At 38.3% G+C, this 142,456-nt stretch overlaps 4 protein-coding genes across 4 annotated transcripts; all 4 read left to right on the top strand.

The window, feature by feature from the left end:
- Positions 1–25,530: 25,530 nt before the first annotated feature.
- LOC124164220 lies at positions 25,531–30,665 on the top strand. The gene is made up of 2 exons (XM_046541451.1): positions 25,531–25,930; positions 27,897–30,665. The coding sequence occupies exons 1-2, from the start codon at positions 25,917–25,919 to the stop codon at positions 30,565–30,567; spliced, it is 2,685 nt and encodes an 894-aa protein (XP_046397407.1). The 5' UTR covers positions 25,531–25,916; the 3' UTR covers positions 30,568–30,665.
- Positions 30,666–50,946: 20,281 nt separating this feature from the next.
- LOC124163943 lies at positions 50,947–53,262 on the top strand. Its single transcript, XM_046541063.1, has one exon. It carries the CDS (start codon positions 51,197–51,199, stop codon positions 52,547–52,549), a length of 1,353 nt encoding a protein of 450 aa, XP_046397019.1. The 5' UTR covers positions 50,947–51,196; the 3' UTR covers positions 52,550–53,262.
- A 209-nt stretch (positions 53,263–53,471) lies between these two features.
- Positions 53,472–78,828, top strand: LOC124163944 (alanyl-tRNA editing protein Aarsd1-B). The gene is made up of 11 exons (XM_046541064.1): positions 53,472–53,630; positions 54,181–54,309; positions 56,467–56,626; positions 57,121–57,213; positions 57,543–57,673; positions 69,233–69,498; positions 72,905–72,971; positions 73,210–73,301; positions 74,348–74,402; positions 77,900–77,994; positions 78,524–78,828. Exons 1-11 carry the CDS (start codon positions 53,592–53,594, stop codon positions 78,666–78,668), a joined length of 1,272 nt encoding a protein of 423 aa, XP_046397020.1. The 5' UTR covers positions 53,472–53,591; the 3' UTR covers positions 78,669–78,828.
- Positions 78,829–93,098: 14,270 nt separating this feature from the next.
- LOC124163567 (sodium/hydrogen exchanger 8) lies at positions 93,099–114,502 on the top strand. The gene is made up of 10 exons (XM_046540554.1): positions 93,099–93,833; positions 93,918–94,109; positions 94,241–94,333; positions 96,821–96,997; positions 98,408–98,648; positions 101,204–101,515; positions 101,944–102,086; positions 104,913–104,996; positions 106,160–106,306; positions 109,716–114,502. The coding sequence occupies exons 1-10, from the start codon at positions 93,270–93,272 to the stop codon at positions 109,941–109,943; spliced, it is 2,181 nt and encodes a 726-aa protein (XP_046396510.1). The 5' UTR covers positions 93,099–93,269; the 3' UTR covers positions 109,944–114,502.
- The last annotated feature ends 27,954 nt before the right edge of the window (positions 114,503–142,456 follow it).

The following is a 142,456-nucleotide window of genomic DNA, read 5'->3' on the forward strand; positions in this document are numbered from 1 at the left end:
GTAAGCTCCGGTTAACAAAACAAATCAAAAATCAATTTTGTTCCAGAACAATTGTTTTATTTATATTCCGAACATTTTTTTGCTATTTTTCTACATAATTTCCATGCTTATTTAAACAGTTACCACATCTTTCAATAAGCTTATGAATGCTAAAGCTGTAGAAATCGGCCGCCTGCGAAGATAACCAGTCTTTAACTGCTTCTTTCAATTCATCATCTCGCTCAAAGCTCGCACCCACTTGCGCACTTCACTGTTATTCATTATGTCAGGACCGTAAACTTCATTAATGTGCCGATGAATGTTTGCCGCTGGAATGTTTCTTGCAGACAAAAACCGTATCACTGCCCTTACTTCAAAATCGGCGAGCCGATCAATTGTCTTAAACATTGTAAACTCACACTATGAACAGCACACAGCAACAGTAACAGCGCAAATGGTGGCGCTTGACGTGCAAAGCATGCCGGGAGTGGGCGCGCAAGCGACTGTTGTCCTTGGCACCAAATTCAAATACTTACGGCCAATAGGACCTTAATTCTGGAATCATCTATATATCATAAAGCCCCTTAACGACCACTCATTCATTCATTCATTCACTCACTCATACAAATGTTTGGGGTGAACGAGACGAGATACGGCAAAAAGTCTAATGAAGTCTAAAATTGTCTGAAACCCCAGGAAAAATTATGAAAACACTAAATTTACAATTATTTATCCGTCTATTCATATAAAATTGAGTATGGAGATTAGTTCAAAAAATGGCCACCAAATTCTAATGGCGGCGCGGCAGTCGTACAAACGAACAATCATAGCAACATATTTGTTTATGCAAACAAGAGGAGCTAAATTGCGAAAGAAGATAAAGGCATTAAAACGAAAAACTGATAAAAATAAGGAAGGAAATTAAGAAAGTAATATTTGAAGTGTCTATTTCTTTGCGTCTTCTTTCCGCAAGAACAAACATCTGTTTAATTCAAAGCGCATTCAAATGAAAAGCAGAGAAGTATAAGGTAGGAAATTAGTTGTTGTTTTTGGTATATTACATCGAAAGTGTGGTGGTTATTAATTTCAAAGTTAACAAGTGCACTAAATGCCAATTTAGAAATATGATTCGTGCTGTTGACTATAGTTCGTATCTTGTTGGCGGTACACGATTGTAGTAGAAAGACTTTTAAACAAGTCTTACATAATATAGGTAGGTAAAAATGATTATATTTTCATTTTTTGTGATGGTGATAACTTTTTATTTTTGTTTACGTTCTTTTTCCCGTTAATGTCCTTTTTAATGTATAATGTTATCCGTGAGCTGCAGGAGTGAATAGGCAGTGATTACACAATATGGAAAATAAGTGCAAATAAAGATATTTCTTATTCAATTATTTATCTTGCGAAAATCACGTTTCCTTGAGTGACTAAGTTATTCAACTGTGAAAATTATCGAAATCTTGACATTCACAATGTCTTGTACACCAAAGGCTGTGATCCGTTACTCACCAGATTTATTGCGCATCGCGTTGGATATTAAAGCTGAGATATTTGTGTATCCCGATTCATTAAAACTTTAAACAGAGGTATTTCTGAAGTGAAATCATTCGCGATCACGATCAATAATATTTCGATAATATTCGCCATACTAGCCCCAATTCATGCTAAGGCGCATTTGTTTCTAGATATTGATATATTCAGTCCCTACGTAATTCGCTTACGAAGGTGAACAGCTGTTACATCTTATTCGTATATCAAGAATTTGGTTGAGTTTTGTGGAAAATAATTAATAAACGTGTTTTTCATTGTAATTCGTAAAGTCGTTATGTTATGATATTACGTATGCATTGGGTGCTACAGTGGAACGTGGTCTGAACGTTTTTTGCATTTGAATTGAATAAGTTAGAGAAACTCGTAGAAATTTATTTTACTTTTTTAGCCCCTCAGAAAAACGTTTCTCTTTGTAAATATTTACATTCATATTGCAGCCTACGTACCATGCGCTCGTTTTACGTGAAAGTGGAAATATTGCTTATACCTAAGCTAGCCAGTTTAAAAGTAAACGATCCTTAAGTAACAAGTAGCAAATAAAAAGTGTAAGACCTCCCAAAGTGAGCATAACAGGCCGCAGGCCTTTTTCGGGGGGCCTAGGGGGGGCAGAGCCCCCCCAGCGAGCAATGCGAGTCCTCGTACATATACTTCAACGATGTACCGTGTAAAAGGGGCGCAGCTAGGAAACCTACATCTCAGCGGCGCACACATCCTCGCCCCAAGGTCACCTCACTTTGCGGCAGCGGGAACGAGAACGAGATACGTCACACGGGCTTTTCCCAGCATTCATGCTTAGCAGTCGCGTTTCAGCGCGCTTGAAAACTTTTACGTTTCATTTAATCTCAAAAAATAGATATCGTCATTTAAAAATCTGAAAGCGTGAAATGCGTACTCCAGGAGTAATAATCTTCCGATTTAGGCAATAAAAAATAATAGGAGACCACCCTATTAGTAGATTATTCCGTGAGAAAATAATTCGAATATTTTTTAATCTAGAAATCTACAAAGGAAAACAAATTTTAATGACAATGCTTCCGATAAAAACAAATATGTTACGAGGATTAAATTCGAATACCAAACAGCTATTAACTCCGCGGTTGCTGACGCAAGTTTAATACTTTAATTTGTTAACCATGGACAGATTTTAATAACACATTATCTTTCTAATATTGCTATCCTTCTAGTGCGGAAAAACTCTCTGGTAATATAAATAACATGAAAAATTAAAGCTGGTTTTAAATGAAATTAAAAAAAACAACTGGTGTCTAGAAAAAAATTGAAGGATTGATTTCGAAGCAATGATACGTTTTTACCCTGTATTTAGGTATTTTAATCTCTTCTACAAAGCATGATATTGCAAAGTATAGAGTATCAGATTTTTCACATATCATTTCTCATCCCAAAATTCGGAAAATATATCCATGAAGTTTTATTTTATGTCCCTTGTGTCCTGCATAGGTGCACTATGAGAGTATTTTTCGAGTACCAATTTTTGGGTTTTCTTTTTCCCCCCTCAGTATTAACTTTTTAGCTTCCGTAAGAAGAGCATAGTTGCAGATCCTTTTTCTTTTGTTCTTTCAAAAATCTTCCACTCTACCTGTCATTTGCATTATACCGTGGGAATAAGAATGTCGTTTTTAGTTGATTCAGTTTTTATTAGATTAAAAGATGGGGATTTGCATCCGCTGTAAAAAAAATTGCTTATGAGGTGTGAGGAAGTAGAGTTTCTACTAAGAAATGTGGCTTAAAAAGTTTACAATAAAAGGTATATTGTATATTCTATGTATTTAATTATGCGTTTATATAAGAAAAATAGTTATCCTTTTGCAAATATTTGAAACACCATATTGTAATAATGAATGCATTCAGCAAGAGAACGAAAAACTGAATGCAAAGAAATTTTACTTCTCATGTGTGCTAGCACCAGACCTATGTAAAAAAATTTAAGATGGTAGCCCCAAAACTATACAATAAGGGGTACCTATATATTCCAACGAGTATATTGGGCGCTTGAATTCATCAAGCGGGTAATTAGGGGGGGTGGGAACATAGTTGTGTCACGTGTTTCCGAGTCATGTGCCCATAAGTGGTTCAAAAAGCGAAAGAAACACCCCAAATATCGTTTAAATGAGTAAAATATGCGGGCAATACGCTCATTCACTGTCAACAATACTTAAGACCTTCTTAGTAACCACGGTGATCAATGCTTCGGGAAACCGTTTTGATATGAATGATTTACGCAATGTAGAAAAATATAAAGTGTTCGATAGATGAACTTATGAAATGTAGCCGATTTTTCTTATTTTATCCCTTACCCTAGGATTGTATCACCTCCATTTTTGATTTTTAACGTTTGAATACAGCAGACTTAATGAAATTAAATACATAAGTATTAGAAAATAAACGAACAGAGACTAATGAAATGATTATCCGAATAAATATGTCTCGAATAATGAAGTAATGTTCCGATTTCTCTGACGATGTATGTCTCTCAATGCTGTCATTTTTTTATATCTAAGGAAGGTTTATAACAACAAAACGCAATGATTACAATAAATATATTAATACGGTTATGAAACTTGAATTGGAGAAAGAATTGAAGAATGTTCAACTGTCCCCGTTGATAGCAGTTCGATATATTTTACAAAAACGTAGATTCGATATGTGTCGAATGGGAGAATTAAAAGCGAATATATTTCATAGGTGCAGCATGAACAATGCTTTAATAAACATATTCATAAAATTTCTTCGGTCTAACATCAATTGTAATAAAGATACGGAAATTAGTAATTTGCTACCATAATCATAACGAATTGTCAAGTATACTCACATGCGAAAATATAAATTCGCAATCCTATTGATTTATCTTCCCGTTAGGTCATCTACCCTATATTTCATGGTCAAATACGACCGCGGATGCAAAATCCTGCATGTTATAGCAATTCGATATATTTTCAGAAAACGCTGAATCGATATATATCTAATGAGACACTACATACAAAACATATTTCCCTTGGGCTTTGTGAAGAATACCAGGCTGTACATATTCACCAAATTTCATTGGTCCAAAGGATATACGAATCAAGTTATGCCAATTTGCGTATTTTCCATAATAATCGATTCGATCATTCGATTACACTGCATCTGTAATGTAAAATTCGCAAAGCTTTTGATTTTAATTCCGGTCCATGGCCACTTACCATATAATTCCTTGTAAACTTTGCCCATTGATGTAAATTCCGATGTGTTATAACAATTCCATATATTTTAAGAAAAAGTATATTCGATATATATCGAATGAGAGACCATATACAAAACATATTTCTATTTGTCATTGTGAGAAATATCATGATAGACCAATTCCCAAAATTTCTTTGGTCCAACTTATATAGCAATCAAGTTATGCCAATTTGCGTATTTGCTATAATTATCGTATCGATCTTTCGATTATACTGACATCTGTACTGTAAAATCCGCAATGCTATTGGTTTAACTTCCAGTCTGCGGGTATTTTCTATATGTATCCTGGTCAACTATGTCCTTGGATGTAAAATACTATATGTTATAGCAATTCGATATCTTTTAGGAAAACGTAGATTCGATATATATCGAACGTGAGACTACATACAAAACATATTTCCATTGGGCATTGTGAGGAATACCAAGATGTACCCATTCACCAAAATTCATTGGTCAAGCGGATATAGTCTTGAAGTTATGCCAATTTACGTATTTGCTATAATAATCGAATCGATTTTTCGATCATACTGACAACTATACTGTAAAATCCGAAATGCTATTGGTTTAACTTAAAGTCTATGGGTATCTACTATATAATACCTGGTCAACTATGCCCTTAGATGTAAAATGCAATTTGTTATAGCAGTTCGATATATTTGAAGAGAAAGCATATTCGATATATATCGCACGTTAGACTACATGCAAAACATATTTCTATTGGGCATTGTGAGGAATACCAAGATGTGCACCTTCGCCAAATTTCATTGGTCCAACGGGTATACTTTTCATGTTATACCAATTTGTATATTTGCTATAATAATCGAATCGATTTTTCGATCATACTGACATCTGTACTGTAAAATCCGAAATGCTATTGGTTTAACTTAAAGTCTATGGGAATCTTCTATATAATACCTGGTCAACTATGCCCCTAGATGTAAAATCCTATTTGTTATAGCAGTTCGATATATTTGAAGAGAAAGCATATTCGATATATATCGCACGTTAGACTACATAAAAAACATATTTCTATTGGACATTGTGAGGAATACCAAGATGTGCACCTTCGCCAAATTTCATTGGTCCAAAGGGTATACTTTTCAAGTTATACCAATTTGTGTATTTGCTATAATAATTGAATCGATTTTTCGATCATACTGACATCTGTACCGCAAATACCGCAATGCTATTGGTTTAAAATCCAGTCTATTGGTATCTACTTTTTAATCCCTGGTTAACTATGTCCTTGGATGTTAAATCTTACATGTTATAGCAATACGATATATTTTAAGAAAAAGTAGATTCGATATCTATCGAACGTGAGACTTTATACAAAACATATTACCATTGAGCATTGTTAGGAATACCAAGATGTACCCGTTCACCAAGTTTCATTGGTCTAACGTATACACTTATTAAGTTATGCCAATTTGCGTATTTGCTATAGTTATCGAATCGTACTTTAGACAATAGTGACATCTGTACAGTAACATCCGCAATCCTATTGATATCCCTTCCATTCTATGGTCACTGCGTTATCCCTGCCTTCTCTACTATCCCCGCTTTCAAAATTTAGCCTATGTTCTTATATTGGTGACGTAGATAGACGGGATGCGTGTATTTCTTACGGGGCCTAATACAAAAAGGTATAAATTCATATCGATGTATCTTCATAAGGAAACATAACTCATCTAAATAATTTATGTGTGCGCATAATTCATTCTTTTCTTTACATATTGTTAAAATTTTTATCCCCGTAACTATGTAAATAAGCCCAAAAAAAGGCTCAGTCGAATACAACCTTGTATCGATCATAACTTCGAGTCTTATCAATCGATCCGCTTGATTTAACTTTTGTCGGATGAGTGACATTATCAGTTGTATTTTGTATGACTTTCATGTTCAAATCTTTATTAACAAAAAAGTTATTAGCGATTGAAGCGTATCCAAGGAGATTGGTATCGATATAACTCGCACGTGAATCGATCGAGCGGAATGGCAATCATTGCAAATGTTGACTATTTTAATGATGCTATTACCCTGAAAATTTCATTCATCTAGCTGAAATGGTTGCTAAGATATTCAAGATTGTATGCTCCACAAAAAAATGGCGACAATGATTTTTCGCTTGCAGGACATTTTTCGGAATTTAATTATGAATTAACCAAGAGGGTTACGGCGAAAGTAAGCTTAAACGTGAGGGTACGAAGTACCCTCTAACGGTTTTTCCAGAAGAGTCCAAATTTTCATATGGCACATGTCTCAAGGCTGAAATCCGAGTTTGAAAATTCGCCCTTCACGACAATGTAAAATCGAAATCGTTTATTCCTCGGAATTGTTTCGACATATGAAAATTTCAAGATAGCCAAAAAATCAACCAAAAAATCCTCCACCAAATAAGTCAAGGAATTTGTCGTACGATTATTGCAAGTTGGTCAAAAAAATTCCTAAAGTTTTCCCATAAGAAAAGCATTGAGAGCATTCAAACAGTAATAAAAAATACTAAATATCAATTCGTCGCTATGGCAACCACACCAAAAAATTGACCAAAAAATCTAGTCCATGTCCATTGAATATTATGTTCCTCGGAAGTTTAAAAGTACAAAATAAATGCGAAAAAGTCGTAGTCCCATAAGGCTCCCATGTTAATTCAAGTCGATATATCTCGAAAACTAATCGACTTTTTCGAGTTTTCAGATTTTTTCTCCCGATGAATTTTTTTTTACTTTTGCGTCCAATAAGCCAAATACCCACACCTATCACAGTTTGGGCTGTGAATTTTGATGAGTCAGTCAGTGGTTAACCAACTTGCCATTATATATTAGCTTAACGAGTCGATTGGGTGCTTGAATTCTTCAAGCGGGTAATTAGGAGGGTGGGAACATTGTTGTGTCACGTGTTGTCGAGCATTGTGTCCATAAGTGTTAAAAATATTCAAAAATTTCCCTGCCGGTTTTTGAAAGGGTAAGGAACTTAATTGCTTACTTTTAAAATTATTTGTTATTTTCAATATGATTTCATTTGACGGATAGTTCATTATTTAAATAGGCTAAGTTTAGCACTGAGACATAATTGGAATAAGGTTTTTAAAATTTCAAGACAGTGATGATTTTGTGGTTATTTTTCAACTCTTAAATTCCAAAAGCGTTGTGATAAGCGAAACTTGAAAATGAAACGCAGATTCCTTAGATAAATATATAAAGATGTACCACTCGCAAAACATATTTCCATAATGCAATGTGTAAAATACTAAATTGTAACGATTCCCCAAATTTCTTTGGTACTAAAAAATAGTTATTCTCAAGATATTCCAATTTGAAAAAATAGCTTTGGCATATTTGCTATCATTATCGTATCGAATTATCAAGTATACTGACACGTGTATTGAAAATTCGCAATCCTGTTCCAGTCTTCGATCATCAACCCTAAAATTCCTGGTCAACTATGTACGTGGATAGAAAATCCTGTATGTAATAACGATTCGATATATTTTAAGAAAAAGCATATTCAATATATATAGATCGTGAGACTACACGCAAAGCATATTTCCATTGGGCATTGTGAGGAAGACCAAGATGTACCCATTCACCAAATTTCATTGGTCCAACGTAAATACTAATCATGTTATGCCAATTCGCGTATTTGCTACAATTATCGAATCGATCTTTCGATAAAACTGCTATCTGCACTGTAATATCCGCAATGCCGTAGATTTTAATTCCAGTTAATAGAAATCTTCTCAATATTTCCTGGTCAACTATGTCCTTGGATGTAAAATCCTATATGTTATAGCAATTCGACATATTTTAAGAAAAAGTAGATTCGATATATATCGAACGTGAGACTAAACGCAAACAATATTTCAATTGGGCATTGTGAGGAATCCCAGGATGTACCCATTCACAAAATGTCATTGGTGCAACGTATATACTAATCAAAATATGCTAATTTCAGCATTTGCTATAACTATCGAATCGATTTTTCGATTATACTGACATCTGCACTGTAGAATCCGCAACGATATTGATTTTATTTCCACGCTATGGTCATCTTCTATATAATTGCTGGTCAACAATGCCCGTGGGTGTTAGATCCTAAATGTTATAGCTATTCGATATAATTTGTGAAAAAGCAGATTCGATATCTATCGAATGTGAGACTACATGCAAAACATATTTCCATTGGGCAATGTGAGGAATACCAAGATGTACCCATTCACCAATTTTCATTGGTCCAACGTATATACTAATCCAGTTATGCCAATTTGCGTATTTGCTACAATAATCGATTCGATCTTTCGATTATACTGACATCTGTAATGTAAAATCCGCAATGACATTTTTTTTTATATCCAGTCTATGGTCATCAACTATATAATTCCTGGTCAAGAATGCCCATGGGTGTAAAATCCTAAATGTCATAGCTATTCGATATAATTTGTGAAAAAGCAGATTCGATATGTATCGAATGTGAGACTACATGCAAAACATATTTCCATTGGGCAATGTGAGGAATACCAAGATGTACCCATTCACCAATTTTCATTGGTCCAACGTATATACTAATCCAGTTATGCCAATTTGCGTATTTGCTACAATAATCGATTCGATCTTTCGATTATACTGACATCTGTAATGTAAAATCCGCAATGGCATTTTTTTATATCCAGTCTATGGTCATCAACTATATAATTCCTGGTCAAGAATGCCCATGGGTGTAAAATCCTATATGTTATAGCTATTCGATATAAATTGTGAAAAAGCAGACTCGATATATATCGAATGTGAGACTACATGCAAAACATATTTTCATTGGGCAATTTGAGGAATACAAAGATGTACCCATTCACCAAATTTCATTGGTCAAACGGAAACACTATTGAAGTTATGCCAATTAACGTATTTGCTAGAATAATCGAATCGATTCTTCGATCATACTGACATCTGTACTTTAAAATCCGCATTGCTTTTGGTTTAACTTACAGTCTATGGGTATCTACTATATAATTCCTGGTCAACTATGTCCTTGGATGTAAAATCCTATGTGTTATAGCAATTCGATATATTTTAATAAAAATTATATTCGATATATATCGAGCGTGAGACCACATACAAAACAAATTTCCATTGGGAATTGTGAGGAATACAAAGATGTACCCATTCACCAAATTTCATTGGTCCAACGGAAACACAATTGAAGTTATGCCAATTAACGTATTTGCTATAATAATCGAATCGACTTTTCGACCATACTGACATCTATAATTTGAAATTCGCAATGTTTTTGGTTTAATTTCTGGGATATGGGTATCTACTATATATTTCCTTGTCTACTATGTCCTTAGATGTAAAATACTATATGCTATAGCAATTCGATATATTTTAAGAAAAAGTAGATTCGATATATATCGAGCGTGAGACTATATACAAAACATGTTTCCATTGCGCATTGTGAGGAATACCATGATGTACCAATTCACTAAATTTCATTGGTCCAACGTATACACTTATCATTTTATGCCAATTTCCGTATTTGCTATAAAAATCGAATCGTACATTCGACTATACTGCCACCTGTATTGAAAAATTCGCATCCTATTGATAACCCCTCCATTCGATGGCCATACCCTTTATCCCTCTCTTCTCTACTATCCCCGCTTTCAAAATTTCGCCTATGTTCTTATATTGGTGACGTAATAGGGCGATGCGTGTATTTCTTACGGGGACCTAATACAAAAAGATATAAATTCATATTGATATATCTTCGTTAGGAAACAATACTCATCTAAATAATTAATGTGTACGCATAACTCATTCCTTCCTTTACATATTGCCATAATTTTTATCCCCGTAACTATGTAAATAGGTCTGAAAAATGGCTCAATCGAATGCAACCTTTTATCGATCATTACTTCGACTGTAATCGCTCGATTCGCTTAATTTAACTTTTGTCGAAGAAAAGACATTAACAGTAGTATTATATATGACTTTCACATTCATGCCTTGATTTAGAAAAAAGTTATTAGCGATTTAAGCGTAACCAAGGAGTTTGGTATCGATATAACTCGCACATGAATCAATCGAGCGAAATGGTCATCATTGCAAAAGTTGACCATTGTGATAAAAGTATTACTCTGAAAATTTCATTTCTCTAGCTTAAACGGTTGCTAAGATATTCAAGATTGTATGCTCCACAAAAAAATGGCGACAATGATTTTTCGCGTGCAGGACATTTTTCGGAATTTAATTATGAATTAACCAAGAGGGTTACGGCGAAAGTAAGCTCAACCGTGAGGGTACGAAGTACCCTCTAACGGTTTTTCCAGAAGAGTCCAAATTTTCATATGGCACATGTCTCAAGGCTGAAATCCGAGTTTGAAAATTCGCCCATCTCGACAATGTAAAATCGAAATAGTTTATTCCTCGGAATTGTTTCTACGTACGAAAATTCCAACATAGCCAAAAGATTAACCAAAGAATTCTCTACCTTTTTGGCAAAGGAATTTGTCGTACGATTATTGCAAGTTGGTCAAAAAAATTCCTAAAGTTTTCCCATAAGAAAAGCATTGAGAGCATTCAAACAGTAATAAAAAATACTAAATATCAATTCGTCGCTATGGCAACCACACCAAAAAATTGACCAAAAAATCTAGTCCATGTCCATTGAATATTATGTTCCTCGGAAGTTTAAAAGTACAAAATAAATGCGAAAAAGTCGTAGTCCCATAAGGCTCCCATGTTAATTCAAGTCGATATATCTCGAAAACTAATCGACTTTTTCAACTTTTCAGATTTTTCCTCCCGATGAATTTTTTTTTACTTTCACGTCCAATATTCCATATACCCACACCTATCACAGTTTGGGCTACTAATTTGTGTCAATCACCCAATCAATGAATTACTTTCCAGCTATATAGGGGGGCGTCAATATTATTTAAGTATGTCCTAATGTAATATATTTGAATGTTAATGGAATAAAGTTATATATTATTATATTATTATATTATTATTATTATTATTATTATGCGCTTATTTTTTAACAGATAATTGTATTTTTATTTACAGATCTACCCAATTATTCTTCCATTTCAGCAACAAAGATCAATTTTAGGAACCAGGCGAATACCGAATAAATAAGACTAAATAATATGCTGGTTTTAGTAAAATTAACAGTATTTGGAGTTGAAATGTGCATATTAAACTTTTCATGCATATTTTATACCATTGTGAAAAATTATTTCAATAAAGGCATTTATATTTTGATAAAATGTCACAACTAACAACCTCATCTTAAAATAATACCTTTTATTGAAGGTAAAATTATGGCTTTGAAGCATTCGACTCAACTCCTTTAAGAATGAAGAAGATGGATTTGAAAATAAAGTTGAACCATCGTGAAAATTTTGAAAAGGCAATAAGGAAACTTTATTTAGGCGAACGCAAAAAAAATCATTGTACCTAATATAATTACGTTTAAAATTCACTTTAATTAGTTTAATGCTCTTTCAGAAATGGCTATGTTAATTGAGTAATGTGGCGATATTAACATTATTGATTACGGTTTTATCTTTTAACTTTCAGTTGGCGAATAATTGGAGGGAGATAGCTCGCTACCCTACCACTAGGCACAATGAGTGGAAATGCACTTCTTACAACATCATCCAACTAAATCCCAGAACTAGTTTCTCATTCTCCTTGACAGGCGTGAAGAAAGGGTGAGTTAAATGCTATGCAATGAATACTGAATTAAATACGATACTTGTTTAAAACCTTTTCCACCATTAAATTCTCAATAAGTTCAACAGATTCAGGCTTCAATTGGTGGAAGTTAGACATATTTAAGTAAATGAAAGGTCGTAGCACTTTTCCACAAGAAAAAAAAAAAAATTAAATTCTCACACGAAAACTTGTCAGCCTTCACGAAATCATGTTTGTCCATTCTTCTATTTATTACCGGTGTATTTTCTTCTAATGCCTTTTTCACGATTACAATTTCTTGAAGATTCCAACCTTTGTAATTCCGGGAGCTTAAATTATTGGAAGATTTAATTTTTCAATTTTTAAATATAGATAGGAATCTCATTTCAAAATGCCTTACAATACAATAATCTTCTATCGTACTGTACAGTGCTACTCCATGTTGACGTCGCTTAGCATTATAAAGAACGTAGCATGAAAAACAGAGGCGTTTGGCGAAAGATTTCTCCCTTATGCCCAGAAGTTTAACGTTCAAATCTTAAAAACGCTTCACCGTGAAAGTCAGTCGGATTGGGATTTCTGTTTTCTATTTTTATAATTCAGTAGGTTGTCATTTATACTATGCGATTTTTTTATCCAACAATTATCATGTATTTTTTCCTATGAATCCATCAATCTTTTATCTTTACTTCCTATGAGGCAGGAATTTTGGCCGTGATTTCTTCAAACCTAGTATAAAACTGAAAATGAAAGACTCCAACATGAAAATTCAATGACTTCCGAGTATTCCAGCCTCTTCAGAAATAAAGCTAAGCGACTCAACATTCGAAAACTTTCTCCTTAGAATTCATGTTTTATCGCTATACTTTCAAAATCCATTGTTACAAAATTTGTCTAAGCAGTAATAATTCATCACCTGTACCTCGGGAGAAAATGAGAACCCTTGGTGAAAATACTGGTCAAAAATATGATTGTATGAGTGCTTGAAAGGTATGCGGAAATTAGTCTCTTAGATAAAGTCTGCGAGGTTTGAGTAAGCGAGTGGGTGTTTGTGTCTTTTAATTTGCTTTATAATTTTTATTTGTCGTACTTTCCGAATTTATTCGCTTCTGCTCCTTCTATCTACCTAATTTCTTTGTTAACCCAAACCCTTTACTTGCCAGCTTGAGCAGAGGTTAAGGCCTTAGATAATTCATTTTGTTCAACAAATCCAATTCAATTTTTGACCTATCTTATTCCAGGACTGTCTTACGAGGAGCTTCGGGCTCGATCACTGTTTTTAACAATCATTGCTCTCGGACAACCAGCAGAAGCTTTCTCAGGATGGTGACGGATTATGGTAGTAAGTGAAGGCTATGTATATTGAATGGGGAATGGCAAAAAGCCCTTTCGTAACAATGTTCTCAATTCTTCTTCTGATAAAAATAAATGCAATGGTATAGGTATTCAAATGCACTCGACATAACGACTCATTTGAAAATTAAATCACAATTATGATTATTGCCACTTTGTTTCCAAAAGGACGAAATGAATGATTTAATCAAAACTTGTTGAAGTTTTAATTTAATGGTAAAACCCCGAAAAATACTAATAAATACCTTTTTTCCTTATTCCTTACAGAAAAAGTTGTCTCCTTTGACTACTTTATCGTGAATACAAATAATGTGAATTACATCACCTTGTATGCATGCAAAAATTTCCTCAAAAATTTCGGAAAAATAGGTAAGTTTCGATTCCTGAAGCTTTTTTATTTCATTTATTCCTATGCTACTGATGATTTTGAATGTTATACACTTATTTTTTTATTTATAAGCAAATATTATTTTAAAGAAGAGAGAGATTGCTTCTCTTTTGCAGCCCTGATCGCCACACCCGCTGTAGGTTTACTATAAGATTAATTGCGTAACATTTCTTTTCTTGCAGAAATTTCCTCTCGATTATATGTACCCGACCCCATTTAGTACATTTATACTATATTTGTCAATAGTAATGGCTTGTAGGGTAACCGCGTTCTTAATATGGGTTATCGCAATTGTTGATAACATTGACGATTGTGGACCGCGAAAGCTTTAGAAATACATTGCATTATTTTAGTATTCGCCTTTTCGAGTCGTAATTAGTTTTAAATTTTGGTTGATTTCATGCTATTCATTTATTACGGGTTACTAAAAATTCTTTCTTCGCCGTCATTCTTCATTTTTTCCATACACTGCGGTAACTCGCACCCCGTAATCTTATACTTATCAATTTATTACGTAGTTACCAACTTAAATCAATTAGATATGTGTTTCATTGTCATTAAGTAATATGTTTTCCGCTATATATGATAAAATATGCGACTTTTGAGTCTCTTTCAATTACCTTAATCAATTTTTTGTCGAATAATATGCGAAGACAAAAAGGCAAAAAGATGGCCCTGTTTTTTCTATAATTCAAACATTAATTTTGTTTTCCCTTGGTGGAATAAGATAACGGAGAGGTAAATAGCAATTTCACAGTTTTTGAACAACCTCAAAAACAAAATTACGCAGTTAAGTCATTTTATCTCTATCCAATGGCTATTATAGCAACTGAATCAGTTTTCTACCGCGTATAACCATATCATTGAGCATCTTTGTCATGCAGTATTCAAAATTGCAAAATTTTATTTTTGTCGTCGTCACCATTTAGCAAATTTTCTTTCATAGCTAAGTAATTAGAAGGAATCAAAAAAATGTATTATTGGCCCAAATACTTATTCTAAAAGGAGCATTTTATAACTTACACACACATATACTTGCATATTTAAGTAGGGTTATTATACTTAAAGAATACTTTGAGGGATTGAATGGCATTTAGAGATACAGGCTAATTTAGAAGTAGCGTTTACCACTTTACTATTGCATATATTGACGAGGAATTTTTTCCATTGCAGATAACGCGATTGTCTTGGCATTACCTGGCATCACCGAAGAGGAGATAGCAACTGCTATGGATTCTCTCTCACAATACGGAGTTCACCGCAAGGATCTCGAATTTGGCTTTACGAATCTATGCTTGTAGAAATGACTGTTGAAGTGCAGAATAACACATTAAAAGTTTCGATGCTAGAACTTATCCTTTTTCATGACATAACCACTTAAGCATGTCAAGATAACAATGAGTTTTACTAATCTGATTTACCAGAAAATTTTGATGTTTTTCATGAGTATTTTTAATGAAAATTTTTATTACTGTGAGAGGTAAATTCAGAGTTATTACAGTAAATCTCATAAGACATTTTGATTTGCATAAAATTATGGCAGACAATTTTTTTAAATTTGGTATTCTTTATTTTTATCAATTTTTGTTTTTGAGTATCCTAAGGAATAGGTTTCAGCCAAATCACAATGCATGGTAATAAATTAATAATTATCAACACTGTGTTATCCTAGATTACTTCCAGCATTAATATTTAATTTTTGTATGTCGAAGGTAAAATTCATTTTTTTAAATATATATTAATTGACCGGCCCTGTTTCTTTCTTAAACATATTACACGACTGGCCTTTTATTTTCTTTGATGGCAACAATACTTTTATCTCCCCTTGGTGATATGAGATTCATCTACTGAGAAATTTAGTAGGAGTTATTAATCCTCAGAAGGCACTCATGGATTTTTTTAGGAGTATAGCCATTGTTTAAAACATTGTAAAAAAAAACGACTACACTCAAGGTTATTTTTATTAGAATGCATTTTTTCTATTATAAGATTTTTAGAAATGTAAGAGGGAAAGGAAAAATTTCCCGGGAATTTTGGAGAAATTTGGTCTTAAGAAATGTTTATTCGAACGACAATGTCATGGCCGCGGATGAAGCTTATCCATTCATAGCATGTGCCTTAACTTGATTTTTTGTATTCTTCCATTTTTCTAAATCTCTGTATCCATTTTGCAGGTCGGTATAAATTACTAGTCCAACTCTTTATAACTGTTTTGCAATTAAATGGTCTAAAATCTATGACTATAAAAGTCTCTCTCGGAGGGAACTTTCTTGTACGTCACACACAACGCTTTGATAGGTAAAAAATGTATTATTCCTTCAATTAATACCAACATTTCTTTTGACAACTTAGCTATTGATGATAAGCTCCTATCGAATTTATGAGTCGTCTTGCTTATATTCTAAAAACTTCTCTGAATTCTTTCAAATTCCTAATAAATGTAGGCTTCCAATACTTATACTACAATAGTTGGTATCGTTTTCCGTGTATTTTGCACCGCTCTGGCTCACCAATGCCTATTGATTGCTGTAATAATTCGCATTTCATCCCCACGCTGTCTTAAATAAATATGAATTGCCTCAGATTATTTGATCTTTAAAACTGTGGATTAAATTGATTTTTCCATTTTTTGAACCCCTCAAAAAAAAATTACCGAGTTAATTTCAATATACCTCTATCCAGTTGTTATTATAGCAACATCGCCTCTTTTTAACCGCACCGGACCTATTCATTGGCATCTTATACTTCAATAATTTAAAATTGTAAAATTTTATTTTTGTCATCACTAGGTACTAAACAAATTTTCTTTTACAGCAATGGAATCAAGCAAATGAGATCTTAACTGACTCAAAGACTTACTCCTTTAAAAAAATGTGTACACTATTTATTGAAATAAAATGTAGCATCGAGTATTACTATTGACTAGAAGGTATTAACTTTGTTTGAAAATGTTGTCAACTTAGATTATTGTGCGATACTTTAACAAATAAGTTGCAAGTAGCATAAAATAGCAATAAATAAAAATTATGCATAATATATATAAACTCTGTAATTTTATCTAGTGCTCCACCATAATGTCTCTGTAAGATTTTTTGTACCATTTATCTATATTTTAGTTAATTATTATATATTTTATGTCAATGGTGTTGATACTAAAGTAATTTTAATATTATCAATAGATTGTTTCATTCCAGCTTGAACTGATACTAATTAATGCTTACCTTAACTTTGCATTCCTCCGAAGCAATTTTTGTGAAGCTCATGACTTTTTTCACATTTAAATTGTTTTTGAAAACTTCAATTTTTATTGGTGGGGTGACTGAGTAACCCCGCACATCTGTTGGCAGGACGAAAACAAACTTGATTGCTATGTGAGTGCCGGGAAAGTTGAACTAAATAATATTTATTATATCACAACTTCAATAACGCCAATACTCTACATGATGGCACCTTTTGTACTTGTTTTTTTCATAGCATGATAGTCAATTTACAGTTACAATAGAAAAATATGAAAGATTCCTGCCATTTCACACAAAATCTATTTTTAAAACTCAATCTAGCTAACGATGTATTCATAAATTATGCAAATCAAGATATTATATCACTAAAAAATGAGCCATGGTGTTGAATTACAGGAAAGACTAAAATTCGACATATAATTTATGAATTATGATTGGGGTACCTGAGATACCCCACACAGTCGTTTGCGTAAGTTTTATAGGCACAGCCACGGAAGGATTAAGGCGTGGCCTATTTGCATTAGAAGGGATGAAAGAAAATATAAATTTAATAATAGGGTATTAACTTTGTCTGAAAATGTTATCAGCTTAGATTATTGTGCGATACTTTAACAAATAAGTTGCAAGTAGCATAAAAATTATGCAGAAATATTAACTCTGTAATTTTATCTAGTGCTCCACCATAATGTCTCTGTAAGATTGTTTGTATCATTTATTTATATTTTAGTTATTTATTATATATTTTATGTCAATGGTGTTGATACTAAAGTAATTTTAATATTATCAATAGATTGTTTCATTCCAGCTTGAACTGATACTAATTAATGCTTACCTTAACTTGCATTCCTCCGAAGCAATTTTTGTGAAGCTCATGACTTTTCAAAGACTCAACTCATGACTTTTGCTCAAGACTCCCAAAAAAATAGTCGCCCTACTGTCTGTAAAAAAAGCAAAACACCCGAGGCACCTGAGTTTGAAGGGCTCTATCGTCTAAACGAGGTAATCAATTTCAATGCAACAAAAATCAAATGTTAGAAAATGTATTTCTACGCTGGGTCATTTACTACAAAAAAAATTTCCGATTCATAGTATTTCCTGTATTTAATTTTTTTTTCTAAAAAAGAGTACCCATTTTCCACGTAAAAACCCACTCCTCCAACCTCCCGCTCCCCTCCCCCCACCACCTGACACAGATGCATCTTTATAAGAATTTAAAATTCCAACTCTTCAGAATCCCTTGAGAAAGCAAACATCATCGGTCGGTAAACGTTGGGGCTACCCAAGAATTGACGCGGCGACATAGCCCAAAAGTTTTTATTAATACTATTCCATACTGCTTTATTCGCCAGCACGTCGACCATATTTAACACTTTCCCGTCATTATGAAGAGGTAGTGCAACTTTTTTTCTGATTGCGTGTAGTGAATACGCCGAAAAGATGGTTGTGTGAGAGAGGATATTGAGAAAACTAGATCGGACTTAATTCCTTTATTCCCTTGGGGGACGTGGGGCCGCACTAATAGGTCTTCACCCTACAAAGCTCTGGGCCATCTGCTTAATTTCTCCCCTCCTCTTGACTTCTTTTTTTATTCATTCTAAGGAATAGTTGGAGCCGGTGGACCTCCTCCAAGTTATCTTTGGTCTCCCTCTTCTTCTGCTTCCAAGAGAGTTTCACTCTAAGGCTTGATGATGAATACTTATGTTTGGTCTTCTCAGATTAAGGCCTATCCCATCGAACTTTCTTTTCTTGATACCCTCACCAGTAGGATTTTCATTTGCTTGCCTCATAAGTTCTTCACTTGTTATTCTCTGTGGTAAATATACGCAGAAAATTCTGCGTAGGCATTTATTTATTTATGAAAACTTGCAACTTGTTAGTTACCGTTTTTAACTTTCCATGACCGGAAGCCATGTAGGAGGATAGATTTTACGTTGTTGAGAATTTTATCAATATATTTTTTCAACTTGGGGCAAGCTCCACAAATTTAATTCGCGAAAATTTGAATATTTACGGTAATAGTCTTAAACTTTTCAGGTTAAGTAGAATAGAGCTTAGTCATTTCCATGCACCTAAAATTTACAAATTAAACGTGAATATTTTCTCAACTGATTTTTTTTAAATTTGGTATCATTTTGGCAAATTTTGACGAAGTCCTCTCAGCTTAACCTAAAAATTTCAAAATGACAGAGTAATATTATTATGAAAAAATATTGTTACAAGTCGAACATACGGACGGGTGGTAACATGTATTGATTTAACCCAAGTTAGACATGACCTTGCAATTAAAAAAATACATATAAATGGAGAAAAACAAAAGAAAGAAATAAAATATCAAATATACTCTAAACATGATATGCATACAAAAATGAAAAACACCCTTGCAATTCAATTATTGTTCACCATCTCAAGGTGGTCTTTGGGTTACGCGAGGGAGGTTGAAAAACTACCTTTGTATACCATATTACTATGGTGCACGGTACCAATCCCCTATCCTCCGCTGCAGGAAAGAATGTTTCATAGTTTTGAACGTAGGTTTTCGCAGCGAGAGGCATCGTTGCTAACGGCTTCCGGGTGCAGCTGCGTGTTGCGCTTTGTCGTGCAAGCTTTCGCGTTACAGGGCGCATCATCAGGCGATGAATGAAAATACGGAATTGGTTGTCAATTAATATACTCGTCCAACCTCACCCGTTTGGGGAGGTGGAGGGCGGCGCTGACGTCAGCGCCTCCCTCGCCCTCCTTCCTCACTACTCCGGTGGATGGGGGAGGTTGGACGAGTATATTAATTGACAACCAATTCCGTATTTTCATTCATCGCCTTATGATGCGCCCTGTAACGGACACGAAAGCTTGCACGACCAGGGACGCCGACTTACAAAAAATATTGGGGGGGCCCAAACCGGGGATCTTGCCCTGGGAAATGTTATAATTTATTTATTTATTTATTATCAAATTCCCCGTAAACCCCCGCACGTGACGGCCTTTAACGACGAGGATTTCCAATATTAACAAATTACAACACAAACATCCATGCCCTGGATAGGGATCACCTACCCAGGCGGGATTCGAACCCACGACCTACGGTTTGGCAGGCGAGGACTTTACCCCACCGCCACCGAGGCCGGCAAAGTGAGTTTTAAGTTTTTTAAGCATTTTAGAAGAGTCATATGATCAACATTAGAACCCTGTTAACTCGAATATCGAGATCTGGACACTCCGGGGAAAATCGACAAGCCTGGCACATTTTTTCCTCACACCCATAACGAATTTTTGAGGGGGCTCGGGCCCCCTCAGGCCCCATGGAGTCGGCGCCACTGTACAAAGCGCAACACGGAGCTGCACCCGGAAGTCATTAGCAACAATATTTCACAGTGCTTGAAAAATGTGTCCGAGGGTTTAATATTTTAAATGAGTAATTCTTCACGAAAGAGAAGTCAAAATGCTATCGATGCAAATGAGATGGACTGATGTCTAATGACTGATGGACCCTTAAGTCTATCTCATTAGGATCCCAAGTATTGGTAGCCAATTCCTGACGAGGTCTCACTCAGTGAGGCCAACTGGCCATTTCTACCTCCAGCTATTCGGATGATGCATTAATTTCCTACCAGTCACAACATTCCGTGTTTCACCTGCATCGTAGGGGCTAAAAAAAAATAAATATACCACCTTGTGAAATGTTGAGAATGTTTCAAGTCACATACATGACCAATACCAAGGAGTTAGACGGTGTACCAGGATATGTTCTCGAAGCAGGGAGTCGTGACGCACGAAAACAAAGTTTTGCGTCAGCAGGAGTGAAACTGGGGTGTGTGATGAACCGGTACGCGCTACTATGTTGCGAGTTTTATTTTCCTTGATGGTCCGATTTACGTCATCAGACGCGATAGGATGTCGAAAATATTTAGGGGGCATTGTCTGGTCCTTGACGTTTGAAACAGCCTCCAGACGTCCTTCTGATTAAAAAAAGCAGTGTAAACGCCACCGCCCAGAACTGGAACAAGCACTGAAAGTAAAAGGGTAATAAATTAATTCGTTGGAAAACACTAGCTATGCATTGTTTTGTTTTAATGTTCTGAATCATCATTTCTCCAATCAGTGGCGCAGTGGGATAAACCCCCCCCCCCCCCAGACCTCAGAGAAATTTTTAAGTTTAATCCATTTTACTTAATTGTATAAGTAATACTTATAAAATAGTGTTAGGATTAATCACATATCCCTCAGAAAGACGTAAAACTCGCCATTTTGAACGATTATTCTTAAAACATTTCTGAAGGAGGGCCCCCGTAACTCCTGCTTACCCTGGCGGGTATGCGATACCCCACACTCCCTTGTATTAGTTGCGCCTAAAACGCCCCCTAGCCTTAATACTTAGCTGCGCCCGTCTCCAATTACGGTTGTTATCACATCTGCATTTCCATGTCAACCTTGAAGGCTTCGTACACGGTGCATTAACACGTACGAGTTTATGTAAGTTTGCATGAATGACTTTTTTGAACCGACACGAAGAATTTACGAAAGCATGAACCAAATTAGAGCAGGCTCTATTTTCTGCTCACGCATACATGCCGTTGTACATGTTGAGGTGGCTGCGCGATGAATTTTCCCGTTCATCCTCGCGTGCATGCATTCATACATTAACTTGTACGTGTTAATGCACCGTGTAACCAGGCCTAAACACCCTGAAAACCACCTAAAGGGTGTATGATAGATAAAGATTCGATACCAACATGCATTGTGCATTACCCTTTGTGTCATGTGCGGATTAGTGTTGTTGCTCTAATGGGAGCGGTTCAATACTTTCCGCCGAGCCTTTTTGGTATGCAATACCTCTCAGAAATAACGCTTCTGAGATCTAATATGTGTAGAAAAGTGAGTTTTATATATTCATCAATGTTTTAAAACATTTTCCGCTAAGCCGGTGAAATATAAATTGCCATTGGCGAGCTACGCTAAAGATAACCATCTTTTCAACTTTCGTAGAATTTACAGGGGGCGGCCGCCCCTCCCCGAACCATAAAGGACTTTAATAAACGCTTGTCCCAACTTCGTTTGAGCAGTTCATTTTTTTAGCAGTAAACGGCTGGTGTCCTAACACCCCCTGCCACACGCCTTTTAGGCGGCTTGCGGGGTATTATGTAGATGTAGATAATATGCCTGTTTTCTGCTCATTTCATGGGCTACGAGAGAAAAGGAAAACGTTATTTCGTCATCACTATTTTTCCCTTTATTTATGATAATATTTATTAAGGGACATTACCTCTTAATATAATTTATCGCAAAAATATTTTTGAATACTTCCACAGCTTCGTAGTAATATTCCACTACTCTCTTGAATGCACGAATAGCGGAAGATGTTAGGGCATTGACCGTTGACCTGCACGAGAAAACTATAAGTTTTAGGTGTACCTTAAGAAATATTTGACCGAATTAGGACTAAAATCAATTTAAGTCCTTAATTTTTCGGAGGGAAAACGAAATCCTGTATCCACCTATCCGTTTGGTAAAAATATCTCTACTATTTTATTTTTTCCGCCAGACCTGGAAATGTAGAGCTCTTCTGAGGTGATATTCTCCGTGTCATAATGTAAGATATTTCTGCTCTTAATTTCTGAAGCATGGGCGTACCCATTGGGGGCCAGAAGGGGGCAGCGCCGCGCCCCCTAGTATAAGTAAACGTAGTTCAAAATGAAACTCTTTAACAAATTTTCTTTATATCCAACAAATTGATACTTGTATAAAACATGTAAATGAGTGTACTTTCTAAAGTTTGCTAATACTTTTAATTAAAAGCACCGCCCGGGTTTCATAACATAAATGCATCTTCATGACCTGAAGATATAACTATGCCATGAAATCTGAGTGTTACTTTTTAAAATATATAAGTGAAATTACCAAAGTTTACTATTTTATTTTACAGAAATGAAGTACCTTTCTAAGATTTTTTTAGGGTCGCTTGAATAATCCCCGAGTTTAAGACGTAGAATAAAACACGCAAAATCATCTTAGAAAGGTACTTTATTTCTGAAACATAAGAGAATAAACTTTGTTTTGATTCACTAATACATGTTTAAAAAAAAGCACGATCAGGTTTCCTAACATAGCTAAGGTTTCAATAGTAGCTACATCATCTTCTCTTTCCAGGTTGTGAAGATGTTACCATATAATGAAACCCGGTCATGCTTTTTAAAATATATTAATGAACCTTACTCTCTTCTATATTAAATTTAGTGAAATTTTCTCTTTTATTTTCGAGAAATAAAGTACGTTTCTACGTTGAATTACCCCATGTCTATTACTTGATTCTACGTCTGAAGCTTGGGAATTATTCGAGCAATCCTCGAAAAATCTTGCCTTGACTCCTGTCTCCGAGATGCCTCTTTTGAAAACATGCCATTAACTTTTGCGCCCATTCTCAATCCAATTTGCCACACCTGCGTCTCATCCCCACTTATGCCGCAAGCCATTAACCTGTTGACTACTCGTGGCCAGTCGAAGGGATGGGGGACTAAAAAGGCCATTGATCCCATTTGACTACTGGCTCGACTACATTCAGCTAGGCTTAGAGGTGCGTCTGTCACGTGGTGGCCGCATTACACGATCCTTCGCTATGATTTGAGGGTGCCTATTTTCGAATTGTATAGGCTCGCGAAGAAACCAGCGCTATCAATGATTTATGTGCTTAATTTATTCTTCAACATTTAATGTAGCCCTGACGGTGGGTATTACCACCCGTAACGTTGGCAAAGAATTCAAATATTTCTTGACTTTGTCGAAGTTAAATTTTGATTATGATAAAGTGATTGAAATATAATCATAAACTTTCGTAGCGAACTATTTGAAGAAATTCTTTTCGGAGTCTCCGTCTGGTCAGGATACTTAAAAGAGAATTTACTTATTCTCTGTCTTCCCATCGACTTCTAATTTATTAAATAACTAAGTTTCATTTGTAGATATATCGCTGAATTTTTCCCGGCGTCGTGATCTGCAGGAATAATTCTGGGGTCTCCCACCGCGTATATTTGCGGTATATAGTTCCAACATTTCAACAGGTAAGTCTGCCATCGTCTTCACCAGTGGAATATGCAGTTCGTTCGTTCGATCTCCCACAAATATATTACCCCGATGTATACTGATTGTGAGCAATAGTACCACCGCCAGTGAGCAGGGATGGCAAGTGAAACGAAACAAAAATGTTTCGTTTTAACCCGGAGGGGAACGAAAATACGAGGCCTGGGTTTAGATTCGTTCCCGCACGAAATTAAAATCACAGAGGAGAGTAATTTCGACCCCGGACGAAACTTTACTCGCGAGAACGAAACTAAATTAATCGAAAATCGGCTGCTTATAGTTAATTTTCAATCCCAGATGTTGAGTGGAGGGGGATAAGAGGGAATATTTTCGACCCATTACGTTTTAAATTCGCGTAGAAGTTATAAAAATGAGCTTAAAAAACGAATGGCCGTTTTTCGTTCACCGTTCTCCTGTTAGCGGTAAAAATATGAGTGAGTGCCCTACACATCTAATACCGGAATGCGGAACATCTACTTCAGTCAATCATATTTCGTACTCGGTGCATGGGTCGAAACTAAACTGTTCGAAGGTGAAGCACGTGGTCCTTGCGGTGCGAAATATTATCTGCGTTTCGTGTCGTCCCTGAGTTTTAGTTAAGTTTCGATCCGAAGTAGTTTTGACTTTGATTTCGTTTCGATCCTGAGTTCAACTCCCTGGGTTGCAATCCATATCGTTTCGTTTCTACATTCCGCTAAACAGGAGCATTCCGCTCCTTGGAACTGTTTAATGATTCGTTAATGTAGTTGAGTAAACAGTGAGTAAAACGATATTTTACACGGCCCAAAATAGCTTCAGCAAAATCTCATAAAAATGCTTAAGGTTCAGCGTCTGCCTTTTTTCGGCGATAGTAGAATTTTTTTTTCATTTTTTATAACTTTTATTTTCATGTTATGTATTCTGTTAGATTATAATTGGATTTTTTCCCCTAGTCCCCTATTTACCGATCCCAAAAGTTGAGTGGAGGGGGATAAGAGGGAATAGTTTAGACACATTGCATTTTGTTGGCCTTTCAAACTCCCGCCGTCGTGGTTCGCCGGGGAGACGAGGCGTGGCGCTGCCGGCGGTTCGCGGAGGGAGTGTGTGCGGGCGACAAGACGAGAGCAGTCGTGAAGCGAGTCGTGAAAGGGAGCAGAACCGACTCACTTGTTCATTGTATTAGCAACCAAATTTGTTCTTAAATTGTAATAAACCATCTCAAGGCAAAACGACTTCGCGGCGTTATAATTATTATCCAGCTGCAGGCGTTGAGACCTGCGTCAACATTTTGGTGACCCCGACGTGATCTTAAGCAATTCAACGACAATAAAACGGACTTCAAACCACGTGGTGACACCCTGGAGCTGTTTCAACTACTTCCGAGGCCAGCAGAGAGCTTCAGTCAAGACGTCCATCCGCATGTTACGGTATCGGTGAGTGGAGATCATAATTCTGGCTTTCTCTGGCAATTTCCGAACCCATTACCATGACTTCCAAGCCTTGCTAATCCTTGCCATAGCAGTAATAAGAGTGATTTCATATTCAAATTGCATTGGGATTAATAGTGATGGACACTCCAGAATTTAAACGACTCATTCACAAACGGGGGTTAGTGAAGTCGCGTCTCACGCGCTTTAGACAGTTCATAGAAGACGATAGTTCCTTGGATTCACCTGGGCAGATTAAATCTAGACTTGCTCGTTTAGAAGAAACGTGGTCAGAATTTGATGAAGTGCAATCGGATATTGAGCTCGCGGAACAGGAATCAAAACTTTCGACGCCATCAGCATACGAACGGGAATCATTCGAACAGAATTATTTCGAATTAATTGCTCTTTTCCAAGATGGTCTACGATCCGCCGGTTCACGTGCTGACTGCAATGAGTCACGCATGAGTAATCCTCACCCTCTGCCAATTCCGCTACCAACGCTTCAACTTCCATCTTTCAGCGGATCATATGATGAGTGGTTGCCTTTCCATGACTCGTTTCGGTCTCTGATTCACCATAACGATGCATTATCACCCATTCAAAAATTTCAATATCTAAGGTCGGCATTGAAGAGCGATGCTTTGCAGTTGCTTCATTCATTGGAAATGTCATCCGACAATTACAATACTGCATGGGAGCTATTAAAAAACCGATATGAATGCAGAAAATATATCATTAATAAGCACGTCCAAGCGCTTTTTAATTTAAGCGAAGTTCAAAGAGAATCATCCACCTCCCTTCGCAAGCTATTGGACGATTCCGAAAAACACATACGGGCTTTAAGGGCTTTAGGTCAGCCCACCGATCAATGGGATACAATATTAATTCATATGATATCAAGTAAATTCGATGCTATAACGAGAAGATCATGGGAATCCTCTTCATTTGCCGGGGAAATGCCTACTTTCAACGAACTTAAAAATTTTCTTCAGCAAAGATATAAGGTGCTCGAGATTTGCGAAGGCGAAGTAAAACCAAAATTGCAGCAAGTGCAACGGAGAACACATTCAGATCAGGAGCTGAGAGCATCCCAGTTTAAACAACGTATTAAATATTCATCTGCTTACGTTAATACACAAGTGACGTCATGCTCAGTTTGCAACCAAGAACATCACATTTTTCAGTGTCCTTTATTTAAAAATATGAGTGTGACGCAGAGACTCAACAAGGTTAGAGAGTTGAAATTATGTAAAAATTGCCTTCGTTCTGGACACATGACCATTCAGTGTAATTCAAGTCTCTGCCGAACATGTAACAAAAAACATAATACGTTACTGCATTTAGATAGCAACAATGAAGAGCAAGAGAAGGGAGTGACTGGCACTGATGAAACAATTAATTGTCTTCATAATACGAATGATTTTCAACAAACACTCCTCGCAACAGCGATAGTCAATATAACCGATGTGAAGGGGTGCATGCATCAGTGCCGAATTCTTTTAGATTCTGGTTCGCAATCGAACTTTATGACTCATTCCTTTGCTCGTGCATTGGGCATTCATCACACAAGGGTACGCCAACGAATCATGGGGATTGATCAAGAAATGATGAACGTCACGAGTAAAATGCAAGCCATAGTGAGTTCCCGGATTAATTCCTTTCATGCAAACGTTGAGTTTTTAGTAGTCCCGCAAATCACTCAAAGATTGCCCATGCATCAAATCAGCAAAAAACTCTTGAAAATACCTAGGGGAATAACCTTGGCAGATCCGGAATTTAATGTCCCCCGTAAAATTGATGCACTCTTAGGTGCAGACATATTTTGGCAACTCACATCCATTGGTCAAATTCGTCCTGCCAAGGATCTTCCAATACTTCAAAAAACTGTGTTTGGTTGGGTCGTTTCAGGAAAAACACCAGGCAAGTGCTACGAAGGTGATTGTGTAAACACTTTACTCTGTCATTTTAGCATGCAGGAGGATGTTGACCAACTTATGAAGAAATTCTGGGAGATAGAAGAAGTGACTTCAAGCAATCTGTCAACTTTATCGGACGAGGAGCGAACATGTAAAGACCACTCCCGGAGAAACGTTCGCCGAGATGAACGTGGAAGGTATGTGGTAAGACTGCCTTTGCAACATAGTCTTACCACTTTCGGGAACACCAAGCGGCACGCCGAGGACCTTTTCCACAAATTGGAGAAGAGATTTGAGAAGGACAAGAAGCTGAAACAGAACTACAGCATACGAAGGAATGAGTATTTGGAACTCGATCTCTTAGAACCTTGCTCTAATCAAATATGTTCTGATTTAATTCCAGCTAACTACTTACCACACCATCCTGTTTTCAAGGATTCAAGCACAACGACGAAACTAAGGGTGGTATTCGATGGATCAGCAAAATCAACCTCGGGCATTGCCTTCAATGACTCGCTGGTGATAGGTCCCAACATGCAACGCGATTTGTTCTCAATATTAGTATCATTTCGCTTTCATTCTTATGTATTCACAGCTGACATAAAACAGATGTATCGGCAGATAAGGCTGCATCCTGCTGACACCAACCTGCAATGCATCTTATGGAGAAACTCACCGGAGGAAGCATTATTGGCTTACCGTTTAACAACAGTCACCTTCGGATTAGCCTGCTCACCATTCCTAGCAACGAGATGCCTCTTAAATTTGGCGGAGACTGAGAAACTGAGATATCCATTAGCAGCAGCAGTTACCATGAAGGACTTCTACGTGGACGACCTCATAACTGGTGCAAGTACAATTGAAGGAGCCTTAAGGTTGCAGAGTGAATTGGTAAGAATGCTGAGTCAAGCTGGATTTCATTTACTCAAATGGTGCGCCAACCATCTCAAATTATTGCAATATATCGCAAGGAAGGACCAAGAGGTTAAATATGATATTAAGGAGGATTCAAGGGCACCGTTAGTAAACTCTTACATTGCCATTGCAGGTGATGTTCACCTTTTTGATAGGTTTTCATCACTTTATAAACTCAGAAAGGTGATTTCTTATTGTCGAAGATTCATTACTAACGCTTGGCAGCTATTGCAAGAGAGAAATTTTGGATTGATCACAGCACAAGAGATTAAATATGCCATGTCATGTTTAATTAAGATTGCACAAGGACAACATTTCTCTAAGGAGGTAGAAGATCTTAAGGCTTATAAATGCGTTTCTGGGAAAAGTAAATTAAGGCCACTTTGCCCATTCCTCGATGAATCTTGTGTCATTAGAGTGGGTGGTCGGCTAAAAAATTCACAGCTGTCTTATGGGTGCATGCATCCTATTATTCTTCCAGATAATTCCAATTTGACCTCATTAATTTTTGTTCATATCCACATCAGCTCACTCCATATTGGTCCTCAAGCATTATTGGCTGAGGTGAGACAAACTTATTGGCCTCTTCAGGGAAGGCATTTAGCTAATAGAACTGTACATCAATGCATCAAATGCTCTAAGATGAAGCCAACTCTTAGCAGCCAACTAATGGGAGAGCTACCCACTGGGAGAGTAACACCATCAAAACCATTTCTCAATACTGGAGTTGATTCCTGTGGGCCAATCCACTGCAAAAAAACTAAGCATAGACGCTCTCCTGTGGCAAAAACTTACATATCTTTATTTATCTGTCTTTCAACTGAGGCTATTCATCTGGAACTGGTAACTGAACTCACATCGCAAGCCTTCATTGCAGCTTTCAGGAGATTTATTAGTCGCAGGGGACAATGTATCAATGTATGCAGCGACAACGGCACCAACTTCGTAGGAGCTGATAAGGAGTTGAAGGAACTTCGAAGTCTCTTCAACACAGAAGTCTATCAACGAGATGTGACAACCCACCTGGCCAGTGATGGAATTACTTGGCACTTCATCCCTCCCCGATCTCCACACTTTGGAGGCCTTTGGGAGGCAGGTGTGAAGATGGTTAAGTATCATCTAAGAAGGGTTTTGGGTAATGCAATTTTGAATTATGAAGAGCCGAACACAATACTCACTCAAATAGAGGCTTGCCTGAATTCCTGCCCATTGACACCACTCTCAGATAACCCTAATGACTTAAATCCTTTAACCCCGGGCCATTTGTTAATTGGTCAGCCTTTCACCTCACCTCCTGAGCCAGATTTGACTCCACTCCCGATTAATCGTTTATCCCGTTGGCAGTATTGTCAGCAGCTCATGCAAGATTTCTGGAGGAGATGGTCAGCGGAGTACCTGCCACATCTACAAAGGCGGTCGCAGTGGGTTTCCAGAGGGGGCGATCTGAAGGAGGGAATGTTGGTGCTGCTGAAGGAAGATTTTCGTCCCCCCATGCACTGGCCAAAGGGGAGAATTATTGCTCTTCACCCTGGGAAGGACGGCATTAGCAGAGTGGCCACCATTAAAACAGCCATGGGGATCGGTCTAAGGAGCCATTACAGAATTGTGTGTTTTGCCCATGGCGGGCAATCAGTAAAGCATTATTTATTTCATTCCTTTTTTTCAGAGTTGAAAGTTAACCTTTCAAGGTGGGCGGAATGTTGGCCTTTCAAACTCCCGCCGTCGTGGTTCGCCGGGGAGACGAGGCGTGGCGCTGCCGGCGGTTCGCGGAGGGAGTGTGTGCGGGCGACAAGACGAGAGCAGTCGTGAAGCGAGTCGTGAAAGGGAGCAGAACCGACTCACTTGTTCATTGTATTAGCAACCAAATTTGTTCTTAAATTGTAATAAACCATCTCAAGGCAAAACGACTTCGCGGCGTTATAATTATTATCCAGCTGCAGGCGTTGAGACCTGCGTCAACACATTTGACACGCGTTTAGAGAGGTTAAAACATTGAGCTTAAAAATCGAGTGGCCAGTTAGCGTTCACCGTTCTCCTGCTGGTGGTAAAAATATGAGTGTCCCATGCATCTAAAGGCGGTAAACCGAACCTCTACTTCATTCCGCCATACTTTGTACTCGGTGTGTGGATCGAAACTAAACTGTTTGAAGGTGAAGCACGTGGTCCCTCCGGACACATAATCTGTGTTCCGTTTCGTCTCAGAGTTTTAGTTTAGTTTCAACCCGAAGTAGTTTTGACTCCGAATTCGTTTCGACCATAAGTTTAGCTCCCCGTTTTTAAATCCATTTCGTTTCGTTTCTTCATTTCGCTCCTGGGAACAAAACTATTGAAATTTTACTGATTTTGACTTCCGTTTCGTTTTACTTGCCATCCCTACCGGTGAGCATATATATATACTACCTCCGCAAAGGTGTTCATCGTGTGTTTAATGCGCACTAAGGGGACAAATAACGCAGCAAGTTTAAGGTACCAGTATTACCTTTCCAGCGAAAGAGATATGGAGCCAAGTTCTTGTGGGCATTTATACCTTTGATTGCCGTTCAAATGGGCCTTATTGGTTCGTTCCCCATTGGTGCTATTTTCGTATGTTGTGGTTAATATCGTACCGCTCAACAGAAACACCTGTCGAAATTCATGGTCTTTTTTTCTAGGCTAATTTGTATCGCTCCTTTAATAACACTGAAAATAATTGAAAATAATAAGAAGCCACCGTATCAAAATGGACAGAACATGAAGTACTTCAAGTGCAAACTGTGTCTTAGCAATTTGGTATCGATTTAGCTTTGGAAGGTAAATTCAAAATATTTATCAGAAAATTTTATCCTATTTGATCAAAGATAGTTATTTGTCACACAATAGGGTGGTTACCTAATATTTTTATTGCCCAAATTGAAAGATACTCCTGGAGTACATATTTCACGCTGTTAGATTTTTAAATGACAATATCTATTTTTCGCGAATAAATGAAAAGTGGAAATTTTCAAGAGCGCGTAAACGCGACGGCTAAGTATGAATGCTGGGAAAAGCCCATGTGAAGTCTGGCAGCTACTGTGTGAAGCCACCTGGGTGCGAGGCTATGAACGCCGCTACGATGCAGGCTGCCGAGCATGGCGGTAGCGTAAAGTACCCAGCTAGCGATGTTTAAGTGATGTTTCCCTGAGCTCAGTGCCTCATGCATGCATTGGTAATCTCAGACGATGTAAAATTTCCATCTACTATAGAATCTAGGTCCCTTGACGTCATGTGGAGTGGCATCCCATGGGTGCCAATCTGGCCTTTTTCAAATACCTAAGGTTAAAATTGACCATTAAATTCGTCTAAACTGGGAATACTAAAACCAAATAATTTGAAAAGATAATATCATGCATCATTGATGAAAGGCATTGATAGTAAATTTTACAGTTTTAATAATGATTGGCAGTATTAAAGATTTTGAGGAGGTTAATTGAGCCATAGGGTATGTTATATGGGAAGCAGTATAACTAGCAACGCGAGAAGCAAGAAGAAATTATCAGCAGAATATTCCAGGCGAAAAGAGTATTCAACTAAAAGAACGATCTACTTACAACGGGATATTTAAACATAGAGGCAAGCAAACAATTTATCAGCACCTATAATTTGTAGTATGCTTCTCTGTGGAAGTAAGGCATGGATAATGAGAGCCGCGGAGAAATCAAGGGTAGAGGCCTTCGAAATGTGGTGCAACAGAAAAATGATGAGGATCAAATGGATCGACCGTGTTAGTTATAATGAAGTCCTCGGAAGAGTAGGAGAGAAGAGGATCCTCATGAAAACCTTGTCAAGGAGACGGAACAATTTTACAGGCCACATCTTGACACATGATGGCCTGATGAAGACAATCGTCGAGGGACAAGTTGATAACAAGATCGGAAAGGAAGACCTCGAACAAATTATATGGAACAAGTGAAGAAGGATGTGAAAGAGAAGAAATACGTAGGTGAGAAAAGATTTACTCATAGGAGGATTGAGTGCAAAGCTGCGTCCATCCAATCTTAAGGTTGTTGACCGGTAAGGTTGTTGATGGTGATAAACATTTGGTGAGAAATAGAAGTTCAAAACCATCTTTCTATAGTTTTATAACCTTACCTTACTTACCTTACTACCTTGATAAGAAGACGGAACAACCTTACAGGCCATCTTTGAGACGTGATAACCTGATGAAGACAATCGAGGGACACGTAGATGGCAAGAACGGGAAAAAGAGTCTTCGAAAAATTATATGGAACAGGTAAAGGGTGTGAAAGAGAAGAAATACGTACGTGAGAAAAAGTTATCGGATAGGAGAAATGAGCGGAGAGCTGCTTCAAACCAATCTTAGGATTGTTGACCAGTAATAATGATGTTAGGGAAGGAAGGGTGAAGAGAAACCCAGCGTCATCCATGGCGAAAGATGTTAATAATAACACTACGTAGCGGTCCCTCCTAAGTACATGGGGCTGTGTTTGAAGTGCCCTATCCTCAAAGCATTTCAGCGGGGATCGGGATTTCTCTGAAAAATCTCTGCACCAAAATCCCAACACCCAGATTGGAAGCCGTGCCCACGAGATCAAATACAAACACCCTACCAACCACACTAACCGAAAACCATACCTAAGGAGTCATTCCACATATTGTGGAATTCGTACCACAAATTTCCTTTGGCCATCGTAGTCTTTCGTTTATTATACTTTCTTATCTAAGTCATGCTTCCTAATTATTTTTAATTATTTGAAAAGCACATGCAATACTTTTCATAATGACGTTACATAATTATTAGATTATGCATTTATTATTTCATTACTAATAATATAAATCAGAATCAGAATTTTCAATCCAGAAAAATTTATGGACACCCATTCTAGAGGGTTCCAATTTTAGAAAAAAATGGCGCCTCAAGATTTTAGGAAATAGTTTTCCCAAAGTATCTCCATCACCTTTAACTACCAAATAATAACCATTACGTTTTTCAGCCGAAATTTTGTCACCCAAGCTTAATTTTACTGGGAAAAAAATTTCTTTTGCTTAGTATTTAAATGGGATTTCCCTCTGCACTTAAAGTCTGTAAATACCACCAGCACAGCAATTCTCTTATCGTCGTTATCAAGGAGTTGATCTTCAAATAATCACGCCTACGATGACCCCTTAATGCATTGATTATTTTTTTTAATTTTGTTATAAAATTAAAGTGAGCCACAACAGAAAAAATAAAGCTGTCGCACAAAGGTACCGTTGGAGGATTAATGTGGTAGCGGTCACTCGTACAGAGATGAAAGCTCTCAGCGATTTATTACCTTTTTAACTTGCTTCACAACCATTTCCGGCATCATTACTTCATTTCAGCATCTCAGGAAAGTGATAATTACCAAACCAGTCGCGAAGTGAAAAAGTGGCTTCGCCAATTTTTTTCCTTCCCAAAGCAATGAACTTGAGCAGTCAGAGCAGTTCAACTATTTGGGTAACACATTAGAGGAAAAATAATACAGCAGGAAGGACATCAGGTAGAGAATTGCGTTAGCGAAGAAGGCGTTCATGGTCAGGAAGGAGCTGATGTGAGGATCGCTATTTGAGAGTTTAAAGAAGAGAAAAGTTTAGTGAGGAGTCTGATCTGGAGTGTAGCGCTTTGTGGTGCGGAAAAATGGACACTTAGGAAGGAGGATGAGAGAAGACTGAGGCGTTCGAGATGTAGTTCTATAGAAGAATGGAGAAAGTAAAGTAGACGGAGAGGAGGAGGAGCGAATAAGAGCTGGACATGCTCGATATTGTGGAATGGGGTGTTTTAAACAGTGTTAGAGTTTAGAATCTTGGGTAAACGAGGGAGAGGAATATAGATCATAGGATTTTTAGATCAAATTAAAGGGAGCAGGCCTCCTTGCGAATTGAAAATGTAAGTCCAAGAACAGCAATCAATGAAAACCTACCTTAAACTATAGAAAACTTCAGTAATAATAATTATAATGAAACAAAGATTCAATCTATCCCTTTTATTTCATTCATCCCCATGTAATATGAGTAATTTCATTGTTTTATTTTTGCCTTGGGCTCCTTTTTTTAGTAAAAACAGCATTCCTTGAAACGACTAATTTTTCTAATGATTTGATTTATTTTTTCCATCGAGCTAATTTACGTATGATTTTTCCTCCGTAGATTTTTTTCCCTTACCTGTGACCTCGAGGATGATTCCCTAACGACGCACACCTCTGGTTAGTCCGCGGTAATTAAATTTTAATTGAATAAAGTTTAATTTATAATGCTAATACGCGTGAAAGTAACTCACTCTAGCATTATAAATTAAATTTCTTCTTCGTGTTGCTGAGTGGGCACAGATTACAATTAGACAGTAAAAAATCAAAAATGGAGCTTTCGGATGAAATTGGCATGACGAATAATTTTAACACGAGGTGTTCAGTCATGTTCTAAGGCTTCCGATTTTTAATCTCCAAACTGGAAACAAATTGAAACATGTGTATGGTTTTAAAGTGGAAGTGCACTCTCTGTGACCGCACATTCATCAGCAGTGCTACAATTTCATGAGCGATTTTTCAGTGGTCAAAACAGACTCTAAAAGAAGCCTTCGCAGAGGCCATGGAATTATGGCGTCGACGCTGTGAAAATTGTGAATGTCTGCAGGGAAATACGTCTAGAAGTTAGACCTGTCTGTCTGGTCTGGCCAGATCGGCCGGTCGGCAATCGCCGAGAATCCCGAGCTTAAGCCCACAACACTACCATGTAATCATTACTGCCATCATGTATTGCGGGTGACTCCTGTAAAAGTTATCACCGTGGCTAGTCCCGGTATACTCACCTTTTCCTTCTTTTTTATGCTCACATTTCGGATGCCTTTATTCTATTTTTGTTCCTTTTTCGTCGTCGTCTAATTTTCGTCAACGTAAAGCGCCTTATCCCAAACAGTATATTTGGTAGCTAATAAATATATTTTGGATTAATTGCGCATAAATATTCATAAGGTATCCAGCACATAATATTTTTATCGGATGAAAATTATGCATGCGTAGTTTTATGGTAATAGGAATATGATCAGTATTTGTTCATCCGTAAGACTGACTCAAGGTATTTATTACGCGAGTATAATTCCTATTTAGCTGTGAAACCACTAATATATATTAGGTAATGTTTAGGATATTGACATGCATGATATTACCAGGCGTCGGTTACAACTGATTCTAGCAGAAAATAAGATACGTAAAAGGGGAAAGACTTAGTTTGACCCCTAAATGAAAGGGGGGAATATAAGGATGTGCTGAATGTGCCTTAAATGGTACGATTTTGGTAAAAAATTCGTGTAATTAATATACTTAAATCAGTCAAGAGCGACCGCCTCTATGTGGTCAAAGTTCGGGATTTGCTAGTCCTCAAATTTCCACAGGCGTCAAGTCTATCGTGAAGCGTATTTGAAAGGTGTTATAGAAATATTCAGATTACTTGAACCAAAGTTTTTTTTTCTATTATAAAATTCTGCAATTTCAATAATTGATTTAATCAAGCCAAACTCAGTGCAAATAGATTACATAAAAAATTAAATAATAATGTTAAATTTTATAGGCTGTGAAATTCTCACTCTTCATAGTATTTTTTCTTACGAATTGCTATTTTTATTAAAATGTTATCTAGTTTCTAATGAATTGGATGGATGAGGCAGACACTTTGTGGAGATCCATTATGAGATATGAAGTGAAACACTTTGCACTTTATTTTATGTGGAAAGTTCAAAGTGCTTCCCTTCATATCTAGTTTTTAATGGTCAAAATAGCGTCAAAATCCATTTCCGGGCATGCAATTCCCACAACTTTTTCTGGGGAGGACCTCCGATTCCCCGACTAAGGAGGGCCCCATCCTGATCCCCAGCCGAGGGCCCTTTATCAGCCCAGACCACCTTTGGCAATATATTTCTTTTCTTTTATTTATTTATTTACATTCCGCCTTGTTGGCCTTTACATCGGGATTTTACAACAATTTTTAACAAATATACGTTCACGAACAGCCATGCCCTGGATAGCGGAAACATTCCCAGACTCGAACCCGCGACCTCTTGTTTGTCAGGCGAGGAATTTACGACTGCCGCCACCATGGCCGGCAATGATCAAAATTATCCTTGAAGAAGCTGCCATGAAATAAACTCTGCTTCCGTAAATGAAAATTTTTACCTTGGGAGAGTTCGATGACCGGGTGAACGATAAAACGGAGATTCACCGAATCGTCAGACCACAAGATATGGGGGACGAGGGGTGGGATCACGGTAATGGGACACCCTTCGTTTGGCGTGGCGATATTTTGGTTGATTGGACGGCTACCTGTGGTGAGAGAAGGGGACCATGCAGGCGTTGGAATGGGGACATGGGTGGAAACCGTGAAATCTTTCCGCGATCAATAAGAGACTTTAACGGCAGCGTTAGAACTCACAAATAGATTAGATGACTTGCAGTGGAGCCTACTAACTTATATATATACCTTAATGCATGATTCTGAATTTTCTCATTATTTCTAACAGCATGTTTTGTGTGTTCTAGGTGTATTGGCAGATTACTTTAATGAGTAGTTGGCAAGTTATGCCTTTTCATGAATGTGGTATTATAATTTGTTAGCATGCGTAACGTTTTTTGAACGAAGCGTGTGGGAGTACTATTGCATCCTGCATGCTAGTGATCGATAACCCCCTGCCAAACACCCTAGGGTTGGCTCGCAGGGTATTATGTAGATGTAGATCGATGTAGATCTGTTTGTACGGGATGGTGCAAACACTCAGCGATGGAATAGTGGTGAAGGACGGGGAAAAGCCGGGGGAAAAATGAAGGAAGATAACTAACTCCGCTTGATCATTCTTAAGTATTAAAACGCGCTTCAATTTGAAATCACTGCAATCACACTTATTGCTATACTTGCCCAATTTCTCAACTTAACTCTTAGCCACGGGGATCGGGTTGGTGTGGTGGCTAGAGTGTTGGCTTCCCACCACGTGGGCTTAGGTTCAAATCCCGGAGATCAGTGCGGCAGCCAGGAATTTCGTTCGGGGTGGGGGGTCCAAAACCAGAGGGGGAAATTTTTTAAAAACAGAGAACTAAGTAGAGGTTTTTAATCTGCTTTTTAGCCCTTTAGAGCTTTCGAGGTTGTCACCTCTTCCTCAGCTTAAGGGTGAGTGTTTCTCATAGCATGAATTAAGGTTGAAATTCCGCAAATTCATTCGAGTTTTTTTTTTGTCTCTAAGCTGTCGCCAGAATGGCGAGATGCTCCAACGACCGTTATCCCAATTCGCTGCGTTAAGACAGTAGCCTCGAAAATAAACCCCATTTCCATCGAATTTTCTGCCATTAAGAGAGCGATTCACATTAAGCTCAGGGTGTTCCTCTGAGGCGGTACACGTGCCAGCAATCTGCAAGGGCGATTTTCACCAAACTTGTTTGATGTATCTTTTGTTTATCAAGCTTGATTTATTTAGTTTTGAAATATTGAAAAAAACTTAATGGAGCAATTTTGAGTCTCGAAATTCGACACCGAGCTTCATAATGATTGGTGATAGGCATTTTCCTCTGCACGGGATACAAGGAAGGGAACATCTTTTAGCGTAAAAATTATGTCTCTATTCGAGATGAATATCATGTTAAATGCTCAAAATTCTATAATTCGTTGTCTGGGGCGTGACTTCATGGAATCTACTCAACATAATGAAATGTAAATCTTCCAGGGATGTACTCAAACATTGACAATATCACAATGCCGTTGACACTAATTTACATTCTCCTCTAATAATTAACCATTGCCTTATCCTACAGCAATGCAAATCAGCTGCCCAAACTCTAGATGATTGGTGTAAATACAATATCTTGCACCTTAATTTTAATGGATCACAAATTATGTACATCATGAACAGAGGCAAACAAAACAATGATGTCCTTGTGAATATTAACCAGAGTAATATTTTACAGGTCACATAGGCTAAATTTCTTGGATTACATGTAGACTCTTATATGACATGGGAACCTCATATTTGTGAATTAGCTATTAAGCTTATTTCAAAATGTTACATGATGAGATTTATAAGATGCACTGTATCTATTGATGCATTGCTTTCTTTAAATTTTGGAGAGTTTTACTCTCTGATGTTGTATGGTATTTTGTTCTGGGGTTCTTCCTCTCGTGCTATTGCAATATTTAAACTGCAAAAGAAAGGCGTTAGAGTTATGGGTAAATGCTCCTATCACTGCACCGCGTCGTCCTATTTTCAAGGCATTAAGATCACTGTCGTTTCCTTGTGTTTATATATATATTATGTTTTGATGCATGTAAAGACCAATATTGCTGAATTTAAAAAAAAACTCCAATGCACATAATTACTCAACGAGCCTGAGGAATAACTTACATATTTCATTTGTCAGGGCGAGTAATACTTCCCTTGGTCCTAGAGCAATGGGTATTCGCCTCTTTAATAAACTCCCAACTCCCAACTAAGTACAAGGAAATTTTTTAAAACAGGGAACTAAGTAGAGGTTTTTTAAACTGCTTTTTAACCCTTTCCGTAATAGAAAAAAATTCATTTTTCAAAGAAATGTTTGTAAATTCATGATATTTCAATTTTTTATGGAGGGAAGAAACTTGTTCTTATGTTTCTGGAGGGGTCCCCCTCGCTACACACTGCCTGCGATGGCTGAGAATTTTTCAGAGACTTCCTCATTCCTTCTTGAACAATGTGGGGATGAAATTTCAAGCGCAACACTCCGTCCGTCGGTTGGGACGTAAGCCGTGATCCCCTTGGCGCCTTTCGGTAGGAGCTGGCTAATGCCGACGCTAGGTTTCTCTCCATCCTTCCCTAAGTATCCTTTCCTCAAGGCGCAAATGACGTCACCTTCCGCGTCGGTTGCCTCCTCAAAATGTCATACCATACCTACCTCTTCGCCACTCATTAAGAGGACACAACATTCCCTCACGAATAATCGCAATTAACCTTTCGTGATTACGTATTGCTCATTTAGAACTTAAGTTATTATCTTGAAATTTTCAAAGTAGTACATCGAGTAAAAATCTTTATAAAAATTTGATATGCATATGATAAAATGTCATCTGAGTTAAAGCCAAGGTCAGTGGCGTAGCCAGGGGAGGGATCCGGAGGGTCCGAATCCCCCCCTCCCCCGAAATATAAAAATACAATTATTTTTCCTTCAAAAACGAAAATAAAATATTGAAAAATTATAAATTTACATAATATTTCTTTAGCAAATTATGTTTTTTCGATTATGAAAAATGCTTAAATTAGTTTAAAACCCTCTATATAGTACCCTGTTTTTTCAAAAACTTCCCCCCTTGGTTTTGGACTCCCCCCCCCCCCCCCCCCCCGAACGAAATTCCTGGCTACGCCACTGGCCGAGGTAAAATTTTCAAATGCGGGATACAAAAAGTAAATGCCAAGTGAGGGCACAAAAAACTTAAACACAAATAAAAGAACACTCACACGTAAGGTTTCGAATTTTCGACCATTTCGATCTTCAGCTGGAGTAGGGACTCATATATGTATAAAAAGAGACACTCACAGGAAAAATAAAACTTGGAGCTTTCGAGGTTGTCACCTCTTCCTCAGCTTAAGGGTGAGTGTTTCTCATAGCATGAATTAAGGTTGAAATTCCGCAAATTCATTCGAGTTTTTTTTCTTTTCTCTAAGCTGTCGCCAGAATGGCGAGATGCTCCAACGACCGTTATCCCAATTTGCTCCATTAAGACAGTAGCCTCGAAAATAAACCCCGTTTCCATCGAATTTTCTGCCATTAAGAGAGCGATTCACATTAAGCTCAGGGTGTTCCTCTGAGGCGGTACACGTGCCAGCAATCTGCAAGGGCGATTTTCACCAAACTTGTTTGATGTATCTTTTGTTTATCAAGCTTGATTTATTTAGTTTTGAAATATTGAAAAAAACTTAATGGAGCATTTTGAGTCTCGAAATTCGACACCGAGCTTCAAAATTATTGGTGATAGGCATTTTCCTCTGCACGGGATACAAGGAAGGGAACATCTTTTAGCGTAAAAATTATGTCTCTATTCGAGATGAATATCAAGTTAAATGCTCAAAATTCTATAATTCGTTGTCTGGGGCGTGACTTCATGGAATCTACTTAACATAATGAAATGTAAATCTTCCAGGGATGTACTCAAACATTGACAATATCACAATGCCGTTGACACTAATTTACATTCTCCTCTAATAATTAACCATTGCCTTATCCTACAGCAATGCAAATCAGCTGCCAAAACTCTAGATGATTGGTGTAAATACAGTATCTTGCATCTTAATTTTAATGGATCACAAATTATGTACATCATGAACAGAGGCAAACAAAACAATGATATCCTTGTGAATATTAACCAGAGTAATATTTTACAGGTCACATAGGCTAAATTTCTTGGATTACATGTAGACTCTTATATGACATGGAAACCTCATATTTGTGAATTAGCTATTAAGCTTATTTCAAAATGTTACATGATGAAATTTATAAGATGCACTGTATCTATTGATGCATTGCTTTCTTTAAATTTTGGAGAGTTTTACTCTCTGATGTTGTATGGTATTTTGTTCTGGGGTTCTTCCTCTCGTGCTACTGCAATATTTAAACTGCAAAAGAAAGGCGTTAGACTTATGGGTAAATGCTCCTATCACTGCAGCGCGTCGTCCTATTTTCAAGGCATTAAGATTACTGTCGTTTCCTTGTGTTTATATATATTATGTTTTGATGTATGTAAAGACCAATATTGCTGAATTAAAAAAAAAAACTCCAATGCACATAATTACTCAACGAGCCTGAGGAATAACTTACATATTTCATTTGTCAGGGCGAGTTATACTTCCCTTGGTCCTAGAGCAATGGGTATTCGCCTCTTCAATAAACTCCCAATTAAGTACAAGGAAAGTTTTAAAAATTAATATTTTTAATCAAAAAATTGAAGTTATGCTACAGGAAAACTGTATTACTCACTAAAATGTTTATGTGTTTATCTGACGTGTCTTATACAATGTAAAATGATCCTTGGACAGAAATAAATATTAATGAATATGTAAAAAAAACTTTGTAATTTCACATAAAATTAATACTGTACGACCTAGATTTCGACGTGGCACGTGACTGGATGACTTCACTAGATGATGACGTACCTCGTCGAAACCTTGGTGATAGCTAGCGAATTAAAATTAGAATACGAATTAAGTCACCGTTCGCCAATTTCTTCGACAAATCGCGTCGGCTATAGTCAGTAGGAATCAGTCCCCTGAACTCAATGAGCAATCTTCATCGCCATTAAACTTGACCGGAAAAAATTTTTCTGCCGGGAAATTTGTGGGATGGGAAAACATCCCTAAAGAAAGATCAATCAAGTTTGCCGAAAAATCTGTTATCTGATTCCTGAAGGTTGTCCGAGTACATACTTTAAGATGGTGTTAATGTCTTCTCTCAGATGCCTTTCAAGAAGAACCTGTTTCAATCAACGTATTCGGGGAATGGCGCAGCGGTTTTCATAAAGCGGCCAACCACCATTTGTTTCACGTAGCCGAGCACGTAGTCGGAAAAGGGCTGGGTATATGTCCTCTTCGATATCTGAGTATCAGATCCTTTTTCTTCCTCTTTCACCGTACTTCCAACTGTGTTGTCTTTTTTATCCATTTTTTTAGGTGTTATGAATATACAATTCGGTAGGTACTCCTCAGAATGAATGCAATCTCATTTCTGGATAATTAGCCAATAATAAATCTGATAACGTCAAAACTGCGGGATATATGACGCTGTCATCAACCATCACCCTGAAGTAGCCATGATAAAATATAAGACATCTATAGTAATTTTCACATTTTAATATAGAAATCCACTGCTGACCGAAGTTTCGACGCTCTTATGTCATGTTCAAGGTAGAGAATGAGAATGACATAAGAGCTATGGCAATGAAGAGACTCAGTGACTTTCACAGTTCATTTAACTCAGGAAGCAGACATGTTTATCTACCTCAATATGGCTTGACAGCCAAAACCGGTCCTTCTGGGTTCAATAAACTGTGGAAACCACTAAGTCTCTTTATTGCTCTTACTCTTAAGTATGTCATTCCAATTCTCTACCTTGAAAATGGTATAAGATTGTCGGAACCATGGTCGGTCGTGGAGTTGATATTAAAGTGCGAAAGTTACTATTATTTCTTATTTTATCATGGATATATCGCATTTCCATCACGTAAAGCCTGAAACGTTTTTATACTTCATCACTGTGAAGGTTGGTTTCCCGACTCCAGCGAACATTTTAGTTTCAATGAAAAAAGTAATGAGGCTTTATGTATTGTTGACCAGTTTTAAATGTGCCAAGGGTGCCCAGGAAGTAAGTCACCACAGTTATTTTCTCAGCCGACAACAATTGTGCGAATTCGAAACGTTACGTGTGCATTATCTGAAACAGTGGCGGCTTGCCTATAAGGGCTCTCGGACGCCGCCCCTCCCAAAGATTTGAAAAAGGAAAAACAAAAAAGTACCCATTCAATCATAATTATACATCTAATTAGCCAAAGTATTTTTTCAATCGCATACGCCGAAAATGTAGGAAAAACGCGCAATAATAGCGCGAGAAGTTCGTATTTGTAGCCGTGGGGCGCTGGCCAGAACGTCCCAATCCATCACCATGCAGTTATATGAAGAGTGGTAGTGGTGTGGTCCGCTGGTGCTATGTCGCGTCTGAGCTTGTGCCTTATGGAAGTCTTGGGACGCCGCCCGAGGATGCGCAGAGCGACGTATCTGGTGACTTGAGATCGCCGCGCCAGCCGTCGGCATCTACTTGGTGTTGCAGAATACCTGTTTTGGTGACCATTTCACTTATTGTGTGTAAATTGTTTCACCGAATGAGTGATTGGTATGTAAATAGGCCTAATTTTAGTTGAGTTGATCACGTTAGTGGCTGTTAGTGTTTTTTCCGTGTTACAAGTGTCATTGCTACCTAATTCATTGCAAATATTGTATAGATTTGACAAAGAACGCATCATGATTGCAAAACGAACAACACTTGTGTACTGCCGGCATATCCGCGCGAAAATGTAGGCGCTAAAGCGAAAAGTTACGTAATTTCGTTTTTATTTGCAAAACATCGCAACAAATATATTTTTATTTTTCAAGATCATTGATCCGTTTAATTGAAAGTACAGACTACGCCGATCCGTATGACCGAGAGTCTACTGTATATGGTATTCATTAATCAAGCTTTATTAGGAAAGCAAGGTATTTTTGTTGAAAAAATGCGGGACATATGGCGTCGCAAATTTAATTCCTAGATTGCCATTAAAACTAACTAAAATACACAAAATATGCAAAAATTTTGACCCCCGGTTGAGTGTGCCTCTCCCCAGCATTTGACTCACGAGCCGCGACTGTTCTGAAGTTTCATTGGTGCCCATGCAAAATTTCCATCTTCTACGACTAATGACATTGCTTCAGGACCGTTTCAAAGTAGCGTCTCACTGCAGAGAAAGAAAATGTGGAGAATATTCAAAAATGTTCATGCAAAGTCTATGGAGTATCTCTTGCGAATAAGAGAACGGTAAGTCGCTTGGCTCAAGAGAACTAACCGGTGAGTTGGCGGAGATCTGCAGTGGTTGGGGGCTAGATCAAGGATTGGTACCGGCAGGGCATACATGCCTACGTCTACATCTGCAAAATACCCTGCGAGCCTACTCTAGGGTGTTTGGCAGGGGGTGAACAATCACCAGCATGCAGTATGCAATTGGACTCCCACATGCACACCACGCGGTCCAAAAAACGTCACGCATACTAACAAATTATACTACCATGTAATGGTCCGAAATTCGGAGGCCATTTACAGAATATTTCGCGAAGGACAGGGCTATTTGCGAGGTGGAAGACGGTGCGCAAAAGCTCTGTTTGCCATAAAATAGGGGATCCGGGAGAATGGAGAAGGAAGGCGATGACCGAACGGCTGGCAAATAAGAAATAAACACCATTAATAGAACGCTCGCGAGTTCAAACCTATCGAAAAGGGGTTTAGTTTAAAAGATATGGTTCCGTGAAATACCCCCCCCCCTCCCCACCTTGGCTTTTTGAGCGTCTCTACGTCATTCAAGAGGCACTATATAAAGGTAAATCTTAAATAATAGTTGGTCTTCTTCGGGGCGAAGTTCTGTTCACGCGAGGCGTGATCGTGATTTCTCATAAACCCTTGTCTCGCGCCTTCTTGGCTTGTCAGTACCCGCCTAACGGGCTCTCTTGCGTTTGCTTTCACTCTCTTCGTTCCTTGCTCTCAGGCCCTTCGGGTGGGCGACAAATTTCCGTACTTGCAAAATTCCGAGTTCACATTCCCTTCCTCCTCCGGGAAATTGGGAAATTACTCGCGCTCTATCTGCAGCTACTCTTACAACATTCTACGGAAGACAACAGTACCAATCAATTTTCAATTGACTCACTGGTTTCGAAGTTAGCAGAGGTTTGCGTTGTTTACAACAACTCCGTTAATTTTTGTGGTATAAACAATTTGTTTTCGGCAAACGCTAGTAATAGATGTGGCTTCTTAAATCAAAATTGCAAGTTATAGGAACGAAAACTACGGGAATGCCAAGCGCTCAAAGTTGGGCACCTTGATTTTACGCGCAAAAAACGGGTACTTTTTCGAGAAAAAAATTAAGTACAGGAAATACTATTGAGCCGAAGAATTTTTAAAGTACATGATATAACGTAGAACTAAATTCTTTTTCGTATGCTTTTTATTACATTGAAATCGATTGCTTTATTTAGACGCTAGAGCTCCTCAAACTCGAGTATCTTGCTTTTTTTTACAGACAGTAGGCCAGTATTTGCCAGACCGTCCGTAGACGCCGCCCAAAGCCAGCCTTCTCCTGCCTCCCGCATCTCCGAGGGTTTCCGGTGCCGGCCCGAGCAACTTCCAAAGGTAGAGTTCCTTTTTCTTTTTATTAAAATGCAATCCATGTGCTATCATTGATACCCGATGCCAAGAGCAAGAACCCACGTTGGACTCGTTCGGATTCGAGTCCCGGCTTACCCTGGGGCCGGGTCGCGACAACCACATGCTGTTAGAAATAATAATAAAATTTAGAAACATGCATTAAGGTACACATAAGTTAGTAGGCTACACTACAATTCATCTAATCTATTTATGAGTTCTAACGCTGCCATTATAATCTCTTATTGATCAAGGAAAAAAAGACATTCTGAATCTGTCTGTTCTACAGCCAATCTCTCTTACTTTAGTTATATGATCTGATGTTCCGTACATTGTTGTGTTCGTAAGATATGGCTAACTTCGTTAAAAAAGACACTGCTCTTGAATTTATCTAAAAGGTTTAGTCTATTTTTAAATCTACGGTCTGACAGAGATTCCCATCCGAGTTTATCTGAGATGTCAGATACACTAACAAGACTATGGTCACAACCTTTCACATACATTTCCTTGCTTCTAGCTGGATGGCGGACATTTAATTGCGTGGAAAAATAGTGTATGTAGTTGAAGCATCATTCTTTCATGTGTACGATTCTCATTATGTGCAAAGAATAAACGTCGAAGAAATAAAATATGGAGCATTACTTTCGAGGCAACCCTCGTACGTAACAAATCACGTTTTTACCTAGCTAACACTTGTGCCTCTGCCTGGAAGATGAGCTTGTCAGAGGCCGTGTAACTAAGAACAGTGAAAACACCATATTTGAACGTATGTAGGAAGATTGAAATGAAATGTAATTGCACTTTCCCGCAGTAATAGTGGAATTTACCTTTCATTTCCATATTTCGAACTTCCACTAAATAATTCCTGAATCAGATGAATTTATTCGGATTGCAACCATAGCATATCGGACCAAACTCTACCTGGATAAATCAGTGAAATTCCGCAAAGCTTAAAAATAAAAAATATTGTGAAAAGGTTCAATTATCTTTCATCTTAATATGTCGAACTTCCATTACATAACGCCTGAATCAGTTGAACTTATTCGGATGGGGGAAGTGTTTGGTGGGTGAATGCAAAAAGCATTTGAGAGCAACTCCTTGGATAGAAAACAAAAACACAGAAAATAAACTGAAAATGAAACGAGAATAAAATGAAAAATTTGCGCTTAAGCAAACAACGTGCAAAATACAAAAAAAAAAACTGAAAAATAATACACTTTGATTAGTTGCGAAGATGCTCCCTTTTTGATTTTGTCTCTATTTCTTCGTGTCTTTGACTGTTGATACATATTAGTGTTTTCCGTACGGGATATCTCTCAATATTGCCCACAATAATTTACCGGGACTCATTTAATTTATTAATTAAATCATAAATTGGTTTCTCCAATGGTTTGGGGTGTCTAAGCCTGCACCCGGGAATTGAACCAGAGACCATCTGGTCGGAAGCCAAGCGTTCTACCCACACTAATAAGTCATCACGCTTCCCTGCAGTAAATTTAGGTTTGTAATTATTCCGGAGAATAAAATTAACTTGTCGAACTGCGCTGAATCTTTTACGAACAGAAAAACTCAAATTCTTGCGGTCGGGTTTTAAAGCAGTCTCTCGTCTCGACCGCTTAAAATCCCCGCCTCGACATGGATCAGACTATCAATTAAAGCCTCGCCATCGGCCATTCCCACGGCCGTGACTGCTCCGCGCGTTCAGCGGTTTGGCCGAAGGATCATCGTGTATATTCCCACGTAAATGGTTGCATCACGCTAAGTTCGAATTTGTAGAAAACTTGAATAACGGAAAGGATGAGAAATGATGGAAATGACACAAGCTTCCCAATTTAAATTCATTGGATATAGCGTGCACATAAGCATTCGACCCCGAAGCAATTTGTAGCACGGAAACCAAAAATACCGAAAAAATTCGGAACTATGTGAATGATAATGAAATTCCGAAATGTGCCGCATCGGACGTTATGAAGATACTCGTGCGGGGAACGATATCAATTTCTCTTTTTCTGAAAGCTTGGAATTTATTTATTCCCTCCTCATTTTTTCTGAGAAATTAAAAATGCAATTAAAGTAGTGACCCAATATGTGTGCATGTATTTTGAAATCTACAGATTGCTATTTTATCCCATAGTCATACGTGTAGTAAATATGTATAGCACACGAAAATAGTACATGAAACGTAGACAACAATGAACAAAATAATGTTCAACAATATTTTCAAATAACAAACAATGAATGGTAGTTTTGTTCATTGTTTACAGACGACAAAATTCTATGCTAATAATTACAGCAGGTAAGACATGATTAGGGATGTGCGAGTAGTACTTTTTGATCTCGAGTCGAGCATCGAGTCGAGTTGAAAACTATTCGCGAGCATCGAGTCGAATAGAGTCGAGTCTGGCAATTCCTGAACTAGGCAATACAGCAATCTATGCTCCGACATATTTTCATTTTTCCAATCCCCTTGTGAATTTCCCATTGGGAATACTTAAGCCTGATGCAAAAAGAAAATGATAATGAGGCACGTTGAAAGTAATTGTGTCATAATTAGGAGAAGAATTAAAATTGATGTTAGAAACAATAACAGAGGAACTATTGAAATGAATTAACCTAGCTAGTAATTTGTCGACAATTTAAATTATACATATATCTATACAAACTGCTAGGAAGAGCCCAAAGTAAATGCATTTGCACAGCTGTAATAAAAATTATCTTCGTAAACGAATCATTAAATTTTGGATCATTTCAAATTATCATGCATGAAAAACCAATAGTTCTAAATGATCAGGCAGTAGTTTTTGACGTGTCTACGTTACAGTATTTTTGCCGGCAGAAAATTGTCTTTAGCTAAACATTTGTGAAACTGGACGAGTACTTTCTTTTCAAAACTGCAATATTTGGGAATTTTCATTAAAAATTATACCAGCTATTTTTATGCATCTCGAATCCTCATGAAGTTGGCGAAGCGAACGAATTATAGAACTTAGCATTAGCTTTGCAGACCAAAAACATTTTCTTTAATTTTCCACTTTCTTAAATTAACCGTAGCAACTATTTTTTGTAAATTCAAGGGGTAATAAACAAAACAATGGAATAAACGAAATTTTACATTGAACGTACGTAATACTCGATTAGGTTAAAAGATGGTATCAGTTATGACGTCAAACTTCGAGAAAAACCGGCATCGTCCGCTAAAATCTAAAAGTTACATTTTTACATAGAAATCTTTTTAACAAAATACGTATTCTCTCGGCGTTTGAGTAAAGAAAGTAGGGTTTATGTGTATCGGATAAGGAAGTATGAATGAATGAAGCTGTGGTCCACTTCTAATACGCCGCCGTGTTAGAAGACATTCGGCCGCCGTGGCTGACGAAAAGGAACTCGGCGCCCACCTAGACTACTATAGTGGCTGACTGCTACGTATAGAGCAAGCTGAAACTCCTAGGCCAAGGTTTTAGAACAACTTATCGACTTAAAAAACGATATTACAACATTGATTACGCGATAGCGCCTCTTGTCGGCAGTTTTCTGAACTCACTGGCCTCGACAGCTCTTTATGCGAAACTACTCGACTCGACATTCGTTATGCTGCTCGAAGCACTCGAGTGGAGTACCAACTACTTGACTCGAATTTTCGAGTACTCGTACATCCCTAGTCATGATAAGTATCATCAATATGTAATTAAGCCAATCACTTTGATATTTTTTATTTATTAGTTGATAGTGCAGTAATTCAAGTTAAATTCATTCGTTCATTTAAATAATCCCTTTGACTAATTTAACATACACAGGGGCAGAATGACGCCTTGGTAGACTAACTGATTAAAGCACTGGACCGGAAATCAGGGGATCCGGATTCGAATCTCGGTCAAGGCGAATGATATTTTCTCTGCTGCATTTTCGCACATTCTCTTCAAATGACCAAAAAGCCTGAGATTGATTCATTGACGCACATCCAGACAATCATCCAGCTAATGGAAGAGCACTCTCGCAAAAGGGAGAACTTTCCCTGAGCAGTGTTAACAGTATTATCTCACAGAGAACAAGGATACACGCAGGGCTCAAAGAATGTGTTCCCCGACGAAGCATGACTCACTGCCCACCCAGGATGACAAGTTTCGCTGACCTCCAAAATGCTTATCTCTTGCTGACTGTGAGGAATCTTCGAACTGAGGAGAGTGAATGACAGAGGACGGCTTCGTTCGTGAACTAAATGAATTGAACCCATTCGTTTCATTTGAACCGTTCAAAATGAACGATTGAACTTCCATTGAGAACCGAATTGACTTAACTCAATATTGACGAGTCGATTTCATTTTTCTTTTTTCGCGAGGAATTTAAAATTTAATTTATCTTTCTTGCATGTTATTTTTGCATTAACTATGCCATTTACACATTTTCTATGAGTCAAATATAAATCATTCTTTACGCCGTAGATTTAGCACAAGTCGGTATGGTATTTTTAGGAGGCGACCGGCAGCTTAGATCATTTGCGCCATGAGGGAAGGGTAGGTGAGGAAGGGTGGAGAGAAACCCGGCATTGGCATTAGCCTGTTCTTAACGAAAAGCGCCGAGGGGACCACGGCTTAAGGTCCCATCCGACGGACGGAGAGTTGCGCTTGCAACGCCTTCCTCATAGCATTTAAGCAGCGATCGAGCAGTCTCTTAAAATTCTCTGCCACCGCCGGGATCTGAACCCAAGCCCACGAGATGGGAAGCTAACACTTTAGCCACCAAACCAACCCGATCCCCGGGAATGAACTTTAAGAAAGCATCTGACATTTATAACACAGCAGTTGGCAGGGGTCTATTACGTACATCCTGACATTTTCAAGACGATATTCTTATTTTAAAACAAAATACGACCGTTAAAGTTGTGATGTGTTTGTGCGTGGATAAGTTGATGAGAACAATATTTCCACAAATTTCACATGACAAGCATATTTTTTCATAAAAAAAATTTTTTTGAGAAACTGGTTTTTAAATGCTACAATGAACGTTATTTCACATTTTGCGCTAAAGTTGGAAGAAAAAAAAAGAAACGAAAACTAACTGAGCGTAACAAACTACAACCTCACTAAAAATGTGTTGCTTTCCAACTCTAGAAAATTAATAAACACACCAGAGATGATTCATAAAAATTTATTTATTTACTTACTTATTAATTATTTATTTATTTACTTAATGCAGTCCAAAAACAGCTGAATGCCAAATACAAAAGACTCATTATTACAAGGAAAACAAGTAACAATTACGGAACAAAACGCAGACAAAATAAAAAATAATGTTCAATAGTATTATCAAATAACAAAGAAAGAATTTTAGGATTCATGCCATTCAAAGAATGGTAGTTTCGTTCATTCGAAGCATTGAAGAACCAATTCATTTCCACAAGCCAAATCAATCCAAATCACATGAACCGAATCATCTAAAAGGACCGAAATGCCTCCTCTAACGTCGACCCATGCAGTCAGTCGCACTGATCCTTTTCAAGCGTCAAGATGAAGGATCTTTCTTCGTACGTGAACCGCGAAGCTCTACAGCAGTCCCTGCACAGCCTGACCGGCCGAAAAGACGTACAACTCTTGGACGGTTATGAAGTCGAACGTGCAACCATCAATCTTGAAGGCTTCACTTCGTTGGTCCTCAGGGTTAAGCTCTCCTACCACCTTCCCGGTGATGAAGATACCAAATCCCACGTATTCTTCGTCAAGGCGATGACCCCAGTTTATTTCGTGAGAGTTCTGCTGAAAACGGCAGATATCTTTACTAAGGAACTGCTATACTTCACCCATGTCGTTCCCCTAATGAGTGAGGTATCTGGCGGTAAAGTCCACATCCCTTTACCGGTCTGTTACCATACCACTGATGAGAAAGGAGATATCGCATTTTACATGGAGGATTTGCTCCATAGCGGATATCGCCCGGCCGACCGCTGTTATCTATCTGACGGATTCGACTATGCGCACAGCAGTTTGGTGATGAAGGGTCTCGGAAAACTCCACGCCCTGTCACTGGCAGCTGAGAACTCCCTCGACTCCGGGAAAGGAACGTGGTCAGAGAAGTATCCCGGATTCCTCAAGGAATTTTTGCATTACGTTCCCAGTTCTGAACTTCCACCTTCGTCAATGCACAATTCGATCCTCGCGGGGACCCAGGTTGTGAAGGAACTCTGCAGGGAGCTGGAAGGTCTTCCCAAGGAGGCGGAGGCGTCCGGAGCCCTCGATGAGGTCATGGAAGGCGCATGGCCAACCTTGTGCAGACTGAAGGAAACTCCAGCGGACACCCGTGGGGTCCTCATCCACGGTGATTTCTGGGCGAACAACATGATGTTCCGGTACGCGGAGAACGCGGAAATGGAAGAACCCGTTGACGTGAAATTCTTTGATCTTCAAATGACGAAAGTTTGCCATCCTGGTATTGATTTGTTGCACTTTATGTACGTGAACACTAGAAAGTCATTCAGGGATGAAAATTTCAGTACACTGATTGATGTTTACTACGAATCTTTGGTGGAAACTCTCGAATTACTCGGTGGTGGCTTGCCTCCATTTACTCTGACCGACTTCAAAAGTGATGTGATGGGAAAATATAGGCCTTTTGGTATCATTTTAGCCACAGTTTTTTGCCCTTGGGTAATGCTGGGGGATGATTTTTTTCTTTCGAATGCTGCTGAAATGTCGCCTAAAAAAATGGAGAAGATGCTTAACGTAGATGCTCCTTCTTTGATCAAGGCTCTTTTCCACAGTGACCTCATTTACAGGCGCAACGCAGAAGAGATTTTGCGCGAATTTGTGAACATGGCTTTACCAAATGGCTTGGAATCAGTCAACTCGTCACCTTTACTATCATAAATATTTTACCATTATCTTTCAGAAGCTTTGACTCTCTAGGATAAACAAACATTATTTTGCTTGAAAATTTGTTCTTGATTAGAGATTTTATTATGCTGACATATAGGATAATTTTATAATTGACAACTCTACCACCAGAGTTGCAATCCCATTAAAGTTATCCATAAACTGTATTTTATATTTGGTAATTAACGTTGCTTCTGTTTGAGTGAATTGATTTTGTTACAATAATTTTCATGTGGACTAATTTTTTTCATTGAATTCTCACTTAATTCCATTTTCATTAAATTCTATTCAATACCTTACCAGGTCAAATCTGAATATAAACTCGATTTTACCTTCCAATTTTTGTTTCTGATGTAATTAGTGGGATCTTAGCTTCCTGTTTTTTTGGTCTTTGAAGAGTAGTTATCTTCAAATCCACTCTTTCTTGGTCTGTTTTTAAACAAATTGAACATTTTTCGTCAGGGCTTATGTAATGGTATAGGATAACAAAATCATTACATTTGAAACAATAAATTTGAGGAGATGTTTATTTTCTCTGATCTTAAATATTGCAAACTCATTTTCAGCTAAGGCATGTAGTTTTTCATTGTTTTATTTTTAAATATGAAAGAGGAAGGCTAAAAATTCTAGATTTGATTATTGGAAAAGTTGCTATCGGCGATGTAATTTCAGTGAGCTTAGAAAAATAAACTGCTCTTTATACCTCATGGACTCTCTTTTATTTGACCTTTTTCAACTTTATTTTCGTTTGAAGAACTATATAATTGAGCTTCAGAGGTAACTATGCTTGTGCTTCACAGCAGATGCTGAAGGTGATGGCTCATTTTGTATTTAACTTTTGGCGGCTACTGTGTACATCGACCCCGCAATGCTGCAATCGATACTTTCGGTCACATTAGTCGATCCCGGTATCGAATCTCGCTAGTCACCTGTTCCTCCAGTGGTTAGGGTTTGTTTACATTCACGTGCATGAAACTCCTGGCTGTATCTCTGCTGTTACAACGTTCAGAATTTGTTATTTGTGAATATAATCAGGATGATACTCTGCTGCCAGCGAGATAGCTTCAAAACTGAGGTACACGGTATAAATATAATAGGTTACATGATACTCTTGACCTTGTCATTGAAGATACCTGTTATTATTAGTATAATGTGAGCTTGTTTATTGGCCAGAGTTTAGGCATGAGGTTGAATTGTTTAACAGTCATGGGCATGAGCTTAATTTCGTGGAATTGGAGGATGTCCTAGGGTGGTATCTTGGAGTTGAACATTGAATGGAAGTCAATTAAAACTTCAGTGGCGATATAGTACCTAATCTAGAGTTTGGCTTTATTTAACGACATTGAATTGAAATTCACAGGCGGTGCCTATCAGTGGCCTCTTTTTCCTATTCAAAAACGAGTAGGCCTGCTTGAGTCTGTCTAAACTGACAAAATTTCCCGAATAGAGTAAATCCTCGTTATGGATTGCATCATTCAGATTTCTAGCCCTTTTTTTTAGTTTTTTGCTCTATGTTTGAAATAAAACCGCGAAATTTCCCTGAATAAATTTTATCTTTCATAAAATTAGTTATTAATTTTTATTTTTGAGTATTTTACTATTCTTCCCGTTGTTTTATTCCTCAGTTTACCACAAAGGTGAAGTCATGCAAAGAAGTCGCTGCCAGCATACCGGTCGGTGGCAAGAAAGAAACGATACAAGCGTATGAAGTATTGCTTGAAGATTCGGTTCTTTTTCCAGAAGGTGGAGGACAGGTACGGGCAACATATTTATTCGTTTAAAATTAATTTCTTGCAGCATTAGCTTCCAAATTGGAAATTTAAATTATTAATGAGAATATAATCCATAAGCATTGAAAGTCTTCGACAATGTACTTTTGAAACAAGTATATACACGAAAGTAGCCACCTCCATAATTGATTGCTCTGGCTCATAGGAAGATAATAATTTTATAGCAGAATACAAGTTTCCGAGCTTGTCAGAAGTGAGGATAATGACTCTTTTGGAACTTCATTCCTTTGTTATTCAATAGGAAAGTTAATAATGTGAAACATTTATCAGATTTGGAGCCCTGTGAAACTGCCTTCATTCTCCACAAGTTATTAGTCCTCGCCGATGCTGTCCTTTAGATAGAAAAATAGGTGAAGAGCTAACCCTCTGGTGGAGTTAACAGAAACTAAGGGCTAGTTATAGTAATGCACTATGACTATTTCAGTTCCAATCCAATCTTTTAGCAAAATTTACGAAAGGGGAATAAAGGCAAATGATTTTTCCTCTGCAGAACTTTTACCCTTTAGTGTGCATCTACAGGTGACTCCGTATAGATGTGCATCTAGCAAAGCCACAGTTATTTCCTTCAGTATGGGAAGGAATGGTGAATGTAATCTACCATTCTTAAGCTATGGTACAACCTGGAGATGCATCAAAATGCTGCCTTGTGGTGGTTTATTCCTGGAAGCAGAAACCATTTTTTCCTCAGAAGCGAAGAAACCTCATAGAATGAAAAGATACATTGGTAGTTCAATAGCTAAAACATCTGGTGCAAATTCGTGGGATTTAGGTTTGCATCCCAGTCAAGGCAAATGATTTCTCCCAGTGTAAAACATACACCACTGGCTGTACAGCATTCTTTTCCTTGAATTATAGAGCTCATGTTGTTGAAAATTGAATAATTAGAGCTACATGCTGATTTAAAATCTCACTGTTAGTGATTATTCTCAAGATAAAAGGCATTGATTCTATTTTCAACCCTTTCCTGCCAGCGCCTACACTTGGAAAACGTTTTCCGTGCTATGAGTAGCATGAGAATATTTTAAACCTCTCTGTTCGGAGCTCTTTTTTGGGGTGGAGTTATCCTGGTATTTTCATACCTCAGATTTGGGACCCAGCTCAACTCATCCCTTACACCAGCCACTGGACTACACCCTTTAATCAAAGCATGAATCCACGGTCAACTTATTGCGTTACCAGTGTTTGTTTTTTTCAACCAAAAATTGTAGTTGATTTTAATGCTAAAATTTTGTTTAAAAAATGCTTCCGCATGTAACAAAACGAAGAATTCATTTCAAATACTTAAAAAGATGTAGTATGTAGCAAAATATAACATTGAAAAAAGTATTGACAATATAACCACTTTGAAGCAGATTCCTGCAGTGAGGATGATCATAAATGAGTGGGAGGGTCAGGCTTTCTGGCCGAGGAGTGGCCCTAAGGACTCGCTAAGCTGGGTCTCAGGCCAGGCCTGAATGCATCAGACAAATGCTACCTCAGTGGTCACTTCCCTTCCATCTCCTCAGCCAGTGCCAACTTCTGGTCGTTTGAGGTGAAAAATCTGCGACAGCTATACCCAGCATCAGGTGTTTTGCATTTGAGAATTCCCATTGGCTCCACCCGACATCCCATGCGAAAGGGTTAACTTTGAATGCCTAAAATAAATCTTCAATTTATTTGAATAGGCTTTGAGCGCTGATACGATGCAGGCTGCTACAAGGCAGCTGAGTACCCTGCTGGCAGGTAGGGCTTGGCTTAAATAAGGGTTGTTACCCTATGAAACGAAGTTTCCGATGTTAGGCAATTTTAATAGATAATTATTAAGAGATGTTTCCCTGAACTCTGTGCCTCATACATGTATTGGTAATCTCAGACAATGTAAAACTCCTATCTACTCGTATAGAAACTAGGTCCCTGTGACGTCACGTGGAATGGCATCGCATGGGTGCTAATCTGGCCTTTTTCAAATGCGCTTAAAATTGACCATTGCCATTCGTTTAAACTGGGATTTCTAAAACCAAATAACTTGTTTATGATGAATACAGTAATGGTGGGTAACAAATCACAATCAATGCCTTTCGTTTTCTTTGATGAAGGAAACTACCCTATTATGGAAATACCTTATTCTCTTTTGTTTTGTAGCCAAGTGATCATGGGTGGATTGACGAAGAAGAAGTTTTGGTGATAGAAAGGAGAGGGGAAGATGTAGTCCACACAATGAAGAAACCATTCTCGGTTGGCCAAGATGTTAAGCAAAAAGTTGACTGGGATTTACGCTTTGACAGGATGCAACAGCATACTGGTATGTTATTTACCAATGTCATTTTATTTTCCCTTCATTTTTCTTCAGTACTGTCAATCAATTAATTCTGGAATGCTAAGTAGTCAATAAGATCACATTCTCCTGAATACCACACAAATGATATTTATTTGTTGAACTTAATGGATTAAGTGCAGGGAAAGGAATATATTGCTGAGTTAGCCCATTAGAAAATCTTTCGAGGAATGCTTTTTTTGTTATTCTAAGCTGATTGCAATTATTTAACCAGTTTAAAGTGATAATGTATTCACAAATGTAATATTCTGCTATGCTTATTATTTATCTCTTACATATATTTATTGTGTGTATGAATACCTGGTTTTAATTTCATTGCTTGTGAATATCGTCTAAAAGTAGAATCAAGAAAATTTACGTGCCAGTGGCATGCATTATTTACGTGCAGCTATTATTTGAATTATATCAGTAAGTTTTAATAAAGTTTTTTCCAATTAAGTAAATTTATTTTGGATTTCCAGGTCAGCATCTAATCACTGCCATCGCAGATAAGCAATTCAAATATAGTACAACGTCTTGGTGGTTGGGAGATAAAGTCTGCCACATAGAGCTTGGTAAGTTGTTTCTTATTAACGCCCAATTTTAAAGAGGATTACAGTATAAATTATAAGTTATTAATCCGCAAGAAACCCATACATCTAGAGCTTTAAATTAATCCTTGTTGAACATTAGTCAAGTGTTTAGAACATATTTTTCAATTTAATTGACTCTATGGAGGAGCATCGTTAGGTTTTGTTTTGTAAGTCCAATGGGGTTGAAGTCAAATCATTTTGTGTGTGAGGTTTGGTATAGATTTAAATATGCTTAGGAATAATAAGGATTTGAGTTTAGTGTGAGAACCATGTATTGATTTTTCTGCTTATAATCAAAAATTTATTCTCAGAATCAGCCTCTGGAAATGTGATGACTGATGCAGAGATGAAAGACTTGGAGAGGGTGGTGAATGAGAAAATTAGGGAAGCTACTCCAATATCTGTTAATGTTTATGAGGAAGGGGATCCTCATCTCACCACTGTAAGTATTCTGAGTAAATAATGAATAGTCTTGTATCCAGTTCTGTACTTTATATGCTTTTCTGAGTTGAATTGGGCTGCTGATGTTATCTACTTATAAGGAGGAAAGGACTATGTGCAATTCATAAATTTCAAATAAAATAGAACCAAGGCTTTTATGAAAGAAAATACAGTAGAACTTCTTTATTATATGTTTCTGAAGGGACCACAAAAAATGAACATGCTACCCAGGAAAACATGCTAACCAGGGAAGTAAATAATAGAAATTGAGGTAATTGTAATCTGTAGAAAAGTCAACATAATTACAATAACTTTCCAAAGTTCTTATAGGATCGCCTTCCTGAACTCTTTTCACATTAATAATTAAGAAAGTAGCTCTTAGCTGCCAAAAAAATACCGTGTAAATGAAAATCACAAAGTAGGTTTCCCAGAGAAGATTATGTAAAAACGTGGTCATTTTCCCATGATTTGTTGTATACATATGTATTAAAAGGACAAGATAATCTAAATCATTTCTTTTTTCTCACAGATTACTTGTAGAATATGATGATTTCAATGTATGTCTAAGTATGTCAATTGGTTGTTTTAAAAAATCACAATAATTGGGCAACGTTTTCTTTGTCATAAATCAAATCGTCAACAAATCAACAGCCATACACATTTGTTCTCGGAATGAAACCGTATCGATGATTACCGATGATATTGATATGACTATTAGTAAGACATTTAAAGACTATTATAAGTAGATTTTTACATTCTACTGGTTAAATCCTCAAAAAAAATTGGTCCAATGTAGTCTGCTTTCTATTTCTTGTACCAAGATCAAGTATTTTTGAATTACGTTTGGCATGGAGATCCAAAGCATCATCTGTTCCCGCAAAACCTGTCAAGTAATGACGCACGCATTCCTCGCATTGAGAAATGCATTTGGATGCATAACGGTTGTGGAAAGGGAGATGTGAGAAGGTCATATGAATGTAAGAAGGTCAATGGCTGATAATAATAAAATAACCAATGAATTCGGAGGTTTACACGCTCAGAAGATTCTAGGAAACGACTTGCGGGTTGCTTCATTGCAAATAATTGAGCGTACTACCCAGGAAAGTGCCACTATTTCAAGCGTTCTAACCAAATAGTTTTACTTGTATTTAGCTTTGATGGTACTGGGTCCAAGAGTAATCACTGTGCTAAAGAGGAACATACTAACCAAGTTCCACTGTAATCCCATCGTAATGTGAATGGCATTGAATAATTACAGTAGATTCCGGTTAATAGGGACACATCGTGATTTGTGCACTTTGGCCCAATTAAGCGGCTGCCCCAATTAGCAGAACTATCCTGTATATAGGCATAAACAAATGTTGAAATGATAGAAAGAAGACTAAAGGATGTTTATAATGCAACATAAGTGTATTAAACTATTAATTTGATTAATAAATCAGCGAATTTAGGTAATTTATTATAATTTTAAAGATTTATAACAATTTAGTTAAAAATATTTTTCACAGCCTCGGGCGACACTGAATAAATGTCTTTTACTAACTCTTAATAAAGAAAAGTTCTATCCTCTTGTGGCATTTTTTAGTGTCCCCCCCCCCCCCAAAAATTTCTGGTACCCCCCCCCCAGAAATTCCTCGAACTTCCTCGAACTTCCTCCGAACTTATCCGCAGAACTTCTCCCGCCAAGAACTTTTCGCGCTAAGGTTTTTTCGCGCAAAGGATTTTTTGCGCAAAGGGGCCCTGTAGCAAAGTGCCCTGTCTCGCAAAATCCTGTCTCTGAAAAATCCTGTCTCTGAAAACCCTGCCTCTGAAAACCCTGCCTCTGGAAACTCAGCCTCTGGAAACAGCCTCTGAAACAGCCTCCGAAACAGCCTCCGAACCAGCCCCGAACCAGCCTACCTGCAATGCAAGATTTATATAGGACTACTGCGGAGAAATACTTCTCCTTGGCAAGCAAGGGGAAATCGGTGCTAAGGCCTTAGTATTGCACTTGGAGTGAGAAGTTTTACCATTGTCCTATCACAAACTCTCTCTCCCTCCAACACCTCACCCCAGTATCTCCTTCCCCTCCATGTGTTCCAATGAACGATTCCTCTGATGGCTCCAACCCAGAAGTTGAGGGGAAAATTCTGGGTGCTGGCCGTTGTCTCAAAACCAGGGAATGGTGTTTTGTGGAGCGGCCGTTTCTGCAGGGGCAGTGACGCATCAGTGGGCGGTTGTTGAATTCGCCTGGCTACCCCTCCACTCCCTGGAAGAAGCCCTCCCCTCAAATGCTGTCTCGCCTTGCATAGGCAAGCCCTCTTTCTGGTCGTGACCTGCTGGGAGTCACATGTCTTGTGAGCCATGAGATTTTTAGAGCAATTTTCTGCTGGTAATGTTTCTTTTGGGATCATGAATTTACTATCATTGTTTTCTGTAATACTTCTGATTTTTTGAATACTCTACTTTGAATAGATATCGTACGGTAATAACTCGTAAATTGTTTTTGGCTACCTTTTTCTTGTGAGCTGTTTTTCTTGTTTGTGGAGTCTTACCCTGATCCAGCATGTGACCGACGGTTGGAGTATTTCCCTTGTCTGGACTTACGTGAAAAATCAACCAGATTTTACGACGTAACGTCACATTTTGGTAGCAGAGCGTGGTTCGATTTCCTGTCCTTTCGTCGAGGTCTCCGAGTGCTGGACAATGGTGACATTTCTCCACTATTTCTCCACTTTTTGCAGTTTCTGGTTGTTTCTTCTCTTAAAAGTGAGTTATTTTATGTTCCATTAAGTGCTTTTTGGTTCGTGTGGGATTACGTGACTAGTGTTGCCGACTTTTCCTCGTGGTCATATGCCATTTGACATTAATGCTCGTAATGTTCTTGATAGTTTGGATAGCAGTTAGTTATTCTCGCACTATTTTTGGTAATTGGACTCTTCCAGCAGAGATAGATAGTTTTAAATCTCGCTCTTTCTCTCTCTTTTTCTCGTTGTCGTCACTTCACTTTTCAAAATGCCTGGAGGTATTGACAACCCGTACGAAAAAACTTATTTAACCACGGGCGAGGATCGTAAGGCCAGGGGTACGGCTAATGTGTCCGTAGGAAGTGAAGTTTCTAATAATGAACGGGAATCTTCTTTAGAAGTTGTTCCACCTCGCCCAACGCACGAGGAAAGCAGTGATGTTCACGTCTCTCACGAAATGTCTGCTTCTCAGACATTGCCAGTTTCTGAAGGGTTAGTGATTGTCAAACAATTACTCAGTGATTTTCCGCCATTTGAAGTGTCAAACAGTGAGAATTGGTTTAATTTCATGTTAAAAGTTAATGAAATCGTTTCTTTGTCCTTGGTTCCTCTGTCAACGTTATTGTACCTTGTAGTATCTAAACTACCTGCCAGCTCTCGTCATTTTTGGTTGTCTATGTTAAACTTGAATCTCGCATGGTCTCAAATCACAGAAAAAGTTTGGGCTAGAATTGTTAGTGACAGAGAGTTTGATCGTTTGATCACTACGAAAGTTAAGAGATTTCAGTTCCCTCGCGAAACGCCCCACGATTTCGTGTGTTCTGTGCGTAATGCCACTCAGGTGCTGGGTTTGCAGTATTCTGAGTCTTCTATTGTGCGACTCATTATTCAAGGGTTAAATCCTTTAACAAAATCTGCAATTATGTTCTCAAATCAGCCTAACACATTTGTAGAATTGGACTCTGTTATCACGCAGGCTTCTAAACATTTAATGGACTGTGCTGAATATTCCAACACTTTCCATCGTATCTCTAGGAATCCGTCTTCTGTTGCCTCTTCCAGTGCGCCTAGGGAAGTTTCTTTTCCTATAAATTGTTCTTACTGTCATAAACCTGGCCACAAAGTGAACGAGTGTCGCAAAAGACGACGATTTACTCAGCCTGCCGTGAGTTTGATGAGTGTCCGTGACAAGTGTTCGACTCGATTGCCAATATTATCTATTAATCTTCATTCTATGCCATGCCAGGCTCTAATTGACACTGGGTGTTCAGTTTCACTGTGTGATGAAGATTTCTTTGCTTCTCTGAAATGTTGCCGGAGAAAAATTATTCGTCAAAATGTTGACGTCGATTTAATCACGGTGTCGGGGCAGCCTTTTCATATTAATTCCTCTGTCTCACTCAAGGTTCAAATAGGCAAGTTTTCTTGGAACCACGTGTTTTATCTAGCTAAAATCCCGTTTCCCGTGTTACTGGGTGTGGATTTCATTTGTAATTCAAAGATGATTATTCGTCCGGCGAACGTCAGTTTTGAAATTGCCCCGAATTCTCTTTTTTCTTTTACGGACAATTGCGAAGCGTTTAAATCGGCGCCAGTTAGTAACTCATCCGAATCACATGTTCTGTCGTCCACTGAAATTACGTTGTGTGATAAGTTGAAGGGTTTATTGTCAAAGTATCCTGATGTGATTTCTCAAGAATTGGGGGTCACATCTGTTATGACCTACGAAATTGAACTGCTAGATTCTACTCCGATTCGATCCCATCCTTATTCATTGTCACCTCCAAAGGCAAATTTAATGAAGAAGCACATCCAATCTTTACTTGATAAGAAAGTGATTGAGGTTTCCAATTCAAACTGGTGTTCGCCAGCTTTTCTAGTGCCTAAAAAGGATGGATCTGAATGATTAGTGGTTGATTACCGTAAGTTGAACAAAGTTGTTAAATCAGACGGTTATCCTACACCTTCTGTTGAACATGCATTCCAATATCTTGCTGATGCAAAATATTTTACTGTTCTTGATCTCAATTCTGCCTTTCATCAAATACCATTATCTGAGAATTCTAAGAAATTAACTGCTTTTGTGACGCCGTTCGGAGTGTACCAGTATAATAGATTGCCATTTGGTTTTGTAAATTCTCCTCAAATATTCACTCGTCTCATTAATGAAGTATTGGGCGATTTGAAATATTCATGTGTCTACCCATATATTGATGACTTGTGTATCTATTCCAAGTCTGCTGAAGACCATGTATCTCATGTTAATGCTGTCCTCAACAAACTACGCAGTGCCGGTTTGACGGTGTGCGAGGACAAGGTTAAGCTTGGTGTGGAATCACTCACTTTTCTGGGCCATCTCATCACAAATGGAACCTTGCAAGTTGATCCTGAGAGAGTGAGACCAATTGAACAATTCCCAGTTCCCAGAAATGTGAAGGAAGTGGCCAGATTCATTGGACTTTGTGGGTTTTACTGCAAGTTTATTCCAAGGTATTCTGAAATTTCTATGCCACTGAATCGCTTAAAACGTAAAAATGTTCCTTTTCAATGGACAGCCGTTGAAAATGAGGCTTTCTGCCAGTTGAAGAAAGCTCTCACCAATCCACCAGTATTATCTTTCCCTCGATTTGACGAGGAATTTCATTTATTTGTCGATGCCAGTAATTTGGCGGTTGGTGCCGTTCTGAATCACAAAGTAAATGGTGATTTTGTCCCTGTGGCTTTCGCTAGTAAGGCACTCTTGGAACATGAACGTAAATTTTCTTCTTATGAATTGGAGTGTCACGCAATTCATTTTGGAATTCAAAAATTCAGTGTTTACTTACAAGTAAAACCATTTCACTTGTACACTGATAATGGTGCCTTGACATGGCTTTTCTCTCATCCTAAGCAGTTGGGCAAATTAGGGAGGATGGTTCTTAAATTATCCTCTTATAAATTCACTGTGCATCATGTTCGAGGATCATCTAATTCTGTCGCAGATTGTCTTTCTCGCATTGAGCCATCCTCATCTACTAATAGTCAATCAGATGTGGAATCTAACACTCATAAGGAGTCAGCTGTTCCTTATTCTTGTGTGTTACATAAATTGCCTTTGTCATTTGTCGACATTCGAAAACACCAAGAAACTGATCTCGTTCTAAAGGATATTTTCAATCAGATTAATAATAATTCCTTGAACGACAAAAACTATTTTCTGAAGGGACAGCTATTATGTTATGGGAATTCTAAAATTAAGCGAGGAAGAGCTGTTTTGCCTACGGTCTTGAGGCCTATGATTTTTCAATATTTTCACTGCTCTAGTATGTCTGCTCACTTGGGCATGGCTAAAACTTATGATAAGATTAGCAGACACTTTTGGTGGAAGGATATGAAAAGAGAGGTTTATGACATGGTCAGAAAATGCCATCTGTGTCAAACTTGTAAACCCAGAAATGCTCCACCTCCTGGCATGCTATCGTCGCACAATCCTTCTGAAGTTTGGGAAAGACTTTATATTGACTTTGTGGGTCCTTTACCTCTGACTAAAGGTGGACACCAATATGTACTTTCTCTTATTGATGGATTTTCTAAGTTTTGTTTTCTTGAGCCAGTTCGCAAGGCTACGGCCGGTTCGGTTGTTTCAATACTCACTCAAAGAGTGTTTCCAAAATTCGGTTTTCCAAAATATTTGGTTTCTGATAATGCACAAGTTTTCAAATCTCATGCCATTAAGGAGATGTGTTTGCAACTGGGGGTTAAGCAAATTTTTGTTTCTCCATACTATCCCTGTTCTAATCAGGTAGAGAGATTGCATAGAAATCTAAAATCTGCACTTGCTATTTTGTGCAATAATGCTCACCATATGTGGGACACTATGCTGGCTGACTTAAATTTTGCCTTGAACACTGCCTCTCATGAGAGCAGTGGTTATTCTCCTGCCAAAATAATTTTCGGCAGAGAACTTAAGCATCCTTTAATTAATCAGTGGGACATTCCAAAATCTTTATTCGAGAATGATCTCAGCGATAGTGACAGACAAGTCTTCCTGAATCATGTTATTGCTAATTTAAAAAAGGCCAGAAATAGGCATAAAGAATCCTATGATAAATCTCACTCCCAAATCACTTTCTGTGTGGGAGATCTTGTTCTCTGCAAGAACCATCCTGTCAGTTCTAAAGGTGAACAGAAAATGGCAAAAATGGAACCTCTGTGGAACGGACCTGTTGTGCTTAAAAAGTACCTCTCTCCTGTAACAGTTATTCTGGAAGTTTCTCCTGGGAAAGAGAAAATCTGTCATGTTTCTCATTTAAAGGCATATCATGGTGGCATTGCTAATTCCAGTAATTAAAAGGAGAGAAATATCATTGATTTTTTTTTTTTAATTTTTTTTATTTTTCTCAATGAATGCTAATGTTTGCTTTCTCAAATACTATTTGATGCTTGATTTCGGTGTTGAATTTCTCTTGATTCCTAATAATATTGTTTTGAATAATGAATAATAAGTCTATTTCTATGCTTGTAATTGAAATTGTTCTGAAATATTGTATTGTACTTGCTTATTCTCACTTTTATATCACTCATGTTATTTAGTGTCGGTCTACCGTGGTTGTGAGATGGGGTAAGGTGGAGGATTATGGGTGCTTGGAGGGAGAGGACGGGAGAATAACTTGGGGGGAAATCCCCGAGATGGCTCGTTTCCAGATAAGCTGTGGAGGTGGCCCCAGTTATTAAGATTCAATTGTGTTTTGTGTTACCTTTCCTCCACCAAGACTTATGGACATTCTCACAATTCTTGACAGTGATAAGTGTCGTGATTTTGCAGTGTTCGATATTCTATCGATGGCTGAGTGATTGAATTGATCAGCTGATCTTAAGACTGCCTACTGTGTTTTAGTGTGGCTTTGGCGTTAGGTTGCGACCTTCATCGCCCGACAAGTATGAACTTTCATCTTGTCGCAACCAGCATGTAGCTCTCATTTCTATTGTTAATTGAAGAGTGAAATTTAGAGTGATTTCTTTTGTTGATGCAATATGCAGTTCTCATTTTGTTAGCATCGCCTTTGATTCTTTTTGACTTGTTTAATTAATACTGAGAGATATATATACACATCTTGATTAAATTTAGCCAGTACTTGTTCAATAGCTGACATGAATACCATATGCCTTGTAAATATTAATAATTGTGGGAAAATCGAGGAATTTAGTGCAATCTATTGTCATTTATGTAAATCTTGTTGAATTTTGGAGGATTCTTTATTGATAATTAATTATGGACTGATAATATTTACAAACATGGAGGGTTTAAATGGAGAAATACTAATGCCAATGTATATTAATTAAGTGAGACACATATTATGCTGAATATTTTTGCTGGTATTTTGATAACTAATAATTATTTAGTGAATAACCGTATTTTTGAATAAACTTGTACTTAATGATTATATAATATGGGGTATATATTTTGTTGGTCGACCCTAACTTTCTCTTGGGTTGCAATATGAATTTTGGGTAGAAGTTAAAACCCATTTTTGTGAATCGTTGTTTTTTGATAAGGTGGTTGAACCCAACTAATGGGACAACCCAGGGTTCCCATGAACCCAACTGCTTCACCAACCCAATCTTGCCCATTTACTAAGTGGTTGGTTATTGTATTGCCTTACTTGGTTTAAAAACCACAAAATATCTCTGATGAGAGAAGGAACATTTGAGTTTGGTGAAGATATCCTGGTGTTATACCAATAAAAATCTTCCCAGTTCCTTCTAGTCGCTGATGATAATTATTTGTAATTTTGATTCACTGTACTCCGAAACAAGCATCACATTATGACATATTGATTATTAATTTTATTTTCTTGCTATGTAATACTAAATAATCTACTCTATATCAATTCAGCAATATTTCTTGTCTCACTCTTGTAATTATGTCATGTTACTCACTTAAGAATTCTGTTGAATTCCAAACATCACTCCTGAGGTTATTATTTACAGAGTGATAAAAATGTATGTTCTTGTCAAAACTATTTTTGAGTGATATTTCTTGAAAACTATTGTCTCAATCAATAAACTTTTTACATTCAGTTCAATTCTAACCACTGAATAATGGTTTTTGTGAAATTCATGGGGGTTAAACAGTGGGGGTTCATCCAGTGAAAACCAGTGGACCTGTGATGCCTCGACAAGTTTTCTAGGCATTAATCAGTTCTTGGTGGACGTGTCTTGGTCCCCAAGTTCAAGCAATTTTTGTGGTCATTTTCCCACAGAGGATGTGGCATTTTTTAGTGTCCCCCCCCCCCCAAAAATTTCTGGTACCCCCCCCCAGAAATTCCTCGAACTTCCTCGAACTTCCTCCGAACTTATCCGCAGAACTTCTCCCGCCAAGAACTTTTCGCGCTAAGGTTTTTTCGCGCAAAGGATTTTTTGCGCAAAGGGGCCCTGTAGCAAAGTGCCCTGTCTCGCAAAATCCTGTCTCTGAAAAATCCTGTCTCTGAAAACCCTGCCTCTGAAAACCCTGCCTCTGGAAACTCAGCCTCTGGAAACAGCCTCTGAAACAGCCTCCGAAACAGCCCCGAACCAGCCTACCTGCAATGCAAGATTTATATAGGACTACTGCGGAGAAATACTTCTCCTTGGCAAGCAAGGGGAAATCGGTGCTAAGGCCTTAGTATTGCACTTGGAGTGAGAAGTTTTACCATTGTCCTATCACAAACTCTCTCTCCCTCCAACACCTCACCCCAGTATCTCCTTCCCCTCCATGTGTTCCAATGAACGATTCCTCTGATGGCTCCAACCCAGAAGTTGAGGGGAAAATTCTGGGTGCTGGCCGTTGTCTCAAAACCAGGGAATGGTGTTTTGTGGAGCGGCCGTTTCTGCAGGGGCAGTGACGCATCAGTGGGCGGTTGTTGAATTCGCCTGGCTACCCCTCCACTCCCTGGAAGAAGCCCTCCCCTCAAATGCTGTCTCGCCTTGCATAGGCAAGCCCTCTTTCTGGTCGTGACCTGCTGGGAGTCACATGTCTTGTGAGCCATGAGATTTTTAGAGCAATTTTCTGCTGGTAATGTTTCTTTTGGGATCATGAATTTACTATCATTGTTTTCTGTAATACTTCTGATTTTTTGAATACTCTACTTTGAATAGATATCGTACGGTAATAACTCGTAAATTGTTTTTGGCTACCTTTTTCTTGTGAGCTGTTTTTCTTGTTTGTGGAGTCTTACCCTGATCCAGCATGTGACCGACGGTTGGAGTATTTCCCTTGTCTGGACTTACGTGAAAAATCAACCAGATTTTACGACGTAACGTCACACTCTTGCAGATAGTATAACAACAAGAGCTATCAAAAAAGGGCAAGAATAGGAACATTTGTGAAAAATCAGAGTAAATCAAATGAGGAAAATATAAAAAGATAGTATTCTAAAAACAAAAAAATTTTAATTTCGTCACGAATGTAGAGTCTATGTCGCCAAGTCATGGCCCAATAAAGCTGCATGCTGTCCCAACTAAGCAGAGAATCGAGAATCTTCTGGGATATTCCTCTATTGGGTTCTGTTCTTCAAGATCTGCCCCAGTTAAGCGGCTGCCCCAAGTAACCGGTGGACCCATTAAACGGAATCTACTGTATTAAAAATTTATTTTTGGTTCACCTCCATAGCCTATCCCCTATCATTTTTTCTTAATCCATCATTGTACTTTCCCCACTGACATCCTACAAAGTGTGGTCCTTTTTTTCCCTCAAGATTTCCCATCCCAGTGCATTGAGCATTTTAGTAAAACACTGTCCTTCCTATGTTTCCTCTGTCCTATATTTCCTTGGTAAATATCTAGTCCCTTTTCTTTTCATTTTCTGCAAGTTTTTTATCTACCTTATATGTCTGAATATACAGGGTGTCCCATTTATCTTGACTACCCGATGTAACTTTATGTCCAGATGCAAATTCAAAAATATGTGTCAAGCAAATGTTCATTAGCCATCAGGGGGACATTAATCAGCATGGCTGCCTTCCTTGTAGCTTTGTTATTTACAAAGATATGAACAGCGGTATGTCTTTTTTAAATGGAGGAAATGAGTTGCCGAATAAAAAATATCGGGTGCCACTTGTAAAAGAAATACCGCTGTTCATATCTTTGTAAATAACAAAGCTACAAGGAAGGCAATCATGCTAATTAATGTCCCCCTGACGGCTAGTGGACATTTGCTTGACACGTTTTTGAATTTACATCTGGACAAAAAGTTATTTTGGGTGGTCAAGATAAATGGGACACCCTGTAGTCCCCCCTTTTTTTCCAAAAATGCCTGTGGTAAAAGTAAAAGGGGGGACAATATTCAAACGCATTTTTTCAAACTTTTCCCAAAACTGAAACCTCAAAATTAGGGAGGGGACTATATTCGGAGAAATATGGTTTTTGTATCTGTCAATATTTTTTATATTCTCTATCTATTCTATTTTGTCGTTTTTACTGTAGCCCCTATCTTCCCACTGTCCCTCTCATTGGGATTTTTCTTCCTTATAGAAAAATCTCCCCGGGATGGTGGTAGAGAAATTGCTTTTGCTTGATTTCGCTAGGTAGGGCCTCCTTTGCTTCCATAGCACTGGAGTGTTTTATCCCTATTTCCCTCCCTTCCAGCCCTTTCCTTTCCCTGGAGGCGTCGGCGGGCTCCGATCGCGACGGCGTCTCTATCCTTTTCCCTTCCTGTCATCCCCCTCCCCGGGTGCGCGGGCGTATAAGCTACGTGCTTGGTTCCCGGCCCCGGTGCGTTGTAACCCTGGTGAGGGTTCGCCCAGAACCCTCGAAGTTTCTGTAGCCCCTATCAGCAGGAAACGACAGTCTAATATAATGATTTGTCTTTTTTGCAGGTGAGAACCAGAGGTCTTCCGGATGGTTTCAAAGGTCCAGTGAGGGTGGTCACAATCACAGGGGTGGAGGACAATATGTGCTGTGGAACGCATCTTAAGCATCTGGGTCAGCTTCAAGCAATCAAACTGCTGTCTGTGGAGAGGGGCAAGGCACGAGGAGGGAAGCCCAATCGCTCCTTCTTCCTCTACTTCCTCGCTGGTGGTCGCGTGCTATCTCGCCTGGATGAATCACTTCAGAGGGAGTCGCAGTTGACTGCATTATTGAAGTAAGGTGATATATTGGTATGTTCTTGCTGGATGGACTGGAATCCCCTCACGAATATTTATGGGGTAGATTGCACTTTTAAAATTTTGGGGGCTTATTACCGCTATCTCATTACAATAGGGTAGTTTCCTTCATCAAAGAAACCGAAAGGCATTGATTGCGATTTGTTACCCACCATTACTGTACTCATAATACACAAATTATTTCGTTTTAGAAATACCGGTTTAGACGAATGGCAATGGTCCATTTTTATCCTCATTTGAAAAGGGCCAGATTGGCGCCCATGCGATGCCACTCCACGTGACGTCACAGGGACCTAGTTTCTATACGAGTAGATAGGAGTTTTACATCGTCTGAGATTACCAATGCATGCATGAGGCACAGAGCTCAGGGAAACATCTCATAATAATCACACATTAAAACTGGCTAAGGTCGGTAAGTTTTCTTCGTTTGATAAGGTATTAATAAACCTTTTTTAAGCCAAGCGCTACCATCCAGCAAGGTACTCAGCTACCCGCTAGCATCCTGCGTCCTATCCAGTGGCGGCTCGTGAGTCAAATGCTAGGGGGGGCGCACTCCACCGGGGGGTCATAATTTTTTAATATTTCGTGTATTTTATTAAGTTTTTACGGCAATCTAGGAATTAAATTTTGTGATGCCATATGTTCCGTTTTTTTCAACAAAAATACCTAGTTTTCCTAATAAAGCTTGATTAATAAATACTTAATGCAGAAGACTCTCGGTCATACGGATAGGCTTTGTCCGGACTCTCGATTATACTGATCAATGATCTTGAAGGATAAAAATATATTTGCTGCGATATTTTGCAAATACAAACGAAAATACGTAACTTTCGGTTTTAGCGCCTACATTCTTTGTGCGAATATGCCCGCAATTCACTTCTGTTGTTCATTTTGCAATCATAATGCGTTATTTGTCAAATCTATACAATATTTGCAATGATTTATGTAGCAATGACACTTGTAACACCTGAGGAGGGAGGGGAGTGTCACTGACTTCCACTAGGCAACAAACACTACTAGAATGCACGCGCTTTGCTATGGCAGATGTAAACTTCGATTGAGGTGTTCGCGTTGCTTCTTGAATACAATATGATTTAAATCAATAATTAAACACACATTTTAAAAGAATCTGAAATACCCACATTCCTTTAGTTATATTGCAGAAGTCCATCCTTCTTTCCTTTTGTCCAGCAAAGTGATCAATTACACGTAAACCAGCGCCGGACAACAATTTCTTTCCGATTGAACACATGGCAAAGGTACTAGTCTATAAAAAAACAAGGGACTTAATAAACAAGGGACGACACAAAATAGGCCGACGAAAAATACGATCAAAAAGAACAAGGTGGCTGGACACAGAATTGGGACAATTTTTCCCTATATTTCCCTAAATCAAAAACGAGCACTGTTGATTAATTAAAATTGTCTTCTTGAATGTACTCACAGCACTAAGAAACTTCTTAATCGGCAATTACACACAGTTAACTCCTCGAAAATGATGTCTGAACTCATTTCACTCCGTTCTTTCCGAGAGTCTTGCCGTTACTATCATACTATAAGGACGACTCAAGGGAGATAGAAGTCGTGGTCCACTAATGCTGATTCAGCTGAGGGACGAATTTAAGGTCAGCAAAGGCATTCAAGCAAACAGAAGACGTCACGGACCATCTCCTTGAGTCTAAGATTCATATGTGGTAAACACACGAAACGCCAACGGGTCGCACTTGGAATAACCATGTCTTCGAAATAATTGCCATGATATAATAGAAAATAAATTCTAGATCGTAAAAGAAGACGACTCTGAGCCACAGATGGGAGCTGTAAGGATCTCCGCACCATGATATGAACTCTTCGAAGCCACTTAAATCAGACCCAAGTGGACATTTTTCGTCAGACAGCTACCGCTCTGCCGCTGAGGAATTAGGTGAACATGAACTAATAGAACAAGGACGGCTAGAAAAATGATGAATCTACACACAAAAGGTGCATTGTACGCGGCACCTCTTGGCATTCATTGAATGACTCTATTTAAAGTCACCTTTTACGGGTTAAATCATGTTCAATCCTTCACCCATATCACGCACGCACCTATTTCTTAAATTATAAATAAGTGGGGAATGTTAACTGATTTTTCCCAATACTGCAGGCCTTTTGATAAATTCATCTGAAAAATAGGTTCCGCATTTCTAATCGTCGGGAAGATATGAATACATTGTTAAGGCCTAAATATTATAATATTAGTTTCCCCAAGGTTCTTGAAATTCGTAATCATAACAGAACTGTGGCAAATACTCGAGAATAGTTTTCCTACGTCAATACGGCCTTTAACTGGTTGGATTTTATGTGTTCCGGAATTCAAGCACCCAAAAACGCAAGCATAATGAGATAATTTATTCTCTGTAGCAATACCTACCAGTAATTAAAAATTAAAATCGTATAGCTACACCCAGTACAGTGACCATTCTGATTCCGTAGGTCCCTTTTCTGTGGCAGCACCAAGTAGACGCCAGATTATACGCCCGCCGGCCTGCGCAGCGATGTCAACTCACACGTCGCTCTGCGCATTCTCGGACGACGTCCCAAGACTTCCATAAGACACAACGTTAGACGCGTCATAGCACCAGCGGCCCCCACCACTACCACTCTCCATATAACTGCATGGGGATGGATTGGGACGTTCTGGCCAGCGCCCCACGGCTACAAATACGAACTCCTCGCGCTATTTCTTTTCGTGTTTTTCCTACACTTTCGATATATGCGACTGAAAAAACACTCTGATTAATTAGATGTATAATTATAAATTAATGGATATTAATTTTTTTTTACTTTTTAAAATATTTGGGAGGGGCGGCGTCCGAGAGTCCTTATGGGCAAGCCGCCACTGGTCCTATCAGCGCTCAGAGCCTCGGTCAAGGTCACCTCACAAGGCGGGAGGGGGAACCAGAAATACGTCACATGGAGAGATTTCCTTACCCGTCGCGTTTTCGCGCGCTTGAAAATTTTCACTTTTCATTTAATCGTGAAAAATAGATATCGTCATTTAAAAATCTAAAAGCGTGAAATACGTACTCCAGGAGTAATAATCTTCCGATATAGGCAATAAAAAAATAATAGGAAACCACCCTATTTTTATCACTGCTAACTCTAGAATCTCATCATTATAAACTTTTCTATGATACATACTTCATTCTTAATTTTTGATCAACTGTGATTATTTTCTAAATTTACCTTATGCTTTTGCCTTATAAAATATATATACTAAAGAATTTTTGTGACTATTCATTGAATGTGTTGTTTGTGATGAGATACTTTTGTACCATTAGTTACATACTTTTTTCAATTCAATAACATGTTCTTATTTTAATCCCCTTTTTACTTACTTAGAAATTCACCTGCTGATCATGTTGATTTGGTGGATAAACTTCAGAAATCTTATAAGCAGTGTAGCAAGGTAGGTATTGTTTTGTTTTTTCATATATGTACATATGTTATGCCAACCCTTAGATTTTTTTAACATTTTAACTCCTTGATGGAGGAATTATCATTTAGTTGGCTTATATTGACAGATAAATTTTAGACATTCTTGACATTTATACATAGTTCAATCACTGACAATCACTCTCATTATGTAGGGTTATGAGTAAAAAAAACATCAAAAATATTACAATGCATTTTTTCTCAACTTTCAGAATCTTCAATCAGTCCTGAGAAACGTTGCTGTTATGGAGGCAGAAAAGTTTAAAGTGCTAGAACCCAAGCCTAAGTTTTACTCTTTGCACAGGTGAGAATCTGTCTTTCATTCCATGATCAATTGATGGATACATAAATAATTTTTTGTGTTGTAAATGTTTGCTAAAATGTATGACAATCGATAAGGAATAGGGTTTCAAGAGTTGGTGACATTACTACTTAGGATGCGTAAATTCTCTATCACTAATAGCTGAACCTCTCTTTTATGTCATTCAGTCAAAGTTATATAGGTACCGTATAAACTTGTATAAGAGGTGTGGCTATTTTCCTGGAAAAAGAAGTTTAAAATGCCTCTTTGCCAAATTTTATCTACCTGTCTAACTTTTAAATTTCTGGAGAGCTGTGTGACCTTGATGACCAGCATGAGTCATTAAAGGAGAGGTGATCGCTTCCTCACTAGTTTTGAAGTGATGCAAGATATGCAGTCATTTATAAACTTGTGAAAACTTACCACTAGAGAGAGCATGGGTATGGGATACAACTGGGGGATAGTAATTGGTGGTGCATGCAAGTGCGAGCACCAGAATTTACCATCGCCCAGTTTCTTTTTCCATCATCGGGAAACTTTCCATGACTCCACCACATATATACATACACCTGCCCTAAGCACAACCGAGAGAATGTGGTGATTACATCTAAAATATTTGCTTGTATGCCACGATAGGTCAGTGTAGTTCCAAAATGAATGATGGCAAAAAGTTCTGATCTTTTGCAGCAGTTGAAAAACTTCAAGTTATCAAAGCTGTTGAGGAAGTATTAAACTGTGGTGTCGGGTAAAAGGATGATGTGCAGGAATAATGCATTGGAAGATGGAGGAAGGATAAGTTTGCACAATTCCACACCAATAGGGACTACGACTTTTTGGGGAAAATTTGTGAGCTATCCTCTCTGCCAAAACAGGCACTCAATACGTTACGGGTTGACTACAATGTGGTTGTGAAGTGTGGAATCATTTTCTTTTATGTAAATTAATCTTTCAATATCTGAATTGATTCCTAATAATTAAAAATATTAATCTTAGTCTCTCAAAGGGTTTTTAAAATCACATATTAAGTAAACTGGTTCTTATATTCACAGGAAGGAAGCAGAACCAGACTTCATGAGTGTATTTCTCACTGAGGTTGGAAGTCAGGTATGCATTTGAAATTCATTATTGAATGTTCAAGAATATCAATATTCTTGAAAGTGTACTCTGCATATTCTTGTCAGAATACAATATTCTTTCAAGAATATTGAGAATAATAAAATACTTGCTTATTTGAGGAGTTCATATTTGGAGACATTATGTAATTATTAATTAATGTTTTTAGATTTCAAAGATGCAAATGAAAAATAGCTCAAAAGTTTAACTCAAGAGTATAACTATCTCAAATCTCACTCAAAGATTGAAATGTCCCAACTTTCACAAATTTGTGAAATTTTGTAATCCCCACATTCATCTAATCCATATTACCTTCAATGTGATTACCACGTTATATAAATATCACCTGCGCAAAAAACTTATGAATATTTTCAAATGATATTTTAATTCAATAAATAATTCTTAATTGGCCCAATGTACAATAGTTAGGCCTTTTAAATCATATCATCATTTAAAAATTTACTTTTAGTGGATCGAGTTGGTTCAAGTTTCATGAGTAAAGAGTTACTATTATCTTAAGTTATTTTATTTGATTAATGGTCTCTAATTTCTATGGCTGGAACCTTTTTTTTTCTTCTTTTGTTAAAATACGAGGGCCGTTTCTTTTCAAGCTCTGATGGGAAATGATTGATTAAAAATTATTTCATAGGTATACATTGATTACACTTGTGGTGTCCGTTCGACATAATCGCCTTGGCGATTGAGGAATTGGTCATGCCTGTGGGCAAGCTTTACCTTACCTTCTTCATAGGATGTTGCCGCCAATGACTTCTAATTATTTTTGCCTTTGTCCTGAAGCACATTGCCTGTTTGAAAACACTTCCCTCTAAGCCACGTCTTCATTTCAGTTTAAAGATGGAAATAACATGGCGCCAGGTCGGTATTGCACAGTGGGTAGTTGAAAATGTCCCATTGGTAGTTGAAATTGCTCAAGGAGCAGTTGGGATGATGCATCAGTTCTGAGATGACGGTTGTTGTCATGGATCATAACACTTACAGAAGTCAGCATGTCTCTACTTTTGTTTTGAATGAAAATGGACGTTATGTTTTACACTGTTTCACATTCTAGCCATGGTGCATTAAACAAATTCTCTTTTGTCGGCATAAAGGTCAAGACATGCCAATGCTGAAGCCATACAGCGAGTTTTCTGGCTGTCGGTCTGCAGTGCACACTAGGCGGGAGTATCAATTGAGGCAGTGTAGGGTATTGATGTAGTTAATGAGATTGTTACTACAGTAGACTCTCGTCAATACGAACAATGTTATTACGAAGTTCTCGTTATTATGAAGCAAATCATTGGTCCTGACAAAAAGGCCTATCCAAGCTATAGTGAAAGAAACGTTATTCCAAAATTTTTGTTTTTATGAAATTACGAACCTCAGTCCTGGTCCTGGCGGTTATAAAATGAACTTTATTACAAAGTTCCACGCATAAGCAACAGCATTTAGATGGATATTCACTACGCTAAGTTTTAATAAGCGTTTAAATTCTTCTTGTGTACTGAGCCCAAGAGCATCAATTATGGTTCTTTATTCAGTGTAGATGCAACATCATATAATAAGCTTCATTCATGTGGAGTCATGGTGACCCCCTTATTCATCATCATCATTAGTCAACAATCCTAAGATTGGTTTGACGCAGCTCTCCATTTCTCTCTCCTATCCGCTAATCTCTTCATAGCTACATATTTATTCTCTTTTACATCCTTTATAACCTGTCCTATATAACTCATTCGGGGCCGTCCCTTGCCCTTTTTCCCTTCCACTTGTCCTTCAACGATTGTCTTCATCAGACCATCGTGCCTCAAAATGTGACCAACTAAGTTGTCCCTTCTTCTGCTTAATGTTTTTAGGAGGCTTCTCTTTTCTCCCACTCTCCTTCTTACTGGCACTTCCTGGTTACTCACACGGTATTACCGCTCGTAAATTGGACTCACAGTTAGTCCTCTTCCTACACACATTCGATTTACGAATTTTCAGAGGTACGAGTATTTAAAATTTTCAAATTTCAAATTTGGCGCCTTTCGATTTGGCGGATGGTATGGGGTGTGGCGCAGAGGAACTCTCACTGTGGGCACAATCTGAGCAAAGCATCATTGAATCCGGTGTGAATTGAGGAACTGTTCAGCGTTTCACCCGTTCTTCCTTACCGTGAGGAGCGATTTTTTTTTCAGCTCCAGCTATGTCGCACGACCAGCTAGATCAGTCCATGATATTGTGAGTGAGAGCATGATTGTGATGCATTTTGTAGGATAACCGTACTTCTCAATGCCTTTCATACAGTCCGGCTGGCAAGAGTTGCCCGATGACGGCACAATAGGAGGGGCGGATAACCCTATGCCAGCACGGTTTACAGCCAATCGCTGTCCCTCAAACGCACCCTCACCTCGTCTCACAACGTTTTCAACTACATAAGGCGCACAGAAATAAGCCTGATCCACTAAAACAAACCCTTTCTTCGAATCACCAAAACAAGTGATTCTTCCTCTGGGTCCTTCACGCTTGTCCTCCCTTCCAACTCCTTTCTTCCTAGAACCCTTTGTAGGCGTTTCCCTTTCTTACCTGGCAACCTTGCCCCCTACCCCGACCTAGACCATTCTGTGTGTCATCAGACAACTCTCGGCGGCCGTACTGTAGGTTTATCAACTTAGGAACAAGGTCTTGGAATGCATCCAGTTCGTATATCGGACTTAATGTATTCAGGAAGATATCAACCCTCGATTGCGTCATGCTGCATTCTTCTGTTGAGCAACTGAAACAAATTTTCCTGTTTATATTGTGGCATCCCACCCCTGGCTCGCCCGGATACCAAAATAGAACCGGGGGGGGGGGGGATGTCTCAAAAAACAAAAGAAAATATATAAATTCGCGTGGATCCCTCCCGCATGGGACCTACGGGACAAACCTATGTCAATCTATTCGTACAATTTGCAGAAATTAAAAATATTCCCCTTCTTTGGAAATAATTGCGGGTGGGGGGTTCCCGATTCGACCTGATGGGTAACGTTCGGATGCTTATGCACTCTTTCACAACGCATTCACGGAAAGAAAAATGACCGGGGCGAAAGGAATGGCGAGGGATATTTTTTATTAAGATGACCCGTGGAGGAGTTAAAACAAAAACACTTACTCAAAACTTTCAGCGAAACAAAATTAATTCAAACAATAAAACTGCATGTAACTAGACAAAATAGAAACCCTCTTATGAACTAGTGATGTATGAGTTGGTGAAAACAATTTATGACACATCAATGATAAAACACAACAATATAAATTGATTTTCAAGATGAAATAATTGAAATGGCATACGATTACAACTAAATATAGTTCGGTTGTGAACAGATAAATAATGATACACATTTTTTCTACGGAAATGTCACCCTTTCCTTCTATAGAGTTATTCATACCCAGTTTGAAGTAGGTAGTTAAGTCTGACTTTTTTGTGGCAAATCTCCATCTTTTCTTAATTTTGTGTCTATTTTTTTCAGGATACTTTGTTTTTCCTATCTGTTGGAGACCCTAATGGAAGTGGAAACATGATTTTGTTTGGAGATTCCAAAATTCTTGAGAAGCTTGGACCAATGTAAGTGAATAGTCTTCTTCTAACTTGGTCATATTTTTTGTTCTCACATTCTGGTAAACTTCAAATCAAACCCTTAGTGATAATTTCTTTCCTAAGTAGCTGTGTGGATGATCAGGTGTAAGAAAACAGTGGAAAGATAATAAATTCCCAGTTATACTGTAATTGCTGCTCTAAAGATATGTATTTCCAATGAAGATATAAGCAAGGGACTCTTTGGTATATGTATATATATTGCCATATCTATTGTTAATTTATATTAGATCTTATTAATTAATTTTTGGAGTGCTTCGCATTGGTATTTAGCTACTACAGTTTACCGTTGTGGTTTTATGTGTACATGTGATGCCATTTTATTGGACCAACTACTTTTATATGTGTGTGCGTAGAATTAGGGAAGATATATTGCTCACTAGCATTACAAGCTGCTGATTCTTAATGTTAAAAATTCACTTTTCACAGTTAACTTAGTGATCAGTTTGATATGATTTTTCCGTGTATTAAATTGGATACTTTTTTTTCCAATTTCCAGAGTTTGTGAAATATTGGGTGGCAAAGGTGCAGGTAAAGGACAAAGATTCCAAGCGAAAGTGTCAAACCTAAAAAGGAGACCTGATGCAGAAGCTGCAATTGAACAGTTTCTGACCACCCCAGTGACTGATGCAAATGAATTATGATCATTTTAATTACCCTTCCATTGGGTTTTCTAGTCAGGTGCTTGGCATTGATATAATGGCCTTATCAGGAGGGTAACTAACATATCGGTACAAGAACGAGATATGTTGAAGTGTTTTCACAGTGTGTATTTTCTCTTGACAATAAAGCTATGGAAAAGAATTCTGTTGTTTTATTAAAGCATTGAATCTATTGGTAATTAGACAGTCACCGTGTTTGTGTTTAATTCAAACCCAGAAATGAATGTATGTGCCAAAAAACTTTTTCTGGATACTGGGAAGGAATTATACTCGAGCATTGTTGTAACCAAACCAGGAATATGCTACGGGGGGGATGAATAGGCATAGAGGGTAATCCCCCCAGTGGTGCAGCAAGGGGGGGGGTTATGGGGGATATAACCCACCCCCAGAGCTCAATGAAATTTTTAAGTTTAATCTATTTCACTTAATTGGATTAATGTTACGTATAGAATAGTGTAAGGATTAATAAAATATCTCTCTAAATGCTGTAAAACTCACCATTTTGAACCATTTATCTTTATTTATTATGGCAGAGGGCCCCCACACCTCCCACTTTCCCGCTTACCCTGGCAGGTATGCCACACCCCCAGGACCCCCAGTATTAGTTGCTCCTGAAACCCCCCCTAGCCTTTATTAGCTGAGCCCCTGATCTTTATTAGCTTTAGCTGAGCCCCTGATCCCACCTCCAGGGTATGGGGTTCCCAGGAAAATTTTTGAAAAATGACATACCTGGAAATACATTTCACATCATTTTAGCTCTTAAAACATAACTTTAAGCATATGCAGTTATTATGCATACGTCAAAACCAGACAATAATTAAATTTTTTTTATTTCCCTGAGGCTTTAGAGTATCCAACGCTTTGTTCAATGCATTTTTCTTATTTATAGGAAAATCCTCCAAATCGTTGGCACATTTATGGCTGAGCCAGGCCCTGGTCGCTTCTATGGCGGCGAGGGTATTCCCTGTCCCTCCCTTCCTTATCCTTACCACAGAGGCGTTGTCGGGCTCCTATCGCGGTGCTGCCTATTTCCTTCCCTTCCAAACCCCTCCCCAGGAGCGTGGGCGTATCAGTTGTAGTAGTGGGTCGCGGCCCTGGCGGTTGTAATCCTGAAAGAACCCCCCTTGGGTTCTCATTGGTGAGGCTTTGGAGGGGGATCTATCCCCCCACATAGTTGCACCACTGTACTCAAAAGTACTGAGTAGAGATTAGAGAGAATCACATGCTTAGTTCTCAACTTACCATGCAAATACATGTATTGAATATGGAGCATAGATTTCAATAAAGATCGCATTCATTTCCAAAGGAAAAATTTACTTTGACCAAGAAATGAGATACGATCCTTTTAATTTCTTTAACGACTGAGTCAGCCCCTGACATTCTTAATCCGTGCATAGGCTTATACATAAAAAGAGGCCAGTCTTCTGTGCCTTACTCCTAATGTGATTCAGAAAAACAGCTTTGCTGGGTTACAGTGCACATCTTCTTATCAGTGTAGTAAAGCAGCTGTAGTTTTGCCAACTTGTTTACCTCATTGGTTGGTATGGGATCTTTTATGGTTGGCAGTTGACATAAGTGGCCCCCAGGTAGGATGTGTTTTAAGGTTCCGCATCCACTAAAAATAAGCTCTCTACAAAACTGAAATAATGCATACTTAACTGGTGTAATTAGGCATCCTTTCCATCTCTGTGTCACTCCATTGCAATCTCAGGCTTGAATTCTTTGGAATGAGTGACATGAATGTCTTCATCGGGTCATTCACTTCGGAGCTAGATGATAGGGCGAGTTTGTATTACGGGTTGCCTACCACGCTAACCAGGGTTGTCGCCGTAACGTTATCCATTTGAAAGAAAAAGAGTAATATATGTGGCGAGTTGAAATTTCAATTGCAAAATTGATCGTGATTGATGAATTTTTGCCATAAAATGGTCGCTAAAAAATTCAAAAACATTTGGTCTATTTTTTGTTGAAATTTCTGAATTTTGCTGCAGAAGTCCGACGCAATATTTTTATCCAAAAGTGGGAAAACCCCACTTCTACCCAGGCACAGTGCCAAAAATTTCCTTCGAAGGTTTCTTTGATGATATGCGGTTGCCTGAGCTGGTATTTTTGTCGATTCCCACGCATTGGAAAACCATAAATTTCATTGAATAAGCTATAAATTTCGTTTTTGTGGAGATGAAATCCTTCGAAATCGTTGTGTATTACCGAAACGATCGCAGTCATTATCTTTCCGTTCTCCATGGGCGTTTTTACCGAAATCTGCTTGAAATGTCCGAATAATTTGAAACTTAAAGAACTTATTTCAGGGCAGTAAGTGGTTAACATTATCAGATAAAAATTGTATACTTAAGATCCTGATCTCAGTTTACAACTTCTTGCCATCACACCCAAGCACGTGGAAACAGATTTGCTTCAGGGGGTGTTTGCAGGGGCGGATCCAGGATTTCTTTCTGGGAGGGGCACAAGCAAGGCCGTATCCATGATTTTGTTCAGGGGGGGCACAAGGATACCTCGTTATACAAAACGAACGAAATGATAATGGGACCGTATTAAAAATCTAGCATATTTTTAAGGGTCTGGGGGGGGGGCACGTGCCCCCCCCCCCCTTGATCCGCCTATGGGTGTTTAGGTGGTATTCAGGATCACTCTAGGTAATCTTTCGTCAATTTCCATGCATCAGAAAATCATATATTTCATCAAGCTGTGATTTTCATTTTCATAGTGCTAAAATTTCTAATCATCTTTGTTTTTTCCTAAAGCAGCCGTAGTCATCATGGCTATAAGCCAAAGTTTTGTCTCCGTAAACGTTTGTCTCTGAAGACGATTTTTCAAAAACAATTTTACGTCAGGAAACTGGTGGTAGTAGTTAACACCATTCGATTTCGATAAAATTCGGTTACAAGACCCTGATCTCATTCCACAACTTTTAATTTTTATTAAAGTATTCTACCGATTAAGGTAGGATTTCAAGGAAAGAGCTCTTTCAGGACATTCTCTTGAAGAGCATTCTGGGAGCCTGCCCTACCTTGAAGCACTTCCCTATTAAATTCGCTGCAATGCCTACTTCCTTTCATTCTATCTAAAAATGGTATTCTTTTCCTTTCTCTCCCTCGCTAACGTTACATTCTATCCTCTAACACTGTTTTCAACATCCTATCCCTGCTAAGTACTCGCTCTATCCATACCCTCTACCTCCTCCGTATCTCATCTAAAAGCTGCCTCTCCTCATCCACCATGTTCAGCACTTCGTCGTTCTTCCTCCTCTCCGTCCACCTCACCTTCTCCATTCTTCGCCACACCCACATCTCGAACCTCCTCCAGTCTTCTCTCGCCCTCCTTCCTTAAAAAAAACTTTTAATAGCTAAGAGAAATACATAGGATAAATATCCCTGGACTAGTTGTCTTCTTAGAGGATATCACGGGCAGTTGCTAAAAGGGAAATAATTTTCAGGTGGGGGCTTAAAGCCCCTAAAGCCTCACGGTCCCCCTGACTTCATGTGGCTGCTTCTGGCTGCAATTACTCGTACTGCCAGCACGTAGTCTGCTAGTCGATACCCTGCCACCACGATGAAGCAGACAAAAAAGCGTGAATTTCCCGTAATTTACTCGGTACTGAAAGGAAAAATGAAAATTTTATCTTTGATTTTGACTTTCCTGGAGCTCAATTTCGATTCAGTCATTGTCAAAGACGTAGGCTCACTACAAGGCTAACTATCCTAAGCAAGTAGTTTTTTGCGTAAGTTGCGAGAAAAATGGTTTTGTACTGTAGTGGAGAATCAAAATTGAAGCTTACAGACTATGGATCATACACTCCGTAAGTTTCCTAGTCAATACCAGCTAATTCAGCCGGGTGGAGGGGGGATTCCGCGGCGCCTACCTATGCGGTGTGCAATATCTCTAAGCGATAACGTGTCTGAGGTCTGATACACGTATAAGAATAATTTCATGCCACAAGACCTGAAATGTATCAATTTAGTTCTGCCACAAATATTTAATGCTAATGAATAGGTACTCTTACATTAGAGAGAACAAAAGACTGCAACTGATAACAGGCACATATTGTTTTCGCCTACCTGCGACGTCTCATCTATTGAACATAAATTTAAAGATATTGGGCATTAGTCATAAAAAATAGTCAACTTTTTTAGACTGAAAATTTTAAGCCCAAGTTTCAAACGCGGTGATTTAACTTGCTTTTCATTCATAATATTATGATACATATTTCACAAAAAACTCTCCATCTTTTTCCCATTTCAATTCAATTGATTTCACGTACTTTCCACCCTAGGTACAACAACATATCAGTATCCGCGAACAGAGGTTCCTCCAGACCGGTTCTCTTTTTACATAGAGCGAGGGTCTTCAACCCGCCGCCCCCGGGTCGCATGCAGCCCGCCGGCTAATTTCTTGCGGCCCCTATAGGCTAAAGAAAATATTGTATCGCCAACCAAATATCGATTCACTAGTCAAAAGTAAACAATGTCAAAAATTGCATTGATTGATTTAAATTTTTAAACAATGGAGATTATTTCACCTCCAAATTATGTTTTTTTAATTTTACTGGTGTGGTCGTAAAGTGACGTGGGGCATTATGGCCCTCCGGACCAGTGGCGCAGCGAGGGGGGGATTTTGGGGGATGAACCCCCCCAGAGCTCATAGAAATTTTTAAGTTAAATTTATTTTACTTTATTGGATTAATATTGCTTATAGAATAGTGTGAGGATTAATAAAATATCCCTCAGAAGGCCGTAACAATCACCATTTTGAACCGTTTATCTTAATTTTTCCGGCGGAGGGCCTCCGCACCTCCCGCTTACCCTGGTGGATATGCAATACCCCAAGCCCCCTAGTATTAGTTGCGCCTGAAACCCCCCGTAGCCTTAATTCCTAGCTGCGCCCCTGCTCTGGACGATGTGAAATCGATTTTTAGCCCTTGCATTAAAAAAGGTTGAAAACCCCTGACGTAGAGTGTAATCCGTTTGCCTAAATTCATTTTTGAATTGACGATCTCATGGCTACAATTCCTATCATCTATTAAGGTTTAACGCATGCTTTCTACGTAAAATTCTTCATTCGTGTCATTGATTGTTCCTCATATATCACGCATTTTTTTATCTCCTTGAGATTTTGCATAAAATTCGTGAAAAGACTAAAGATTCTTCAAATATATCCCAAATATTTGAAATATTTCAAATTCTTCTCACACACGTCTTATGTATAATTAGTATTTCACAGTGATTTCACGGATTTATCCCTTCAGTTTCACATAATCAATTTCAATGGGGTAGAGCTTAATGTTGCGTACGCACTAAATGTAAGTGATATTTACCGTTGTAGAGTTCAAGGAGCATTTTTCGTGATATCTCATACCACTTTTTCGAGGCTCGGGGAGCGATAGGCCACTGGTATTCCCAGAAATTAGGTCACTGATATTCTCTGCGGGATATCCTCCCCCATTTCCTGTCGCAACTCAGACAGTGGTACCGTTGGATTTCTAGTGATAACCCCGAAATCGAGAGAATCATTGTTGAGTTCTGCGGGCAATTTTTTCTCTTCAATAAGCAAATTACAAAAGAAGCTATTCTAGCCATACAGATTCCTGAGTAGGTACTCATTCATATTGTTCACTTCCTGGTATGTGTATATTGCAGTCCTCACTTTCTCCCTTTCATACGCTATTTTGTTCAATTTATTATTGGTGTTCTTCTTCCTTGAGACCTTCTTCGTCTACCCCAACTACTTAAAACCCGGTCTTTTGTCCCTTTTATTTGCGTTTCTGCTATTTCTTGATGATCTTCTTCCTTGGACCTTTCTAGTCTGTCCAAGCGCATATCTCCTGGTCTTTCTAGGGGAACTTTCCTTTCAAAATTTCTCTCTATCATATGCATTACATGTTGCTCTGTCCTAAGACGTAGCCTATCAACCGTGTCCTTCTCTGGCTTACGGTTAGGGATAGGAAAATTTCGCGGCGGCGAAATTTGCGATTTGGACAGAAAGTGTCCTTATAGTGGTGAGTAATTACAAAATACCCCAAACTGACTGGAGAAATGACTTTTGAACTCACAAAATGTCGCGAATTGTGTCGCAAAACGCGAATTTTCATTTTTTTGGAGAAAATGGTTGAAACTATCATTTCAAACGCAAGAAAAAAACATTACATTACACGGAATGTTTTCAATTCGATCAAAATGAACACAAGTGCAAGTATTCCTTGGGTATGTGGAAGAGTGCAGTTCCTCGTAGCATAACTAATGTTACGATACAATCGCGGGAGGATGGCATCGCGTGTTTTCGATTTGCGGCGATACAAGGCAATAGACGGCAATCTCCCATCCTTACTCCGAGGGAATAACTGTCCATTTGCTCTCCGAGTCGAACAACGGAAAAGCAATGTATGCATTTTTTTCTTATAAACATCACAAATCGAATATTACATTAGTAGAGGAATCTGAAGCCCGCCGCTAGAACTGTTGTCACTCCGTGCGTATTAACCCATTATAACCCAATGTTGCTTCTAAGCAACATCAAAAATGCACAAATGATCTGATCTATTCAGGAAATATCTAAGCTACGCATTTTTTTGTGGTGTTAATTGTAATGACTAATAATTTAGCTACCACGATATTTATGAATGAGTGCAAAAGTTTCAAGTTTTCATAATGAAAAATCTTGAAATTTGAATTCTCCCAAAAGTAGTTCTGGGTTAGAAAGGGATAAAATCAGATGTCAGCGGTCAATCCCGTGTAGAGCTGTCCGCTAGCCCAGCGCTAGCCTGATGAACGCACCCATGGAAAGCGCATGCGGGAATACCTGCCGTTTTCATCTCTGCCTTTTAGCCATATCCGTCAAATTACTGTTTTTCTAGAGGAAATTGTTAAGTAGCCTCGTTTTGTTACTGGTGTCTCCGACGTTCTAGTTATTTTGACGAGTTATTGCAATGCTGAATGCAAAATTAAGCGCAAGAGACGGGGCTTTTAAGTGCCAAAAAGATGGATTTTATTGTATCGATAAAAGTACGGCATTGCGCAAATTCTGCAACTTTCAGGTAGCTTGGGAATTAGTTATAGTGCACCCTTTCCTCTCCAATAGGGTGGTTTCCTATTATTTTTTATTGCCTAAATCAAAAGATTATTACTCCTGGAGTATGTATTTCACGATCGTAGATTTTCGAATGACGATATCTATTTTTCACGATTAAACGAAAAGTGAAAATTTTCAAGCGCGCAATAACGCGCGACGGCTAAGTAGGAATGAGGGAAAATGTCCGTGTGACGTCGTTCTGGTTCCCGCTGCTGCCCTGTGAGGTGACCTTAAGGCGAAGCTTGAGCGTTGATATGATGCAGGCTGCTAGCAGGTAGCGGAGTACCCTGCTAGCAGGTAGCGCTTGGATTAAATAAGGATTATTAATACCTTATCAAACGAAGGAAACTTTCCGACCTAAGGCAGTTTTAATAGGTGATTATTAAGACATGTTTCCCTGAGCTCTGTGCCTCATGCATGCATTGGTAATCTCAGACGATGTAAAACTCCAATCTACTCGTAGAGAAACTAGGTCCCTGTGACGTCACGTGGAGTGGCATCGCATGGGCGCCAATCTGGCGGTTTTCAAATGAGGTAAAAATTGATCATTGCCATTCGTCTAAACCGGTATTTCTAAAACCAAATAATTTGTATATTATGAATACACTAATGGTGGGTAACGAATCGTAATCAATGCCTTTCGTTTTCTTTGATCAAGGAAACTACCCTATTCCTCTGTAGCTATACCCTACCCTCCTCTGTACCCTATACCTCCTTTCTCTCCCTATCCGTCAATTTCATCTTCAGCTCCCGTCGTCCGCACCAGGCCTAGAAGGCCTTTCTCGCCAGGTCTTCCGATGGCCCATGTTTCTAATTCATGGAGTGCCGCATTGCCCAAAGGAATGTTTTCATAAGACTCGGAAGAGCGATTCTATATGTATGTGTTCTTGAGAAGAAGGAACAATATGGGGTTGTAACGATCTACTAAAGAGGTCTGCGAGTCGAGAATAGTTTTGGAACAAATGTAGTAAACGAATTTCTCTATCGTGTCGTCATAATTTTTTTTTTTTTTGACAAACTAGTGATGTAAAGAAGAAAGGAAGTAATCCCAACCAGTAGCCTTCGCCAACCAATTGAGGTACCTAGATATCATCTTCCCCTGCAATTTTTTTGTGAATATTTGCAGAAGCATGGGGTATTGTGCCTCTAATCCTAGTCATGGTTAGAGATTTTTATCTCACGAGTGTTCTTTATCCCGCAGTTGTCGGAGGAATATTTGCAATTTGGGATTATTTGCAGGTAACTTCATAACAAGAAATGCCGCTAAATAAATTCAAAATTTTAAGTCCTTACGTGGTGGAAGGAATCAATAATTATAATGAAAAAAAATAGTAAATTCGTCTGAATTACTTATTATTGTTAATCACCAGTCACCACTTTTGCATGGACGGGTCTTATACTAAGAGGAAAAAAACACTGTATTCATCGTATCTCCTCTCCCTTTGCAAGTAGCCAACTAAAATTGCAAATTTGGTCCAGAGCAGTGGCACAGCGATAACCCCCCCCCCCCCCAAAGGGCTCAGTGACATTTTTAAGTTTAATCCATTCTACTTAATGGATAAGTATTAATTGTAGGTTAGTAATAGGATTAATCAAATATCCCTCAGAAATCCGTAAAACTCGCCATTTTGAATCATTAATCGTAAAAATTTTATGGCGGAGGGGCCCCCCAGCTCTCACTTACCCTGGCGGATATGCATTACCCCCACACCCCTGCGTATTAATTGCGCCTAAAACTCCCCTAGCCGTAATTCTTGGTTGCGCCCCTGGTCCAGAGTAATCGGTCCCATATTTTTTGAGGTTAGAACTCATTTCAAATATCCTTTTGCGACTGAGAGGCAAGCCCAATTTTTTGGTAGGGTGAGGGCGGAGGGCACGTGACTTCATGAAAACCAACCAAAATGCGATTGGCGGAGCCTAGCCTCCAGGAAATTCAATCGCTTTCAGGCCTCCGAGGAGTTCGCCTCGTGAGTTAACCGTGTTGCCTAGTGGGAAAAGGTTTTTTGAGACAGTCTTTCATTTCCATTAACTGACAGTCTTTCGAGAAAATATGGCAACGCCTGCCTCTCTCTCTCTCCCCATCCCTATTTTGAAAAGTGTCTTCGACGCAAAGTTCGGGGTGTCTTCAGACACTAATGTTCCTCCGTTTTAAATATTTCAAAACCTATGGAGAATAAATCACTAAGCCCAAATACTAGCCCGTTTTGGTAATATAGAGTGATAAATATTGCATTCAAGGTTATATTTACAAAGTTTAAAGTATATCTTTAGAATTTTATGGTTTTACGATGAGTGAGGTGCCACCTCAGGCAAACACAGGGTGGCACGCGCTCACTCTTGGGGCCTTATTTCGGGAACCACAGGTCAAAATTGGGAAATATTATAGGTACAGCATGTAAAACGTCCAATGTTCCGTTGGCTACCATATAAAACCAGTTGAAAAATACCAGCACCTTCTTATCGCCAACCACATCCCAAAAACAGCAAAAAATGCAGAAATTTCTCAACTTTGAGTGCGATGCGGTACGTTTTCCTTTTATCCAATTGCAATAATATTCTACAGGATATGTTTTAACCCCAGTTGGCATAAAATGAGGGGGTGTCACGTAAGAAATTCGAAAAATCGAAAAATAACGACCACCCTAATCTCGTGCTGCCTCTCTGCGGCGGCCGGCGGTCGAACCATTCGCTAACCGAGATGAGAACCAGCTCGTGACCACGCGGGCGTCTCAAGGGGGTAGTTTCACTCAATACGACAAGTACGTCCTCCTCCCAAGGCCTACGAGGCATGAAATGTGAGAGTCGTGGATGTATTGACGCGACACTGGCGCTAAGAGACATGCTCCCGCGTTACCTCTCCAACTTCTCATTCTCGAACTCCTCCGTCCCACTTGACCCCTTTTACTTTCATTCCTACGTCGAGGACTACCTGGGTTTTCTCGCAACTGCATGGAAATTAACGTATCAGACGCCTAGTCTATCTCTGAGGAATCTCGTACCCTAAAGTCTGCTTTACGAGTCAAAGTTGACTGCTGTTATATTATGGGAAAACCTGTCGAAACTGCACCCTCTATGCAGAAGCCACCTCTATTCGCAGCAATTTTGCCAATGGAATTAAATGTATTTCCCATAGAAGGAATTAAAGCCCACCCATTTTCAGGGGCCACATTCTTCAATGATTTCAGTATATAAGGGCCATGGTTCTATCCTTCTCGAGAAACACCGGGTAGCCTGCTAGTTCAACACTAAATTTGAGTTATATTATGGTCTAATATACCCTCTCCTTTTCTACTGGAATACCATTACACCATACTATCTCTGTTTAGTAAAATTCATATGCATAGTATCGACAATGCTCAATAGATAAGGACATACAATCGTGGTTGAAATCATTAAAATAACCCATGAGAATAACATATGATTGTTATTCAATTGATAATCACAGTATTATTTTTTCACGAAAAAAATGTGGGAGGTTACGTGATTAAGAGCACCAACGCTTACCTTTCCAGTGAGTGTGTGAATCACGATTGCCCAATGATTATATGAAGATTGCTTAAGACCAATGGGTATATGAACTTTTTCACTCTAAATATTTTAAAATTACGAACAATATTTGGCGTGAATATTTCTTATAATTTTATGGGGTTGGGCGAGAGTAAAGCTTCAGCTTCATTTTCCACAAGATGATTATGACCAAGTAGATTAGTGAGCTCGAGTGATGGAGAGATTGAACTTCATAGTTCACGGGCGAATTCTTCAAAAGAAATTTCAGCGCGTCTGGTCGTCCGTAAATGGAGAAACCAATCGAGTGCGAGCGGTTGACTTTCCCATGTCCCAATAGCCTTGATGACTTAGCTTTTGCGTCAATAAGGCACGCGTGTATTTCTGACGAGTAAATTCATTACAGGTCAAATTCATACCATGTGGACGTATCTCTTACTGTGGACGTAGAAATTAAATTGTAAAAACAATAGAAAAAAATTAGTTCTTTGTTAATGGACTCGAAATGGCCTAATCTCGACAGTTTTTTTCTCCCGTAACAGGAAGATTTTTTTATTCCCTCCTAATTTTAAATTAAATATTCTTATGAATACCCGTACCCGACGTTTTCCCGATTCGTTTTTTCCGACGACCTTTTTCCCGAAAGAATTTTTTCCCGAATCGTAACGCGTCCTCTTTCCCAAAAGCTTTTTTCCCGAAACCCATTTCTCCGAAACATTTTTTACCGAACACCTTATTTCCCGATTGTATAAAAATGAGTTCATATTTTTCATAACCAAATATATTCATACACAGGATACATCATTTTTTTAGAAAATTATATTGTGCGCGATAGCTCTAAGAAATTCAAGAAAATTCCTATCGTTCTTGTAATCTTCATATTCTTCTACAACCGATTTCAGCCTCTGGTGCATGTCGTACCATTTCTTTTTTGGCTTGCCCTTGATACTTTTCCCAACACTTAATTCAATCAAGGCAATCTCTGTGTCAGCTTGTTCTTTCTGCAGCTCTTTTACAGCTGAGTATAAATCCGGGTGGTTTTTCCCGACTAGTAACCTAAAGCGGTTATTCCAACCTTCAGATGCATTATTTGTTGTTGCATAACCTGCTTTTGTAGCTTCATGTTGATTCCATAGACTAGGAGGATATCGAGGAGGAACAGGAAATACATTCATAGCAATGGAATCATCGAACAAAAGTTTCGAAAAAAAAGACGTTCGGTATAATTGACTTCGGAAAAAACGATTCGGGAAAAAGGTAGGGAATCGTAATTTTTAACAGATTCTCCGTAAAATGATTTAATTTTTATTGTTTAACAATCAATTTATCCTATATTATCCGTTTAAGCAATACATTGTGCACATTTTAGATTTCTCAAAGAATTTAAAGAAAAAATAATTGCCATCATATATCTTAGAAATCTTTAATCTTAATATTTATATGTATACATCTTCCTTCATTTCCTTTGTCTAATCTTGAAGATTGAGCGTAAATATCTACTTTCAATTTGCTCTAAATTTTCAAGTTTTTCTTTTTTTAATAATCCAATCCATGTTAGGGCGGCGTATGGTAAAATTAACTGCATATATAAAATGTAAATTTCAGTATTTTTTGCAACTTACGGCTATTGTGCAGCCACCTTGAGCACAAATTTAAAACTTTACTCCGAAGGTACAGCCCTCCCTCTTCCCACTCGTTACGACCATGATTAATAAATATTATTCGTTAGACAATATGCTTCACGAAGGGGACCACGGATTAATGTCCAATTCTATACGGATAGAAAGCTGCGCTTCGTGTCCTCATACTCATAGAGGGATCGGGCCGTCAGAGGAAAATATCCGCCAACGCCGGCATTGGAACTCAGGCCTAGGAGGTGGGAGGCCACAACACAATTCAGAATCTTCCTTAACCCATTATAACCCAATGTTGCTCCTAAGTAACACCAAAAACGTACACATTTTCAGCTCCATTAAGGAAAGATTTAAACTACGTGTACTTTTGTGCTATAAAGTTTAATGGCGAAATATGTGTTGCTGCCACAATAATAGGGTGGTTTCCTATTATTTTTTTATTGCCTAAATCGAAAGATTATTACTCCTGGAATACGTATTTCACGCTTTTAGATTTTTAAATGACGATATCTATTTTTCGCGATTAAATGAATAGTGAAAATTTTCAAGCGCGCGAAAACGCGACGCATAAGTAGGGATGATGGGAAAAAGTCCGTGCGACGCATTTCTGGTTCCCCCTCCCGCCTGGTGAGGTGACCTTGATCGAGGCTCTGAGCGCTGATAGGACGCAGGATGCTAGCGGGTGGCTGAGTACCTTGCTGGCTGGTAGCGCTTGGCTTAAAAAAGGTTTATTAATTCCTTACGAAACGAAGAAAACTTTCCGACCTTAGCCAGTTTTAATGTGTGATTATTAAGACATGTTTCCCTGAGCTCTGCGCCTCATGCATGCATTGGTAACCTCAGACGATGTATAACTCCTATCCTCTCGTGTAGAAACTAGGTCCCTGTGACGTCACGTGGAGTGGAATCGCATGGGCGCCAATCTGGCCTTTTTCAAATGAGGATAAAATTTGACCCTTGCCATACGTCTAAACCGGTATTTCAAAAACCAAATAATTTGTGTATTATTAATACACTAACGGTGGGTAACGAATCGCAATCAATGCCTTTCGTTTTCTTTGATGAAGGAAACTACCCTATTATGATTGAGTAGAAAATTTTCACTTTTTTAGAATGAGGAGCCTTGAAATTTAATTTCTCCCAGAATTAGCTCTGGGTTAGAAAGGATTAAAATTGTAAACGAAAATCGTAACCATTTAAAAGCTAAGGTATCATGTAACCAGGCGTAAAAGAAATCCACGTAAAATAACTTAGCAAGTTGAATCAAAATCAATAAAATCAATCAAAATGATTCCGATTCAAATTTTCATATCAACCATAGATGCTCAGCTCATACCTCGGGAAACGAAAGAATAGACTATTTATAATTGCATAATAATAACCCCATAGGTACAAATATCACATTGCTACATTCAACCTCACCTTAAGAAGCAAAGTAAAGCAAAAGTTGCTAACACGACGTTACCAATGCCGTAAAAACTATGGAACAACCATAGCAGCCAATATCGTGCATCAAACACGGCGAAAACAGAAATTTCTTTAAAAAATTTTATTTAATTTACAATTAATAAAAACATTATAATTAACATGTGACACAAAATATTGGTTGAGATACAATTAAAATTTAAATATTATTTTAAGTTTAAAATTAAAAGTTAAATTAAATTATCGGTAGTTTTGAGCTTAAAATTGAACTACAAATTTGATTTTATAATTATTTTTTATATGTTAACTAAATCTCTATGATTATAACCATAAACTGAGTTATTCCTTGCATCTATCACGTCAAGTGAACCCTTTCCCCTCTCTTCCTATGCCATGACTCTTTTAATCTGTAAAACGTGATCAACTAATCTGCCTGCAACATTACTAAACGAAACGCCCAGGAGGCAGCTGCAAAGCTGGGAACTGCGGAAAACAACAACGAGAAATATACTTGGACTTGGACCCTCTCTTCCTTCCATTGCACAGGCTTCCTTCTACAAAGAGAGACTTTTTAAACCACAGATGATCACTCTTTCATCAGTTGCTAAATGATTCTTGTGGCTCTATTACCTTGGTGATTCTATCCAGTTTCCTCCTTTGCTGGGCTAAAATTTTGACGAAATGTCCCATTTTGCTATGTATTTGAATACTCGCGCTTCACGGTCCACGTTTTCCGTAAGTTCCCTCGGTCCATTCCTTTCATTCCTCGTTCCCTTCCGTTGATCCCGTGGAACCGTTCCCTCACACTTTCTCCCCCAGACCCCCTTGTTACGAATTGTGTTTACCATAGCTGAACGTGTCTGCTAATGTGACAGAATCGTTATTTCTGAGGTCCGAGTGTTCTTAAGAATTCGGTGGAACCCCGTTTTGGATCACGATGAATGTCTTTTCGATTAAAAGGATTTTTGTTGTCACTCTCGTTTTTCTTGGTGTGATAAGTATCTTCTGTGCAGCGTTGGAGGAAGGAAAAGATGCCAGTGTTTGGCTCTCGGAAAGTGTACCAAGGATAGGAAGAATAGCTCGAAGGGAAGTTCTTCCAGTTGAAATCCCGTTGCCTGATGAGGGCAGTTCTTCTGTTGAATTGATAAATGAACATGTAGTGAACAAGAGAGATGTTTTACAACCTCGACAAGATGAACAATCTAGCAAGAAATCAAATACGGATGATAGTATTAAAGAATCCGCGAAATACTTGAATGTTGGTGATGTTGTGGCTAATCTTACTAGGAACGCTACGGAGAGCCCGAACAATGTATCAGTGCCAGCTCCAACTTCACCCAACTCGACTGTATCCTCTACAGTACCTGCCGATGAAGCTGTTCTTCCTGAGAAAGGAGCTGCTGAAGAAGAACACGATAGCTCCATGTCTATCTTCTTTGTGTTATGTGTCCTCGCCTTATGTATTCTTTTGGTCCACCTAATGCTTCAAGCTAACTTTCACGTATGTATTCGCGTGATTTCGTGTGACCCTTCTGCCTGACGTAATGTCATTATTGTTATTCATTTTCTAATTTTTCACTTACAGTATCTACCAGAAAGTGTAGTCATCGTATTTTTAGGAGCATTAATTGGAATGATCATCAACCTAATGTCAGATAGAAACATCGCCAACTGGAAAAGAGAGGAAGCCTTTTCTCCTACAGCTTTCTTTCTAGTTCTTCTTCCCCCGATTATATTCGAATCCGGCTATAACTTGCATAAGGGAAACTTTTTCCAGGTAAGAATTTGATCACGCTCTGAAAGTCATCATTTAAACCAATGTACTTAAGTCTACTTCCCATTTTATTCTATTATTATCTCTTGTTTTTTATGTTCTCATTGTGTGAAATTCTTTCTCCTTCGTTTCAGAATATTGGTTCAATTTTAGTATTTGCAGTTTTTGGAACTGTGATATCAGCTCTCGTCATTGGTGGTGGGGTTTACCTCTTGGGTGTTGCTGAGGTAAGATACTTGTATGAACATATCATCACTTGTTGTAGTCAGCAAAAAAATTTTAAAACATTAATTTAAAGAAATGAAAATTCTTGTCAATCATTCATTTGTATTTATTTATGTTCTAAATGAATTTTCATTCCCTAATTCATGGTTCAGCATTGTTAAGTCGCCAATGTTAAATATTTACTTATACTTTGATATTTTAAAATTCATGTCTCTTCTAGCAAATACTATGTAGATCATTACTTATGTTGTACCTGACACTATATTTTTGCATGAATGGTTGTGTCATTCCATGCCTAGTGATGATGTGAGTCATTTGCATTGATTATGTCCTAGATTTACAAAAAATACTATACTCTTCCATCACTTATTTATCCCTTATTTTCTACTTTCATCACAAAAGGCCCCAACTTCCTCATTCTCCTGGGACTTACAAAAGATTTTTCTTAAACAGCTCAAATCGATCAAAAACTTTTTCCTTGTGAACTAAATGCTCATAATTAGGTACCATTATAACTCATACATTTTCCTGTATTCCGTACAATTTGACAACAAATTTCAAACTGTTTACCTTCAATTCTTAGGAGATGATTACTTTGTGGAAGTATTGTCAAAGTCGAAGAGTTTTTTTTGTGCCCATGATCGTTGTCTGCCATACTAGAGCAGACATTCAACACTTGGAACATTCCTTGTCAGAAAGTAAATAAGATAATTCCATTTTACTAACGTGATACTAATAGAAATGATAAGCCCGTTGTAGCCTTTCAATAAAATGCAGCTTCCCTGGTGCTTTTACATCATATTTTATTTTTTATGAAGATCGTGGAAAATGTTCATGGAGCATGAACTCGTGCACGTATAATCCACAACACAGATAAACTGCAGCCGAATAATTGGGAGTCTGCTGTATGTTATAAATACTTCAAAGTATTTTAAATTACCACGTGAAAAAGTAGCATGTGCTTTCTTGCTATAAAAATGTAGAATTTTCCATCTATTAAAGTATACCGGGACTAGTCACGGTGATAACTTTTTACGGAGTCACCCGCAATGCACAAATAGTGCAAAAAATCCACAGAGGAAAAATCATTCGCCTTGAATATGAATTTTTCGCACTATTTGTGCATTGCGGGTGACTCCGTAAAAAGTTATCACCGTGGCTAGTCCCGGTATACTTTAATAAGTCCAGAGCGAACACCTCTAGTGTTCAAAGTTCGGGCTTTGCTCTCCGGCTGTGGCGCCATGCGCACGATCTGGACTGCTAGTCGCATCATATGCTCAGCAGTCCATACCACCTTGTCCGGTATAGTCCACAAATTTCCACAGGGGAGAATGATGCCTCGGTAGCTGAACTGGCTAAAGCACTTGAAAAGTCTGGCCTCCTTGAAAAGTCTGGCCTTATTCATTTTTGTAACAAAAATAAAGCATCTGAAGCAATACCAATTGTTGTAGAGGGGAAACAACTCCCACAAATTTCCAGTTCACAGTTCCTCGGAGTTATCCTGAACAAAAATATGACATGGGTAGAGCACATCAGCAAATTGCGCAGCAAGCTCAGTTCAACATGCTTTCTCATAAGAAGCATCAGGAACACTGTAAATAATGATGTCTTATTGTCCATTTACTATAGTGAATTTTACTCGCACATTATTTTCAGTATCCTGTTTTGGGGTTCCTCTCCCCATTCTACTGAAATCTTTAAAATTCAGAAGCGAATTATAAGGCTGATGTGCAATGCCCCCTATGATTCACCTTGTCGTCCCTTGTTCAAGAAACTGGACATGTTACCACTACCATGTGTGTATATTTTTCATCTACTTGCTTACACAAAAAGAAATCTATTTCATTACATTAAGAACCGTGATGTCCACCATCATTCTACGAGGCAAATTGACCAGCTGCATGTTTCGTATGTGCGCACCAAGAATACCAGTGCTGGTCCAAATTGTATGGGCCTTCAATTCTACAATAAATTGCCACCTGAACTTAAGGCACCATTAAGTGTCACTACTTTTAAGACCAACCTACTTAAATATTTGAAATTAAGAATGTATTATTCTGTAGATGAATTCTTAAACAAAGTTTGACGTATCCTGCATCATTGTATATTTGTATTTATTGTATATATATTTTTTTTTAACCTGACGTGTCCTATATCAGTGTACCCCTTGTACTTCTAGATCTCTGGACAAATAAACATTATTGTTATTATTATTATTATTAGCACTCGGTCGGAAATCGAGGGATCCGGGTTCGAATCCCGATCAAGGCGAATGATTTTTCCTCTGGGGATTTTTCGCACTAGAATTTTCCACTTCTTTCCCCTTTCTCCAAATGCAAGGATTCAACTACTTGCTTTCCTGTTAAAGAGTTGAGGTAGTTTTTAAGTTTCGAATAATTTGTGTCTATTTAGATGTAAGGTGTACAATTTAGTGATTCGAAATGCTCAGAAACACATGATTTATTTCATTTGGTTATTGTTTGTTGCAGGTAGCATATCGTTTAAGCTTCGTTGAAAGTTTTGCCTTTGGATCCCTGGTTTCAGCGGTTGATCCTGTGGCAACAGTGGCTATATTTCAAGCCCTTGATGTCGACCCGGTCCTTAATATGCTTGTCTTTGGTGAAAGTATCCTGAATGATGCCGTGGCAATCGTTCTGACCACCACTGTAAGTTCATAGTGCCTCAGCATTTTCTGTGTGTTATCACTAAAGTTTAATGTGGTATAATGTCTATAAAAGAATATTCTTAGTCACTTCCACTAGATTTTATTTAAAAATGACCAGTTTTTTTCCTGTATTCTGTACAATTTGACAAACAATTTCAAAGTGTTTAACTTCAATTCTTGGAAGATAATTACTTTGTGGAAGTGTTGTCAAAGTCGAAGAGTTTTTTTCCTGTCGATGATCGTCGTCTGCAATACTAGAGCAGACGTTTAAAAATGGACAGGTGGAAGTCACTTTGGTCGCCCAATTTAAGAAGGTGCCTGACAAAAGCCAACAGATCATCTTTATTTTTAATGCAAGTGTTGCAAGGCGTTTAAGCTTCGAACTTTGATTATATATATTTGGAAAAAGAATTTTTAAATACATATCTGAAAAGACATTCACGGCAAATACAAATTTTTTATGCATCCGTCTTTGGCTTGTGATGCTAATGAGGGAATTTGTTGGATTTTTCTCAACGTATAATGCATATTGTGACTGAGACAGTAAAGCCTGGTCTGGATTAGGGTTCATTTAATTTTGAGTATAGCTGTAGGTTGACTAGATACGTTTAAAAACTGTAGTCTGCTTACTTCATTACTAAGCCATTAAAAATATGTTCCAAATGGCTTGGAATTCATTTTAGGCTTGCTACTGGAGATAATTTTTTACCCTTTGGCTCCCAAGGCTTTTACAAACTTGATACTCAACAACACCTAAGGTCTGAAATGGTGGCTGATATATACATATCAGTTGCTTGGGAATTTTGACATGATAGTTTAAGTGGATATACCATATATTCTCTTGAAGCATGTGCCCCTGTTTGAGAAGCGCATATTGTTTTTAGAGCTATGGATTTAGGGAAATAATAATTTATTAGAAATCAGCATAAGATAATGCTCATAAATTTTTGTGAAAAGGGCATTATTAAAATGGAACGGTGTTCTACTCTTTCCTAAGTTTCATTGAACTTGGCTTTACAATCAGTGGCCACCAACTTTGTCAACTAGCTTGCACGCTATGCACATGAGTAAAATGGCAACGACTGCAACTGTGGATAGAGGGCTCACTTCTTGGGTCTGCAAGCACCAGTGAATGGTCAAAGAAACATAGTTAAGTATTGCTCAGCTGGAGCTTGCTGATTACATCCCCATTAAATATGTATATTTATTTCCAATGAATACCATTCAAAATGGAAATACAATGTACTTGGGTGACCCGCATCCTCATGTATAACGAACACACGGTTTTTGACAGCGCAAGAATAAAAAATTACATGCAAGTGGTGCATGAGAAATTACGGTTTGGGAATCAAAGGATTTAATGTTTGTGCATACATCTGATTGTAATTTTTCCATTTTTCAAAATGAGCAGGTTCTTCAGTATAATGATCCGCAGACAGCAGCAATGACCCCATGGGAAACTCTGTCATCAGGAGTGGGACTCTTCTGCAAGACATTCTTCGCATCAGCTGCCATTGGTGTCGCCTTTGCCCTTGCTAGTGCCCTTTTACTGAAGCATGCTGATTTGAGACGACATCCGTCTTTGGAGTTTGCGCTTATGTTAGTGTTCACCTATGCTCCCTATGTCCTGGCTGAAGGCCTTCACCTCTCTGGTAAGTTTATGTTAGATAAAAATTCTTGTTTTCAAAAATTAGATTCATTGCTCAAGGTGCATACATATTTGCTACAACAATATTTGGAGCATTGTGGCTTGCGGGTGAAATTTTGCTCAAGGATTCCATGATTGATGAGTCTTTCAATTCAACGATGGATGGATTTCAAGGGATTTATCAGTAAATCACTCTATACACGGTCACCCACTTGTGTGGGAATTGAAATCTGGATGAAGTATTCCATTGGTCTTTTTTGATGCACAAGTACTGTCCTATGAGGTCAATTCTCTGTCTGCTGGAGGATATTATTTTTCTTTGTTTTAAATAGGGTGGTTTCCTATTATTTTTTTATTGCCTAAATCGAAAGATTATTACTCCTGGAGTATGTATTTCACGCTTTTAGATTTTTAAATGACGATATCTATTTTTCGTGATTGTATGAAAAGTGAAAAGTTTCAAGCGCGCGAAAATGCAACGGGTAAGTATGAATGCCGGGAAAACTCCGTGTGACGTTATTCTGGTTTCTGCTGCCGCAAGTGAGGTGACCTTGGGGCGAGGCTCTGAGCGCTGATACGATGCAGGATCCTAGCAGGTAGCAGAGTACCATGCTAGCTGGTAGCGCTTGGCTTAAATAAGGATTACCTATTAATACCATATCAAATGAAGAAAACTTTCCGACCTTAGCCAGTTTTAATAGGTGATTATTAAGACATGTTTCCCCGAGCTCTGTGCCTCATGCATGCATTGGTAACCTCAGACAATGTAAAACTCCTATTTACTCGTATAGAAACTAGGTCCCTGTGACGTCACGTGGAGTGGCATCGCATGGACGCCAATCTGACCTTTTTCAAATGAGGATAAAATTGACCCTTGCCATTCTTCTAAAACGGTATTTCTAAAACCAAATAGTTGGTATATTATGAATACACTAATGGAGAGGTAACGAATCGCAATCAATGCCTTTCGTTTTCTTTGATTTAGGAAACTACCCCATTGCTGTTGATAGTGTGTGTGCAGGCATGTTTCCTATTTTTAATGCATTGATTATATTCAGGCAAAAGAATGAATTGGTAGCAGTCTTCCTTCTGATCACTCATGCATGATTTTCATTTAAATTATATTTTTATAAAAGTCTGCCAACTTTATGCATATTTTTTTCTTTTATTATACGTAAATTGGTACTTGGCATCCAAGCAGTCAGGGAAAATTGATAACGGCAATGCCAGTTGGGTGAATTTTTATAACTCGCAAATACATAATAGTAGTGGCTTTGGTTAGTACCTGGTGATCATGTCAACATTATATTTTTGTTTTTTGTTTTAGAAAAAAATATTATTCCCAAATATGAAAATTAGTATGTCATCTTTGTATGGTTTCTATAACGTAGTGATGTTGGTACTCATACAGCGGACAATGGTGATTGGTGTAAAATTTCAGGTTACTTCACGTATTATTTCAGCTTGTACTTCCCATATTTAACTTTGTAATGGCTTGTCGATTACATATTAAGTTTTTCTCCAAGACGTGCATAAATCTCCTTCACACCAATTTCTTCTTATTTGTATTGCAATATACATTTCAAATGCATCAGAATTGCAAGCATTGTAAATTATCAACCTAAAATCGTTGAGTTTTAAATGAGTTTTTTTACGGCCTTATCTTACATGTTGTGCAATTGAAGGCAAAAGCAAATGTATTTTATGGAATTGACAAAGCTTGAAGAAAATAAGTTGTAGATGTAATGTGTACTTAGCCATGAAGGAAATTTGGGCAAATCTAATCTTCTGGGTCAATTTTTTCTTATGCCTGAGGAATTTCAGTACCTTGGTTGCTGAAAATCCATGATATATGTAACTACAGTGGAACCTCGTTAAAGCGAGTACGGGCTATAGCGACACCCCCGATATTACGAGAGATAGCCGATGCACCATCAATTGACCCTATAATAAGCGTGTTAAAAAATTTGTTTTTACGAGACCCTTTCGGCGTTGGCTCTCGCCATAGCGAGGGATTCACCGCCGGAAGACTTTCATCAAGACTCCTTAACCTCTGTAACTGCTAGCGATCTGTTAGAAATGAAGTTAATGGAGTGCTCAGTCTCAAATTTATGTGGTAAACTGTCGTTCGATAAATATAATGATTGACAAAACAATGCTTTCCATAATTTTCATTCAGTGTGGCGCTTATAAATTGTTTGAATAGTTAGTCGTAATTTGAGTAAGGAAATATAGTGATGCAAAAAAACATCGCCTTTCGTCCGGATTTATGCTTACGTTTATCGGATAGATGTTTATCTGTCGCTGCACATTTCCTGTTCCTGTATATCTGTTCGCAACAGGTATATTGGCTATTATATGCTCCACCTCCGGTAAAGCGACAATTCGCTATAGCGAGTGTTTATTAATGCACCGTGGGGTGTCGTTATATCGAGGTTGCACTGTACTTGTACTTGTAATGCTTAATTTTTCACATATGTACTTATAGTTAGGCAGTTGAAATAAAAGCTATATGAAATGTTTCTCTCTTTTTATCACTTTCAAATCATTTCCTTTCAGGTATTATGGGCATTTTGTCCTGTGGCATTGTCATGTCCCACTACACCCATTACAATGTTTCACCAGTGACACAGGTAACCATGCAACAGACAATGCGTACACTTGCGTTTGCTGCCGAGTCCTGCGTGTTTGCGTACCTGGGTTTGGCCACTTCTTGGGGTGGCCATCGCATTGAAGTGGCCTTAATTGTGTGGTCTGTTCTGCTTTGCCTCATCGGACGTGCCTTGAATATTTTCCCTCTGGCTGCCATTGTCAATCGCTTCAGAGAGCACCGCATCACTCCACGCATGGCATTCATTATGTGGTACAGTGGTAGGTTTTCATTTGTCATCAAAGTTCGTGATCTAATCTGATGTTTATGTTGTACTTATTAATAATTCTCATTTCTATATTAATAATCATCTGGTCATTCTGTTCCATATCAATTATATTTGATTCTCCGACTTTCAAATAGATGAGAATTTGTATGTGGTATGTCAGGGACGAAATTTCTATGTATTTGTCGTATTGTCTGATTTGATTATTGTTTAAGCCTCATCAAGGCTGATTTTAATTGGTAAAATTTTTAGCAGTTAATATTTGTAACATTGGTGTAACTTATTCAATTAAAAATAAAATTAATTGGCCATATTTAAATTAGATCAAACTGGTTCTCTCTTATCAAATTGTAATAGTGTAGTAATTTTGTGCATGCATAAATCATGCTGTATTGGCTGAATTTAAGTTTATCTTGTTTGAAGGTTTACGAGGTGCCATTGCCTATGCCCTGTCACTGCATTTAGAATTTGCTGATGAGACCCGGCGAGTGATTGTGACCACCACATTGGTCATTGTTCTATCCACAACGCTCATTCTGGGAGGTTCCACCATGCCACTCATGAAGGTGTGTACATGTTGTTATTTGTGCGTTCAAACATATTTAACCCTGGATCGGGCACGCCTGGTGTTTTTAAATGACCGAGCACGTGGCGTACTATGTCCACAATAAATGCACTTGTATGATAATACTCTATTTTTGTTGCAATTTAGTTTTTATTTGTAGAAATTAGTTCAAGCTTATACATTTATAGATGATACATGTATAAAGATACACAGGTGGTAGCCCTTTTCTGGCTATATAAGCCCGGTTATATTTGAGGTGGATGGACAGATGGTACGTGGTCAGTCATGTGGTGTACTTTGTACGCCCCGGGTGTGGGTTCCTCAAGCCGACTCAAAAATAAATTAACTATAACACTTTGTGCTTTAAAAACTCATGCTATCGACTGTCAAATTTACATTGTAAGAATATACGAGACCATTCAAGGAAAGCAAAGCATGAGGTACATGGCTGGTTGCGCAGTGTACTTTGCACACCATGGGTGTCGGTTCCTCTTGCCAATATAAAAATAAATTAGCTATAATACTTCGAGCTTTGAAAACTCTCACTATAGACAGTCAAGGTACCTTGTAAGAATACAGGAGGCCACTCTAGACCAGAATGTGTGTACAATGTTGAAATCCTTGGTTTTCGAAGAGAGGAGTACTTACAATTCCAGCTCCGACACCTGCTCGAGGGTTAGATTGATAGTAATGGGGTTTGACCACCCTTGTTGAAAGCATCCCCCTTCACTTGCAATGGCCTGGGAAGTAATTAATTCCTAGATGCTAATTTCATCTACGTATATATCAGCTATACCTTGTGTGTGCATTAATTTTTTAAAACAAGATAATAACTTGCCTGATTTTTTAATTTTTAGAAATAACATTTTATTAATTTCCCCATAAAAAATTCTAAATCTGTGATAGAAAAGTAGACTGCCAAAATATTGGCTAAAAGATTTTTTGAAATATCAAAAAATGTGGTATGAGCTGAAAAATCACAAATGCTTTGACAGATAAGAATAGCTCAATGAAAATATGTTTCTTCCTGATTAAATTTTGATAATATTTACACGTTAGGTAGAGTTCTACCAATGGAAAACTAAATCACTGATAACAAGTATGTACATAGGTACCGTATATCTCCGAATATAGTCCCCCCTTTTTTTCCAAAAATGGCCGCGGAAAAGTAAGGGGGGGGGACTATAATCGAGTGTAATCCAATTTAGCATACTAAAGGTGACCATAAAGTAATAAATAACGGCATAATGGCTAATGTTCTCGTAGTCTTTCTATTTGAGTATATTTATGAGGATTATAATCGGAGATATTAGTAAATACTGCCACGTTTTACCGGAAATTAAGACAATTTTTACCACAAATGTTGTACAGATACGATTATTCCGATTCAAATAGCATATCGAATATGCGTTTACACGGAATCCATCGGGTAGCCGCTAATTTTTCTTGGAAAAGTATTGTTAGAATAATTCAATCGACACTGATCACTTAATGACGCAAAACAGTAAATAATTAAAATGAAAACTAAACACACACTATCATTACATTAATCGAACACTAGAATTGAATCAATAGTATATGTACCCGTCGCTCATTTAATAACTACACGATTTAAATAATTGCGAAAAATAAACAGTTAAAGTGAACCTTTCGTGACGATTTAGCATTTCATTGCGTCCGTAGCTACTATACGTCCGTGCGGTTCGTGTTTACAGCCACTGCCTTTACCGCCTTCACAGAACAAGAATGCGCAATAGGTGATGCATTTGTTTCTGAAAAGGCGCAATAATCGACGACTTTAAACCAGAAGCGCCGGCATTACTGCATTTGATCGAAATATGTACAGCGACTCAGCATCGAAAGTGTAATCAATTTATTGAGGAATATCTTCAATTCTTCAGGGTAAATAGGATCGATAAATTACGTCGCATAACGTTTCGCAATTATTTCCGCGATATTTTCTTTATTAAAAATAATTTTACGTTCAACAGTGAAGTGATGGATCAAGTAGAAAGATGAGGATCAATCCTGCCGCAGATTAGAGGCCTTCAAAGACGGAGGTTCGATGCCAATTTAAAAATAGCCGTTGCAGAATACGCCGTAAATCATAGTATTTAATTGTTTATTATCTAAATTTGTAATAATTGTTTTGCTTAGCAGGCATTTGATAGCAATATTTTTATAATATTTATAATTTATTTAACACAATTTTATTTAGATTTCCTAAATTCTTCAGGTCACTTGGATTTGTGATGACTTGATGGGTGTGTTACACTGGATCTAAGGAAGTTTCAGGGCCAAATGCAATACTGTTTATGGGCTTTAAGTTAAAGCTTATATATTGACATTGTCTGTAGTCATTTGGAAATCAAAAATATTAATAATTTGTGAAGGTTTAAAAAATACAATAGCCTTGGATACTTAAAAAAATTTCTCATTTCTTCATTACATCTGGTTAAGGAACTATAAATTACTGATACATGCAATGGATCACAACATGTTTTAGGTATAGTTATTTTGTTGTGATGGAAAATATGTGAACAGATTTGTTCTTAATCTTCACAGAAAATAATAGTTTTTATCGAATCTAGAATCTTAACTTGCTAACCACAGAAAAATTGCCTTCCTTTACATTTTAAAATTTTTCCCAAAACTGAGGTCTCAAAATTGGGGGGGGGACTATATTCAGAGATATACGGTACTTACAATTAGTTAAATATGCTTTACACTCTAGATCAACCTTTGTAGTACACACTGAGTTTTACTAGCCTAAGAACTTGTTATAGATATTTATCTGAAAGTATATAAATATTTTTTTCCCTTGCAGTTTCTGGAAGCTGGTAAGAGAGAATCTAGTCGACGAAGAAGGCATCAGGATAGAGAGATCTCGCTCAGCAAGACTCGGAAAATGGTGAGTCTCATTCGTAGCCTATCTAATCCTAGGTTAACTTTTTCTATTTTATCTATTATTTTTTGTAGTTGTGCTTCTTTTTAGACACATGAAGTACTTTTTGAATATGGAAAGACAGTTAAGTACTTGGTTGCATAGAAACTGTAATGTGGTACATATGTAAGAAAACATCAATGCTGTATGTACTATATATACCTGTAAGTCATCAATGCATAGCCCTCGGTAGAAGTAATAGGAGGGTTAAATTTTGAGCAAATATTCATGATCTGCAGTATAGGTGTTTAAGAAAGGATTTTTGCAGTAAGCAATATTTAGGGTTAAGTTTAACTTCTTTGATGTGCTTAGAAAATTATTCTTTTTTGATACCTATATTGCATCTTAACATACCTACTTCAAATGTAGGAAACCTCATGATTTGCAGTACTTATTTTTCACACAATTTTTGTATAAGATTTATTTTTCTCTAGCAATTGAATTATAAGGATAAATTGTATCACTTTTTCTTTCTTTTCAACTTTTAACTTTTCCTTGTCGCCCATGTAGGATTATGCATTGGGAGTATACTTTCACATAAGGCATTTTCCCCTCTTGAAGTATATTTCACCTGCCTCAACCTATTTTTATTAAGCACATTTGCTGCAATATACATTAATTTGCATGCTGGTATCAGAAGTTGTGGTGGTTGAGATGACTGAGCTATTCAGTAATTTTTCAAATCTAATTTGTAAAAACTGATTAGCAAAATTGGCTGACACTCAATTTGAGATGGATCACCTCAGAGAAAGAACTTGAAATGATGAGATGTTTTTAATAAGAAGAGGGCAATTTTGCCGTATTTTTTGCAAAATCTGTATTCTTTTTTCATTTTATCCTTTAATTAATCTTCATTTGTTATTATTGGAAAAAATAGTGCAGTCTTATGCCTCATAATTATGCTTATTGGAAAAGCCTTTGGATACAATTTACATTATCCTATAGAAGCATAACAATTTTATCTGACAAAAAATTCTTTTACTATTGAAAACTGAGCCATGCAAGTGCTAAATTATGAACTGGAACAAAAGAATCTAAGCTTAGAAATTAGTCAGAACAAAAAAAAAGGTACCAGCTTACCGGTAATTAAGATAAACTAATTACCTTTTTTGTGTTATTTTATCCTTTAGGGTCGAGCTATTGACTCCGAGCACTTGTCTGAGCTGACTGAAGAAGAACTGGAAGTGAGCTTTTCTCGCTCTGGTGGTCTAAGTGGGTTTGCTAAGTGGGATCTCAAATATTTTATGCCATTCTTCACTAGAAGATTTACTCAGCAGGTAAGGTACAATTTATCACTTTTATTGCTCAATGATCCTGGAATAAAATTGCATTGCAGAGCTTGTAATCCATTTTGACCTGATATAGTCAATGACGCATGAAACAGTTTTTGTTTTACCTAAATTTGCTTGATGTGAATATCATCTTAGTTGGCCATATTATGAGACATGATGGCCTGATGAAAACAAGCGTAGTCAGGTGGAAGGGAAGAAGGAAAAGGTACGACCTCGAATGAGTTACATAGGACTGGTTATAAAGGATGTAAAAGATATGAAATACATCACTATGAATAGGCTAGTGAAAAGGAGAGAGGAATGGAGAGCTGTGTCAAACCAATCTTAGGATTGTTGACTAATGATGAGGATGATGTGAATATCATTTCTATGTATTTTGCAAACTATACGTTGACTCATAGAGGTAATGATAAAACATATGCATTTAAATTACTTTTTTGCATTTTTCAATATCCAGGCTTAGTGACAATTGAATGGGACAACTTTTACGTAAGGGGTATGGATATATTAATGTTACTGGTGTTATGCTAAGTGTAAAAAGCCATAAATGTTTTATGGGCGATGGGCCCATTCAAAAAAGAAAATAATAGGTATCATGAGGAGTTAATCGCAGAATCAAGTTTTTTCAGAAGGGGAAAAAGTTCAATTTTCATTTCCATAACTTCATGACCTTAGTTTGTAAAGGGTCACTTAGGATCAGATAATTGATTTCTGGTGTCGGAATTTTTGGATATTTACTGATACACATGCATTTTTAATTGCCTGTTGTAACATGAAGTGATTATTGAATTTTCTTTTGGCGAAATGCTATCAAAGGAATGCTATTTCGATTTTCATTCACATTTCTATATTTTAACCGATTAAAAATCATTTTTATAATCTTTCAAGTAATTTTACAGCATTCAAATTTTCCTCACGCACGTTTTTCCCAAATTTTGTCGCTTTCTCATTGCATGCTGACTTGCGTTTCAACCGCAAATGCTTCAGTTGTGGTGAGGTGGATTTTGCACTTCCTCTCGCTAGTTTCACACCAAAGTGTGCGCACATGGCATATGTTGAGCTCTCCTTATCTCAATATATGTCATTAAATTAAATTGGAACTGCGCCATCTGCGACGTAATTGACAATGTCTAAAACAACGTTGACCTCACGTGCGACGAGGTGCGGGGAGACGACGCTCAGCGATCTCAAGAGGAAGGGGTGGGTAGCAGAAGCTCGTAAAGGAGTGGTTGGAGGGGAAGGAGCACCATCCCTCCTTCTCTCAAGCTTCTTCTTCAAGCTTCGTCTTTCAAGCAATGAGACTGTGAATGAGAGAGTCAAAGATGAACCTGTCAGATCTTGTTGTTTGGTGATGTTGTTGCCTTCAAAGCGAAGCCGGGCGAACCGCGTGACATATGCAGTTGGCGTTTCCAGTCTGTCTCCACTTGTTTGAGGAGGCTAATGATAAGCTTGACTCTTTGAAAATTTTGCTGTTTCGAAAATGTTGAATACTAGTATACAGTGCAACCTCGATATAACGACACCCCACGGTGCACTAATAAACACTCGCTATAGCGAATTGTCGCTTTACCGGAGGTGGAGCAAATAATAGCCAATATACCTGTTGCGAACAGATATACAGGAGCAGGAGTGATGCGGCGACAGATAAATATCTATCCGATAAACGTAAGCATAAATCCAGACGAAAGGCGATGTTTTTTTGCATCACTAAATTTCCTTACTCAAATAACGACTAACTATTCAAACAATTTATAAGCACCGCACTGAATAAAAATCATGCAAAGCATTGTTTCGTCAATCATTATATTTATCAAACGACAGTTTACCACATAAATTTGAGACTGAGCACTCCATTAACTTCATTTCTAACAGATCGCTAGCAGTTACAGAGGTTAAGGAGTCTTGATGAAAGTCTTCCGGCGGTGAATCCCTCGCTATGGCGAGAGCCGATGCCGAAAGGGTCTCGTAAAAACGAATTTTTTAACACGCTTATTATAGGGTCAATTGACGGTGCATCGGCTATCTCTCGTAATAGCGGGAGTGTCGCTATAGCCTGTACTTGCTTTAACGAGGTTCCACTGTAGTTAAGAAAACTTGAAAGAAAGTGGCAATCAAATAGAGCTGAATAAAACTAAAATATCGTTAAAAATGCGTCGCCTCTGGTCTCTTTCTTTTTTAAATCTCGTGCATGTCATCCAATTGCGGAAGCTATTGAGACATATTAGGGCCCAGAAAGTCACTCACCTAGCATTTGCCCTCCAGAAATGGAGAATTGAAGCTGGTAGGCTGATAAAGGTCAGTTGATGAGATGGAGTTAGGATGGAACATGCTGCAACTATTCTCGTGTAACTTGATATTTTCCTTTGAAGACAATGATTTATGGTCTGTGTGATCTCGGAAGCGATAAAAAAAAGTCAAAGGCACGGGCTGATGGAGGGCCGAGGGTGGTATTCTGAAATCTGCGGCTTTGTTACTTTTGACATGGTTATTATCCATTGAGGTTCCTCAGATGATTTTTCAATCACTTGGAAAGAGTCCCACTATGTGCCTATCATATTTTGCCTTAAAATTTTCTATGGTTGAATTCTGTTGCATAACCCCTGCGCAAGATGTTAAACAAAATGGTTCATGAGGAGGACAAGCATCATAGTACGATGGCGCATTTGAAGAGAGGATACCCATAAAGACTCTTTCCACTCCTTCTTATGAGATGCTGTGTTCCCTGAAGCATTAATTTAAAATTTTGGATCCAGATCCGATGTCGTCAGCGACTTTGTATCCGAAGTATCTGGTGAAGGGCAATATCCACAGATACATATTTTGATCCGAGGTATCCGATCCGACCATCCCTAAGCATAATTAAAAAAAATATGATCAGCAAATAGAGGATTTAAGGAGAGTTACATAGTTATGTGCAGCTCTAGTTTAAAATAAATGTGTCCATAACACTGACCAACATAAAAATGCTTGAAGGAATTAAGATAAATCTACATCACATATGGGTAGTTTTACAGTAAAATTTTAAATACCTATATATAAATATAGTTTACTGTTAAAATTCTTGTCATATTTTCTAGAATTATCGAATCTGCTTAAGCTCAAATTTTCTTCAAGTATCAGCTATTATGATTGCATTTTTCTCTCCAGGTAATAAAATATTTGACTGTTTGAGTTGGCCATTTCTAATTACATATTATTTTTTTTATTTTTAATGTAGTGTTGATGTTTTTTGGAAGCTTTTTTTTGCAAATATAATAATTTTAAATGCATACTTTTTTGTGTTAATTTTGACATTTTTGTTGAAAGGTGTTCCCTGATATTCATTTATGGAAAGAATATATATGCACTGATTTAAATTCTTTCAATTAATTAATCTCTTCCATGTTTTGTTCAGGAACTGCGAGACTGTCATAGTCAAATGCGAGATCTCACAGATCGCTGGTACCAAGCTGTGCGTGCCTCTCCCCTGGACTCAGATGATGACCGTGAGGAACTTACTCGCCCAGTAATACCACCTCACAGCTCGCGAAGGGGTAAGAGTCGTGGTGGTAAATCACGAGGCAGGAGTAATGAAGCTTCAAGCTTGGAAACTGCTGGACCAAGTGAAAGAGGAAGGCCTTGATGCCATACTTGAAATTGATTAAGAGTTAAAAGTATTAAGAGTTAATTTCTGAGATATGATTGAGTCTTAAGGCTGGTCCTTATTCCTGATTGTCAGGAAAGATCAATCATTTACTCAATTTTGGAAGATGCAAAAAAATTTACGTTAATTGAAACCCTAAATGATGGTGTAAGTTTTAATATACAATATGTAAGAATTCCACCACATTTAGCCTCTAGGATGTAATAAGGGCATTCAATGTCTGTTATAATGTTTCTCTAGGGAGGTTGCACAATATGAATTCCAGATTTGAATGCTTGTATTTTTTTACCCAGAGGAAACAACAATGTTGTGTATTATTTATAATTGGATTAGAGTAAGGATGAGATGAATGAGGCATTTCTATCTCCATAAAGGCTGGCCAATGAAGGTGTTTGCCTCATAATGTTGATGCAAGTCTTGTACAGTTTTACATGCACATTTTAATGACTGGTATTTATAAAAATATTTACTTATGTGTTACTGCAGCTCTTTTATGTATGCTGCTACCCAAATGTTTTTATTTTTAATGACCTTTTGTGCTGATGCAATTGCAATGTATGCACTGTTGACTGTGATGTTTGTCATACTCCTGAAATGGAGCTTGTTTTATGAAGTCCATTAATGTTTCCTATTATAAATAAGGTGTATAATTTGGAGAATTTGTTGTGGAGGTGGTCTTCATTCATGCATAATTATGGTCCAATGAATTATGGAACATGAATTGAATTCCTGCTGATGCCAAATATTATCTAATCATTTACTGTGTGTGTGTGCTTCTTTGGCTAAGTTTATTTACTGAGCTTATATAATTTGATGCTAGTCTAAGCAGTTGGTGTAGGTAGGCTTTATGATAATACAATGAATTATTTAGTGATCTATGATGGAAGATAATTTTCTTTATTTCTGAAAATTGGTCTATACAAAGTCTTTTCGTGTACAGCAGAACTCTGATCTATCGTCTGCATTGATCGTTTTCACGCATTCATCATTCGCCGATCCTGGTCCCAATAAGTTCCATATTGACAATGTAATTTTTCCCGCATCTATTGTTCCCCGAAGTATCTTTTTCTCACATTGATCGTTTAAAGACTGCGGTCCCGATGTATAATTTTCCTGCATCCATTGTTTAATGAAATTGAGACAAAAAATATACTATTTGGCATTTGTGTTTACTATGTTTTCTAATACCGACAGGCACATAGTTTGAATCTTTCCTAAGAGGTGGAACACATGCATAGAAAAGGGAAAAGCTTAGTTTCGTACGATAGTAACTTTTATAGTAGTATCACACAAACATTTGTGCATTTCCCAAAATCCACACTCCCCCTCCATTCAGCACTCTGACGCTTTCCTCTTCTCCAAAATCAAACAAAGGTCATAGTTTGTGCAGGGATCGCATTTTTTTTCATCTCCTTGGAAAATGATAGATTGAGGTTCTACTACATATATTAAATCCAGATACATATTAGTGTTGAAATTTCTTGTTCCCGTTTTAACCCAGTGTTTTGGTGAAGAGTTTAGAATTCAGGAATGTATACTCGGGCCATTAAATTACAGTCTAGATAAGCTCTACAATAAATATTTCATATGTTGTGCTTGATTCCTCTGGATGAGCACTAGATTATTTATGTTTGCAGATGGCCAATAGTTTTCTGTTCCTTGTTAAATGTGGTAAAGGTTTTATTTTCAATGGAAAAGGTGTACAAATGTCTGTCTATGGCAGAAGAATGTTTTTACTTGATTCATTTAATTATAGCAGTGGCGGCTTGTGACACTTGAAAGGGGTGAACTATTGATCATCATGTCCTTTCCCAGAGGAAATCCCAGAAATATGCATCAAGTTAATTTGCCTGGAAAGTACGTGATCCTAATTTATGTGCTTTGGATGTTGCGCCCAAAAAAGTGCACATATATGTGGATGGAGACTGGCCTCTGAGGCACAAGTGATCGTAATGGGAGCAAGATATCAATTAGGTGCTCAGAGTTCATTGTACAAGGTAATAACTACATATGTATTACCTGCACGTCACCTAGCAGTAAAAAGCCACCGTAACCAATGGTGCTTCATGGCATAGCAACGTGAGCTACCCTTATTTACTCTCTCAAAAACTCCCTAGCGAAATGCCGGAGCCATCAACTTACCAAGGTGACTTGAAATTAATAATAATGATAATAATAATTTATTACTCCTACATTTTGTTTTTACATATTTATACAAAAAAATGGATTCGCTGAATAATAAACATGTTAGTATTGCACTACTAGTTTCCATGTGACTAAATGAACATCTTACTTTAAAAACTCAACCAATTAGTGAATATGTATTCCCAAGATGAGATAGTCGACCCTTTCAGTTATTGGTCTGGTATGGTATTTGGAGGAGGTGACCAATGGACAATGGTTGAGGCCATTTCTGTCCTAGGGAAAGTTAGGGGAGGAAGGGTGGAGAGAATCATCGTAAGCATTAGGGTGCAGTTACACAATACTAGTTGCTGACCTGACGATAGACAGCTACTGGACCTGGTTACTCGCATGACAGTAGCTCGACTCGCCCCGCCTAGTCACACAAGTTTGAGCTGCTGATGTGAAACCTGACAGTTACTGCACGTGTGCACTCGCATCACTTTCAGTGGTGCCTCATACCCAATTCCATGCAAATGTTTTTGAGCGAGGCTTTACGCAAAATCTATGTTCTTATAATTAAGATTCAAACAATTCCATTAATTGGTATTGGTTCTTGCATAACTCCACAAACTTTATATTTTTTCGTAAGCCTTTCTGCCGCCATTTATAGTTTTTAATCTCTACTAGAGATACAGAAACTCGAATAATGCACTCAGCGTGGTCCCGGACTTACAAGCTACATTTTGAAATACCGAGCAAGTTGACGTCCAAGTCACATCGAGCTGCTGCTTGTGGCATGGTGGGGGACAGCGAGAGGCAAGTAAAAACAATAATTTTTGTAGTGACTCGGTTGCGAGTTACTGACTGACTTGCACATAACAGTAACTCGTATGATGCTGTCATACAGTTTGAGAAGCTGCGCTGCAGTAACTGACTAGGCCAGCTCGGATACTAGCTCGCACTATGTAAACCATGCGTTAGCTTACTCCAAATGATTGGCACCAAAAGGACGGCAGCTTAACATACCATCCAATGTACTGAGTGCTGCGATTGTAGTGTCCTCTTCAAAGCACACAAGCAGGGGTAGGGCAGTCTCTGAAAAATCTCCACCACCACCGGCATTTGAACCAGTTCCCATAGGGTAGGAACAGAAACGAGGACCCAGCCTGGGTTTGCAGGGTTACTCCTTTGGGCAGGGTCTGTAAGTGCGAGACTTTTCACCCTCACATCTCGGGAGAGATGGACAGGGGAAGGAAAAAGGATGGGAGGCACCAACACGATGAGAGCCTGAAAATGCTTCCAGGGAAAGGATAGGGATGGAAGGAGTTGGGTGGGGAAATCCCTATGCTGGGGCATCGTGAAAATATAGATGAATTGTCACTTCACTTGATGAGCCGCCTCTGCATCATGCAATTTCTTTACTGAATCTATTTACACACAATTCCTTTTCTGACGGAGGATACCTCTTCTGTTGCATTTTTGTTAATTAAAAATAATTTTTTACACTTTTTATTTCATTTCACCTTATTTTATTTGAATTAAAATAAAATTAGAGGGTTTCAATTTATATGTATTGATATAAATCCACAGCTTAAAATTCCCGTGCATATGTAAAATAAAAAAATTATTTTTCCAAATCAATTTTTTTCCCTAGTGGAGTACCAATAAAAGGGGTCATCTTAAAATTATGTTCATTTTAGATATGTCCAAATACGGTATACCTTATCTAAGACAAGTTTATATTTATGAAAAGTTTACTCAGGCCTTTTTAAAACAAGTATGTTTGTTAATATATTTTGGATTTTAATGATTAAACATTGTTGGCTTTGGAATACATGATTAACTGTTGAAATGGCATTCAAGCAAACTGCAAGTATTGTATGTAGGTATCATGCTTCTTTGTGCTCTCAATTTCTTTGATTTTTAATGATGATCGTGGAAAGATCACAGATTGCTTGTTGATATTGTACATGGTACGATCAATTCCTGTGAAATTTATATACCAACATGAAGCTCTGTGTGTATGCATAATACATATATATAAATTCTTCTTGGAGAAGAAAACTCGTATGTGATGCAGGGTATTACCCAGTTCTTGTGTGTACAAATTTGCAGTTGACACATGACCCTTGAGTGGTGTTGTTGTTAACATTCTTCCAATAAGTTTGTACTTTTGCCAGTACCTTTTAAAGTGCATGTCTTGCCTTACATATTTCAAAGTTTACCTTAGTTATGAGTGTACTTATTTTGTACCAATAGCATTACTCTCAGTATTTTGTACTACGTACGTATTTCAATGACATTTGTGTTGCCTCCTCAGTTAGCACATGTACATGTGAGAAGTTTTTCACACCATTTTTTGTGCAGCTATGGGTTTTTATGTTACCAATTTAATAAATTTATTTGGAAGAAGCTGTTACACCTTTGATTTCTGCCATCTGCGTACTAATTACACATATCTTCTATATCTTTGTCAATGACCGAGTTCAGGTCGGCTACTTCTCTAAGAAACTCAGGAATTCAGGGAAATACAGTGGAACTTGGTTAGTACGTTCCTCCTTAGTACGTTTTCCTCCTTAGTACGACGATTTCTCTCGGTCCCGGTACCATCGGAACAAAATACAGGCAAAAGTATTTGGTTAGTACGTTTGAAAAAATTGCGCTTCCCTGGTTAGTACGCTCAATTGCTAGCCGTGACGCAACCCGCAATTCGTTCTCCAGTATCTTCCTAAGGGTCGTAAAGCTCCGAATTCATGATTTAATTTATTATTACTAGCCATTAACATTCTTGCATTCATTCTACGTATCTTTCTTCGACCGTGATTTATCCAAATGCATTTCTCAATTCTTATGACGTGATGAATTTATCAGGAATGTCTGACTATGCAAAACTGCAGCCAATGAGAAGCCCCAATTTTCCCCACCCCGAGCTCCTCACCTTCTGTTGACTCTAGAGTAACCACTGCGCAAATTTCACGAGGGGGCATTTGTTGCTATTGCACGAGTTATCATGATGAAGAAATGAGTCTTATCTAAAGCAGCACTGCACGACGTCAATGCTACGGGGTGCGTGCATATTTGACTACTGCTGCGGGAGCAGACGATGCTCTGGATCTCTACGCAAAGCTTAGCTTAAAAATCCTTGATCTCGGCACGAAACCCTGACAAAAATAAACTCCACCATGGTGGGTACAGGAAGGGTGGCATCCTTCGTGGTGGGTAGTTACCCTTGCACAACCCACGCCCTACCCACCATTAAGGGTAAGGGAAGGAGAGAAAAATCCTTCGTGTACCCTTCCTTGGAACTCCTTCCCTTACCATCCGTGTACCCTTCCTCTACCCACCATTAAGGGTAAGGGAAGGAGAGAAAAATCCTTCGTGTACCCTTCCTTGGAACTCCTTCCCTTACCATCCGTGTACCCTTCCTCTACCCACCATTAAGGGTAAGGGAAGGAGAGAAAAATCCTTCGTGTACCCTTCCTTGGAACTCCTTCCCTTATCATCCGTGTACCCTTCCTCTACCCACCATTAAGGGTAAGGGAAGGAGAGAAAAATCCTTCGTGTACCCTTCCTTGGAACTCCTTCCCTTATCATCCGTGTACCCTTCCTCTACCCACCATTAAGGGTAAGGGAAGGAGAGAAAAATCCTTAGTTTACCCTGCCTTGGGACTCCTTCCCTTATCATCCGTGTACCCTTCCTCTACCCACTATTAAGGGTAAGGGAAGGAGAGAAAAATCCTTCGTGTACCCTTCCTTGGAACTCCTTCCCTTATCATCCGTGTACCCTTCCTCTACCCACCATTAAGGGTAAGGGAAGGAGAGAAAAATCCTTCGTGTACCCTTCCTTGGAACTCCTTCCCTTATCATCCGTGTACCCTTCCTCTACCCACCATTAAGGGTAAGGGAAGGAGAGAAAAATCCTTAGTTTACCCTTCCTTGGGACTTAGCATTTATTACTGAAGAAAGCATATCCTGAAAGAGTCTCCTTAGCTACTTTCACCTGCTAAAGAGTATTGAGTTCCGTACAAGAACGTAAGCAGTCTTTGAAAGCAAAGATAGACGGGCTACACAACTAATCTTTAAAATTTCCTTAAGGAAAACAATAATATACATATTCAGGGGCGTATCCAGGGGTGGGGTCCGGAGGGTTCGGACCCTCCGCCCCCCCGAAGTATAAAAACACAATCATTTTTCTTCATAATAGAAATCAAAATATTGAAAAATAATGAATTTAAAAAATATTTCTTTGACTATTGAAGTTTTTTCGATTATGAAAAGTGTTTGAATAAGTTGAATTCCAATACTTACTATCCTGTTTTTCAAAAATTTTCCCACCTGGTTTTGGACCCCCCCCCCAAACGAAATTCCTGACTACGCCACTGTACACAATAGTTTCTGTAATTGTGTGAAAAAAGCTCATTTAGAAGTTCTTCCATTCACGTTTTAGGATGTAACCTATTTGTGTGGCTGACAATGAGACATCGCTAGAGTGATGTTCAGTATTAGAATGCCGATCTTAGTTTCTGAAACGAAATAGGTGTGGTAGAAAAAAGTCACAGCTTTCTTCCACATAGGCCCGGATGCGATTCTCATCTTAAGATTTTGTAGTATAAGTTCCGTTGAGAAACAACATCTGTTAAGTACCTCGATAGCCGAGGTTGTTAAATCTCTAGTTCGTAATCCTGTAATACGTAGGCCCAGGGTTCAAGACCACGTGAAGGCTAATTTTTTTTATGCCCTATAACTTTAGAAATCACTGTAGCAACTCTTCCCCATTCGTTTAATTTAGTTTATTAGCGATTTTTTAAATTTTTATGTTAATTTATGGATTTTTAGTTTTTATTTTATCCTACCCTTCCTGTACCCTTCATTGAGGCTGGCGAAACCCTTCCCATACCCTCCAGGAAGGAGAGGGCGTACCCACCAATGTTCTAAAATACCCTTCGTGTACCCTTGCTGAAGGGTACAGGAAGGGTACACTTATCCTTCCTGTACCCTTCATCGAGGCTGGCCAAACCCTTCCCGTACCCTCCAGGAAGGAGAGGGCGTACCCACCAATGTTCTAAAATACCCTTCGTGTACCCTTGCTGAAGGGTACAGGAAGGGTACACCTATCCTTCCTGTACCCTCAATGGAGGGTAAACCTCTCCTTAATGGAGGAGTTTATTTTTATCAGGGAAGCAGACGACATTAAACTAATTTTTAAAGTAAATTTCAACATTATAATATAAAATCTTCTTGTAATTACGTCGTAATATAATAATCTTGCGTGTTATTATTCGATATATCGATCGATATAACAATCGATATGGCTTTATTCCAGAAGCGAATGTGTACGGTTGTTGCCGTATTTTAAGGTTAATATAATTTTTTCCAATTTTTATGATGTTTAAAAACAACCCGTTGACATACTCAGGGTTGTTGTTATATTCTCCGAGTATCCTGTGACATAAAAGAAATGACTTAGCTTTAATTGTCCTCTTTCTATAAATACATATAGGATAAATCACGGGAGAAAGACGCCGTTATCATGTAATTGTCTTCGGGAAATCTATGAAACATTGTGATTTTTATTCACATGGTATTGTTTTTCAATGCAGCGCCCATTTTCGTTGTTTAAAAAGGTGAAAAGAGTTCAGGAAGGCGATCCTACGAGAACTACCGATAGTAATTGTAATTATGACGACTTTTCCACAGATTGCAATTACCCAAACTGCTATTTTTTACTTTCCTCGTTAGTACGTTCATTTTTTGTGGTCCCTTCAGAAACGTACTAAACAAGTTCCACTGTATATTTTGCATTGAAAGACATGGAATGTCCAGGAATATAAACATTTATTCTGAAGACTAACCATAATTACTGGTCAACAATTTTGAGATTGGTTTGTTAAAAATTGTTGTGGTGAGAAAGCCTGAATATTTTCAGAGAGAAACAGAATGCATATTAGCTGGTCCATTGTGAATGCTTTTTGGTTATTTCTGAGGTAGGACTGTAACATTGATTAGAGCAAGCCATCATTTCTTGTCCACATTTACCATATAAGTTTAGTGATGGAAACATAATTATTAAGTGATTGTTTTTAATAGAAAAGATTACTACACTATAACAATGAATTCATTTTTCATTTAATCATATGTTATCATCTTGAAATTTAGTTTTGTACATAAAGCGTATCCTGTTTGAAAGTTTCCTTCACCCTAAATATGAAAATTTTGCATCAGCTTTTTCTCAGATGCATTTTTTTTATATTTGAGAAGCAGGCAAATTTTGGCAAAAATCTACTGCACTTACTGTGAAATTTTTACAAGACGGCAGCGGAAGGAGTACTATGGCACCATCATAGGTGGATTTGGGGTGGGGGCACAGGAGCACGAATCTAAAGGTGCTTAAAAATAGACAAGATTTTTAATGCTGTTGTCATTACGTTCATTTTATTTAGTGTATTATGGAGCCTCAATCATTTAATTTAATGTTGATAACTTTCATATTAAAATAAAGAGAATATGTTCTACAGTAATTGTTGGATTTTGTTTTTAATCTTAAATGTGAGAAGACCTCTCAGACTCTTGTGAGAAAAAAATCCAGGATCCGCCTCTGGGCGCCATTAAGGACAAAATACGACCATTTTATGGAGGTATGCATTCTCTTTAAATCCCACTCCCAAAACTATAGAAGTTACACGACACATTGGCAACATCTCCTTTAGTGCAATCTATCTGTAATCTATCAAATTCATCACTTGTTACTATTATTCCTCCGGCAATGGGGGATCGCCGGCGCTGTTGAATTACGACGTGTGAAGAGCAGCTCGTCAGTGGTCTATCTCTCGCTCTCACTATTCCGGCGCGACCGCACTCGCCCCTGGCTCTCTGGAATACTGTAGTCGTCGATAGGTGACAGAAGTGTTGCATACCTGCCAGGCGCCAAACTGGACATTGCCGTGCTCGACGTAAGGGGGCAGGGCCGGATCAAAGGGGGTGCCTGGGCCACCCACCAAACATAAAAAGTCGTCATGTATGAGGGGATTAGTAGTGCAGCTGTTGTTTTTCGGTTAACATGCACAGTCCGGCCGCCGGGAGTTGTCCATTGACAGCTTGAAGGGGTAGGGACCAAGTTGCCAGGTAAGAAAGGGAAACGCCCACATCACATGTTAACAAAAGGGTTCCGTGAAGAAAGCAGCCAGAAGGGACGACGAGTGTGAAGGATCCAAAGGAAGAAACCTTTGTTTTGGCGATTCGCAGAAAGGTCTTGTTTTGGTGGCTCAGGCTTGTTTCAGGGGTTCATATGCACGTGACAACGTTGTATGACTAGGCAAGGGTGTGAGATGCATTTGGGGGACAGCGATTGGTTGTAAACCATGTTGGCGCAGGGTTCTCCGCGCCTTCTTTTAAAGTGTCATCGGACAACTCTCGCCGGCTGGACGTAATCGTTAACGTGGACGTTAATGTATGGTTAACGCTTCTGATAAAAAAGACTTTATTCGTTGGAATTGTTTTATGTAGCTCTGAACACATTGGGGTATCCAGGAATTTCGTTTGGGGGAGGTCCAAAACCAGGGAGAATTTTTATTAAACAGGGTACTACTGTCTGTAAGTTTGAGGAGATCTATCCTCTAAACGAGGCATTCAACTTCAATGTAACATAAAGCATACGAATGATAATTTATTTCTACGTTGGATCATTTACTTTAAAACGTTTCCTTGACTTAATTTTTTTCTAAAAAAGTACTCGTTTTTTTGCGCGTAAAATCAAGACAATAATAGATCTGGCTATATTATGTCAAAATTATAAGTTATTGGAACGGAAACTACGGGAATACCAAGCTCTCAAAGTCGGGCAACTTGATTTTACGCGCAAAAAACGGGTACTTTATTTTTAGGAAAAAATTTAACTACAGGAAATACTATGGAGCCGAAGATTTTAAATCATATATGATCCCACGTAAAAATAAATTCCCTTTTTATGATATTTGTGGCATTAATATTGATTACATCGTTTAGACGATAGAGTCCCTTAAGCTCGGGTGTCTTGCTATCTTTTACCGACGGTAAGTAGAGGGTTTTAAACTAATTTTGACACATTTCATAATCGAAAAAAAGTATTTTTCTTAGAAATCTTTTGTAAATTTATGATTTTTCAATATTTTGCTTTCTTTCATGAAGGAAAATAATTGTGTTTTTATATTTCGGGGGTGGGGGGTCCGAACCCCCCAGACCTCTCCCTTGGCTGTGACTGAACACAATCTTTGGCACCCCAAGCGGTGTCGTCGAAAACACGAGTTGCAACGCATTGAAACAGTGGGCCTCCCACCAAAATGGGCCCCTGGCCACCCATATCCTTAATCCGGCCCTGTATAGGAGCATCCATTGATTGCGTGAGACGTTTAGTGGGGGAAGGTGGTTAGAACTATTCTCACCCAATCTCTCGTGCAGTGGCGGATACATATGCCCCCCTCTTGCGGGGTGCCCGCAATGCTGAATATTGCAGAACCACAATAGGGTAGTTTCCTTCATCAAAGAAAACGAAAGGCATTGATTGCGATTCGTTACCCACCATTACTGTATTCATAATATACAAACTATTTCGTTTTAGAAATACCGGTTTAGACGAATGGCAATGGTCCATTTTTATCCTCATTTGAAAAGGGCCAGATTGGCGCCCATGCGATGCCACTCCACGTGACGTCACAGGGACCTAGTTTCTATACGAGAAGATAGGAGTTATACATCGTCTGAGGTTACCAATGCATGCATGAGGCGCAGAGCTCAGGGAAACATGTCTTAATAATCACTTATTAAAACTGGCTAAGGTCGGAAAGTTTTCTTCATTTGATAAGGTATTAATAAACCTTTTTTAATCCAAGCGCTACCAGCCAGCAAAGGTACTCAGCTACCCGCTAGTATCCTGCGTCCTATCAGCGCTCAGAGCCTCGATCAAGGTCACCTCACAAGGCGGGAGGGGGAACCAGAAATGCGTCGCACGGACTTTTTCCCATCATTCCTACTTACGCGTCGCGTTTTCGCGCGCTTGAAAATTTTCACTTTTCATTTAATCGCGAAAAATAGATATCGTCATTTAAAAATCTAAAAGCGTGAAATACGTACTCCAGGAGTAATAATCTTTCGATTTAGGCAATAAAAAAATAATAGGAAACCACCTTATTGTAACTTTCTATATCATATGACAGCACTGTCTAGTATATGCGTATAATCAGATTAAATAAAACGATCTTAAATTTAGCATGTAACTTGATTATTTTTCATCACGATCAAAGTATAGGTAGTTTAAAATATCTTTTGTGCCCCCCTCCCCCTTTGAATTTTTTCCGTATCTGTTTCTGCTCTCGTTGGGTAGATCCTGGAAAGTACCACGTTTTTTTCCGCAAGAAACAATGTTACATTGCGAGAAAACTGGGTCGAATGGGGGAAAACTTTTACTGTTATTCTAGACTACGATCTTAGTAATCTTTAATGCTAGTCTTAACCAGTCTTATATAAAAATAATTAAACCAAATTGCTTTTGTTTCATTAAAAATCAACGCAACGAAGCGTATATTAACGTATTGACACGAAAAATTCCTATCTTAGACAATATCATGCGAGATTAGACGGGGGAGACGTTATAAGGAAGGGGTAGAGCAAAATCTCACGATATCTAACTAAGGAGGGAGGGGGGGGGGGGTCCAAAAACCGCCAAAATGACCTCACATAATCAATGGACGCTGCGTAAGTTTCTGTGCTCAATTATTCCATTGGTGGCCCCGTAAGTAGAGCATTGGGTTGTGAAAGTAAAATAGTATCGTGTTTAAATCCCGGGTTAAGCCTTAATACACACCAAACAATAGTTCTCGCAGTTCGAGGTGGCCCATGGAAAAGAACTGTTCACTTTTTCCTGAACGTGTGAGTTTAACACGCTAGTGGCCTAATTAAGGGTCAGCTCAATCATAACATGTCCCAAGAAACCTATTTATTCAATTATCGGCGAGATAGAGAGGTCCACTTCTAAATCAGTGATCCAACTCGCTGCTTGGTTTGGGTTGGTGAGGGTAGAGCTCGAACTAAACTAATCCCGCATGAAATTCACACTTAATCCTTTAACTCAGGTGTACCGAATTCGGCACATACTTCCATAATCATTTTGCCATAGTAGCCAATTAAGTTATTCCACTATACCCCATTGTGACGTTTTCGCCACGTTCGTATCTGCCGACAGTTATAAGTGTTGCCACAGGGGAGGAAAGGTAGAACTCTAACTTTAATAGGAAACAGTCGATGGGAACCACGTTGAATATCATCTACTTGCTGTATTTTTTTTTCTTTTTGTTTTCGGCATTCTTAGGTAAATTTATGTGTTTCTAAAATGTATTTTGTACGCCGCGGCGCGCCGTATGGTTTTCTAAAATGCAATACGTAATCGTGTAATGTTAATGTTTCCGATCATTTGTACTTGAAGGAAGATTAAGTGTGTGACGAATTCGTCCCTCTAAAATTGTACGGTAATACAGCAATGTGAGACAATATATCTCTACCGAAACCTGATGAAATATTTCATAAATATATTTCATGATGTCGTCATATTTATGTGGTTGAGATTAAAGAGTAGTTATGTATTAGTGTAGCTAAGGTCTAACTTTTATACATGGCATTGTTATATATTTGTACCAGTAGCGGATACAAAAAAAATAATCGAGCGTGGCGCAAAAGGTATCTTGCGTTACCTTTACTTTTATCCTGATAAAAAATAATCAAGTCACATGCAGAGTTTAAGACAATTTTAATAAAATTTATTTCACACATATACAAGACAATGCCATCTCATGATATAAGAAAGCTATAATTGTAGTTTTGCAATGTTTGACAATATGGGCGGCCCCGCAAAGGAGGGGCGCGCGCCTCCTGTGCCACCCATCTGTATCCGCCACGATTTGTACCCTATTGACATTTCAGAAAATGAATCTCGTTACTTTTTATAGGGAAAGGAGGAGGAATGTTGTTCAAAATGTGATTGTGCCACCAGAGGATAGTGAAGATCTTTATGCTGGCGAATGCTCGAGCGATGAAGATGTGGAATCAGAGTCACCTGATGACTTAGAGTGTGCTTCAGACACTGAAGATGACGCAGCACCAAAACTTCTCCCTGTCGAGTCTCTGGGTAGAAAGGGAAGAAAACGGTTGCCAGTCTGGAAGGCCACTCGCGGTACTGGTACCTCCTAACTGTGACGGGAATGCCTAATGTACCGATTTTGGCACATACATCAATTTTAATCAATTTTGAGAAAAAAAAAGCTTAAAAAAATAAGTTCTTCCTATGAACTCCTTTGATTGAGATTTGGAAGGAAAAATTTTTTCCTTAGGTAGATAAATTACTATCCATTTAGAGTTAAATGGAAGCATGCTCATAGCTATATCGGGGCAAGATCCATTCCCTGGGTTACTTCGTACTTCAAGGATCGTTGTGTGTGTGTGGTTCCCAAAAGCTTTACAGTGGATTTAAACCCAGAACTCTTCGGTCTATGCCTTAAAGTTCCCTCGAAATCATGACGACAATTTGTACATATTCCTTTTGAAAAATATGAAGTAAAAACAGGAAAAAAAGACCATAAGCCTGTCAACACATACGGCGAGGATAATGACCCGCGTTATGTGCTGAAGAAAAGAACGAGGATCAGAGGGGTAATCGGAAGAGGACGAAAGTGGATTCAGAAAATTCACCAGTAAAAGGGCCCTGGCCACTTTTTCAAGGCAACCCACGTCAAGGGCGCAGCTAGGAATTAAGGCTAAGGGGGGCTTCAGGCGCAACTACTGGGAGCGGGAAGTGCGGGCGCCCTCCGCCAGAAAATATTTCAGATAAATGGTTTAAAATGTTGAATTTTACGGCCATCTGAGGGATATTTTATTAATCCTTACACTATTCTATAAGTAATATTAATCCAATTATGTAAAATAGATTAACCTTAAAAATTTCTCCGAGCTCTGGGGGGGGGTTTATCCTCCAAAACCCCCAAATCGCTGCGCCACTGACCCACGTGGTCTATTCCTGCCGGCAACACAACAGTTTACTCACACTCCGAATGGGTGTGGACGCAATTATTTAGTTGCGGCAACTAAAAAATCGCCCGTGCGCGAGGCCACAGTCAATGCCGTGAGTTTCATTGAAACTTCCTCAAAGAAGCAATATTGGCGCTTAAACTGCTCATAGAGAAGAAGAAGGAAAATCCCACGTTCATTGCTTTTGTGGACTTGAGCAGGGATCGCCACTTACAAAAAATATTGGGGGCCCCTAACCGGGGATCTTACCCCGGGAAATATTATAAATAGTGAGTTTTAAGTTTTTTAAGCATTTTAAAAGAGTCATTGGACCAACATTAGAACCCTGATAACTCGAATCTCGATATCTGGACACTTAGGGAAAATCGACAAGCCTGACACATTTTTTCCTCACACCTGTAACGAATTTTTTAGGGGGCTCGGGCCCCCTCAGGCCCCATGGAGTCGGCGCCATTGGACTTGAGAAAATGTTTGAACACGTGGATTGAAATTCAGTGAATGGAATCCTGAAAGAAATTGGAATGCTTTACTATGAGTGGAGAGTCATCTGTAGTTTACATAAAAACCAAAAAGTAGAGATTAAAATCAGGACCCAACAGTGACCAAGCAAACATGAAAGGCAAGGCTTTGTTTTCTCACGCGCAATTTTTAACGTGTATCAAGAAAACCATGGAGGAAATCAAAGAAAATTTTAATCGCGAGAACACTTTAATTGGGTAAAATCCGCTCCAAAAATTGTTAGTGGATGATTTCATGGTTGTGTCTTGTATGAATTTGTAATTTAAAGCGCTTGTTTTATCACTGTAGCTTTTTAAAAAAAAGTGAACATATTATAAGGAGCTTATTCTTATACTTTTATGCTTGCAATATTGCATTTTACACAGTTATTTGTTTCTTAAATTCTTTTGCTCATGCCTTGTACAAAAGAAGCATTAGATGTAATTCGAATCATACATATTTAACGCAAAGCTAAGGTTGCTGGTCGTTCTACACTGATGTGAATGATTGAACCCACCCAATACCCGACGGTAGAATTGCTATTTTATTTTCTTTATTGTTTAGTATTTTTGTTGCTATAAAATAATGATCCATCATTCTTAAACAAATCGGTCCGTCAGGTAAGGTCAGTTATGTGGAATAGATTATAGAGACGGTGGAATTCATCTAGAATCTCTACGCGTCCGTCCCTTACATTTCTCCGAGTCCGTGTTTTTTCTGCCCGAATTTCTTAGAGTGAGCTAGCTTTTTCCCTCCCCTTCCTTTCCATCCTCTTTCTGAAAGCATAATAAACACGTCGATGTCTCGGCAAATGCACTCCGCCCCTTCCACTCCAGCCCACGTGCAGCCAAATTCCCCCATGGGCCACGAACAGTCATCCACACACTTCAACGCGGTTCTGCCTTGGCTGCCAACTCTTATTTCCAAGGAAATGAGACACGTGAGCTGAGCGTGAAGGAGTCATGTGGACGAATTCCTGTTTTGTTATTATTACAGATACCACGCCGGATATATATAGCTAAATTATTTTTCCAGTTTTTTGTAATTAAATCGAAATTCTAGCTTTTGCGTGGTGGAAGGACTCCATATTAGCTCTTACGCTATTATCAAGTACATAAATGTACTACTTTAGCCAAAACCGGTTTTACTTTTTACTACTACTAATAGAAAGTAGAACTCTGTGAGTTTTTTGAGATGGGAAGTGGGTTTTATTTATAAATAGCAGGCCACCCGTCGTTGCTCGGGAAGATAGTACCCAGAGAAGTGGGAAACTAGGACTTCATGGTCTCATGGCAGGATTTTTGGGTAAAAGAACAAAGCAGGTATGATGTGTATACATATATAATAGCAAACAATGAAAAAAACGATTTCCGTATACCGCGCATGGGATCAGCTTATACCCCGCTCCACAACATTAATCATTATGTTTGTCCACACTTACGCAGACCAAAAACGTCTTGGTAACGCATGTCTGAGCAAAAGGGTTTGCACCGAGAGAGTTAATAGTTAACTGTAGAATCCTTTGAGTTATGTTTTCCCTTTGAGGTGTCAAGAGGTACCCGGTAGGATGCCCAACCACAGAAGTTGTATGACGTGACGTGACCAGCAGTAATGAGAAAACGACGCAAATTACTCTTCGGACACAATCTTAAATAGCACTACAGGCTTTGGGAGCGTAAGATTCACCTATCTCCTAGCTTTGGTAGTAATCGGTGCAGCCGTATGGATATGCATAGCGTACAAACAAACAGTTGTCCTCTTTTATGAATTTGGAGAGTAGGTAGATTTTTAGTGTAACCAGGTCTTTTAGAGCCAGTTGGGGGAATCGACGGTGAGGAAATTGCAGGACCTTTGCCACCCATTTAAGAGCACTGACGCTGACTCCCTGGGGTGTGTTACCGTCAACGTACCCGCCATTCTTTCCGCCACAAAAACCTCTCTCTAGCGACGCGGTGGCATTGACGGCGTCAACAAACACGAGGCGCAGGGTTGAGTTGGTGCTCCACGGGGAATTGCAAATGGAAGGCCACCAGAGGGGGCAGTGGAGATTGGTGGGCATCCATTAATTACGTGAGGCGTTTAAAGGGGGGGGGTCAAGCCGATTCTCACCCAATCTCAGGTAGGGGATAGGCGGGTCCTGGCAAGTGGCACACTGTTTCTTAAGTAGCTTTCGATGATTTGACAATATCTGGACGCTAGGCCCGAAGGCCGGCGTGGATCTTGGAGTGAGACATCGGACCAGCTATCACTTATCACGTATTTTTTTTTCCCCTCAAGAAACACAGTAAAATTGCGATATTAGTAATCTTAAATACCAGTCTTAACTAATATTAAACAAATTATTTTCTTTTATTAAATCCAACGCAATGAAGCACATATTAACATATTTACAACGCAAAAACGCATTTTGTACTATTTTACGAGAGATTATATGGAGGGGGTCGAGTTAATTCTCAAGATAATCCACTATTTGGGGATAGAGGGGTCCAGAAAATCGCCAAAATCACCTCAAGTAATTAATGGACCACCCCGTGGACCCCTTGGTGGAGTGGGCTCATTCACAAATTTTTATGGAAAGCGTAACAAGCGGAACTTTTAGACGACTTAGGCTTCTAACCGCTGGAGATTCGGAGGCTGCGTGATGGACTTATGATCTTTGCCGCCCAATATTCATCCACAAACATTCTTCAAGAGGACACATCCACTCCTCGCTCGTAATCTGTCTTTTTTGATGATATATTACTCCATTTAATCTAAAGCTATCATCTCCAAAAATTTCAGAGCATATTAGCCTTTTCTAACCCAGAGTTGCCTGGGGGAGAAATTGAATTTCAAGACTTTTCATTTTTAAAATTTGAAAATTTTCTGCTCGATCATAATTATTGTGGCAGCTGTATCTATTTATCCATTAAATTTTATAGCACAAAATAACACGTAGTTTAAATATTTCCTGAATAGAACTGATAATATATACATTTTTGATTTTACTGAGAAACAACATTAGCTTAGAATTAGTTTAATAAACCTTTGTGAAAATTTGTTACCGATTGCATCTGCGAAAAGTCATTGGTGAAATTTTAATTCTGATATACAGACGAATTTTACCAGGTGCTTCTTTAAAAATCAAGAATATTTAAAGATGATAGCAAAATTATTATGATGATAGTAAAATGAAACGAATAATCCGTCACGAAAAAGGACCGGTCGAGCGGGAGGTAGGCATCCTTTCAAGGACATCGATTCTTTTTATCGAAAACCTTAAAAAAAATTGAATCTTTCATTATTTTTCCATTATAATTGGCATTGTAATCCAAAAATAAATCTAAAAATATATAATTTTCGAAAAAAACGGATAAAGCACATTTCCGATAGAAATAGCGCTACATTGACGCAATATATCTCAGTTAACAAACTTTTCTATAAAAAATTAAGTAAAAAGCGTGATTCTTCGTATTTATTTATTGCTTTCATAGTCACAGCGAGTTTCAAGAAAGTTGCAAACATTATTTTTGTCCGCTTTTTTCCGAATCTGGACCACTTTGCGACGTAGACAGGGGCGGATTTAGGAGGGGGCACAGGAGTCATGACCACCTCCAAAAGTTTTTCCAAAAATGTTCAGTTTCTACTAAATTTTTAGTTTTTGTATCCTTAAATGCCTAAAATTATTTAAATTCATCTGTTTGTTTAGATTGAAAAAAGAAATTCCTTGCTAAAAATGGGTAAAAAATATACTCGGGATAACGCCCCTCTCTCCCGGGGGGTATTCCACACCTCCTGAATTAAGGTCATGACCCCCACAAATTTGATGCTAATCCGACCCTGGACATAGATAAAGCAAGCAACTGGAAATTTACCAACCGCGTTACCAATAAAGGCCGTTTTTCACGGAGCATGTACTTGCACCATCTGACGTATGTACGAACGCGCAGTCAAAATTGCGTCGTGTAAAGCGGTGAATTGTTAGAACACATGCGAGAATTCGTGGACTGGAGATGGCAAATAGCCCCTGTTCTAATTTCGTTCATGCATTCGCGCAATTCCTCGCCCGGTGTAAAACGGCCTTAATAATATGCGTGCATAACTTAGCCACTTCCGTAACTGCCAACAATATTGTTTTGTATAAATATAGGATTTCGTCTATATTTAGTCATAATTAATCACTCGATTAACATAATGGGAGAATAAATGAAATAGTTGTTGTTCATGACATTAATTTGGCCTAATTTCCTTTGTGCATAATTAAGACAACATCGTTGGGATTTTAAAAACGGTCATTCTACTTTGTAAAATACATCAAATAAAGCCAATCGAGAATTTGCCATTAAATATTTGCAATGAAGTTACCATACTGGAAACAAATGCATTGTGTACCATGAATAAAATTCCTGGAGAGTAATGGTCACACTACGCTTTACATAACGGCCCAGAGTAGGTTTTTTTATCTTTTTCTCGTAATTTTCTTGTATATGTCATGAATATCTTCCGTTTTAATTCACTGCGGCACTAATTTCGGGACAAATTACCGAAAAATACGAAACAACTGGAAACATGAGATTTTAAAATTACGTTGGATGTAGGATTTATTCTCATCAGTGATTTCACTCACCTATCTTGAATAATGCCGCTGCATTCAGGGACGCCGACTTACAAAAAATATTGGGGGGGCCCAAACCGGGGATCTTGCCCCGGAAAATTTTATAAGTAGTTAGTTTTAAGCTTTTTAAGCATTTTAGAAGAGTCATATGATCAAAATTAGAACCCTGATAACTCGAATCTCGATATCTGGACACTCCGGGGAAAATTGACAAGCCTGAAACATTTTTTCCTCACACCCATAACGAATTTTTGAGGGGGCCCGAGCCCCCTCAAGCCCCTTGGAGTCGGCGCCACTGGCTGCATTTTACAGAATAATCATTTCGTAAAATCAAAGTATGAACCGGATTAAATAAGAATGTAAATTGGGAAGCGATAGCGATGTTTTACCCTTTCTGTCGTTAAATAAACTTTTAAACTTATATGGAGGTCTTTATGCTAATTTACTGCTGCGTACGCTAATTTTAGTTTGCCCTTTGAAAAATCCTGATGACGAACTTGCGAAAGATATCCATCGGAAAAGGCAATGACACAGGCCATCGGTGACGTCAGTGGGCCCAAGCCCCATTCCCTTTCCAGGTGTTTATATTTATTTGCCTGTCTAAGACAGACTCATTGATGGCATCTTAATTCTTTCCTGAATCTCCACTTTTCCGGGACGTTTGAGTTATAGAATCCCACGTTGGACTTAACTCGTCGTAACTTGAAAACAATTAGATTCCGAGGGGCGTGACTCATTATCTCCCAGACTTATAAAGGCCGTTTTACACGGTACACGGAATTGCGCAATCTCACATACGTGCGAAGGCGCAATCAAAATTGCGTCGTGTGAAGCGGTGAATTGCCAGAACACATGCGAGAATGCGTGGATGCGAGATGGCAAAATAGCCCGTTCTAATTTCGTTCATGCATTCTCTTAATTCCGCGCCATTTTAGAAATTAATGCAGCTGTAACCTGCGCAATTCCGTGCCCCGTGTAAAACGGCCTTAAGATCAATATTCCTCCAATCACACCGCAGAAAGTGAATCAATCTTAAATCGATTTGCGAGAATTTTTTATGCTCGTTTGCCTGTTGAAAGCTCTGAACTCTAATAAATTAGAATACTGAAACCTCCTCCAAAATTGGAACAAAGAAATAACGAATCTTGAGGAGGACCCCAATAATTGCGCTTCATTAAAATGCATGAGAAATCGCGCAACTTTGACATATTTTTCTTTTAGCATATAATTCGGATTAGATTGCGACTGAGAAGATAAATCATTTGGATTCCATACAACAGTTTTTGCACCTCAAAATGAACCATTCTTTCAGTCAAATTTTATGAATTTTCTCGTTTCAAATACATCTTTGAAGGAATATGATGTGCATCGGCGTGGCTTCAATTGCTCTCATATTCCGTGCATAGCGACCCGTATTCCATTGAGTTCAGTGATCGAGACAAGGCCGTTTTACACGGTAGGTACACAGAATTGCGCAATCTGACGCACGTGCAATGGCGCAATCAAAATTGCGTCGTGTAAGGCGGTGAATTGCTACTACACATGCGAGAATGCGTGGATGTGAGACGGAAAAATAGCCCCTGTTCTAATTTCGTTCATGCATTCGCGCAATTCCACGCCATTTTAGAAATTAATGCGGCTCTAACCTGCGCAATTCTGTGCCCCGTGTAAAACAGCGCATAGAAATTTCTGCTTTCTTAACTAATGGCCATTCCAAGACGAATTACGCCGATTTAATTTTTCTTGAGATAGCAGACGCTATTTTCAAGGTATTAGCTCCGTGGCCACGCCATTTTAAGTCAAGTTAAGTTGTAGAGAACGATGCTTAAGTTTTATCTGGAGAAAAAAAGACAAGTGACGTCATGCACGGAATGAAATGCTTCTCTGAGCCCAAGAAGCTCGTTTCAGCGTAATTCTTCTCTCAATATGAGCTGTCTCTCAGATAATTTGTTTTTGTTTCAAAAGGGAGCAAGTGTTGAAAAAATAATTGCCCATCTTCCGTACGGAAGCTTTTCTTTTCCAACGAACGAATGCATTTCTCATTCACTGGTTACATAGTGTAGCTTTTGAGGTAAGTATTACTTCTATGTTTTAACTCTTCCTTTCCCGAATCTTCATAGATTGAGATAACTTCATGTCGCGTTTTTTTACGGTACGAAAATATGCCAGCGATCTTATCTTTAAATGTTAAGATTTATCGAAAACTGCTTTGTTCACATATCAATGAATAAATAAATATAACTATGAACTTCAAGGACATCGAAAATTTCTTCGTATATTAATGCATTGGCCACAAAAATTTCTGCGTGGAGTTCATGTAATATCAGGAGCATTCAGAGTTATAAAGAAAACATCATTTACACTAGGACACATTGTTCATTTTATGCAATGTTTATTGAAATTAAATGAAAGCAAGAGCGCAGAATCGGCTAAAATTTTACTTTTGCTAAAAAACGTCTAGTGAAAACTATCCCCATTTGATATAATTAACCAGTATTAACGTGGCGTAACTATGGAGTTGAGAAATCTAAAAGAGCGCCTTTTTGGTGAAAATGACTGAAAATGGCGTAACTCGATAAAAGACAGACATAAGCTGAGAAGAGCTCGAATTTCACTTGAGATTAATCAGTAAGGAGAAAGATAGTTTCGTGTATCTAGAGACAAAAAATATCATACGTCCTCTAAAGTCGATTTCGCTACTGATGCACAGCTTTTGCTGTGGTTGATAGAATATGCATTTAATTGGTGTTGTTTATATGAAGTCAAGATAGGCCAAATTAAGTTGTTGTGAACCGTGTTAATGTTTCGTTCATTGATAGCCCGGGTGAAGGTTCGTAGGATTGGTAAATTTCGTAAAAACGTTACTGTTCTGAATATTTGGTATCCTAAAATCCCAGCTCACGAGAAAGATGAGAGAGTAGGATATTTCTCCGGACGAAAACAAAAGCGATGGTTTCGAATTTGCTGTGACTTTCACAGTTGCGAGGAGACCACGTTAAAACGTACGATAACGGTCGGCTGCGTTAGTAATCTCCTTCGTCATCGCGAGAGTTCTTTTAGGATTCCCGGTTGGATTGTATTTACGATACGACCGAGGTCTTCAGTCTACTCTCCCCTCGTAATCCATTCCCTTTGATGCGTTTTGGAAATTATCTCAACGCCGGCATAGTATAAATAAACTCACGGTGGAGAAATGCGTATAATTACTATTTTTTGAATTATCGCGTGTGTGGGGGTGTAATTTTCATAACAACTCCCCATTCATTTTTTTCACAACTTACCGGGGTTTTGGAGTAAACATTCATAGCAGAAAATAGAGGCGCATTAACTTTTCACCAGACGGAAAAAAAATTTTCTTGGTTTCTTAAAAAAAAAAACAAATTTATGTCTTGGAATTCCTTGGGGATATTTTTGGATGGTACTTAGAAACACTTGGTATATAGATCTGGCAAAGCAAGACGAGCTACATGAGTATAAGAATTTTCTAATTAACTCCTAAAACCTTCTCCTAAATTCTTCTAATGAATGATTGCTGTAGCAGTAAGTAGAGAGGAATCATTTTTTTACTAATAAAATTAACTCTACTGCTAAGGGACTGAATTGGAAGAAGTCGTCTTCCCATGCTTCCTAGTGCAATCCGATGCATTGGCGCAGCGAGGGGGGGTTTTGGGGTATAAATCCCCCCCCAGAGCTCAGAGAAACTTTCAAGTTTAATCCATTTTACTTCATTTGATTAATATACATATAGAAGAGTGTAAGGATTAATAATATATCCCTCAGAAAGCCATAAAACTTACCATTTTGAACCATTTATCTTAAAAAATTTCTGGTAGAGGGCCCCCGCACCTACCGCTTATCCTGGCGGGCATACCACACACCTCAATGTTAGTTGCACCTAAAACCCCCCATCCCAAACCCAAACATCCCATCCCATTGCACCCAAAACATCCATTAGAAGATCCAATTCCTAGCTGCGCCCCTGATCCGAAGTCCTTTCCATTCTAGGAATTCATATTTCTACGGGTCGTGTCTATTTGACCTTCTTCCTCAAATATCCCCACTCTTCACCATTACCTCATCCCCTTTCCCACGAAAAAAATATCCTCAAAACTATTCCCCCCACTCCCTCCTCCCAAGACACTGCAGGGGATGTAGCCACTCTCCCATTACCCCCGTTTCCTTCTCGTATTTCTTCCCGCTCGCCCTCTTCAACGCGGAGCTTTTTCACGGCAGCGCACACTGCACATATCAGTCAGTCAGTCACTCCAACGTCCCTCCCCCGACCCCTATATCTCTCCTCGCTTCGCGCTGAATATCACGGCCACCCCTACCCCACCTCCCCTCCTTTAACCCCACCCATTCTTTTCCCCTATTTTTATTTCCATTCCCACTCCACCACAGCAATTCATTTTTCTTCGCCTCGCTGTTACGATCATGTGTAAACAGTAGACGCGTTGCTATGGCAACGTATTGGTGTCAACCAAAGAGCTAGGATGTGGCAAGCGATTTTTGGTCACAGCGCAGAAAACCAACATCAAGGACGTTTTACACGGGGCACGGAATTGCGCAGATTAGAGCTGCATTAATTTCAAAAATGGCGAGGAATTGCGCGAATGTATGAACGAAATCAGAACGGGCTATTTTTCCATCTCACGTGCACGCATTCTCGCATGTGTTGTAGCAATTTCCCGCTTTACACGACGCAATTTTGACTGCGCCTTCGCACACACGTCAGATTGGGCAAGTACGTGCTCCGTGTAAAACGGCCTTTGGGACAGGTGACTACCACCGGTTTTCGTCCGTCCGTCCTCAAAATTCACCTGGTATTTATAGCCGGAAAAGGGCCAGCTGTATGAAAGTATTACCACCTCTTCAGCGGCGATGAATGTGTGCAATTGCACAAGCAGGGAAAATATAACAATACAAGTGTAAAGGGACCAGTTTAACCTTTCCACTGTTTGTGAAACTACCACCGGTTTCCACGGTTCCCGAGAGTTAAATAGTTTCGTAAATGATAAGAGAAACTTAGTTATATCCCACCAATTTATTTTCAGGTACAAATAATTTTGACGCAGCGGCGTCATCTTCCGGCACCTACCTGTAAATAAATTTGGTGGAATATTCAAATATTTTCTTTTCATTTACGATAAAATTAACTCCCTCAAGGTTGAGCCTGAGGCGACAAAGATAGTTATTTACTTGTTCATATTCACCAATTCCCCCGCCTTTTATATTAGTGCATAAAGATGCACTTATAGTCATGCCTAGGTGATTGACCTCTGTATTAGCGTATTGGTTACTAGAACGCTCTTAACGGGTTTATTTATATAAAAAATGTGTAGTTGTGTGCGGCCGGCATCGTTCATAAGTAGTATTTTTTATGACCTGCCTTATGGAGATGTTATTTCGGCAAAATAATCTGGATTTGTGTCAATTTTGTAGCTCCTCGGCCAAGTAAAGTGTCTCGTTGCGCTGTATTTCACACCAGAATTTTTTTCCCTGTTATTAGTGATTTGGCGACGCCTGGCATGCTTTTAAAGTGCGGTATGAATGTTGAAGCTATGCAAGTGGAGTTCAATCTTCGAAGTAAAGGAAGGACTAAAACAATGAGCCAAGCGCTCAGATTGGTCACTAGTTTGCCCTGTTATAGGATGCCTTGGATATACTGCGATCTCCGGCAGGCAAATCATTCAAAGTCATGAGTCTTTTGACCTTCGGAGGTAAAAAAAATCAACAATAGGGATCTAAGAACTGAAAAACTGACTTGGGCACCCTTTAAAACCTATGGTTCCACACGTTGGTTGTTATGATGGCCCAACGTTTACTTCTATGACCTTTGACCTCCGTGTTAACCTTGGAGGTCAATTAGTGGATAATACGGGTATCAGGTCAATACCGTTGTCTTGGGCACCCTTTAAAACCCATGGATCGACACCGTTGTTGGTATGCTATTCTTTTTGCCACCGTTATGACCTTGACTGTGGCTTTTCTGGGTCAATGGTTGAATTTTAGTAAATAAAAGAGTTATTTACGGTTTTATCGTGTCCGAAAACCTAAGAATTGACATCTTGGTCAATGAAATTCAAAGTTTTTCTATCTCGATTTTTTAATATTGAAACCCCATGAAGCAAATTCAAAATTTTGGTTTGGACCCTCATTGTGAGGTCAATAGATCGAAATTGTAAAATTTCGCTCACACCCAAACAAACTTATAGTCTTTTCCCATAAGTATGCCAATTTTCATTATAATATATTGAGGGGAAGTTACTAAAATTAGAGGTCAAAAATGACACGTGACCAGTGGGACAGTCAGGATATTAATTCATGTTGTGTGTTTGCATCGCGGTGGTTCCATTAATTTGACGTTAACTCTGAAACCTATGTAAACCAGATGTATTTTATTTGATTATGATAACTATCATATTTAGGTACTTGAATTTGTGATCCATTTAAAAGTACTCATAATTCTAAAATTACGTTTAACTTTTTGATTATTAATTGGTGTTAATGGTAACAACATTTTAGATTAATCTCATAATTCTACATACTTCTCCTACGAGTTTTACATTATTTAAATATTTCTCAAACAAAGGGAAATGCCGAACATTTGAAGTATTGAATATTCCTCCGTAAAATATGGCCTTATTTTATGAATTTAAATAAATTAAGTGCTTTCAATGTTTAGAGCGTCTACTGAGAAATACTTTTAGCCTAAAATATGAGATAATATGGGAATTTTTATAAATTTAAAACCGAGCTAACGAATCGGCTAAAAGGATCAAATTTAATGGCGAATTTGAATGCACGTTTACCCCCTGGGATTTCGCAGCATCGATACCGAGATTGAATTTTTCGTCATTTCGCCGAACAATTCAAAAACTAGAGCAACTGAAAATTAGATACATGAATGAGAGTATATAATTGTGATCTAATGTTGGTTCAAAACTCCCGCAGCTTCGCAGCCAGGATGAGCGCTTTTAACCAATTTTATCTCTATTGTGTCAACGTCAAATAAAATACATACAAGAGCGCACATTAGCGACTTCGCTCAAGGGCCAAGATTGAAATGGTAAAAATCTAGTTCGCGCGATGGGTCTGACGGGTCTGATTGTCTTACTACGACGATAGCTTATTTCTAATTGCGATTGGAAATTTTTCCATTAAAGCGAATACATCCGTAGAAGGAAAAGTATCAAAACTATGGAAGTTCTTCCATGTCAAAACCTCAATAAGGTATATAATTTGGCAGTCACTCTGCTAATACGTACTGCTAACTGCTACCATTTACCATGATAAGACGGATTTTGGGGCTTCTTTTATAACCTCGGATTTTGGTTACTGCGGAGACATAAGTATGCCATCATCATCTTATTTTATTTCTTCTATGGTGCAATTATTTTTTTTTAATCATGAGGAGTCATGAAGACCTCGCCCTGGGCAACTTGCATCACACGCCTATGAGTCGCGGTACGCATACGCAATTTTAAACAACTGTCTCAGAACAATGTCATATACGGAATTAAAAAATGAATTTACACTTTTTGGTCTAATAAACAAATAAACTAATCAATCGGTTAAATTATTTCATAAATTATTATTTCATTCGGGAAAACTGATTGATAATACTCACTCCGCTTTCTGAAACTTTGAACACCAATGGTCATGTTCTCTTACGGAAAGATTTACCACTCCTTCCGGAAAATCGCGTCTTAAGTTTGAATGAGATGACACCAATCCTTCCCCTGGTGACTTTGGAATTACTCTGAGTGGGTTATTCCACTGATACATTTATTTTCCGTAAGTTTTTACCGCATATTAATGGCACATTTTTTTCTTGTGTTAGTGAACCGAGAATCGACAGCATCGACACCGAGATTAATTTTTCCATCGTTTCATTAAATTATTTAATTACTATAACAATTGAAAATTAGATATGTTAATGAGAAAATATAACACTGACCTAGTTTGTATGATTTTTGTAAATCTGCAAGAAGAATGTGGGCATAGAAGGTGAGGAAATCAGCATCCACGAAAACATGACGAAAATCAGTTCGTCTGCTTCCCGGATCACTTTGGGAAGCTCGACAGGCGCGAAAAGCGAGATATTATTGCCATGATTCACTTCCTTCGGCTCTGTTCGCAAAGCCCCCCGCTTCTTTTCTCAAAGAAGTCCTCCTACTCACACCCCCTTTGCTTTGGACGGAGGGGACGAAATAAGACGCCTGTCGTCGCAGCGACAGACAAGCAAACCCTCCCCGAAGCGTGGAGGTTTTCTCTGTTTCCACTCACGGTATGACTCAGGACAGAATTAAGGGTTCTCCCAGGGTTTGTTTTCGTCGATGGGAGTCAGAAGAAAACATACCCTCTATGAAATATCTGGCCCTCAAAATAATATAACTTCTTTTGCAATTAACTAATACCGTAGAATGGGGTGACTTCGGCCACATAGGGTAACTTCGGCCGCCGCTTCAGAAATTGAAACTTTGCAACACAATGCATCAAAATTTACATACCAATTTTGTGCTCGACTTTCCGAACATTATTAGAGGAGATTAAAAGTAGTCCAAGCTTAGAACGTAGGTTCTAAGCTTGGGCTAAGGTAGGAAGGTAGGTAAATAGTCCAAGCTTACTTTTCTCAGTTCTTACGATATCATCCTGCTTGGAGCGTCAGACCAAATTCGTGTGCTCTATTGAAAAGCCGTAAAATCCTCAGGATTGGGACATCACTGCTAATATCAGGCAAATGAAAATTTCCTTATTGGTTCATTATTTTGTTGACTAACAGCATCTAAAGATAGTTATTGTTTTTGGATTAAACTTGGAATAATATTACTCTTCAGGGTAATTATCAAAATTCTGTGGGGTGACTTCGGCCATGCCTAGGAGCTGCAAGAAAGCCCGCGGTGGGCGTCCATACCTACGATACGAGGAAAATAACCTTCTGCAGTCATTGGATGCAATAAAGAGAGGGAAATTGTCAATAAGAAGGGCAGCGGAATATTAGGTACTGGATCATTCATTCTGACCCACAATCGCAATTCAGTGACAGAATTCGGCAAATAAAAGGTTGAGGCTGCTTTCTAGGAGGGTATGAGAGGGGAGCCAGAGCCAAAATGAGCCAAATGTTTTTCTCGATCACATAGATAACATGAATAATTGTAGTGCAATTATTGTAATCATTACAGAAAGGATAGAAAAAACTACTTACAGTCATAAAAATGAAAATAGTTTCACGCAATATAATTTTTTAAACACTATTTCATAATTAACGAATAAATTAGCGATTTCTTAATGGGTGACGTGAGCAAAATCATTTAGTTTCTCCTGATTGTATTAACTATTGAAGCGATTTAAAGATATTTCACCACAAAACTTATTTTCTATCATGGATACTACTGTCTTCCATATTTCCTATTTTTCGACTTATTTTTAGGATTGACAAATTATGTATGGCATAATAGACTGATTATACCTTCACATCAATCATATTCCTCTAAAAGATTCAAATTTTAATTGAGCTCACCGAAAATCAAGAGAAGCATCGCAACGGTAGAATACCATTTGAATGAGATAAAGAATGTTAAATACGTACCAATACATTGTAATGTCTAATTATTCATGTGGTAGAAAACTTGTCCTCAGTGCTGAAAGATATAATGGGTCAGGAAGACCCACAGCTGTCATTTTTGGTAAAGCATTGCATTTAGAAATTATCCCATGAAAAATTACGAAATATCCTTTAAATTTTACCATAGAGTAAGTATATACTTACCCTATGATTTTACTTAACATATTTGCATTACACATCTCTTTATATTATTAACGATCATCTAGAAAGCATCTGAATTAGTTTATGTTTCTGATACATTTCGTGAAGCCTAAAGGTAGCAAACGGTGATCCCATTGCTTAAATGTGGTTTCATTTGTAAATTTTTACTTGTGCAAGCTTATTCACGCAGGTATTCTATATAGATTTTGTAGAATTTTTTGCTGCATCTCAATTTTTTTTTCGTGTTTTTAGAAAGTATATTAAGCATATTTTTGTATTAGATCAACAAGAAAGCATCACAATCAGCTGACATTTCTGAAAACATTTAGTGAGGCCGAGTGGTACCCAACGGTGGTCTCAAAACTTTAAAGTGCGCGCATTGGTTAATATTTCCCCCTAATAATTCCCGCACGTGTTATGTAGATTTTTTGTTTTTTTTTCTACATCTTAGATGCGTATTTTGAGTGTTTTTAGAAAAAAAACATTTTAAATATTTTTATAAAAACTGTATTTAAGACAAGGACCGTCGATTTTTTCCGGTTAATCGATCTTTCGATTCAAATTTGGATTTTTGTTTCAAAGTCGAGCTTACCCTTTCGATTAAAGTCGATTGTTCGAAAAATCGATTTTGAGCGATATTTTTTCATCATTATTCTTATACTACTCCCGGCTAAAATTGAGGGGAGCGCTGCTTGCCCTTTCGCAACACCGAACAGGGATATCTTGAACCCTGGACAGTCTCCATGCGTCGCAATCGTATTCCCGAGAGGTGCGCGTCTTCACCTTCTTTTATTTGCTACTTTCGTCTCTTACTTCATCCGTCTTCTCCAAGACCTGATCTCATGTGTCGGCGAAGGAGCTCCTCGTGACACGTACTCAACCGTCTCCCCTCCGCCATTAGGGATTGGGGTGACATGACTCCCTGATCTGCGCAACTCAACATAATCCTCAATCAGCTGTGAAGCTTAAAGGCTTGTTCACATCAACTTTACTTAACGTGCCGTGAGTATGAGTTTAAAAATTGAAAAGATATGTTAGTTCCCAATAAATTAGGTCTGAAAGAGTGAAGCCTAATTCCGTTAACTCGATGAAAATGGAGCGAAGTTCGGCTCAAATAGCTCGAAAAACTATTCTCTTAAAAATATTTGGATTTAATAATCCACGTTATCTGAATCCTCATTTCTCCTTTTAGCATCGATGGATGTCGTCTATTATGGCAACATTTTTCAAAAACAAGTTTTGCGTAAAGAATTTGTTTGGAATTTCCCACTTGACCCACTTCCTCTTAAAAAATTCACTAAACCCTGGCTACAACATAAATTAACCCGTAAGCGTTAATATCTAAAGGCCAGGTTGCACGTAAAGTTTAGCATGTACAAGTTAATGTACGTTTGCGTGAATGATTTTGGTCGACCGGAACGGAACATGTACTAATGCATGAACGAAATTAGAACAGGATCTATTTTCTGTGCATGCATTCGCACAAGTTGGGTGGTTACACGGTACATTTTTGTGTTCATTCTCGCGTTCATACATTTAGACATTAACCCGTACGTGTTAATATATCGTGTATCCAGGCCTTTAAAGTATGAACGCGTAAATGAACGCAAGAATGCCCCTTGTAACCACCCAAATTCTACGAACGCATGTGCAGAAAATAATACCTGTTCTAATTTGGTTTACGAATTATGTAATAAAACACTTTCAGTTCCAATGCACAATGATCGTTCATGCATTTACAGATCAACTCGAACGGGTCAATGTACCCTGCTATCAGGCATTTACGCATACAAGATCGGGTTACTTTGCTTCAGAGAAAGCAGGGAAGAACAACAATTTCCCTTCATTTCCAATCAGAGCTTCGCGTTAACGTGCTGTGGGGGATTGTCGTAGTAATCTATCGTATATTATTGACATTGATTTTATTTCTGATGTATGAATTTATTAGATTTCAGAAATTGTGTCGTCAAAAATATTTTTTGAAAATAATGGCACTAATCGATTAACAAATATTTTATCCTTGTCATAGCAGTTTTTGTGAAGTTGACAAGTAAGTTTTTAACATCTCAGACCACGTCATTGATAGTTATGCCAAAGTAGAATGGTGATAATCCAGGATTGACCCGTCACGTGCAAATGCAATAAGTGCAGTTGTATTTATTATATTGAAGGGTTGACAGCAGAAAGTGGGTGACGCCGTCAAGCTTTTAGTGAAAGGGCTGAGATCGTCGACTATTCACCGCGAATTGCTCGAGGGGCTGGCAACGGGTAGAAAACGGAAAAATATAGCTCCCTTCACATTTTAAAAATCCACGCCATACAATTGCATTATGTTGGCAATTAAGCTCCCACCGCTTTTTTAAATTGTAATATTCCGCCTGTCATTAAATGTTTTCAGCACGATATATTAAGTAATTTGAATGATAACACTTTTTTCTACTGGTATGTGTTTTTATTATAATTTCTCTTTCTTTTCAAATCGTTAAAATAGAATTTTCAAAGTGAGAAAAACGATGTTTTTCGACAGTTCCTTCTTTTTGCTTTTAATCAAGGTTCTAAGGCTGCAGAAGCTTCACGCTACATTTTTTGCTGTGCATGGTGTGGGTGCTGAAAGAACCACTCGTGATTGGTATGCCAAGTTAAAAAAGGAAATTTTGACCTCAAATACGTACCTCGTACTGACCGTCCAGTTGAGTTCGATGACAACAATGTAAAAAACGGCGGGAACTTACCGTATTTGTCTGAATATAGTCCCCTCTTTTTTTTTTTTAATTTCAATGGTAAAAGTAAAGAGGGACTATATTCAGACGCATTTTTATAATTTTCCCGAAACAGAAGCCTCGAAATCAGGGGTGGGGACTATATTCAGAGGGGGACTATATTCGGAGAAATACGGTAGTTGTTAGCACAATGAAATCGCATGGCGTAGATTTTTTAAATCTGAAGGGACTTATATTTACCCGTTTTCCACCCGTCACCTTCCCCTCGAGCAATTCGCGACGAGTTATCGACGGTCTTAGCCCTTTCGCTAAAAACTTGATGACGTCACCCACTCCAGCCGAGCGGGTCAACTATTCGCAGCCGCTCCTCGCATCGGCGTCACGCCTTGGTTGCTGGGAATACAACTGCACTTACTGGATATGCACGTGCACGGTAAAAAAATCCTGGATAAGTCGCTATTCTAAATGGGCATATAAATATTAATAACGTGATCTGATTGTGAGTTGATAAAAACAACTTACCAGTTAATTTTACAAAAATTATTGTGACAAGAATAAAGTGCAGAATTGAGGCAAGAGTGTTATATTTTGATAATGAGAAGAAATCGCCACCAACTTCTCTTTTAAAGAAAGCCGGCAATTTGTCGGATCCGTGCGATGGGCAAGCATTCCACTGTTTGGCTTCCGCGTCTCACGCGACGTATGCCAACAGGAGCAGATTTCATTTGACGGAGTAAGT

This window comes from Ischnura elegans, chromosome 8, assembly GCF_921293095.1.
Source record: "Ischnura elegans chromosome 8, ioIscEleg1.1, whole genome shotgun sequence".
Taxonomy (NCBI): domain Eukaryota; kingdom Metazoa; phylum Arthropoda; class Insecta; order Odonata; family Coenagrionidae; genus Ischnura; species Ischnura elegans.

Coding starts and splice junctions, on each gene's coding strand:
- LOC124163943 (XM_046541063.1), top strand. CDS start 51,197: ATGAAGGATCTTTCTTCGTACGTGAACCGCGAAGCTCTACAGCAGTCC.
- LOC124163944 (XM_046541064.1), top strand. CDS start 53,592: ATGATACTCTGCTGCCAGCGAGATAGCTTCAAAACTGAG. Junction 56,627..57,120: donor CAGGATGCAACAGCATACTG/GTATGTTATTTA, acceptor TTGGATTTCCAG/GTCAGCATCTAATCACTGCC. Junction 69,499..72,904: donor CAGTTGACTGCATTATTGAA/GTAAGGTGATAT, acceptor TTACTTACTTAG/AAATTCACCTGCTGATCATG.
- LOC124163567 (XM_046540554.1), top strand. CDS start 93,270: ATGAATGTCTTTTCGATTAAAAGGATTTTTGTTGTCACTCTCGTTTTT. Junction 102,087..104,912: donor CCACCATGCCACTCATGAAG/GTGTGTACATGT, acceptor TTTCCCTTGCAG/TTTCTGGAAGCTGGTAAGAG. Junction 104,997..106,159: donor TCAGCAAGACTCGGAAAATG/GTGAGTCTCATT, acceptor TTTATCCTTTAG/GGTCGAGCTATTGACTCCGA.